This window comes from Cryptomeria japonica, chromosome 5 (assembly GCF_030272615.1).
Source record: "Cryptomeria japonica chromosome 5, Sugi_1.0, whole genome shotgun sequence".
Taxonomy (NCBI): Eukaryota; Viridiplantae; Streptophyta; class Pinopsida; order Cupressales; family Cupressaceae; genus Cryptomeria; species Cryptomeria japonica.
This window is the reverse complement of record NC_081409.1, coordinates 115,542,519-115,686,697: the sequence shown is the minus strand read 5'-3', so window position 1 is coordinate 115,686,697 and position 144,179 is coordinate 115,542,519. Positions and strand designations below refer to the sequence as shown.

Below are 144,179 nucleotides of genomic sequence, written 5' to 3'. Positions count from 1 at the left end.
TCTAAATATTAATTAAATATTTATTATTTAATTAATTGTGATTTAATCCTTTAAATTAAATAATCTTTATTATTTAATTAAATTTCATTTCTAAAATAATTAAATAGTTTCTTTAAATTATTTAATTAGCTAATTAATTCTTCTAATTCCATTTTCCAAATCCCCAAATTCTAATTTCATTTAATTTCAAATTCTTCTAATTTCTTCTAAATTCAATCACATGCGCATGATTTCAAAAAATAAATTGAAAATCAAAGTCAAGTTCTAAATATATTCAAATACTAAATTGAATTTAAAATAAATTCAATTATTTGAATAAATCTCATGCAAAGATTAAATTGAAAATCTAAGTCAAAGTGCAAGCACATGCTAAATTAATTAATTCAATCAATCAATTAATTAAATCATTTATCTCTCCAATCTCTATTTTCATCTTCTAGTTAGCTTTGTCATCAATTAATTATCCTCCAATCATTCTTTTTCTTCCTTCAGTTAGATTTTTCTCAATCAGTTAACTCGTTTAACCTATTCAATCTATTATGTTTCACCTCCAAATCAATAGTTCAACTATCAATCAATATGTGAGCTCACCTGAGTTCCACCTCTTGATCAATTTGTTCCACCTTTCAATCAATCCTCTCCAATTATCTATAAATTAGGCATCCAATCTCCATTTTCAACAATCATGAACTTTGAATCTTTGTGTCATTTGCAGGTTGCCAGCATGATATCTGAGAGCCACCATACCACAAAGAGGAGAAGAACAATGGAATCCATGATGCACAATAGGAAATTTTACATTGTTTAATTTTAGTCTATTTTGCATCTATTTCATTGGTTTGTGTTTAAATTTCTTAGATAGTTAAGGGATTCATGATTTTCCTTATTTCCTATTTGGCAATGATGAATTTGAGCATATCACAGTTATATGAAGGCGGAGGTTGAGAATAAAGAGGTGAAACACTATGATAGGTGTAATACCCTAAAAATGGTCATCTAAACCATGAGCCCCTAATCTCGACAAAGTCACCAAGGTCCTAACCAAAGGCAATTAAATAAATCTTGAGCACACAATTAATTTCTAAAATCATCAATGTCACATGGCAAAATTAATCACTCAATATTAATTAATTATTTAATTAATTAATTAAATCATTCCAAGTAAATCATTTTAAACAATTATCTTATTTATTTTAATTAAATATTTTTTGCATATTTAATTAAATAAGTCATTTTGCCATTACATCATCAAAAAGAGTAATTAATTTGAAAAATAAATAAAAATTGCCATAAATCTTCAAAAAAAGGAAACAAATCAAGAAAGAGGAATTGGAAATTATGAGCACAAATCTTCAAAAAAGGAAACAAATCAAAAAAGAAATTAATTGACAAAAAAAAAGAATTAAAATTTGAGAAAAGAAATCAATTGGAGATAATCTTGAAAAACAAATTAAAAATTGATAAATAATCTCAAAGAAAATAATTAAAACAATTAAATATTAAAATTGAATGACATAGAGAATAAATCAGTTTTTTTCTAATTTTATCTTAATTTTAGTTCAATTTCCTTTACAACTTAGAAAAGCATTCAATTCATGTCAATTCACCTGGATTGTGCTTCCTCTTGGAAAATCTTGACCGCTCATCATCATTTGATCTCAGCTGTTGGTTTCTTTCTAAATTTTCTATAAACTCAGGCTCTCATCTCTCATTCAAGGATCCTGGAGAATATATTGTTATTATGATGTTTTTGCTCTAGGTTCATTGAGAATTTGCATTGAGATATTGTATATTAGTTATTTCATATTGCTTAAATCATTCTGCTTAAATATTCATATATTTATTAAATCATGTTAGATTAATCTTGCATATCTAGCTTAAATCTTGCATCCATTTAGCTCATATTCATGCTCATATAGATTTAAAAATCCTTCGTTTAGGCGTTGTCTAGTCACTGGATAGCTTAGCAATCTGAGAGCAATATAAACTCGCATCTACTAGAAGGCAATGGGTCGCTTTGTAATGTATATTATTCATTGATTATTGATTTACTAACCATGCATCTAATGACTTAATTGAAGTGTTGTGAAAAGTGGACTTGTATTTGCATTTGGAATACACAACACTTCAATTAAGTTATTAGATGTATGGTTAGTAAATCAATAATCAATGAATAATAAACCATTACAAAGCAAATCATTGCCTTCTAGTAGATGTGAGTTTAGATTGCTCTCAGATTGCTAAGCTATCCAGTAACTAGACAACACCTAAACGAAGGATTTTTAAATCTATATGAGCATGAATATGAGCTAAATGGATGCAAGATTTAAGCTAGATATGCAAGATTAATCTAACATGATTTAAGAAATATATGAATATTTAAGCTAAATGATTTAAGAAATATGAAATAACTAATATACAATATCTGAATGCAAATTCTCAATGAACCTAGAGCAAAAACAACATAATAACAATATATTCTCCAGGATCCTTGAATGAGAGATGAGAACCTATATTTATAGAAAATTCAGAAAGAAACCAATGGCTGAGATCAGATGATGATGAGCGGTCAAGATTTTCCAAGAGGAAGCACAATCCAGGTGAATTGATGTGATTGGATGCTTTTCTCAGTTTTAAAGGAAATTGAACGAAAATTAAGGTAAAATCAAAAAAACTGATTTATTATCTATTTCATTCAATTTTAATATTTAATTGTTTTAATTGCTTTCTTTGAGATTATTTATCAATTTTTAATTTGTTTTTCAAGATTATTGTGAGATTTTGCCAAGATCAAGGGCACAATGAAAAATATACAATAGAGACAAAAGAATGACAAGAACAAACTGTATTCTCATCAATATGCAAAATGATCAACTGGATTAACCAATACAATGAATATAGGCCTGCTTATATAGGCAAGGCCATATGGATGTATGAACACACAATCATGACATGTGGCTCAATGAGAAACAAGGGTAGGTAAGAAATACTAGGGGTAGGTAGGAGAAATAATATAATATTCCACAAGAGGTGGATGACCCACTAAATGTGTAGTGTAATAGCAAAATAAGACCACAAAAGGTGGAATTTCTCCTACAAGCTCTATCCCTATGTGCACACTTCCCTAAGTGTCTCAAATCCAAACTACGAAGAGATGCATTATCCTAAGTTAACTTAATTAAAGTGTAATAATATCCATAATGAATATTTATTTATACCAACAATTATCTCCAATTGATTTATTATCTCAATTTTTAATTTGTTTTTCAAGATTATCTCCAATTGATTTCTTTTCTCAATTTTTAATTTATTTTTTTTTCAATTAATTCCTTTTTTGAAGATTTGTGCTCATAATTTCCAATTCCTCTTTCTTGATTTGTTTCCTTTTTTTGAAGATTTATGGCAATTTTTATTTATTTTTCAAATTAATTACTCTTTTTGATGATTTAATGGCAAATTGATTTATTTAATTAAATATGCAAAAGATATTTAATTAAAATAAATAAGATAATTATTTAAAATGATTTACTTGGAATGATTTAATTAATTAAATAAATATTTAATTAATATTGAGTGATTAATTTTGCCATGTGACATTGATGATTTTAGAAATTAATTGTGTGCTCAAGATTTATTTAATTGCCTTTGGTTAGGACCTTGGTGACATTGTCGAGATTAGGGGCTCATGGTTTAGATGACCATTTTTAGGATATTACATTTGCCGGGCTCTTTGAATTAATGTGCGAGCAGCGCATTGGTTCAAATAAAATTTGATATCTAGGAGATACCAATTTTGAACTTGATTGATCACAAACCAAATGAAGACTGAGGTATTCAGTTTGTTTTGAAGCAATAAAACTTAACAAAGTTGATTAAAGTGAAACCAATCCCGAACTTGATTGAACTAGGACTGATGAAGAGAAAAGATACTGAACTTGAACTTGATTGATCAAGAAGCGGATCTTACTGATCTAGAACTTGATTGAACTAGACTCAGTGAGTGAAGAGAAAACCAATCTTGAACTTGATTGATCAAGATACGATGAGCGAAGATAAACTGTACAGCTTGATTCGATGCGATGAAACTGAACACCTGCTTAGATTGAGTGTGATCAAAGATACTCTTTAAACCCTTGATTGAGTTTAAATGAATAATCAACTTGATGAAACTGATTAACATTAAGAGACTGATTCAAACAAAGACAATGTCAGCTTGATATGAAGCGATAAAACCGATATGCCCCTAGTGATTGATTTGATGAAGCTTAGTTGCTCATCTTGTAACGAATAATTTTGAAAGAAATTCTCGACTTTGAGGTCATGAATATGCCCCCTCGGGAGAGAAATCGAAAGATAGCGAGGGTTGCGCAATGATTTTAGGCATTTATTTTGAGCGATTATAAGTTATTTGAGCACAAAGATTAATGCTGAAGATTAAAATCAGAGTTAATGTGAGAATTAAATTAAGATTTAGCGTTGATTAATGAGAAATTGAGCGTAAATTGAAGAAGAGAATGATTAGTTGATGAAAGTTCTAAGTGGTCAATGTCGTGAAATTTCGATGAGAGAATTGACGTCAGGTTTTGATTTCGATCCCGAAAATGGACTCAAGTCAGCCGATTTACGAGCCCTTGATTTGATTTCATCATACTTGTGTGGATTGATTATGAGATGTTGTTCTATATGCTTTATTCTATATGTATGCATATCTTTTCAGTATAGATGAATGAATGCAAATGGAATATGGATGTTTATTTTTGTTTCTTTTTATGTAAATAAATTATGATGCAAATAAATGAGGAGAATGAGTAACTAGTAATGCAAATGTTTATTTTTCTTCATGCAATAATATGAATGCAAATAAGTAATAATGAAATGTATGGATTTATATAAGATGCTTATGTATGCAGCTAACATCTCAATACACAAGTACTCGATCAAAGAAATAATGATGAAAAAGTGACCATTTAGCTTAGAAATGATGAATGTCTCAGACTCTCATTTAAAAGATAAAGAGATCATTGTTATCATGCTGAAATCACTTGAAATGCATAAAATTTAGAGTGAATGCAACCTAAACCTAGTCACTGGATTTGGAATGCTTAATTTTCATCACTGAGCATTTACAAACATAGCAGGCAAAATAGAGTTCCTTCCTTTTCATATGCAATATTAATTATCTTGTCTGTAATGACCCTTTTTTCTTTCATATCCTTGGATAGATTACGCATGCATCCGGATTTCACATTAAAGAAATTCCCTCAAAATAGTCAAATAAATGACACCAACCTCCCTGTAGCATACAAATAAGCAGAGTTGAGGTTTGTGTGGCGATTTCACCTTGATGTGAAGGCACTTATCACAGACACCCAGCTAATTAGATGTTTCCAGATCATTGGAATCATTCCTACAAGCAGAAAATAAAGAAAAGTATTATACCCCCAATCCTTGCTCCTCTTAGTCAAGATAGACTTCCTCGAGTTACTCAGAGGGAATAATAAGCGAAAGTCAATGTAAAAGACAACACACAAAGAAAATTTCATGCATATCTCAAACAGTTTAGTGATTGTTTTTAGTAGTCTTGTTTTGTTTGTGTACTCAGTGATAAAACTCTTTAGTAGTTAGGAGATAGGTGACTGACTCAGAGTGGAGGACCAGATACCACTAACTGAAAGATGACTTGGATGATACTGCTTAGGACATGTAAATTGCTCAGTCAATTACCCTAAGACTAGGACAGTGATCGGTTTCAAGCCATGAGGGTTCCAAAAGAACCAAGATGTCACAAAAGCGACTAAAAGAATATGCACAAGCTAAAGTAGAGATGCAGTACTTCAGTATAAGAGATAAGACTAACCTGGATGACATCGAGTAGCCATACTGATCTATGTCATTGTTTTGATTTGATCATTGATAGGAATGTCTAGTTTCAAAGAGTAAGTACCACGTATAAGACCGATTTGTCTGGTTTCGAGTGTACTCTTCCTTGTATAAGACATGTTGATGTTTGATAGAGTTTGATAGAGTTTGATAGATTGATTAACAAGACATGCGATAAGTTTGATTGTAGACCTTGAGAGTTTGTCTGTGGTTGATTTGATTTGAAGGATAGTTTATGCTTTCTTGCTTTGATTTTGTCAGTTTTTTTTTTTTGAGTTTTTTTTTATTTTAAGGATTTTGTTCAGGACATTTTATGATTTTTAGGAGTTTGTTCAGGACATTTTATGATTTTTTTAGGAGTTTGTCTAGGACTTTTTATGATTTTTTAATGTTTGTTGTCTAGTAGGGCAAAAGGGATTTTGAGTACATGAATGGATAAGTGAATGATGGTGGACGTTTTCAAGGACTATCTCACAATGTTAATCCAAGCACAGGGTCCAGATATAGCAATGTAAAGCAAGGGTATGGTGTAATGAATATCATATGGTCCAAAGAAGTGGCCATGTCAAGAGGTTTGCGGAAAGCATGTTTTTGCATTTTGTCCATAGTGTTGATCAAGATCAAGGAATAGATCTGGATAGGGGACAAATAGGATAATCAAGATCAAAGGTGGTAATGAAGGATGTAAGTGAACAATGGATAGGAGCTAAAGGGTCTGCATCAGGTGCAATATATATGACATACAAAACTTGTAAAGATCCTTAACCTTGTCAAGATCAAAGGTGGAAAAGGGATATGAATGTAGATAGAGTGAATGAGGGATAATGGAGGATGAAGAATAATAGATGGATGTACATGGATGGAACTTGCCCCCAGGGTAAAGTGAAAAATGATAATGGATTGCGCATGATGCCCATTTGCCAATTTTTCATCATTGTACTTTTCCAAGGCACCACAAGAAGTGGTTTTCACTTGTGGACGAAATTATTTCTCTTTACTTCTTTTTTTTTTTTAATTTATTTTTTTCACTTTTCATCATTTTTTTTCTTTTTGAAAGATATTGGAGGCACGATAGGGGATGGAAGAAGGACCCAAACGTCTCGCTTCTTTGGATGGTACCCTTAGAATATGAGTTGCAATAGACCATGGCTATGAAGGTATGCTCAAAGTTGGCAAGATAATGAAATGAAACTAGGGCAAGGATTTATGCAAAGGATTGGATAAGAGGGATGGAAGGGTGAAAAAGAGGTGTTGGATAATGGATGGGATGTTGGAAGAATTGTGTATGTCTAGATGGAAATTTTGGAAAGATTGGCACACACCTTGAGGGATGGTGGATACATGGAAGAGAAGTGAATCTCAAATTTTGAGATTTGGATGGAGGAAAGGTTATAGATTTTGGGGCATAAGAACCCAAAATGGATGAAGGAGGTGATGGAGGAACAACAATTTTGGATGCCAATTTTGACTTTTCTTTATACTTTTGTGCTTCAAGCGACCGCTTAGGGATCCACATGGTTTTTGATTTTTCATGCTTTTGTAGTTCCTTAGAGCGCATTGCTTCTGCAAGTGCCTTAGGAACCCATATAACTTTTGACTTTTCTTCTTTCTTTGTGGGCCTTTGTGGAATTTTGCATTTTTATTTTTCTTTTTGGATCATATTTTTCTTTGTTTTGACATGTCAATTAGATGGGACATGTTGATCCTTGAATACATGTGGATTATGTGATTTATGACTTTTATGCTTGGCATCCAAATTGCTTGGAGGGAGATGCATGGGTAGATAGGAATGATATGGAGGTCTTTTAGATGGATGGAAGGTACTCAAAGATGTGTGCCTTTGTTGATCCTACATAAGGGATGGAGGGATATAGGGACCTAGAATGGATGGAAGGGGAAAAGGAGAAAGCATATATTTGGATTTAACTGGAGAAATGTAGGATTTATGAGAGATACCAACATCTTGAGAGTGAGCAATGTAGCCAATATAATCAAGATTTTCTTTTATAGCAGGGGGTTCTAATATACCCTATTCATGAATGTCTAACCCTTTTCTTTGATAATGCATGCTTTGAAAGATCTTTTTAACAAAGGGTTTCTTCTTACTTTTGATGCTAGAGGCAAGTCCATTTTGAGGTGGGATTATGACAAGGAGATGAAGGGATACTTTGATCTTTACATGGAAGAGGACCATTGGATAGAGTAGGAAGGGTGTTTGACTCTTCATTTTGAATAGGATCATTTGAAAAGGTGGAAGAGGCATCATGATCTTGCTTAGGAAGTGGATTAGGAATGGGATTTAGAAGGATGCTTTGCTCTTGAGACAGAAGTGAGTCATCTCGGAAGAAAAGAAAAGGTATAAGGGGATCATCATGGGAATCTAGTGAAATAGGATCTTTTTCAATCATTAGATGGGATTGGAGAGTTTTGGTGTCTCGATCTTGATTTATGATAGGACTTGTTTCTTCATTTTTTAGATTATCCTCTTGAAATGGAGTCACTTCTAAGGAAAGGGTGGGATTGTGCATAGGCGTAGGGGATTCTTGGAAGGTCTTCATATTTTGGCATGATGGGAAAGCATTTTGAGTGGGACTCTCTCAAGTGGGTACATTTGGAATTGGAGTGCATGATGGCATAGGATCTGGGATTTTTAATCGTTAGAGGAACTTGTATCAATATTGGCATTAACTTGGATTCCCATAGGAGATAGCCCTTGAAGGTAAACATGTGAAGTTTCATTGTTTGAAGGAGATGAAGACATCATGGAAGGGATGGAGGCTACATGTGGATCCTTGCTAGACATAGGCTCATGATTTTGATCATGCTTAGAAGTGGTTCATTCTTTTTCTTTAGGTGAGTCATTAGGATCTTCAATTTCAATGACACCATTATCAATGAGATCTTGAATCTTATGTTTTAATTCCATGCACTTCGAAGTCTTATGTTCATTTTGTCTATGATATGCACAATACTTACTCAGAATTTCACATCCCCATGTTGTCTTTTTAGGAAATATGATAAGATTATGCTCAAGAATCTCTTTCAAAGTCGACTCAATAAATTGCCCCAAAGGTGTAAACTGTCTATCTAGAGGATATTTGGAGGAAATGTCTTTATGTCTTGGTGAAGGTGTCTTGTGAGCTTGTTTGAGATTTTGATTTTGATTGTCAATTACTTCTTGTTCCATCTTCTGTAATTGTTTTAGCATTTCTTGAAGTCTTGTGTTCTTAATATCATGAATTTTCATCTCAAGAGGGGTCATTGAATATTTTTGTTGGGCTTGAATGTCATATATTTCTTTATTGAGATCTTGAATTTGTTGGGCCAAGGTAGTCATGGGCTTCTTACTTTTGTCAGAATTTATAGAAGAGCTTATAGTTTGAATAGGCATTTACAACCGATGAGACCGAGAGCTAGATGTGTTGCAGAAGTCAAGATCAAATTGGAGCTAGTTGTTCATTTAACATAGTGATTTCAGAGAATTAACTAAGATCTGGTCTAGTTTCAGGAATGATCTATCATGTGTAAGACATTATCTAGGTTAACTTAGGTTTGATAAGATGTTGTTTGAACTAGCTGAGAGATGATCAACAAAATCGTTCAACGCAATGACAGGGGTACACTATCAAGATTGTTTATGCTCAAGAGGATGATAACCAGTTTTATGCTCATTGTAGACTGGTTTAGGCAAGTTTGACTATTTGGGACTGATAAAATCAGGAATTCGTACGATAGAGTTTTATGACCTAGACGACAATTTAATAGCTCCCAGATGAGAGAGATAGTTTTTCATACGAGTTGTTGCCTGATTTCATACAATAGTTGGGAAAACTCTAGACGATAATCTACTGACTGTGATGTATATTTGTACGACAGAGGATTTGACAAAGATGAGATTCTGACAGATAGAGTTTCAATGACTGACAAAGACCAGTTTTTGATAAGGACTAAGTTTTTTATATTTGACAGAGACCAGTTTTGGACACGGATAGTTTATCACTAAGTTGTTGATTTGTTTTCTCCAGTTTTAGTATTTCAGTTTCAGTTCCAGGGATGAAAATACAGAAAGCACGCAAGATATATAATAATTCAATCACAACACGCTAACCCTACAGAAGTTGGCTTAGAGAAGAAAATCTTTGCTTGCTGACTTAGGTACACACCCAATAGCTAATTAGAATATGATCGTTGAGTCTCACGCAATGGATTCTCAACGTCCTATTAGCCGACTCCAAATGCTAATGGGGGCACGATATGCCAAGTGTCTTGGGAGAGTTACTATCTCTCTTGCACAAAGATTATCCCCCTTTCGGAGGTGAATCGGGTAGCCTCTATCTTATATTTTTTAGTAAGGGTTTCATTGAGAAGGACCACCTGACTATCACGCAAGCATGATTTAGATACAAACCCAGCAGGATGTTGAAACCATGTAGTCACGCAAACGTGATTTAGACCGCAAGGCCCTACAAGATGCTCAATATGAGACACTCCTCATAAATGAAGCAGTGCCACCGATTATTCCGTCTCCTGGGACTTTCACCCCAAAAGCGTTTTATTATAGTGAGTTGGATTCCTGGCTTTGGCCGGACTCACTTGACTCGTTCCTCTCACCGAGCCTTAGGGTCTTCTCGGGAGGCAGGCCCTCTAAAGGTATCCACAGATCTCAAACTCTAATAGAAAAAACCTCAAGGTCTGGATTTCTGATTGTCCAAATGGACAAGAGCATACTCTCCTACTCTAGATTTTTCCTAAAAACACGTAAAACAATGTTCTTTCCCTTATACAAATTTAAGTGTTCCTAAAAAGATTAAGAAGACATAATTTTGGTTTGTATCTTTGGAGGCAACCTACAAAACAAAGATATCAGTGGTTCGAGTTTATAATAATTGGCAAGCGAACCTGCAAACATTAAAATCCCAAAATTAGTTGCCAAAATAACATTAAAAAAATCATCAAAAGAAAATTCTAGCATACAAACTGTAAATTAAACTAATCTAACAAGAATTTCCATTTTTATGACTATTATGACAGTTTTGATAGTACTTCACTCTATCGTTTATAACTTTCCAACCAAAAATAATTTGGCAAATCACTTCAGTGGAAATCTAGAAAACTTGGTTCGACATAAGATATAAAATTTTGTTTAGATCCAACGGTTCAATAAAAAGTTATGCCCTTTGAATAGAGACCATTTTTTATTATCACAGAAGAATAAGTAAAATGATAGTACTGCACTTTGCCATTCATAACTTTCAAACCTGAAATCTTTAGGAAAATCTCTTCAGTGAAAATATAGAAAACTTGGTTTTCACCAACATATCAAAAATTAGTTTAGATCCAATGGTTAAATAAAAAGTTAGGCCCTCCAAATAGAGACCATTTTTGACTGTCATGGAAGAACAAGCAAAAAGAACGATTTTTATTTGCAAATTTAACACATGTTTATTAGTTATAAAAACCAAACATTAAATTTGTTCAAGAAACATTAGGAATCTTGTAGTTGTGGGTTCGAGCCCCATGGTGGGTGCCAAAAATGTGTGTGAAAAGTGGACCTGTATCTGTATCTGGAATACACAACACTTCAATTAAGTCATTAGATGGATGGTTAGTAAATCAATAATCAATGAATAGTAAACCATTACAAAGCGACCCATTGCCTTCTAGTAGATGTGAGTTTAGATTGCTCTCAGAATGCTAAGCTATCCAGTGACTAGACAACACCTAAACGAAGGATTTTTAAATCTATATGAGCATGAATATGAGCTAAATGGATGCAATATTTAAGCTAGATATGCAAGATTAATCTAACACGATTTAATAAATATATGAATATTTAAGCTAAATGATTTAAGCAATATAAAATAACTAATATGAAATATCTCAATGCAAATTCTCAATGAACCTAGAGCAAAAACAACATAATAACAATATATTCTCCAAGATCCTTGAATGAGAGATGAGAGCCTGAATTTATAGAAAATTCATAAAGAAACCAACGGATGAGATCAAATGATGATGAGCGGTCAAGATTTTCCAAGAGGAAGCACAATCGAGGTGAATTGATGTGATTGGATGCTTTTCTCAGTTTTAAAGGAAATTGAACTAAAATTAAGATAAAATCAAGAAAAAACTGATTTATTCTCTATTTCATTCAATTTTAATATTTAATTGTTTTAATTGCTTTCTTTGAGATTATTTATCAATTTTTAATTTGTTTTTCAAGATTATCTCTAATTGATTTCTTTTCTCAATTTTTAATTCCTTTTTGTTAATTAATTCATTTTTTGATGATTTAATGACAAATTGATTTATTTAATTAAATATGCTAGGATATTCAATAAAATAAATAGGATAATTGTTTAAAAATGATTTACTTGGAATGATCAATTAATTAAATAAATATTTAATTAATATTGAGTTATTGATTTGCCATGTGACATTTGATGATTAAAGAATTAATTAATGTGCTCAAGATTGATTTAATTGCCTTTGGTTAGGACCTTGGTGATGTTGTCGACATTAGGGGCTCATGGTTTAGATGACCATTTTTAGGGTATTACAATAGGTAGGTATTGGAGAAGATTGGGTAACAAATGGAAGACTCATAGGAGGAGGAATGAAGGATTTATGATTAGAGGAGTTGGCCCCTTGATTAACATGTTGGCATTATGTGAACCGGTATGTGGACATAATGACATTGTATTTTGTCATTGATGTCAATATGTTGAAGAGGTATGAACTGGTATAACACTATGAACCGGCATTTGTGCCAAAGTGAAGTGGTGTGCTTGTTCAAGATGACTCGGCACATGGAAGCGTTGTATGACTACCAGTTGGTAGTCTTAACTTCAAGGTTTCCGGTTGAAGTGCTTCAAGCTTGTATGGCTCAACCGGTGATCTTTGTGTAATGAGTAAGCAGTATATCAAAGAACAGATCGTGTTGCCATGGCAGCCTTGCGCGCGTGAAGGATCTTGCATGAAGAAGACTATCCCTATCTACCTCGGGAATCTGCGAAGTTTGTAAACGGTGAAAACGCATGATGGATTATTAGCCACCATGAAATCGGTGGATAATGAACGATGGAGAATGTCTTTAGATTTATTCAAGATCTGCTACATTTAGTACAGTATGATCAATGACCAGGATTGAACTATTTGAATTCCTTAACCTAACAGGTCTAGCATTTAGGGTTTATGCTACGGACCTGTCTATTTTCCTATAAGATCGATGTTGTGATTCTTTCAGAGGTTGTTGGCAAAAGCTGTGTGTGAGTATCCAAGAGAAGGGATACAAGATCCTTGCCAAACCAGAGGAGAGAAGTGATACCTGCAGAGTGTAAGTGCAAAAGGTGAAGAGGAGCTTAAGCGGATCTACATGGGCATTGAGTGTTGTTACCAAATTATTGTAATACCTGTTGATCTCTAACCACCTCAACAGTTGGAAAATCCCCTAACAGGGTAGCCTTAACTGGCTTGCTGTAAATCCCTTAACAGGGTAACTCAAAGTTATTGAGATCTGGAAAGCTAGAGAGCTCTGGAAATCCTTTAGCTATTGAGTTCTTGAAATCCTCTAACAAGGTACCCTTAACAAGGTTTAACCCTTAACCGGGTATTGTAGCCATCCCTTAACCGGGTGATCTCTAACAGGATCGGTTCCTAGCAGAACCTTTTGTAATGTCTTTAACCGGACAAGGCTTCTAACAGAACGGACTTCCAAACAGTTCAACAACAAGCTTGTGGGTATTCATCCCCACCGTGGTTTTTCCCAGTTGGGTTTCCATGTGAAAAATATGTGTGTCATGTGTGATGCTTTTATCTTGTGATGCTTTGTTATTACCTGTTAAGCATATGATGGTTTTTTGTTTTATGCCTATCAATAAAACATGTTGAACTAGTTGTTGTGAAGATATGATGATAGATTACCTGTTCATACATAAGGGTGAAATGGTAGTGTAGTTCTGAGTTGAGTGGAAAGCTCAGTGAGTAACCAGTTTATGATTGTTTTAGTTGTTCTGAGTTTTACCGGTTGCACTCTATTTCAAACCGGTGTCCCTGTTTGCCAGTCATTTGGAGTGATTGCTGCTGAACCAGTTTAGGTCTATATTTTGTTTGTATTGATTCACCCCCCCTCTTAGTACCGGTTTGGTACTATTCATTCATCATTGAGTTATCAATTGGTATCAGAGCATCCTCCAAGTCCTCTGTGTTGTAAGCTTAACCGCTTGAGGTAAAGATCCCAGTCAAATGATGAAGAGGGAAGGTCCAAAGTTTCACAGGGAAAATTTTGGTATATGTAAAGATAGGATGACGATATTCATCAAAAGCATGGGTGCTCAACACTGGAGTTATGTTGAGAATGTCTATTTTTTCCCTACTGGTACTCTCACCGATGGCCAAAAGAGAGAGATACAAGAAAATGGGCAAGTCATGGAAGCCCTTATTAGTAGTCTATCTGACATTGAGTTTATTGATGTTCAAGACAAGGTAAATCCCAAAGAGGTATGTGATGCTCTTAAAAATATCTATGGTGGTGATGAACATGTAAAACAGCCTAAGGAAGAAAGCCTGAGAGGAAAGTTTGAAGATATGCGGATGGTTGAAGGTGAGACCATTCAGCAGTATGGAATAAGAATCAAAATAGTTGTTGGAGAAATCAAGAGTGCAAGTGGTAAAATAGAAGATTCCACTGTGGTAAGCAAAGTCGTGAGATCCCTATTGTCGTTCTATGCAATAAGGGTTGCTGCTATTCAGGAGCTGAGATCAATAGACAAGACTAAGGTATCCTTGGACTCCATCATAGCCAAGTTGACAGCCTATGAGCTAAATAGTTTTGATGCCAGTGTTCAAAAGGCTAAATCAACTTTTAAAGCCTCTGCTATACCATCTAGAAAAGGAAAAGAAGCTAGCACTAGTGGTGAACCTAGATAGAGCAGAGAAATGGATGATGAGGAGATTCTGATGGAATTTGAAGCTCTCCTTGCCAGGAAGCTTCCTAAAGGAACCGGTAAATACAAAGGTAAGCTACCTTTGAAATGCTTTTCTTGTAACTGGATAGGACATATTGCTATAAACTGTCCTAATGGTGATAACAAGGACAAACCAAAAAGGTTCAGGAAATTCAAAGGAGGAAACCGGAGAAACTATTTTGTGGCAGTTGATGAAGGTGTCAAAGATGAAGAATCAGAGGATGAAGAAAATGAAGATATTATGTTTGTTGCTATCAAAGAAGATGTGTCAGACAAGAAGGCTCTTGTCTCTCGGTTTGATAATTCCAATGAGTGGATCATTGACAGTGGTTGTTCTCACCATATGACTGGTGATTGGAGCAATTTTCTATCCTTGGAGGAGTATGATGGAGGTGTGGTTTGCTTTAGCAATGATGCACAATGCATGGTCAAAGGCAGAGGGTCCATCTCTCTAAATAGAAAGAGTAGTACTGACAATGTGTACTAGGTTGATGGTCTCAGACACAACCTTCTGAGTGTTACCCAGCTGAATGACAGTGGCCTCACTCTTGAATTCAAGAATGGAGTTTTCAGAATCAAAGGAAAAGATGGTGAATTGGTGGTCACTGACATGCAGACCAAAGGTAACCTATTTCATCTGAATGCAAATATAAGTACATGTCTTATGGCTAAGTTTGATGATAGCTGGATATGGCATAGGAGACTCTGCCATGTAAACTTTGATAACATTGTGAAGGCTAGTAAGATCAAGGCAGTTAGAGGGTTGCCGGTGCTAAGAAAACCGGATAATACCTTGTGCAGAGAGTGTCAATTGGGGAAAATGTCTTCCTCAACCTTTAAAGGTAAATCTTTCACTGCTGACAACTTGCTTGATCTTGTGCATACTGATTTGTGTAGTCCTATGAAAACTAGAAGTGTGCAGGGTGATAGGTACTTCATGATTCTCATAGATGACTACTCAAGAATGATGTGGGTCACATTCTTGAAAGACAAGTCTGAAGCCTTTGTGAAGTTCGAAGCTTTCAGAGCATTAGTGGAGAAGGAAAGCGGTAAAAGGATCAAGTGTCTCAGAATTGATCAAGGAGGGGAATTCACTTCCGGTGAATTCAAAAAGTATTGTGAAGAATTTGGCATCAAGAGGCAACTGTCTGCCCCCCGGACTCCACAGTAGAATGGCCTAGCAGAGAGGAATAACCGGATTGTGGTTGAAGCAACTAGAACCATGTTGATTCAAGGAAAGGTAGCTCACACCTTTTGGAGAGAAGCGGTGAGCACTGCAGTCTACACAATGAACCGAGTACTCATCAAGAAAGGTAAGGACAAAACTCCTTATGAGTATTGGACCGGTAAGACACCTGTGGTTAGCTACTTTAGGGTATTTGGTAGCAAATGTTACATCAAGAAGAGTGAACATCAGGGCAAATTTGAAGCTAAATGCGATGAGGGAATATTCCTAAGATATTCCACCATGAGTAAAGCTCTCAAGTGTTACAACAATAGGACTCAGAGAATTATGGAAAGTACCAATGTAAGAGTTGATGAATCCTCTGAGAAAACTGAGGAAATTGGCAGTGAGCAAATTGTAAATGAACCGGTTGCAACCTTTTGGAAACCATTTGTTAGTCAACCAAGTACTAGTAACAGTGTTCCTGAATCGGTGAATGCTGATACTGATGAAGATGAGGATGAAGAGGAAAAGCAAGAAGAACCAGTCAAGACCATTCCTCGGTATGTCAAGTTGAATCATGATCCTTAGCAGATCATAGGAGATAAGGATGTATGAATCCTTACAAGAAGAAAGATCAAAGAAAACTCATGTATGATCTCTGAATTTGAGCCTAAATCATTCAAAGAGGCTCATAAAGATGACGACTGGATCAAGGCAATGGAAGAGGAACTTGACCAGATAGAGAAAAATGGTACATGGTCCTTGGTACCCAGACCAGAGCATAAAAATGTCATTGGCACCAAATGAGTGTTCAGAAACAAGTTGAATGAGGATGGCACAGTGATTAGGAATAAAGCCAGATTGGTGTGCAAAGGATATGCTCAAGAAGAAGGAGAAGACTATGGAGAAACCTTTGCTCCTGTAGCCAGATTGGAAGGAGTTCGTATGCTTCTTGCATATGCAGCTTTTAAAGGCTTCAAAGTATATCAAATGGATGTAAAATCTACATTCCTAAATGGTGTACTTGAAGAGGAGGTGTATATTGAGCAACCAGATGGGTTTGCCCTATCTAAAGACAATGACATGGTATGTAGGCTACATAAAGCCTTATATGGTCTAAAGAAAGCACCTAGGGCATGGTATGAGCGCCTACATTCCCATCTTATGAAGATTGGATTTGAGAGAACAAGTGAAGATAGCAATATCTACTTGAAGTTTGAAGGAGATCAGATCCTGATCTGTGAGGTATTTGTTGATGACATTATCTTTGGTGGTGATTACAAGATGAGTCATGAGTTTGTTGATGAGATGAAAGAAGAGTTTGAGATGTCACTCATAGGGGAGATTAAGTTCTTCATTGGACTACAGATTCAACAGATGAAGGATGGAATCTTTATCACTCAGTCCAAATATGTCAAAGAGGTGTTGAAGACCTTTGGCATGGAAGATAGCAAACCTGTTGGTACACCAATGGTGACCGGTTGTAAACCATCCAAAGAGGATGACTCTGCATTGGTTGATGAGAAGGAATATCGATCAATGAGTGGTAAGTTGCATTATGTAATACATAGTAGACTAGATATTGCACATGCAGTTGGCATTACTGCAAGGTTCCAGAAAAGTCCAAGAGAATCCCACTTGGTTGCAGTCAAGCGGATTCTTAGGTATCTGAAGGGAACTGTTGACTATGGATTGTGGTATCCATCTAGCAAGGACTTCAACTTGAAAGTGTTCACAGATGTTGATTGGGTTGGTAATGTAGATGACCGGAAGAGCACAACCGGTAGTACATTCTTCCTTGGTGGTAGACTGGTCTCATGGATGAGTAAAAAGCAGAGTTGTATCTCGCAGTCTACAGCGAAAGCAGAGTATGTTGCAGCTTTCATGAACTGCACTCAGACAATTTGGATGAAGCATGTACAGAAAGGCTTCAAAATCCCTGTACCTGAATTGGTAAGTATATTTTGTGATAACACAAGTGCTATCAATATTTCAAAGAATCCGGTTTTACATTCTAGAACCAAGCACTTTGAGCTTAAGTATCATTTCTTAAGGGAAAAGGTTCCGAACAAAGAGATTGCACAGGAGCATGTGTCCAGTAAGGAGCAGTTAGCAGACATATTCACCAAGCCTCTTCCAAAGACTACATTTACACACTTAAGAGGTGAATTAGGGGTATTGCCCCTTCAAGAGGTGAACTAAAGGTATATTCTCCACATCAGTCATGTATTGCTTAGTCAAATCTTTCTTCAGGATTGATGTGTTGAAGGATGCTACTCCTCAGGGGGAGCAACATAATTGAACCAAGAAGCTTGTGCCTCCATTTTGGCATTGTTGTCAAAGGGGGAGAAGATATCAAGCGGAGAAGATATCTGCAGAAATTGGGGGAGAAAATGTGAAGCGGAGAGATATCTTTGTATATTGCCATCAATGCCAAAGGGGGAGATTGTTGGCATTATGTGAACCGGTATGTGGACATAATGACATTGTATTTTGTCATTGATGTCAATATGTTGAAGAGGTATGAACTGGCATATGTGAGAACCGGTATAATACTGTGAACTGGCATTTGTGCCAAAGTGAAGTGGTGTGCTTGTTCAAGATGAACCGGCATATGGTTATGGGAACCGACACATGGAAGCATTGTATGACTACCGGTTGGTAGTCTCAACTTAAAGGTTTCCGGTTGAAGTGTTTCAAGCCTGTATGGCTCAACCGGTGATCTTTGTGTAATGAATAAGCAGTATATCAAAGAACAGATTGTGTTGCCCCATCAGCCTTGTGCGCGTGAAGGATCTTGCATGAAGAAGACTATCCCTATCTACCTCAGGAATGTGTGAAGTTTGTAAATGGTGAAAACGCGTGATGGATTATCTACCGCCATGAAATCAGTGGATAATGAACGATGGAGAATGTCTTGAGATTTATTCAAGATCTGCTACATTTAGTACAGTATGATCAATGATCAAGATTGAACTGTTTGAATTCCTTAACCTAACAGGTCTAGGGTTTAGGGTTTACGCTACCAACCTGTCTGTTGTCCTATAAGGTCGATGTTGTGATTCTTTCAGAGGTTGTTGGCAAAAGTTGTGTGTGAGTATCCAAGAGAAGGGATACGAGATCCTTGCTAGACCAGAGGAGAGAAGTGATACCTGTAGAGTGTAAGTGCAGAAGGTGAAGAGGAGCTTAAGCGGATCTGCATTGGCATTGAGTGTTGTTACCAGATCATTGTAATACCTGTTGATCTCTAACCACCTCAACAGTTGGAAAATCCCCTAACAGGGTAGCCTTAACCGGCTTGTTGTAAATCCCTTAACAAGGTAACTCAAATTTATTGAGATCTGGAAAGCTAGAGAGCTCTTGAAATCCTTTAGCTATTGAGTTCTTGAAATCCTCTATCAAGGTACCCTTAACAGGTTTTAACCCTTTATCGGGTATTGTATCCATCCCTTAACCGGGTGATCTCTAACAGGATCGGTTCCTAGTAGAACCTTTTGTAATGTCTTTAACCGGACAAGGCTTCTAACAGAACGGACTTCCAAAGAGTTCAACAACAAGCTTGTGGGTATTCATCCCCACCGTGGTTTTTCCCAGTTGGGTTTCCACGTGAAAAATGCGTGTCATGTGTGATGCTTTTATCTTGTGATGCTTTCTTATTACCTGTTAAGCATATGATGGTTCTGTGTTTTATGCCTATCAATAAAACATGTTGAACTAGTTTTTGTGAAGATATGCTGATAGATTACATGTTCATACATAAGGGTGAAATGGTAGTGTAGTTCTGAGTTGAGTGGAAAGCTCAGTGAGTAACTGGTTTATGATTGTTTTAGTTGTTCTGAGTTTTACCGGTTGCACTCTGTTTCAAACTGGTGTCACTGTTTGCTAGTCATTTGGAGTGATTGTTGCTGAACCAGTTTAGGTCTATATTTTGTTTGTATTGATTCACCTCCCCCTCTCAGTACCGGTTTGGTACTATTCATTCATCATTGAGTTATCATAACATTTGTAGGTATGACATTTTGTGTAGAGGTAGCCATGATGTTTGATGTAAAAGTGGGAACACTAGCCATAGGGGTAGTCAAAGGAATGGAATGATTATCTTGACTAGGAGGTTGGTTGTAACCAAGGAATTCAGTATAACTTTTCATAGGCATAATATTAGTATCAACAATATGAGCAATACCATGCAACGCATCAATATCAAGTTTATCACTTTGAACCATTCTTATTAATCCTTCAATCAATTGGAGGGCTTCACTTTTCGGGTATTGTTGACTCATCTATTAAATATTTTTAAATTGATTATCAATCTTCTGCAATTGGTCAATGGAAACCCTAGTTAGTGATTCATCCATATCATGAGAATTATGTAAAGGATGAGGATAAACGGGGACATTTGTAGGATTAGAAGAACCACCAATATCCTCATGGAACAAGTTATCCAAATTAGGCTCCATATCCTTAGTAATTAAACCTTGGGAAGCATTAATTCCACAACTTCTTCTCACAGGGATATTATAGGTTGGACTAATAGTAGTAAAACTCATGCACTAAGAGTGGGAAATTGGAAATTTGAATTTTGAAATTTGAAACTTGAAATTTGAAATTTTAATTTGAGATTTGAAATTTGAAATTTGCAAAACAATTGAATAATGTAAAATTTTAGAAAAATGATTATTCAATTAAATAAGCAAATTGATTTAAAAGATAAAGAATAATTGTGAAAAATTATGCAACCCCCTAGGAAATTTATATTTAAAATTACCCAATAGAAATTTAGATTTAAAATTAGGGCTTTGTGAAAATAACCTCTTAATTTTAAAATTTAAATTTAAAATTAGATCTAAGGTTGAAATTGAAATGATTAATCCAAAATTGGGCAACCCACAAGGTTAATTTAAATTTAAAAATTAGGATTCATGCCCGAGAAGTGTGTGCCTGAGAAGTGTGTGTCTGAGAAGTGTGTGCCCGAAAAGTGTGTGTCGTGGAGTGGAGCCAGTGCTGCCAGACTCTCTATCTGTCCATCCTTTTTCGGTATTTTGCTGCAGGGGCCTCATTGAATGGTGTCCACTTTCCACCCTAAGATTGTATTCTGTTCTTTTTTATGTATCGTTGTATCAGACCAGTATTGAGTCGGTTGTTTGGGCTATTTCAAGCCCTACCCTGCATATCTCTGAATTCTCAGAGTTTGTTTGAAAACAGTCCAGTCAGCTATACCTACCTTCAAACAATTGTTCTCAGACTTGGAAAACCACAAAACTTGTCCTACACACGGAATTACTAAAAATAAAGTCCATTTTTGGAACGTCGAAACTCAAAATTTTACACACTTGTGACATTAGGCAGTCCTTGCATAGTCCTCATTTATGTCCTTATTATCGTCCATAGTCCTTGCATAGTCCTCTTTTGTACCCTTATTACTATCCATAGTCCTTGCATAGTCCTCATTTGCATCCTTATTATAATCCTTAAAAGTTGCATAATCTCTATTTACGTCCTCATTATCATCCTCATATACATCCTTCTCTAGACCTCATATACGTCTGTCTTAGTTCATCATCAATTGCATAATCATCCTAGAAAGTCATACCCCAAATGTCCAAAACACAATCAGAGGATCGATCAAACTCAACCTCAACTCAAACAAGCTGGTCAAGTTCAATCAAACATTGTCACATTTAGAGAAATGGAGAAAATATCTTACATGTTGTGATTCTAGGTCCAATCAAGAAAACATCATGGATTGGCATTATACATTTCATAGGGAAGGTGTAGAATTCATCCCTTCCATTCCTATTCCATCGCCATCCATAGAAACCTTGGCTCAACAAATCAATACTTTGCAACAACAATTGATAGACATGACTAGTCCTAACAACCATAGGGGCTGGTTTAAAAACATGATGAGAGAAGTGATGACCATGAGGGAATCAGTATAACCAACCTTCTTCTTCTGGTGAGACCATTCAAACATGCCAAACTTCATTCTTCAACAAAATCGTTCCTACCTCAGTTCAACCAACATTAGAGTCATGTAAACCTTCTTTTTCTTTCAACCCACTATATCAGTCATACCAATCATATCAACCCAACAATCAAACCCCTTTTAACCAAAATCAAACCCCATTCAACCAAAGTCCAAAACAAAATTCATATCAACCCAACAATCAAACCCCTTTCAACCAAAATCAAACCCCATTCAACCAAAGTCCAAATCATACTCCTTTCAACCAAAATCAAATCCCTTTCAACCAAAGCTCAAATCAACCATATTTATCCACCATTTCATCATCCCCTGAACTCACACAAGACCAATCCATGCCATCTCCATCTAATAGCACAACCTCCTAAGGGCTATCCATCATTCAAATCCAATCTAATTGAAGTCATGATTCAAAGGATCTCTTTTAAAATCCTTTCTCATCAGGTCAATGTGTTACATTCCAACAATCTCCAATGCATTTCCAAACTCCTTCCTCTTGTCAAGAGGATGATCCAAAATCAGAAGAAATGAACCCTGAAACAAATAAAGATCAAGAACAACCACTTCCATCCTACCCAATTTTTTATCAAGATCCCACTGACCAAGAATCTTAGGATGATCCTCTCATCCTTCTATATTCCATTCACAATGATCCCCTTCCATCTCAAGAGAAAAGTGTCTTTCCAAGTCCCACTTAACATCCAGTGCCTAAGAAAGATCATGATATCCTTTCCATTCATAATGATCCAATTCAAAATAATGAGCAAAGTGCAAAATCCAATGATCCGATTCAAAATCAAGAGCAAAAAAAAACTCCAATGATCCTATTCCAAGTCTGGATCAAAGCATACCTTTACCTTCATGTCCTAAAAAAGATCCCATTATTTCTCCAAATCATGATCAAGATCCCTCCATTCCTTCATCTCCATGTCATAATCCTCTAGGTTCCTCACAAGATTCCCTCTCAAAAGAATTTACCATTTCTCCTAATGATCCCAATCCTTCTACACAAGTTGTTCATGAACACCTTATCAATGAAATCAACAATCCAGATCATACTGCACATAGCAACTTGTCAACAATTGTATGTGAGCCATTATCACATGTCAATGTGGTGACAGAAACAAGCATGGTACTAGCTAATGAAAGCAACACCCAAATTGTTTCATCATCTTCTTCATGCGCAAGCATAAAACAAGCTAATGAGATCGACACCTGGTTGGCTTCATCATACTCTTCAAGTGCATCAATAAAAATAGGCATAGCACCTTCTCATGTCACAACTTCGAAACCAAAATCAATTTGTCTCATACACCCAGACTTGAAAGACTAGGGGCAAGAAGATCTACCACAACTGGATTGGTTTGAAAATAAGGAGGCTATAGCAAAAACTATACATAGAATACACCCAGCCGAGTCCTTATATCCTATTGGAAAAGATGTCTTTATCCAACTCTTCAAACAAAGACCAATGAACTACCTACACAAAACTCCTCGATCCTATGAACAGCATGCACCTTAAACGATATTATACCTAAGGGTTGGGTTATTTTAGGTTTTACTTTTCGCATTGCATACCATTTTATTCAAAGCACTGCAACGCATATAGTTTCTTTCCAAGCACCATCGTATTCAGAAATCACATTCACAAAGTTTCTGCATTTTCATATAGCGGCATCAATAAAACAAGGCAACTGTCTAAGTTGGTCATTTGTTTCCATTTAAGAGAAGCAAGGGTCATCTCCTTTCTTAGATATTTGGACATGAAGTCTTTGAGGTCCTAAGGTCATTCATTTTCAACATTACCCTGTGATGACGCTTTAATTATGGTTGGGTAGTGATTTCACTATTTGAGACTTCTTAACCCAAAATCTATCAATTTCTATATCTTAAACATATTAAGAAAATCTCTAATTCATTCTAGACACCTAGGTGATCATATGACTAGTGAAAAATCTAAAATTCCACTTCAACGCCACTGTAATTGTCACACCCAAGTAGGTTTCATTACTTACAAGTCAAGGCAAGAAAATAAAAATTAAAAAAAGGGAAAAAAGTGCTATGCCAAATATTCATCTCAAGGCAAAAGAGCAATGATATATAACTAAAATATCATGCATACAAAGTGCGACAAAAATCTTGACTATGGGAACATGCAAGTAACTCCATCAGGGCTATGTACACATGTTGGCAATGGAGCAATACTTGAGAAATTACAATCTATAACCTCGTCGGAGCTCTAAAAGCTTGCTGGCAGCGAGGCTCTATTTGGGATGCTTTTGAAGTTAGGATAATCCACATAGCTAGTCATATAGGATGCTAAGGATCTTTAGTCAACACAAGAGCGGGAATTAACTCATTTGCACACACATGGGCAAAACAAGATCAAAATTTCAAGAACCAATGGGGAAGTTTTCCGCGTCTCCATTTGTAAATCCTAGTCACTAAGTGTGTTAATTCCGATGTTCCAAAGGACCTTAAAGATGAATTTACCGCTTATCTACTAAATGTTTTGTATCTCCAATTCAATGGGTGTATTACAAAATGCTAAACAAAAAACAGTTATCCTTGTTCGAATAGGAAATGCATCTTCATCATGCATATTTCATTAACATAAGTCATATCAAAAATTCATTATCTCCACATGCATTTTTGGCAGATCATCATGTCATACAGGTCTGCACACTGGGGGCATAACTGAAAAAATCTTAAAAATCAAGTAAAGTCCTGAAAAAATACCAAAAACATTGGGAAAACACAAAATATTAAAAGTCATAAAATGTCCTTAAAAAAACCTTAAAATCGAAAAATCAAAAACTAAAAAATCAAAGCAAAGAAACCATAGACCATCCATCAAATCAAATCAATAACAGACAAACTCTCAAAGTCTACAATCAAACTGATCACATGTCTTGTTAATCAATCTATCGATCAAACTTTATCAAACATCAACATGTCTTATACAAGGAAGGGTATACTCAAAACCAGACAAATCGGTCTTGCATGGGGTATTCACTCTCTCAAACCAGACATTCCTATCAATGATCACACAAATCAAAACAACGACATAGATCAATATGACTACTGGATTTTGTCCAAGTTAGTCTTATCTTTATCAATTATTGGCAAGTCATGCTTCAAAAATATCAAAAACATTCGGAAAAAGTCCTGAAAAACTTAAAATCCAAAAACAGTGAAAAACATAATCCTAAAAACATTGAAAAATCCTTCAAAAAAATAAAAAACATCTGCATAATGTCATGAAAAATCAATCAAAAACATTCAAATATCGATCCACATAATCCAAAAAACATCGAAAAATTTCTTGGAAAAGAACTAAAAAATCAAAAAATCAATCAATCAGAAAACTTGCAATAAAATGTCTCGCAAGAAACAAATACCCTAGCAGATATCCAGCAAACGCTTCGCACGAAGTTAACAAAAAATATGACTATCCAGTCAAACATCTGCAATTAACTAATCAAATTGTCTTATCAATCGTATCACATTCATATCAAGTGATCATTATCTTGTCTTAAACAGAAGAGGATACACTCGAAATCAGACAGGTCTGTCTTAAATGGGGTCCCACAACTTTCTGAGATCAGACATTATCAACCATCACGTCAAGCAACTGAAAATGAAGGCACAAGGTCAGTATAGCTGCTGAATTTTGTCTGGTTCAGTCTTTATCTTTTATCATTTGGCGACAGATTATGTTCCTATGCTACTCAAGGATGTCCACAAGTGACTAGAGGAGTCATGATGGGCATTATCTTTTTCTTTGTTTGTTGTTTGTGGTGTGAACCGATGAAGTTCTAGGGAAATTGCTCTAGTGGGTGTCTGTGATAGGAGCATTCAGCTATTGAATGCCACACATACCTCGACCCCTAGTGTATTTCCCAGAATGGAGGGGTTCACTCCTTGTCTGCTACGTGTTTGTTTCTTCAATGAGATATCTTTACATTTTGGTTCCTTATACCGTGATGTGCTAAGCTCCATTGTTCCATAATAAGGCTCAGTGATGAATATATATTGCGTAATAAATAATGACACAGGTTCATGATTCAATTTCATTCTAATTTCATCTCATTTGCTTATTGCTAGTTTGTTGATTCTTTTCTCATCATCTCTTTCTAAATCATTTTCTATCATCTAACATTGTTCTATTTCATTCTAAGGTTCACTCTCTCATATTCTATCTCAATATCATTTTCACGTCACCTATCTCTATCTCTAATCAACTAACCATTCTTCTATCTTTCATCTCACATTCTTCTTTTTTTCGAGAGATCATTCATGTCTTTAATGCACAAACAATCTCTCGAGGGGGCATTATACCCTAAGCGTCGCTGGGGCATACTAGGGCAAAAAAAAATCGTTTTCTTTGAAACAAAATCATTCTGACATTGTCTCAAAGAGGGGCAAATGTAGACACCTAAAAATGTCTCATTGATCATGTACTAATTATTCATCTAATTAGTTAAATAATTTTATAATTATTTAATTAAGTTAATTAATCTTATTCTTCTAATTTCATATTTCCTCATCATCTTAATAATTATTCTATTTCTTATTTTCTCAATATTTAATCATTTTAACCATTTTCTAATATTAATTAAATATTTATTATTTAATTAATTCTGATTAATTCCCCAATTTAAATAATCTTTATTATTTAAATAAATTCTATTTTCAATTTCTATCTCTAATCAATTAATCATTAACCCTTTTCTAAATATTAATTAAATATTTATTATTTAATTAATTGTGATTTAATCCTTTAAATTAAATAATCTTTATTATTTAATTAAATTCCATTTCTAAAATAATTAAATAGTTTCTTTAAATTATTTAATTAGCTAATTAATTCTTCTAATTCCATTTTCCAAATCCCCAAATTCTAATTCCACTTAATTTCAAATTCTTCTAATTTCTTCTAAATTCAATCACATGTGCATGATTTCAAAAATCAAATTGAAAATCAAAGTCAAGTTCTAAATATATTCAAATGCTAAATTGAATTTAAAATAAATTTGATTATTTGAATAAATCTCATGCAAAGATTAAATTGAAAATCTAAGTCAAATTGCAAGTACATGCTAAATTAATTAATTCAATCAATCAATTAATTAAATCATTTATCTCTCCAATCTCTATTTTCATCTTCTAGTTAGCTTTGTCATCAATTAATTATCCTCCAATCATTCTTTTTCTTCCTTCAGTTAGCTTTTTCTCAATCAGTTAACTCTTATAATCTATTCAATCTATTATGTTTCACCTCCAAATCAGCAGTTCAACTATCAATCAACATGTGAGCTCACTTGAGTTCCACCTCTTGATCAATATGTTCCACCTTTCAATCAATCCTCTCCAATTATCTATAAATTGGGCATCCAATCTCCATTTTCAATAATCACGAACTTTGAATCTTTGTGTCATTTGCAGGTTGCCAACACAATATCTGAGAGCCACCATACCACAAAGAGGAGAAGAACAATGGAAGCCATGATGCACAATAGGGAATTTTAAATTGTTTAATTTTAGTCTATTTTGCATCCATTTCATTGGTTTGTGTTTGAATTGCTTAGATAGTTAAGAGATTCGTGATTTTCCTTATTTCCTATTTGGCAATGATGAATTTGAGCATAGCAGAGTTATATGAAAGCGAAGGTTGAGAATAAGGAGGTGGAACACTATGATAGGTAGGTATTGGAGAAGATTGGGTAACAAATGGAAGACTCATAGGATGAGGAATGAAGGAATTATGATTAGAGGAGTTGGTCGCTTGATTAACATTTGTAGGTATGAAATTTTGTGTAGAGGTAGCCATGATGTTTGATGTAAAAGTGGGAACACTAGCCATAGGGGTAGTCAAAGGAATGGAATGATTAACTTGACTAGGAGGTTGGTTGTAACCAAGGACTTTAGTATGATGGTATGATGAAAGAATAAGTATCCAGTAGAATACTGAGAAGGTAGGGGGGGTGAATCAGTATATTGAAAAACTGATACAAAGTTCCCAAACTCAAATTCAATCACACAAAGTAAACATGTCTCAGTCAAGATCAATATTCATAAGAATACTTGACATCAACTGGTTTAATTGTTATGACAACTTAACAGTAAACAACTTCAATCTTGTAAACATCAACAATGCTTAATCATAACTCAACATATTCATCTCTCAATGCTTCTACTTATCATGCCTTATCAGAAGTTAATCAAATCAACAAATAAGATCATAACCACAAAAGCATTCACCACGTGACACAAATGTTTATATATGGAAAACCCAAATAGGTAAAAACCACGGTGAGATGAGACTCACAAGGATAGCTATCTAAACTCTTCTGAAGTTCGTCCTGTTAGGAGCCAAGCTTGTTAAAGCTTTACAATAAGTCCTGTTAAGAACTAATTTTGATTAGGAATCACCCGGTTAAGGGATTTACAAATATGCCTTGATGAAAACCACAATACCCTGTTAGGAGTAACCTCACTGGAGGATTTAAGAATCCAAGCTAATGGACCACCTTGTTAGAGGATTTAATGAGTAACCAAGCTTGTTAGAGCTTACCCGGTTAAGGGATTTCACTTCTGTTGTAATTGTTAGAAAACAACAGGTTTTCTTGATCTGTCTTAGTAGCACTACATTTGCTTGATCAGATCCTTCTAAGCTTCAATTTGCCTTCACTCAAAGTGCAGATCCATTCATTGGTTAGGCAACTACACACTCAACAAGTTTCTATCAATCTTTCCAACAACCTTTACAAAAAACTTCATTGACCTAAAATACAAATCAATTAGGTCAGTAACACAACAAAAACATAATTCTCATCATCGAGATTACAAACAAGTTGGTACAATCTTGACCGTTAGAAATCATGACAATCTCTTCACATTCTTCAAGAAAATTCCAACCGCTCTATGATCACCGCTTCATCAGACTTTGTAACTCATCACGTGTTGTGCATTAGCTGCAATCCACTTTGCTCCTTCCCTAGACAATAAACAAATGCACCAAAACAATTTGAACTTATCCTCATACAATGATCACATGTGTCTCCATCATTACCGCTTATCAGATAATAAACCAACAAACTTGATTAGTTAGGGTTTAACAGTTGATAGGGTTCGCCGGTTACATTGCATAGAAAGGTTTTAACCCTTTACACTGGTTCATTGGTTCAACTCACAAAATTTACATACCGGTTTACAACATCTTCCACAAAGCTTTTCTTACCAGTTACTAGCCAATATCAAAAACAACAATATCACCAATAACATGAATACCATTACCGGTTCAATTGACATCAATGACAACATATCATTAATGCAATCTCTTTGCAAAATGCCAACAAACTCAAAATGCCAACAATCTCCCCCTTTGGCATTGATGGCAATACAAATTTCAACGCCTCTGATTGTTGTTGAGATTGGTGAATAAGAATCTTGGTTTACATTACCAAGTATTTACCTTATTGTTGTCTGTCTTCAGCCTATTGTTGGTTCACCTAATCAGACACATAATTCTTCTCCTTAATCACATAATTCTTCTTCCCCTTTGACAACAATGCCAAAGTGAAAGTAAAAATAAAATGTAATTCTGCTCTCACTGTGTATCAACGTCATTCTGCAACTTGATGCTCCCCTATGGAATACATCCACTTCTTCATCAATCCATGTAAAATTCTGCAAGTGGTTCAGGGACTGATGTAATCAACATCATGCTCAACTAACTTCATGAAGAGGGACAACCCCCAATTGACTTCTAAGATACTCGAAAGTGGTCTTAGGTAGAGGTTTGGTAAAGATATCTGCAAGCTGCTCCTTGGTAGAAACATACTCCAAGATAACATCTTTACTTTGAAATTTTTCCCTCAAGAAGTGATATTTCAATTCAATGTGCTTATTCCTTCTGTGCAAAACAGGATAGAAATGTTTATTGCACTTGTACTATCACACAAAATCTTTATTGGTTCTGATATTTCCATCTTCAAACCTTCCAAAATGTGCCTCATCCACATAGCTTGTATGAAATTCATATAAGTTGCTACATACTCAGCTTCAGTAGTAGATTGTGAAGTAGAACTCTTCTTTTTACTACTCCATGAAACTAGCTTTCCTCCTAGAAAGAATGCTCCATCAATAGTACTCTTCCAATCATCAATATTTCATGCCCAATCAGCATCTGTGTATTCTTTCAAATCAAAATTTCCACCATATGGACACCATAACCCATAGTCAACAGTACCTTTCAGATATCTAAAAATTCTTTTGTTTTCCATCAGATGTGCCTCCTTTGGATTCTTCTGAAATCTGGCAACAATACCAACTACAGGGCAATATCCGGTCGACTGTTAACAACATAGTGTAATTTGCCAATCAGTGACCTATATTCTTTTTCATCTACAGACTTAGATGCATCTTCCTTGGACAATTTACAACCTATAACCATTGGGGTTCCAACTAGTTTACAGTCACTCATACTAAAAGTCTTCAAAACCTCTTTCACATACTTGGATTGAGTAATGAAAATACCATTCTTCATTTGTTGGATCTGTAAGCCTCTGAATTTTTTTATTTCCCCTACTAATGACATCTCAAATTTATTCTTCATTTCATCTGCAAAACAATTACTCATGTCATCATTACCTCCAAATATAATGTCATCTACAAATACTTCACTGACCAGTATTTCATCTCCTTTAGACTTGAGATAAATATTGTTGCCATCACTGGTTCTAGAAAAGCCTATCTTCATCAGATGAGTGTGAAGCCATTCATACCATGCTCTGGGTGCCTGCTTTAATCCATACAAAGCTTTATGAAATTTGCATACCATGTCTTCCTTTTCTGTCAATGCATAACCATCAGGTTGCTCTATATAAACCTCTTCTTCCAGTATCCCATTCAAGAATGCGGACTTAACATCCATCTAGTATACCTTGAACTTCTTATGAGCTGCAAATGCAAGCAATATTCTGACACCTTCCAGTCTTGCTACTGGTGCAAAAGTTTCTCCATAATCCTCTCCTTCTTCTTGCGCATAACCTTTGCATACTAATCTTGCCTTGTTGCGAACTAAAACATCATCTTTATTTAACTTGTTTCTGAACACCCATTTAGTACCTATAACATTCTTGTTTACCAGTCGGGGTACCAGGGTCCAAGTGTTGTTCTTCTCAATTTGATCCAACTCCTCATCCATAGCTTTTACCCAATGACCATCACCAAATGCCTCCTTAGCACTTCTAGGTTCAAAGGTGGAGGTCATGCAAGAATTCTCTCTTATTCTCCTTCCAGTTAGTACATTGACATCCTTATCTCCAATTATCTGTTTAGGATTGTGATTCAGTCTCACATACCTAGGAATAACATGATCATTCTCTTTAGGTTCAATTTCTTCATTATCATCTTCCTCTAAATTTATTTGTTCCGATTGAACAAGTACATCAGGATTTGCTTTACCCGTTTCTGATTTGACAGTTTCAGGTTCCAAAAGAAAAATGCAAGGATATTCATCCTTCTTCTCAGAACTGGTTCCATCTGAAACTTTAGGACATTCATCTACACAAACATCAACACTCTCAACAATTTTTTGTGTCCGATTTTTGAAGCATTTATAGGCCTTACTCTTGGTGGAATTGCCAAGAAATATGCCTTCATCACTCTTATCTTCAAACTTGCTTATGTAATCACCTCTTTTAATAAAACATTTGCTTCCAAATATCTTAAAATAGCTAACATCAAGTGATCTCCCATACCAGTATTCATATGGGGTCTTGTCCTTACCTCTTTTCACCAAAACTCAGTTCATTGTGTAAACAACTATACTTACAGCTTCTTTCCAAAATGTTTTTTCTAGACCTCCTTGAATCAACATAGTCCTAGCAGCTTCAACCACTGACCGGTTGTTTCTCTCTGCTATATCATTCTGTTGTGGTGTCCTTGGTGCATAAATTTGCCACTTGATACCATTATCATCACAATACTTAGTGAACTCCACAGAAGTAAATTCACCGCCTTGATCTATTCTTAGACATTTTATCTTTTTGCCACTCTCTTTCTCAGCTAAGGCTCTGAATGCCTTGAATTTACCAAAAACTTCATTCTTATCCTTCAAGAATGTGACCCACATCATCCTTGAACAATCATCAGTGAAGATCATGAAGTATATGTCACCTTCAATGCTTCTTGTTCTTATTGGTCCACATAGATCTGTATGAACCAAATCTAACAAGTGCTCTGCTGAGAAAGACTTGCTCTTCAAAGTTGAAGAAGACATCTTTTCTAGCTAACATTCTTTACAAAGAGCATTAATTGGTTTGTCTAGTTGAGGCAAACCTCTTACTGTCTTAGACTTGCTTACTTTAACAATATTATCAAAATTTATATGACAAAATCTCCTATGTGAAAACCATCTATCATCTATTAAAAATTTTTGCAATCAAACAGTTGCTAACTTTAGGATTGAGATGAAATAGATTACCTCTGGTTTGTTTCTTGGTTGCAATCAATTCACCTTTGTTGTCAAAGATTTTGCACATTCCATTTGTAAAATCCAGTGGGTATCCTCTGTCATTAAGTTGTGCCACACTTAAAAGATTGTGCTTTAGGCCTTCAACCCAATAGACATCATCAGCACTGCTCTTCCCATTAAGAGAAATAACTCCCTTACCTTTAACCATACAGGGTGAGTCATTGCCAAATCTGACAACACCGCCATCAAATTCCTTCAAGGAAACAAATTTTCTCCCATCACCGGTCATGTGATGTGAACAACCACTATCAATGATCCAATCATCAAAGTTATCCATTCTGGATACTAGTGCCTTTTGATCTGATATTTCTTCCTTAATAGCTACAAACATAATATCTTCACTAGCATCATCATCAGATTCTTCATCAATAATACCACTATCAATAGCTACAAGACAATCTCTCTTGCCTTTACCCTTATAATTCTTAAATTTGTCTCTCTTGTATTCATTTTCACCATTAGGGCAATTAGTTGCTATATGACCAATCTTGTTGCATGCAAAACATTTTAAAGGTAGCTTGCCTCTATATTTACTAGTGCCTCTAGGCAGTTGTTTTGCCAACAATGCTTCAAGTTCCACTAAGTTGTCTTCATCATCAGCATCTATGTTGGATCTAGATTCATAGCTATGGTCGATATCTCTACTTCTTCTCATAGATGAGTTAGAGACAGAAGCTCTGAATGCAGATTCTGATTTCTGTACACTACCATCATAGCCATTTAGTTCAAAAGCAGTAAGTTTGCCAATAATAGAGTCAAGAGTTACCTTTTCTTGTCAATGGATTTCAGCTCTTGGATAGCTGCAACTCGGATAGCATAGACCGGTAGCAGGGTTCTCAGTACCTTACTGATTACTGTGGCATCTTCCACTTTCCCTCCTGCACTCTTTATCTCTCCAACTATCTCTTTAATCCTTTGACCATACTGCTAGATATTCTCACCTTCAGACATTCTCATGTCATCAAACTTCCCTCTTAAACTCTCCTCTTTGGCAATCTTAACATGTTCATCACGGCTATAAATCTCTTCAATCTTTTGCCACACTTCATGTGCAGTCTCAAGACCATGAACATCTACATATTCAACATCAGACAGAGAACTGATAATAGCCTATAATGCTTGGTGATTTTCTTGTTGTTCTTTCTTCTAATCATCAGTTAGAGTTCCAGTCGATGTAATATACTTGGTTTCTATATGATCCCAATATTGACTACCAAGACTCTTAATGTAAATCTTCATTCTATCACTCCATATTCTATAGTTATCTTTGTTGAACTTCAGACCTTCTTTCTTCATCATGATCTACAAGATCTTTTCCTCAAGTTGTTAGGATTTTAGATTAAGAGGACCTGAGATGCTCCGATACCAATTGATGGTATGATGAAAGAATAAGTATCTGGTAGAATACTGAGAGGTGGGGGATGAATCAGTGTATTTAAAAACTGATACAAAGTTCCCAAACTCAAATTCAATCACACAAAGTAAACATATCTCAGTCAAGATCAATATTCATAAGAATACTTGACATCAACCGGTTTAACTGTTATGACAGCTTAATAGTAAACAACTTCAATCTTGTAAACATCAACAATGCTTAATCATAACTCAACTTATTCATCTCTCAATGCATCTACTTATCATGCTTTATTAGAAGTTAATCAAATCAACAAATAAGATCATAACCACAAAAGCATTCACCACTTGACACAAATGTTTATATGTGGAAAACCCAAATAGGTAAAAACCACGGTGAGATGAGACTCACAAGGATAGCTATCTGAACTCTTCTGAATTTTTCCCTGTTACGAGCCAAGCTTGTTAAAGATTTACAATAAGTCCTATTAAGAACTAATTCTAGTTAGGAATCACCCGGTTAACGGATTTACAAATATGCCTTGATGAAAAGCACAGTACCCTGTTAGGAGTAACCTCGCTGGAGGATTTAAGAATCCAAGCTAATGGACCACCTTCTTAGATGATTTAATGAGTAACCAAGCTTGTTAGAGCTTACCCGATTAAGGGATTTCACTTCTGTTGTAATTGTTAGAAAATAACATGTTTTCTTGATCTGTCTGAGTAGCACTACATTTGTTTGATCAGATCCTTCTAAGCTTGAATTTGCCTTCACTCAAAGTGTAGATCCATTCATTAGTTAGACAACTACACACTCAATAGGTTTCTATCAATCTTGCCAACAACCTTTACAAACAACTTCATCGACCTTAAAGACAAATCAATTAGGTAGGTAGCACAACAAAAACCTAATTCTCATCATCGACATTACAAACAAGTCCGTACAATCTTGACGATTAAAAATCATGACAATCTCTTCACATTCTTTAAGAAAATTCCAACCACTCCATGATCAGCACTTCATCGGACTTTGTAACTCATCACGCATTGTGCATTAGATGCAATCCACTTTGCTCCTTTCCTACACAATAAACAAATGCGCCAAAACAATTTGAACTTATCCTCATACAATGATCACACGTGTCTCCATCATTACCGCTTATCAGATAATAAACCAACAAACTTGATCGGTTAGGGTTTAACAGCTGATAGGTTTTACCGATTACATTGCATAGAAAGGTTTTAACCCTTTACATCGATTCACCGGTTCAACTCACAAACTTTACATACCGGTTTACAACATCTTCCACAAAGCTTTTCTTACCAGTTACTAGCCAATATCAAAAACAACAATAACATGAATACCATTACTGGTTCAATTGACATCAATGACAACATATCATTAATGCAATCTCTATGCAAAATGCCAACACAGTATAACTTTTCATAGGCATAATATTAGTATCAACAATATGAGAAATACCACGCAACACATCAACATCAAGTTTATCACTTTGAACCATTCTTTTTAACCCTTCAATCAATGGGAGAGCTTCACTTTCCGGGTATTGTTGACTCATCCATTGTTGAATATTTTTAAATTGATTATCAATCTTCTCCAATTGATCAATGGAAACCCTAGTTAGTGATTCATCCACATCATGAGAATTATGTAAAGAATAAGGATAAACGGGGACATTTGTAGGATTGGAAGAACCACCAATATTCTCATGGAACAAGATATCCAAATTAAGCTCCATCTCCTTGGTAATTAAACCTTGGGAAGCCTTAATTCCACAACTTCTTCTCACAGGGATATTATAGGTTGGACTAATAGTAGTAAAACTCATGCACTAAGAGTGGGAAATTGGAAATTTTAATTTTGAAATTTGAAACTTGAAATTTGAAATTTTAATTTGAGATTTGAAATTTGAAATTTGCAAAACAATTGAATAATGTAAAATTTTAGAAAAATGATTATTCAATTAAATAAGCAAATTGATTTAAAAGACAAAGAATAATTGTGAAAAATTATGCAACCCCCTAGGAAATTTATATTTAAAATTAGGGTTTTGCTAAAATAACCTCTTAATTTAAATTTAAAATTACCCACTAGGAGATTTGAATTTTAAAATTACCCAATAGAAATTTAGATTTAAAATTTGGGCTTTGTGAAAATAACCTCTTAATTTTAAAATTTAAATTTAAAAATAGATCTAAGGTTGAAATTGAAATGAGTAGTCCAAAATTGAGCAACCCACAAGGTTAATTTAAATTTAAAAATTAGGATTCATTTAATTAACCGCTTAATTTTAAAATTTAAATTTGAAATTTGATCCAAGATTGCAATTTTAAATTTGAGGTAGCTCTAAGATGATAAATTCAAATTTTAAACAACCCACAAGCTCAATTTTTAAAAATTAGGGTTTTTGAAATTAACAACTTAATTTGAAATTAAATTTGCAAGTGAAAATTTTGAATTTTGAAATTGGAAAACACTCAAATCCGAAATAATTAATCCAAATTAAGCAATTCACAAGCTCAATTTTAAGTTTTAAAATGAGGGTTTTAGTGAATTTTAACCTCTAAATTTTTAAAATTTGCAAGGAAATCAAACTTGTAAATGAAAACTTGAATTTTAAATTGGATAAAAACTCATATTTGAGAACATAAATCAAAATTAAAAGTGTAATAAGGATTCGAGTTCACCAAAATGTAATGGTGAAAATTAGGGTTTCCACCATTAGATGTATGAAAACCACTAATTTTCGTCTGGGTTGACCACTACATTCAAAAGAGGGAGAATCCAATAGAATTAGTAAAAAATCAACAAAGATTAAGATTGAATATTGATTGGATTGATTTGGGGGTTTCCTCTTTTGTGAGTTGAAATGTTGAATTAAGGTAAAGTGGTGAAAAATGAAGGTAAAACTGAGAAAACAGTGAGCTACATGCATGAGATTTTCGCGTGCACCTGAATCTTAGCAGAATATGCAGATTTGGATCTAATCCTCGAAAAACCTCCAAAAATGTTGGGACCAGTGTGCTTGTCCCCTGGTCCTCCTACTTTTTCGCACCCAAAGAGGGTTGATTCGTCTCTACAAATAATGCCTATTTTGAAGAGTACAACTCTGTACCTATTTCCTACACACATAAAGAAAGGAAAATAGGTTGGGAATAGGGGCTTGCCTTAGGTCAAACCCCTATTTTGGAATTAACCATGAAATTGAGATAAAGATAATTGAAATTGTTGTAATGGAAGATTCTCCTTTTGAGGGAGATGTTGAATAATGACTAAAAATCAAGTGATATACCTCCTTGTGAAGTTTTGTTTGCCTCCAGATGGAGTTAGGGATTGATGAAGTCTTTAACAAAATAGAATGAAATATGTCTACTTCAATGCTTGATTCTTGACTTTATTGCTGCTCCAAGACTTGAAGGAAGACTAATTAATGCTCAATTGCTCTTATAATAAATAGTGTATATCAAGTATATTTATATTGAATTGACCTCATCCCCAAAAGGTAGTGGAACTAAAAACACAATGGAAGAAGAGAACAAGTGTTTTTTAGAGTCAACATGGAAGAGACCAAAAAGATATCTCAACGCTTTGCATCGTCCCCAATTAGACAACACAAGGCACACCATATAGAAGAATTGAGATACAAATAGAAGAATGTCACAACGGATTCGGTCTCTTTATTACCTTGCACCAATGAAGTAACAAGGTTCATCCAAAGAGAGATTAGCATAACACAAAAAAACATATCAAGAAACACATAATGGGGGGAGCACATTACGAACAAGAAAACATACAAAAGAGAATCCACAACACAAATGCAGCTAGTCAAGCAAATCATCCACCTCCCAATCTTGTTGAACATCATCTAGGGATGGTGGACAAGATGAAAGAGGAGTTACTTCGAGCACATCAGGTAGAGCTATTGCAAGTTCCAAACAAGTAACATGTTCTAATGATGAGTCACTTTGTTTGTCACTAGGATCTAGGGCTAATGCTTTTGAAAAATGTGAAGATAACTCATGATTAATATCAACAAGTTCATACATATCATCAAAATCGTTAGAATCAACATCATTAACATGAACAACATTATCATCATCTAGACTAATAAAAATAGGATCTCTAACATGAAAATAAATCAAGCCATCATTTTTAATTTAGGTGATTTGATGCAAACTTCCTCCCTAAGGTTAGGCGAAGGTTGGACAAATTGGACCAAGCCAACATTTGGCGTCTTCATGAGAAATTGTTTGGGAACTAAGCTCATGAGCCTTAGCACAACATCTTCATCAGCATTCTCTCATACAAAGATATATTTTTAGTTTTATTTGAGACTTGTGAAGGTTAAGGATCAATGGACATAGGTTTATTTTCTTCCCTTGTAGGAGGAGGAACAAAAGAAACCCCAATAGGTTGAGAGAGACTAGATGCCAAATGCTTTCCTTTATAAGGAGGAGGTGTGACTGAGGCATATATAGGAGGAATAGGAGTAGGAAGAATAAAAGGTTTGTTATGAGGAGAAGTGAGATCCATGGGTTTAGGGTCTATAGGTTTACTCAAGGGCATGATCATCTCATTTTTTCATTTCTGATAAGATAAGAAAAGGATGTCATTCTGAGGCTTAAGAGGTTCAATTTGTTTAGGTAAAAAGTAATCAAGAGTGAAATTTTCATGCTTTGTCGTGGGTTGGTAAAGGCTATGATTAATTGTTGTGCTAATGCCATTATGAGGGAACTTTAAACATTTATGGATTGTAGAAGGGATAGCTTTCATGGAAGAGAGCGAAGGATATCCCAACTTCACATGAACAATATTTGATGTAGGGATAGTAGCAAAGGTGACATCTAAGCACTTAGTACCAACCTCAAAGAGAATAGTAATAGAAAAAATAGTAGGGTAAGAGAAACCATTATACACCTTAACCATAACATTAGATTTATTATAAGTTACTTGATGCAATTATAAAATGTAAAGATATTCTTCAATGATCATATTCATCATACACATTGGATCAATGAGCACCCTTGGTGAGAGTTTTTCCTTGATCTTCATAGTGATATATAATGGGCCATCGGGTGCAACAATAGTCGCAATAGGAGCAAAAATAATGCATAAGACTTTTGAATGTGTAGTTTTGTCAACAAGGTTCACAACATTATCAGATTCTAGACCAAGGTCATTGAGAGAAAAAGCAAGAGACTCAAACTCAACAACATTGGTCGAATGAGAAGGCAATGGATTGGTAAATATTTGGAGGTTTTGGTTAGGAGGATCTATGGATGTACTCCCTTTTTTCATTGTTATCATTGAATTCTTGGATCTTATTTCTCAACTTGTAACACTTCTCAGTATCATGGCAAAGTTTACGGTGATATTGACAAAAAGCTTTAGGATCATGGTAAGGTGGCAATGGTTTAGAAGTGTCGAGTGGCTTGATGGGAGGAAGTTGTAATACATTAGCATTCATTAACCTCAACATTATACTATGCAAAGACTCGAAAAGAGGAGTTAATTATTTTCTAAAGTATTTGGATAAAGGGGCCACACTTGATGTCATGGTTGCCACTTGAGTGTTGATGTTGTCATTGATGAAACCTTCATTGGGTTTGAATTTCATAAATGATTGTTGAGAACTCTCATTCTTATCAACTAGAGCTATTTAAAATGATTATTCAAATTGACTCACTTGAAGCAAATAATTATGAAGCACTGCACATAATTGTGTAAAAGAAGCAAACTCATAAAATAGAAGGTTACCTCTAATATCTTTATGTAAATTAGCAATTAAAAAAAATTGACCATCATGATTAGGAACTTGATAAGCAATTTGAGAATGCAAATGTTTGTATCTACTAATAAAATCAGTCACTTTTTCTTTAACTGCTTGCTTACAATGACTCAAATAAGTCAAAGTAATCTTAGGACCAATGTTATTTTAAAATTGTTGAATGAAAGCATTAGCCAATTGTTGAAAATAAGTAATAGAATAAGGAGACAGACAACAATACCATTGCAAAGCTTTATCTCTAAAGGTTCTCATAAACAATTTAGCCATAATTATTTGGTAATGAGCTAAATCACCACACAAAATTTGAAATGTCTTAACATGGGTCAAAGGGTCACCTTTTCCATTATACAACTCCAATTGAGGGACTTCCATATGTTTAGGAGGAACCGTGTGGACAATGTCATCAGATAGTGGGCTTGCTACATCAAATGTGGGAACATTAAACTTGGATTGAGTTATGGAAGCCCATTGATGTTGTAAGGATGTAACAATTTGGGCTAGATTATTTATGGTTGCTTTGGTGGATGGATTGAAATTAGACATGTTGGATTGTGAAGGAGGAGTAACATTCTTTGTATGTAGGTGGAGGTGGAACAATATGGTACGTCACGTATGAGAGATGGTTATTTTCAAATCTCCCACATTGTTTGATGGTGGACGCGCTAAACCAGTGAGGCAGATGTGCTGATGTGCAGACCGACGCGTTGAAGCGGAAAACTGCGAGCTAAAAATACTAAAAACTCACACAAATGTTAGAAATTGGGACATGGGTCCCACCGGGCATGCCAAAATGAAGAGATGGAAAATATAAAGCCTAATGGTTAGTGTATAAACAAAATAAAACACAAAATAATGATGAAGAGGTAGAAAATCTAAAGCCTAATGGTTAGTGTATAGACCAAATAAAACACAAAATAATGAATTCAAATACACAAATAAACCATTATACCTTAGCTTCTACTCTTCCTCCGATTGAACCTTTGATGAAGTGGAATGCGCCCAAATGCTCCACTTGATTAGATTGGCTCCAAGATGGGATATGGATTGCTCTCCACACACAGCAAGATTAGTGGATTTGGATTTGAATGATGATGGATATGGATTAGATGAGAGAAGATTTGGGCATTATGATGGCATGATGAAGGATTTTGATTCTCAAATGGATAGCGTAAGATTGGATGAAAAGTGGATATAGGGATGAACTGGACATCATAAGAATATGATAGAAGTTGATATATAGATGAGGGGAAGAGACCCCAATTTATAGATTGGAGGAGGCCAAAATGAAGGACCAAGATTCATCTTGGGATGAAGGGTTGAGATCGATTTGAGAGGGAGCACATGGATTGAGAGGAGAAGGTGTGGGATTCAAGAGATGTGCCATAAAGGCATTTCTTGTCTCCACACCTCTCAAGGTTCATGGAGAAGAGCTCCCAAGTACATTGGGAAGAGAAAAAAGGAATTAAAATTTCCTTGGAGAAAGGGGAGAGAAATTAAAAATTCCAAAATAAGAGGATGTGGGAAGAATAAATGGATAAAGGAATTAAAAATTCCTTAGGATGAGGATGCATGGGGAGATTCAAAGAACTTGAATTTCTTTGAAAGGATCAAGATAATTAGGGATGTGCAAATGATTAAGGAGATTGATTAGGTGGCTTAATGAGTGATTAGAGAAAGTTATGAGGATGTCACATGAGGAGAGATAATGAGTGGAGGAATATGAAATTGGAGAATAATGATAAGTATGATTAAGGAATAATTAATTAGGCTAAGTGGAGATTAGGGAAAGTGATTTGTAGGAATCACTTTAGTTGGGTTAATTAATTAAAATTAATTAATTAAGTGGGATTTAGAAGAAATAATGGTTGAGGTGACTTTAGAAGAATGGGGAAATAATTAATTTATTAATAAATTAATTATTGGACTATAGTGATAAGATTGATTAAATCTAATTTAATTAACCATAAGAAGAAAGTAATTAACACAATTAAATTGGTTAATTATGTTGATAGGCTTAAATTAATTAAATATTAATTTAATTAATTTTAGGTGTCTACAGTTGTGAAATAAATGGAAGACTCGCGGAAGGAGGTATGTAGGAATATTGAATAATAGGATTTCCCCCATGACTAAAATGTGTAGGATTAATATTTTGTGTGGAATTAGTCATGATAGAAGATGTAAATGCAAGCACACTAGGCAATGATGTAGGTAAAGGAATGGAATGGTTAACTTGACAAGTGGATTGAAAGTAATCAAGGACTTCGGCACAACTTTTGATTGGCATAATATTAGTTAACAATATGAGAAAGGCCACACAACAAATTAAGACCTACTTTATCAGTTTGCACCACTTTTTTAAAATCCTTCAATCAAGGGGATTGCCTCACTTTTTTATTATTGCTGACTCATCCATTGTTGAAGATTTTCAAATTCATTGTCAGTGTTCTCCAATTGGTCAATGGTAATCATAGTTAGTGATCCATCCACATCATGACAAGTATGAAGATAATGGGGATAAATAATGTCATTTGTTGGGTTAGAGGAAGTACCAACATTATCATAGAACAAGTTATCCAACTGGCTCCATATCCTTAGTGTTCAAACCTTGAGAAGCCTTAAGTCTACAACTTCTTACTATAATATTGTATGTGAGACTAATGGTAACAAAACTCATGCACAAAGGAGAGAAAATTGAAATACTATGATTAAACAATGCAAATTTCTATAAAAATGATTGATTAACCAATTAATTAAACAATTTGAATTATAATTTTGAATATTAGATACCCTAAATCTGAACATAACATGTCATAATAATCAAATCTGAAAACACAACTAAAAAATTATCAACCCACAAGTCAATTTTGGAATAATAAATTAGGGTTTTGGTGAATTTTGTTGGTAACAATGTAGCAAACTAAGAGGGGGGGTGAATCAGTTTGCTCACAAACTATACACAACTCAAACTTAAATTCATATTTGATTATTAGCAATGAAAGCATAAACCATCATCATATCAATAACACACATAACACCAATATTTTTTATGTGGAAAACCCAGTTAAGGGAAAAACCATGGTGGAACCTACTCACAATGAGATAATACCCTATTAGGAGTAAATGTAAATATTACAATGGGGAATGCACATGCATTCAGGCACACTGCCTAGAGCTCACTGCTCAAATACAAGAAGGGCTACAACCTTGGGGAAAGCTCATTGCCTTACAAGATTTGGACAACAATCTGGATTACATGAACTGTGAAAATAGCATCTCCCGGTACTTGGTTACAGATCTGATTAAGCACAGTTTGATCTTCTCTATCACACACTTCTCTTCACACTTCCCAAAGATCATAACACTTGTTCGCACACTTACTCGATCACACACTCGTAGATATAACTCACAAATGAATATTACATATATTTATACAAATCATCAATCTATATTTCAAGGTCGGCTAAACCCTCAACACAAATTATAAAATAATATCCTTGCATGATACAACCATACACGCAGACCAAAACAATGTCGGCTAAGACATATTTTGGACCCAAATCAATATTGCAACCAAGAAATACCACCAAGAATTATGCCTCAATCATCCACAACACGCTACAATCACCAAGAATATCGCATAACACGAAGAACACCGCCAGATCAACAAAATTATCAATAACACACACAACGATCAATGTGGACCATCAACATGGATAGGACACAATCTAGAACCATCCACAAGAAATATGGATCGCATCAGAAACAACCACAACATCACCACTTACTAGAATCTCCATCATCATTATACCGAACCTCAAGAACACAAACCAAACTGACTGTTAAACTAAAAGATTCACTTGCGGACATCCAAATCATGAACCATCTGAATTGAGGGCAAATATGAATGTCCCAAACACTGCCAAATCCGCAAACCAAGTTATAGCAATTTTTGAGCAATGCGGAGCACAAACCAGAATACCAAATAACACGAACAACTATAGAACAATCTCAATACCAGATCACACAACATGATAAAATCACCATGCGAACCTCTGAAACTTCTATTAAATCATATAGAGATAAGTATCTCTAAACCCATTAAACCGCAATACCTCAACAACAACACACTGGCCAAAACAACTCATCCAATCTGACTGCAACATTGGAATACGCAAAAGAATATGTTGACATCAATGACAACACATTCCACCAAACTTCTCAGCAATATCCAACAATCTCCCCCTTTGGCATTGATGACAACATATGAATGTGAAAAACAATCAATGCAAAGAAATAAATTGACAACCAACAACCTCTCATAACTCTCAGCAATCTCCTCCTGAGATCAGCACAGGATATAGTATTTTTCAACAAACAACAACCTCTGATAACTCTCAACAATATCCCCCTCAGATCAACATAGGATATAGCAGTTTTTCACATGCATCTCTTCCCCTTTGACATCAATGAAAAAGGCATATACAACACTAATCTTGATTCTCTCCCCCTTAGATAAACACACAAATCTAAACAATTGAACAACATACTGACACTCCCCCTAAGTAGTAGCCTCGCTCATCAATCCAGATCACAAGATATCTCTGTGAAGTCCACCAGACTGATACAACTTCATGCATTTTAGTTCTCATTAGGAGGGGAAATCACCCCTATCTTCTCTCTGAGATACTCAAATGTATCCTTAGGCAAAGGTTTCGTGAAGATATCTGCAATTTGTTCCTTTGTAGATACATACTCCAATCTGACTTCAAGTTCTCATTTACCTTCTCTCTCAAGAAATGAAACTTGATTGATATATGCTTGGTCTTTGAATGCAACAGTGGATTGTTAGAAATATTGATAGCACTTGAATTGTCATAGTATATAGCAATAGGTTCATCAAAAGTAACTCTAATATCCTTCAACATTTTCTTCATCCAAATCACCTGAGTACAATTTCTAGCAGCAACAATGTATTTAGCTTCTGCAGTAGACAAAGATATATAGTGTTTTGCTTCTTACTCATCCATGAAACCAATCTCTTACCCAAGAAAAATGCACCACCATTAGTACTCTTCTTGTCATCAACATCACCTTCCCAATTTGCATCTATAAAAGCACTCAAAGTGAAATCATCATCTCTAGGATACAACAAACCAAAATCAACTGTCCCTTTCAATTGTAAATAAGATTTATGAGTGTAAAAATTATTGTTGAAGTGCATACAAATCAGATAAGAAACAATAAATTATAAACAAGCATGAAAGAAGATGGGTTCATCAAAATGTAATGGGTGAAAATTAGGAATTAGGGTTTCAAAGATAATAAAACCACTAACTAACCCAATTAACCCAATACATTGAAGAGGGGTGAATCCAATAGATCTAGCCAAAATCCAAATAAGGAAGGACTAAAATTCTCATTAGATTCATTGGTTGGGAATATTTATCCTCTTTCTTAATTGAATTTGGAAGGTAATTGTGAAATTAGGGCAAAACCATGAATAATTGAGGTAAATTGTTGAAAACAGACAGCTACAAATATCGCATGGAGCCACAAATTAAGATTTGGGCAAAAGGATGTTTAGAACCTATTCCGAGAAGTTCGACCAATTTGTTTAGGACTAGGTAGTACAAATTCGCCCTGGTCCTCTGAATTTTCCTCCATCGAAAACTGAACCTATTCTTCATTGTTGACTCCATCGAAATACCTAAGTATATCTCCTGAACCTGTTTCCTACACACAAAAAGAGAAGGAAAGATGTTGGGGATAGGGGTTTTCCTTATATCAAACCCCGATTTTGGAATTAACCTTGAAATTGATACATGAATTGAAATGGAAATTACTGCTAACTACTTTCCTTTTGAGGGAAAGGCCAGATCTGAAGTAAAAATTCTTTTAAATGAAATATACCTTGATGAAGTTGTGTTTGATCCTCATGCAAGGGTTTTAGGGTTTCATGTAGAATGTCTTCAAAGAAGGTTAATCATAGATGCCATGTTGAATGCATAAAATTGACTTCACTTTTGCTCCAATGCTTGATGAATGATTGATTGCTTGCTCACTTGAATTCGCTAGAGCATAATTCAAATCATTAGATGGCTTAGAGGATTATATTCAATTAGGTTTCAAATGAGAGGGGTAGACCTCCTTTTATACTTGATTGTCTGAAAATTAGTTAAATTTCTAGAGCAGGCCAACATGGGGTCAATTTTTCCCGCTCACATGAACTGATTGTTGTGAGGACACAAAATGGGCTCTAATTGAGAGGACCACACCATTGGGAACCTTGGACCTATCAATTAGGATTCATGTTTTGAGGAAAGTCAAGGAAAGTCATGAAAAACAAGGATTCCATGTGGTGTGAGAAAAAACTAGAACACGTATCGAGCATCAAAATCAGGAGTGCCAAGGTGAGGTCTATGCGAGGATGAAATTGTACAAGGACACAATTAATGATGCTATAGGAATACACATTGCTAAAAATAACAAAGATCGCAAAGAATAAAAACAAACTGCAAATCACCAAGCACTCCAAGTGTTGGCAATTGGAGGAATTGATTATGTGTTGCATTGATGTTTTGTCATTGATGGCAACACCGGTCGTTTTGGTTGTTTATTGGTTTTTGATAGGTTCCGATAGAGCAGTTGGATTATGATATTGATCTGATATGCTTCAACTTGTGGAATTCATTTGGATATGTCATTCATGCTATTCAGATTTGTATCACGATCAGTTGGTTCGAGATTTGATGACTCAGGAGCTATCATTTGTTCTAGTAAGTCTTTTGGTCACCAGTAAGGGTTCTACCGACAGAGCTTTGTTGAAGATCTTTTGATGCACGTGATAAGTGGTATTGGCGCAGATTCTAGATGGCTTTAGGGATGTTGTTGGTTATATTGTTTGTGTTCTTGTTGATCGATGGTGTTGGATTTGGGTCCGGACCTAATGTTATCTTATTCGGCTAGGTTATGGATCGGTTTATGTAACGTGTTGATGGATGATCCTGATGTGTTTTCGGTTGGATCTATTGCTTGGATTATGTTGTTTCGATCTTAGTCTGACTTGGTTGATCATTGGATTGTGGGTTTATGTTATGAATTTATTGTATTATCTTTTAGGTGGCCGACCTAATTGTTTAGGTCTCGGGTTGGTACAGAATATGATGTAATATCTCTTTGTAGATCATGGTATATGGGTTTTTGGGATATAGGTTTATCTATGTGTGAATAAGGTTGTAATCATATGCAAAGGTTTTGGTCGATCATAGGTGATCGAATTGGGTTGGTAAAAGAGGTTTAAGACCTCTGGTACTGAGCTCAACCAGAATTGTATTCATGCATAAGAGATGATATTCTTGCAGTTCATTCTTATTTCTGGATTGTAGTTTGAATTTATTTTGTAGTCAGTGACGTTCCTTTTGTGATGAGAAATGCGCTCTAGGATGTTGGCCTTCCTGCACGTGTAGGCCCCTCTTTATGTAAACACATGCTTACTGTAGAAGTATTATCTGACTGTGGGTAGGCTTCCCACCATGGTTTTTCCCTTTATCGGGTTTTCCACGTATAAATCTTGGTGTTATCTTTTGTGGATGGTTGGTAAATGTTCTGTGGATTATATTTATGCTTAACTGTTATATCTACTGTTGGTATTTTGGTATGGTTTGTTATTGATGTCAACACCTACTAAAACACTAGCACTTTGGAGATCCAACAACATTCACCGGCAAGCAAGTAACTATTGCACAGTTACTGGTATATGGTTCACCGGCAGGATATAATGATCATCGGCACTTGGAATGATATGGAAGACACTTGGTAATATCGAAGACATCGTGTGGACATCTTATCTTAATGAATTAATCATTGATATATTCATATTTGCATATTTGCTTTTACTGACAAATAAGTCCAGGGTTATCTAGGGTTACACGGGCAGGTTTATCTTTTCCAGATCAGCATGGCACGCTATGGAGATGATTAATTATTGTTGTAAATGCATTAAGCCAACATGTTTAATCAGTTATTGCATCAGATATTATATTGTTTATAAAATATTTTTTATTGTAATATCTTGTAGAGCCGACCTACTAAAATTGGTCTTAGGTTATGGTATAAATGTAAGATCTTATTTGTAAGATCAAGTGTGGAATACGAAAAAGAATAGTGTGAAGGTATATGCGAGATTAAGCAGTGCAATACATGCAGACATCATTTGAAGGTGAAGCTAGGTTTTTGTGAAAGCATATCAGCATTACATCGGTACTGAATCCAGCATATGAAGATGCTATTTTGTGCAGTACATTCTTATTGGATTTAACCATCCAACTGTAGTCAGTGTGACTCCCATTTTGTGATTGAGCAGTGAGCTCTAGGCTGTTGGCCTTTCTGCATGTGCAGACCCCATTTATGTACACTTACTATCTGCAATAGTATCATCTGATTGTGGGTAAGGTTTCCCACTGTGGTTTTTCCCCTTACAGGGTTTCCACGTACAAATATTGGTGTCATGTGTTGTGGATGACTTTGTGTTTATGTTTCATGCATTAATCTTTACCGGTATAGCAATTGACTGTTAAAACTGTCTACCGGCATACTTAACTGGTTTACCGGTATTAAGCATTAAGTTGGGTAAGTTGTTTTTGGTTTGAATTTATTTGACAACTGATTCACACCCCCCCCCCTCTCAGTTGTCTCCGGGACCTAACATCTACTACTTCGGTATTTAGTTTATGTATTCTGGTAATAAGGTTTAAATGCTTAAAGTTTTATAATTTGTTAACAACTAATTCACCCCCCCCCCCCCTCAGTTGTTCACCGGTTATCTGAGTTGTCTAACAATTGGTATCAAAGCTTGGTCCTCTCTACAGAAGTTTAACTGCTTGAGGAAGATCCTATGGCATCTAATAGTTCAAGTTCATCAAGTTCATCTGCAGTTGTTTTCCGGAGAGAAATTCCTAGGCTTGATGGAACAAATTACAAAGTATAGAAGATTTGGATGGAGACTCATCTGAGATGTCTTGGCAAGGAGATTTGGGAGATCACTGAGAAAGGATATATACCTCATAATCTGGCATCTGGCAATCCTCCTCCGATAGGATTGGATAAGGACATTGAAAATTAGTATAGAGCTAGAGAAGCCCTTTTGTGTGCACTTTCTGATCGACAAATTATGGGACTAACCGACAAATCAACTGTAAAGGCTATATGGGATAAATTGGAGACTTTGAATGAAGGTGACCCTACTGTTAAAATTGATAAACTTGATGGTTACCAGGTGAGATATGAGAACTTGAAGATGGAAGAAGATGAAAGGATTAATACTTTTTTGGAGAGAGTAAATGAAATTGTTCTGGGAATTCAGTGTTGTGGTGGATCTTTGAGAGAAGATGTTATAGTTTCTAAAGTATTGAGAGCTTTGCCACCAGCTTATAAGATGAAGGCTACTGCAATTAATGAGTTGAGAACAATGGAAAACACCTTTGTTAATAGAGATACCTTGGTTGGGAAGTTATCTGCTTTTGAGCTTGAGGAATTTGGTTCTTCTGGAGTTGCAAAATTTGAACCTACTTTTCATGCATCTACATCATCTACCGGCAAGAGTGATTGGAAATTCATATATGCTAAGGAACTGGAGGAAATGAAGAAATAAGATGAAGAGTTGAGCAACTTGAAACCCTATTTGCTAGAAGAGTACCTAAAGGTCTGGCAGGAAGTAAGTATGAAGGAAAATCGCCTTTTAAATGTTTCGCATGTAATAAGATAGGTCATTTTGCATCTAGATGTTCTAAAAGGAATTCAAGATTTGAGGAAAGAGCTAGAAGATCTTTTAGGCCTAACCATGATCATCAGAACAAGCATAAGTATAAGATGAACAAAGACAAATCATGCTACTATATGGATGAGGAAGGTGTGACTGATTCTGATGATGAATTGGCAAAAGATTCAGCTAGTGGATCCAGCAAAGGAAAGGAATGGGTATTCTTGGCTATCAAGGAAGATGATCTGGTACCTGAAGAAAAGGCCCTTGCTGATAAAGTTGAAGACAAGGATGAATGGGTGATAGACAGTGGATGATCACATCATATGACTAGAGATAAAAAGCAAGTTTCTATCTTTGAAAGAATTTGATGGCGGTCTAGTTAGATTTGGAGATGACAAAGCATGCATGATCAAGGGTAGAGGAACTATATCATTGGATGGTAAGCATGATACTGATAATATTAATTACATTGAAGGTTTAAGGCATAATATTTTGAGTGTAGGACAATTGGTGGATAAGGGATTTCAGTTACAGTTCAAGGATGGAAAACGCAAGATTATCAACGGATCTGGATTGGAGATTGCAAGCGGTACTCAGACTAAAGGTAACATCTTTCATTTGAACTCCAGTGAGAAGACATGTTTGATTGCACAAATTGATGAGAGTTGGTTATGGCATAAGAGGTTGTGTCATGTGAATTTTGATTGCATTTTAAAGATCAATTATACTAAGGCAGTTAGAGATATACCTAAGATTGTGAAGCCTTATAATCCAGTATGTAAGGAATGTCAAATGGCAAAGCAAGACAGAACTTCGTTTAAGAGTATACAAGACAAATCTAATGATGTTCTTGATCTTATTCATATTGATTTGAGTGGTCCTACTAGAATCAAAATTTTTAAGGGTGATAGATATTTTATGCTAATCATTGATGACTATTCTAGAATGATGTGGGTTACTTTTCTAAGGGAGAAATCTGAAGCATTCGAAAAGTTTAAAATCTTTAAAGCTAAAGTTGAGACAGAGACAAGATTGAAGATTAAATGCTTAAGGTTTGATCATGGAGGAGAATTCACATCCGGTGAATTTAATAGTTATTGTGAGAAGAATGGGATAAGGAGACAGTTATCTACACCCCAGACACCTCAGCGGAATGGAGTTGTGGAAAGGAAGAACAAAACTATCTTGGATGCAGCTAGAACTGTGATGATGGAAGTTAATCTGCCTCATATCTACTAGAGAGAAGTTATGAAAATGACGGTATACACATTCAACAGAGTTCATATCAAAGGAGACACCAGTAACACACCTTGTGAGTTATGGTTTGGTCATACACCTACAATTAAGTATTTCAGAATCTTTGGTAGTAAATGCTATATCAAAAGAGATGATTCCATTGGAAAGTTTGATTCTAGATGTGATGAAGGGATATTTCTTGGTTATTTTAATGAAAGCAAAGCATATAGATGTTATAACAAAAGATTGCAAAGAATTGTGGAGAGCACTCATGTCAAGGTGGATGAGCTGAACTGAAGTCAAATCAGAACTTATGAGAGAGAACCGGCAGTGAAAATGATCATAACTGAACCGATAGCACCTACACCGGAACAGAATGTTGAACCATTTACCCTGACAGTATCAGAAAATTCAATAGTAACTAAAGATCAAAGCAGAGGAACAGAAAATTAAAAGACTCCTAAGTATGTTAGGTTAAATCATTTAGAAGATCAGATCATTGGAGACAAGAATAAAGGAGTGGTGACAAGAAGAAGGTTGGCAGTTGATGAGGTATGTTTAATTTCTCAAATTGAACCGGCATCAGTAATTGAAGCATGTAAAGATGAATGTTGGATGAAAGCTATGGAAAAGGAAATAGATCAGATAGAAAAGAATAATACATGGACTTTAGTTCCCCGGCCTAAAAATAAGAATGTTATTGGAACTAAATGGGATTTTAGGAATAAATTGAATGAAGATGGACAAATTGTGAGGAATAAGACTAGATTGGTTTTTAAAGGATATTCTCAGAAGGAAGGAATTAATTATGATGAGACTTTTGCTCTAGTAGCTAGGATTGAAGTTGTGAGATTATTTCTTGCTTATGATGCCCATAAGAACTACAAGGTTTATCAGATGGACGTTAAGTGTGCATTTCTGAATGAAGATCTTGAAGAGGAAGTTTACATTGAGAAGCCTGATGGATTTTCACTTTCAGATGACAAAAACATGGTTTGCAAGTTAAGGAAAGCTTTATATGGATTGAAACAAGTCCCTAGAGCTTGGTATGCAAGACTAGATAAACATATTTTGAAGCTTGGTTTCACTAAAGGTAATGCTGACAATAATTTATATTATAAGATCATTGATGATGACATATTGATTGTTGAAGTCTTTGTTGATGATATCATTTTTTGAGGTGAGGATAAGTGATGTATGGAATTCTCTGATAATATGAGGAATGATTTTGAGATGTCCATGATTGGGGAGATGAAATTTTTCTTAGGTTTGCAAATTACTCAGACTGATAAAGATATTTTCATCTGTCAAACTAAGTATGCTAGGGAGTTGTTGAAGAAATTTGGTATGGAAAATTCTAAACCGGTTGGTACACCTATGGTTACAAGTGATAAATTGACTAAGATAGATGCATCACCATCGGTAAATCCTACAAGATACAAGTCTATGATTGGAGGTTTGTTATATCTGACTCAGACTAGACCAGATATAATGAATGTAGTTTGTATTGTATCAAGATATCAGAGTGATCCTAGAGAGAATCATGAGAGTGCGGTGAAAAGGATTTTCAGGTATTTGCAAGGAACAACTGAATGTGGTTTGTGGTATCCTAAAAATGATGAGTTTACACTATGTGCATATGCATATGCAGTTAGGCTGGAGATGTTGATGATTGGAAGAGAACATCTGGTGGAGCTTTCTTTCTTGGAAAGAAACTTGTTTCATGGATCAACAAGAAGTAGTCATGTACCTTTCTATCTTCTGTTGAAGCTGAGTATGTTGTTGCTGCTACTAACTGTACATAGGTTCTATGGATGAAGCAAATGTTGAAGGATATAAGGGTGGATTGTAATGAACCGGTAGTTATTCAGTGTGATAACTCTACTGCTATTGACATATCAAAGAATCTGGTATTTCACTCTAAGACAAAGCACATATCTATCAAGTACAACTTTTTGAAGAAGGTGGAAGTAAATGAAGTCAGACTGGTTTGTGTGAACACTAAAGAGCTAATTGTAGATATCTTCACTAAACCTTTGCCTAAGGAATCATTTGAGCACTTCAAAGACAGATTGGGGGTTTATGCCCCTCTGGTAGAGACTTGAGTGATGCTGATTGGCATCAGTCTAGTATGCATTTACAGAGCTACTATACATTATGGATTGATGTGTTGGTGCTACTACTCAAGGGGAGTAGTCAGCTATGTGGTTTAGTGGATTTATGATTTTTCTTTGATGTTCATGTCATATTTTTGGCATTGATGTCAAAGGGGGAGAGATATATGTGAAAAATAGATCTTAACAAGGATATCATTCATAGGGGGAGTTTGTTAACTTCAATGAAATATCATCTTATGGGAGATTGTTGGTTGTCTTCCTTTGGGGGAGACTTGTTTGGCATTTCTTAGCACTTGGATGTTTTTCACATCTAGTGTTGCCATCAATGCCAAAGGGGGAGATTGTTGGCAATTGAAGGAATTGATTATGTGTTGCATTGATGTTTTGTCATTTATGGCAACACCGGTTGTTTTGGTTGTTTACCGGTTTCTGGTAGGTTCTAGTAGAATGGTTGGATTATGATATTGATCTGATATGCTCCGGTATGCTTCAGCTTGTGGAATTGGTTTGGATCTGTCATTCTTGCTATTCAGATGTGTATCACAATCAGTTGGTTTGGGATTTGATGACTCGGGAACTATCATTTGTTCTAGTAAGCCTTTTGGTCACCAGTAAGGGTTCTACTGGCAGAGCTTTGTTGAAGATCTTTTGATGCACGTGATAAGTGGCGTTGGTGTGGCTTCTAGATGGCTTTCGGGATGTTGTTGGTTACCTTGTTTGTGTTCTTGTTGATCGGTGGTGTTGTATTTTGGTCCGGACCTAATGATATCTTATTCGGTTAGGTTATGGACCGGTTTATGTAACGTGTTGGTGGATGATCTTGATGCGTTTCCGGTTGGATCTATTGATTGGATTATGTTGTTTCGGTCTTAGGCTGACTTGGTTGATCATTGGATTGTGGGTTTATGTTATGAATTTATTATATTATCTTTTTGGTGGCCGACCTAATTGTTTAGGTCCCGGGTTGGTATAAATATGATGTAAGATCTCTTTGTAGATCATGGTATATGGGTTTTTGGGATATAGGTTTATCTGTGTGCGAATAAGGTTGTAATCATATGCAGAGGTTTTGGTCGATCATAAGTGATCGAATTGGGTTGGTAAAAGAGTTTTAAGACCTCTGTTACTGAGCTTAACCGGAATTGTATTCAGGCAGAGGAGATGTTATTCTTGCAGTTCATTCTTCTTTCCGGATTGTAGTCTGGATTTATTTTGTAGTCAATGAGGCCCCTTTTGTGATTTGCAGTGCACTCTAGGTTGTTGGCCTTCTTGCATGTGCAGGCCCCTCTTTATGTAATCACATACTTATTGCGGAAGTATTATTTGACTGTGGGTAGGCTTCCCACCATGGTTTTTCCCTTTACCGGGTTTTCCACATACAAATCTTGGTGGTATCTTTTGTGGATGGTTGGTAAATGTTCCGTGGATTATATTTACATATGCTTAATTGTTATATCTGTTATTCTGGCATTTGGTTTATGTATTCCAGTAATAAGGTTTTAATACTTAAAATTATATAATCTGTTAACAACTAACTCACCCCCCCCCCCCCCCTTCTCAGTTGTTCACCGGTTATCTGAGTTGTCTAACACCAAGAAATGGGCCCTACCTCCTCAGTCTGCAAGGTAATGAAATGAATAACACTCTTTAACTCTTGTTTGATTAGAAGAAGAGTCTTTTTTTTTCTCCAAAAACTTAGTTACACCTATATCTTTTCTCATGCCCAGCTCTCCCTATTTATAATAAATTGGCATGTAACAAATTTCAAGTTGTTTGCTATTTTACTCCACCATTTTATCATTGCCTCTCTTCCTTACCATGTCATTATTAATAAAATGAAGGTTGTGTTTTATTTTCATGTCATACTTTTAATATATGATTTATAGTTTATGGATTCCCACAAATATAGGGATATGCGCATATACAATAGTTTCAAAAAAATAATTTGTTTTATCCTTGCAACCAAATACCATATGCAAATTTATTTTTGGCCGATGGATAATAAAAGAATTATTTATGATCTAGAAATTGTTTATTTCCTCCTCCAAGAGAATACTATAAATCATTTTCCAAGCTGAAATGATAATTATTGTTAGTAAATACAATTCTATAATTAATTTTCATGTTTTACTTGAAAGCTAAATAAAAAAATTACTTATGAATATTTAATCATATGTAACATAAAGGTGGTAAAATGGTATGGAAATAGAATATGAAAATGGATATAAAGGCATATGAATATGGTATGAATGTAATATGAATGGATCTCATCAAACATGATAGAAGATGTGTATGTAGGAACATTGAGTATTGTTGTAGGCATAGGCATTGCAATTTCAACTTAGGTTTTAGGAGGGGAATATCCAAGCACTCTTATGTAAGTAGCTATCCTCGTAATATTTTTATCCACTTTGTGAGCTATGCTACAAAGAACATCTACACCAATGTCATCACCTTGTATCAACTTCCTTAGATTATCAATCAAGGGGATGGCCTCTCCAGCCAAATGTTCTCGACTCACAAGTTGTTGAAGAACTTCCAATTCCTTGTTAATCCTCATTAATTATTCATTAAAAACTTGTATTGAAGAGACCTCGTCATGAGAAACATGGGGGGAATGGTATTTAGTAATATTAGGTAGGATAGGTGTTGGATTAAGAGAAGATTATTCTCCCAAGCTCTTAGGTGGGAATAAGTTAACAATCAACTCAAGCTCAACATCATTAGCATTTAAATGATAGGAAGTTATAAGTCTTTAACTTCTTCTCACAAGAATATCATGTTTTAAACAATGGGTTATGAAACTCATATAAACAAGTACAAGCTCCAACAACACACAGTTGTTCCTAGGAACCAAAGAAGGAAAGCTAGAGGCAAAGGTAGGGGAATTAATTTTTGCTTGCAATGACTTTAAATAATTGACACAATGTATTGCAAATGTGGATAATGATAATGCAATCAATCAACCAATGATATGAAATGATAGTAATGACGCAATTGATTAAGCAAATGATTAAACTATGTGATATAGCAATGATATTATCAATTAACCACCTATTTAAGAAATATGAACTAACAAAATGATGATTAATAAATGAATGTAAACACATTAAAGATGAATTTGAGAAATTAATGCCCTTAAATCTAAAAACAATTATGATATTAAAATCTAATATGAACATCCAAATCAGAAATGGTGCCAAAAGAGTTGGGTTCAAAATGAAAATGGGGTGGAAGTGGATCCTTAGCCTAGAAAATCATTGTTTCTATTCTTGGGGTATCATTTCTGTTGATTTTCCCAGGTTTTATTGGATGTATTTTAATGTATATATCTGATTCAATCTGATACTTGCATTCTTGGAATTCTATGTGTTCTCAAATTGAATAACATTATACTATATATATTCCTTTGGAGAGGCATGTCCTTGAACGGACATGTCTCTCCTTTAATTATAATAATTTAATCAATATTATAATGTTTCATCAATCAATTATTAATTTAGAATAATATAATAGATTAATATTGAATATTAAATTTTATATGATTAATAATAATATAATAATATAACATAATAATATATTATTATTAATCAACATATATTATATGTATTCTAAATGATCATTCGACTGAAGCTACAAACATTAACACTCCTTCTTAGCTAGGGAGGACGATCAGACATAATGTGTAGTGATCTCCCATGTCAACACTTATGGCCCTCACCATAGCTACACAAAACATAATTAACACTCCCTCTTAGCTAGGGAAGATAAAATCAATGCAAATGCATTAAGTCTAGATTAATTATGGAATAGAGAAAATATTATCTCACTATGATATCAGGAAGTATGGTATAAACAAGAATATCAAGGCACATGATATTCACCATAACTCAAAAATATCATCTCATGATATTGGGAGTATTTGCATCAACCATATGATGCTCATCACAGGGGACCATAGTCTCAAGGTGTGAATTTGCCTTCGTCGGCGATTCTATTCACAAGATCTTGCGTGGATTGCCTCTGATTGCAATTCTATCCATAAGCTCTTGCGTGGATTGCCTCAGTTGGTGATTCTATCCATGAGCTCTCATGTGAATTGCCTCAATCGGCGATTCTATCCACAAGCTCTTATCAGTTTGCCTCTGCAGATGCGAAGACCAAGCAATTATATCTTCTACTTTCACCACATGTATCGTATGTAATTTTATTCAACAAGGGTGGCGGATATATATCATTTGTCTTCATTGGATCATGCCTCCATAGGGGGTCGCGATCCTATGTGGAACCATGTGGTTCCACATAGGTTCATGACCCCTGTGTGGAGCCACAACCCTTCTACACCGGCGGGATTACTTAAACCAAACATAACAATAACAAACTATTATGTTATTTTAATACTAAATTAAATCGCAAGTATAAAATTGAATTTTCTGGGCGCTAAAACAGATTACGATTTTATAGTTACGACTAAGACTAAATTTAACACTCCCTCTTAGTCTTATGAGTATAGACCTAAAACTTAATTTAGCTCAACACTAATCTCATGATAATTACATCACCTAGGTGTGAAGAATCAGCCTGTGATTCTAACGATATACTCACTTTGATATCCCTGTTTTAAGTATTAGCCTGTGATACTAAGGATATACTTACTTTGATATCCCTGTTATAAGTATCAGCCTATGATACTAAGGATATACTCACTTTGATATCCTTGTTATAAGTATCAGCCTGTGATACTAAGGATATACTCACTTTGATATCCCTGTTATAGTATGTGCACTGACATTAATCCAATTACATAATGTCTACTATAACTTATCATATTACTGATATTCAAATTGTCTGAATTTCAGTTTATATGATATTCCAAACATTTATAAGATCGTCACCTTACAATGTTAAAATACAAGTGTTCATTAACTAAAGAATCGTCATCCTTTAGGAATGAACACAGGGAAAGGTTACATAATTCATATACTCAAGTATATGACCAATAATTTTATATAATTTTAGACATCAATTACATTTTAACCATACCAAGATACCTTCTGAAGTGATCAATTTTCACTCTTGCTAGGGGTTTGGTGAGAATGTCAGTTGTTTGATCTCCTGTATTGACATATTCCAGTCTTATTACCTTTCTCTCTGTCATGTCTCTTACATAGTGATATGGGATCTCAATGTGCTTGGATCTATCATGGAAAACTGGATTCATTGAAAGTTTAATGCAGCTCTAATTGTCACAATGAATGATAGTAGGCTTCAGACTTTCACCAAACAGTCCTACTATCAATTTCCTCAACCATACGGCTTCCTTAGCTGCCATGGATGCAGCTATATATTCAGCTTCTGTGGAGCTCTGAGCTACAGATGATTTTTTTCTGCAGATCCAAGATACCATAGCTGATCCCAAGCTGAAACAGCATCCTGAAGTGCTCTTCTTGTCTATCACGCTTCCAGCCCAGTCTGAATCAGAGTATCCATGTAGGTTTAATGCAGTGTGTTCATAATGCAGTCCATAGTCCAAGGTACCTTGAAGATATCTCAATATATGCTTTACTACAACCAAATGTATTTCTTTGGGTTCAACCATGTGTTGGCTGAGTGCATTTACTGCATAACATATATCAGGTCTGGTATTGATTAGGTACATTAATGATCCAATAATATGTCTATATAATGTTGGATCTGCAAATTTGGAATCTTTTATAGCTTCTTTTAGTTTATGTAGGTTTGTTTCCATAGGAGATGACATTGGCTTACAATTCATCATTCCAAATATCTTCACAATGTCAATGGTGTATTTACCTTGATTTAGATAAATACCATCTGGTTTTTGCCATACTTCTAATCCAAGGAAATAATGGAGTAGACCTAAATCCTTCATCTCAAACTCTGAAGCTAGTTCTTGTTTGCATTTTGCAATGAGATGATCTTCACCTGTAACTAATAATTCATCTACATATAATATGAGTATCAACATTTCACCTTTGATTATTTTGAAATACAGATTTGGATCAACAATATTCTTAGAGAAACCTATCTCTAATAAGTAACTGTCAATTCTTTCGTACCATGCTCTGGGAGCTTGTTTTAATCCATACAGTGTTTTCTCTAACTTGCATACATGTGTTTTAGCATTATTTACCTCATAAGTGTTTCACCTTCAATAGTGAAAATCCCTCTCAATCATTATGATCTAAATTGTCACAAGTTGACTGAACCATCTTCTCCCTCTGAAGCTCAAGTTCTTGTATCAACCTCTTGTCCTCTTTTGAAATGTCAGACTCCCTCTGCATCTGTTCTCAATCATCAATCCATTTAAAAGCATCAATTTATTTCTCCCTTTAATTCAATTTTATTGTGCTTTCGTCCTTAATTTTAAAACATTTCCTTTCATAAGGTGAGCCCATATAAGAAATATCACGCATGAATCATCTCTCATCATAATTCCCTTTGAATGATGTAGAACATTTTCATAATTTTGATCAACACTTTCATTATGATCTGCCACACACAGTTGTTAATAACTTTTGCAATTTACCAAATTTATCCAATCTCTTCAGTGAGATGTTAGAAAAGCTAATTAAAAACATTTCCTCCAAGTTATAGCGAGATCCAACGGTCAAAACAAAAGTTATGACATTTTTCCCAAAACTGCTAACCCTAGGTAGGGTTTCAAGCGACCTGCACCAAAGTCGTCATATCTTGCACAAAACTGAATCAAATTTGATGAGATAAACATATTTGAAAACTAGAAACACAGATCTTTCCATCCATATATTATAGTCCTCATTTTGAGGCCAACCAAGGGCCGTACAATGGCATATTTCAGACTGAAAATTCTAAAAAAAACTGAATTCTCCAACCCTCTCCAACCTCCAAGTTAAACTTCACAGGCCTGAGCTCTGATACCATGTTGATTTTCCTAGGTTTTATTGGATGTATTTTAATGTATATATCTGATTCAATCTGATACTTGCATTCTTGGAATTCTATGTGGTCTCAAATTGAATAACATTATACTATATATATTCCTTTGGAGAGGCATGTCCTTGAACGGACATGTCTCTCCTTTAATTATAATAATTTAATCAATATTATAATGTTTCATCAATCAATTATTAATTTAGAATAATATAATAGATTAATATTGAATATTAAATTTTATATGATTAATAATAATATAATAATATAACATAATAATATATTATTATTAATCAACATATATTATATGTATTCTAAATGATCATTCGACTGAAGCTACAAACATTAACAATTTCAGTAGAGGAATAATCAATTAGTCCCAACTTTAGTCCTCAAGGAGAATTGAACACTATGATTAATTGTTCCCTTTTGTTTGATTTGATATGATTTGATATAAAGATGTAAGAACTGAGTAAAATGATGCAAAAATGACAATATTCAAAATAAACAGACATATAGATAACATAAAGCAAACATGGAAGCACAAATCTAAAAATAAGATGCAAAGAGGAACTTGTCACTAAGATTTGGAGTTGAAAGTGACGCTTTATGGAGATAGGTGTCCTAGACCTGGAGGTGCTTTTGTCAACTAAAACTTCAAATTATGGATCAAAATTCTCAGTAGATCATTCCCTCTGAATTTTAGCATAAAAGTGTCAATCAAGTGTGAAAATTGACATACACCTATGGTTTTTACCTATTCAAAGTCTAGAACTGTGCGGCTCAATTCGCTATGTGCAATTTTATAACATTTAGTTATTGAATCTGTAACTTGCACACAAAGATGGAAAAATATTGTGTTGTATAGGGGCTTTTGCCTAAGTCAAACATTGTGTCAGTGTTTCCACCTCCACTACAACAATGTTGGATGAAAAAGAGAGCTTATCCCTAGTAGGACAAATGTTGAAAACCTTAAAGGAAATGCTTGAATTGACAAATGATATCTTTATGTGAAAATCCTTGCCTTGAAGCCTCGCACAAAGTTTGATGTTGCTTGCTAGGTGTTAATGCATGCCTTTATTCATGGAGGAACACATAACTTTATCATGATTGTTGAACTTGAATGCTTGAATGCTTGTTTGTAAATTTCTCAATTGCCCTAAAGATACTTGATTGAATTCTCAATTGGACTTGAGAGGAATGATAATTGGAGAGATAGGAGTTCAAATTAGGGACCGAGTTGTATTTATACACAACTTTCACCTTTTCAAGTCTAATTTCCAAAGAAGGCCAACATCGAGGAGCACTCGCTACTTGCAAAGCCGACCATTTGAATTTCAAATATAAGTTTAAAACGGCTAGACTAAGGCACTAGGTGTCATTGTCCAGGAGGTCTATGGCACTAGGTGCCATAATCCTTGTAGTTTGGGCTGAAATAAAGGTCATTGAGAGGACTATGTTGAGTTTTGGGAATTGGCCATGAACTAAGAACAACCAAGCATGAATCTAGGGCATAAGGCACAACCACCAAAGTAATCCCAAAATGAATGAAATTGTAGAGGGATAAAAAATTTGACTCTACAATTACAGCCACATGGGCTTAAATTATTACAAAGAAAATCAACTCTCTAAGAAAGCTCTACAATTTGGGGCCACAATTTGTACTACTAGAGCTATCTTCTATAAGCTTCGTTGACCTCTTTATCGGCACCAATAATTGCCTTAGAATTTTATAGATTTTTATACAAATTAGTAGATTCCTCATTGAGGTCAAGCATTGTTCTATAGCTGAACCATCTCCCTTAGAAGTGGAACTAGCTCCTATTATTATTCTCATCTTTTGAAGCATGTGGATCTTAAATAAATGATGGTGTGTCCTAATGAGCTTCTGGATGACTTGGCATAAGATGATCCTTATGGTAGCACCTTTGAGGTCATGTTGAATATACTATATAAATATTGTAGAGTGATAGTTAGGATGATGTAGTGAAAATTTTGTAAATTGTAGTTTATAGTTTGGCATGGAAGTGTACTAGAAACTACTAAAGTTATGCTAGATAGTATACAATATTTGAATGAATTATGATTACCACAAGTGTATTTATCTCCATGCCAAGTGCTTTGCACCACTACTGGAATATGTATGGCATCTACTAGAGATGGAGGGTTGCTCTTTGTGTTGTGAACACCTAAGAGGTGATTTAGTGCACTATAAAAATGTAGCCCCATAGTTGTTGTAAGACATGAGAAAGGTTTTGGTGTCATCACATATACCATTATTGGCAAATCCTCCTATATCAATTGTCCCCCTTTGTGAAGAGTAATGTTCTTGATTACATTGAGTCTAAGACTAAGTGCAAAGCCTTACTTCTAGCTATTTTTCAATATTCACCATCTATCTTGCTATGAGAGTGAACCTTTTCTTATGACTATATAAGCACAGAATAATTGTGTAAGCACGATTTCCAAAATCTAATGTCTCTATTGAAACATGTCAATCTTCAATTGATATAGTGTTAAACATTAAGTATGCATAGTAGTATGGTGTAATCTTTTTTGGAGCTAATGCAATAGGATTTGAGCATTATTTCATTTCAAAAGTCCGGTATCTTTCATTGCTCATTGTCACAGCTACACTACAATGATTGGAGTTGTCATGAATGCATGTATGGTTGCCTTAAGAGTATTTAATAGATGTTCTTCGACACTACATCACAAACTATTTCCTCTTGAAAAGGGTGAATAGAATACAAAATGAAACACTAGAGAATGATGCATATAGCTTAGGTGTTGTAGGAATTGAACCATCCTAGTTTGTGGGGTGTTGGGTGAGGAATTTTTGGCAACTTTAGTCTCTCAATAGTTTTGAAGAGATTAGATTCTCCATACTAAGACCCTTAATCATTAAGTTTAGTGGCTGCCCTTTCACCCACACATATAACCAAAATAGATACTCTACTTTAGCTTCCTTGGTTAAGAGAGTTGTTGCTTTTACTATGCTAACTGAAAAATGTTGGGTTCTACTTCAATGATTCCACTTGACGGTTCTGCATCAACATCAACCAATTTTTTCTTTGTAAGAAGGTTTTGTGAAGCATGGTACTTAGTAATGGACTAACTCGTATTCTTGTGCATATCATAAACTCTTACTAATATTGGATGGTTTGTTCTTGTTTGAAGGTAATGCCTTCTTTGGAATGTTGATTCTCTCCCATTTGACCTTCTACTTGAACTCCTCAATGATTGACACATAGAGATAGGCCTCCCCCATCATCTTGTATCGGTTAGCTTTAGTTTGGATTGGATCGTTGGACAAAGGCTACTAAAATATTTGATGACCCTATGTTGCTCTAACTCAAGCATTACTAGCCTCACATTGAACTCGTGGAAGGTATTGCAATAGTCCTAAATTGACTAGCCATGTCCCTACCACCATAGTGACCATTACATGTAGCGTTCATCCTAAACATCTTTAGGGTATACTCACCCCTGAATGCTTCTAAGAAGTGATCCTAGGTTGATCTAAATTTTCCCTTTATTTGTTCCTCCTCCCAAAGCACATGGACTTGCCATCACTTCTTAAAAGGTAAACAAAAATTAAGAAAGCAATCTTAATCTTTCTTTCATCAAAAAAATCATTCATAGAAAAGGTTGGTTTCGTCTAATCTACTCAATAATCTACAACATAAGCATTGGTGTCACCCTCAAGATAGGAACATTTAGGTTTCCTTAAAACCTATGGCACACTCAACACCAGAAGCTCTACATAACCAACGAAACCGCCCATTCAAGGACCTCTACAAACTATATAAACATGAATTTCCGTTGGTCCATGGATGCTTCTTTACTTTCACTCTTGATCATCATTCACATCTCCTCTTACATTGTCTTGCACATCTTGAAACAAGTTCTCAAGTAATTTGTCAAAGTTTATGTACTCCAATCGCATTTGAAAGAGCGCACATAATGCAAATAAACCACTCTAATGCCACTAATTATGGCCTAAGTTGAATACCAATGGACAACTTCCCAAAGGAGAATCTAGTCAAGTTATGGCACACGTGAAATCTTATTTAAATAGCCAATATGTAAATAGAATTAGAGAGATGGAATTAAAATTGTTTATGTAATTTTATTCAACTATTCATTTTACACGTGGCATACCCTTGAGAAAAGTATATTTTTAATTATTTTCTAGCTCTTATCAACTAATTGATGATTTGTTGCTTACAAGCTATATTAGAAACGTTTTATATAGATCACAAGATTGATGTTCAAAACCCTGAGAGTCGCTAGGAAATTAAACCATCATGTTTGGGAGTGGAAATGAATCCTATGTTTGAATCTCATCTCCTAGTGATTGTAGATCTAAACCATATGTTGGCATGTTTTTAATGAGTCGGCACATGATTTGGCATAGTATAACCCTCATGAGTGCCACCTTGATTATCGCATTGAATATATTGTTTGATAAATATAAAGTAATACTGAAGATGATGCAGTATAAAGCTTTCTAAATTGAACTCTCCAATTCGGCATAAAGGTGTACTAAACACTCCTAAAACTAGCTTGGATGAAGTATGAGTGTTGCAAGGCATGTTTATCTTTGTGCCAAGTGCTTTATGCCACTACTAGAACATATACAACACTTACTTGAGAGTTAGTCTTTGTATTATCAAAAACACCTAGGAGGTTCTCTGGTGTATCACAACCCTATGAGGCAATCCCACAATTGTCGCAACCCATGAGAATAGTCTTGGTGTTACCACAAAGTACCACTATTGGTGAATCATCTTGGATCAAGGTCATATGTTGACGTAGATGGAAGGGCCATGTGGGAGGAAGTTTTCTTAAAGAACCCACTAGGGGGGAGACTAGGGGAGGGTCTCCCAGATAATCACCTTCTATCATCATTATGAGGAGGGTGGTCCATTGATCTGATTTATGAAAACCAGATTACAATACCTGGTGTGATACCTGCGGTATTGTAAATTTCAACACAAAAATTGACAACAAGAAGATTGCAAACCAAAAACTATCTCCATTCTATTCAAAATTGGAGTTTATACAAGTCGAATGTATCCCAAGGGTCACACAAATCCCTTGGAATTGAAACGAAGAGTCACCATAATGTTTATTACAATTAAACTACTAAAACTATCAAAATTATCAAAAAACTAAATATAAAATTTTAGTCCACTTTGAGAAGGCATAACTTTCTCATCCTAGCTCCGAATTACAAACCGTTTGATGTGTTGGAAAGGTATTCAAATAATCTAGAACCAAATTTCGGAAACATGAAGATGTGCCCAACATTTGTCCAAAAATGCACCGAAGACCCTCAAAATTGCAATTTACTAAAACATAGAAAATTTTGAAAATTAGATTTCAATATTTTCCCAATTTAATCCTGATCATCCATAGTGTGAAGTTATATGGAAACGATAGTGGATTAAGTTGGACCCATAAGATGCCTAAAATGGTGATTATGACACAAAAATGTACTCTTATCATATTGATCTAACAAATTGCTACTATGTGGGTGCATCCCTTTTGTATTTAATTGAAGATTACATGTGCCTAGGAGGAGAGAGAGCTCTATGACACATTATATGATAGTTGAGTGGAGAGAAAATTTGGGCTAACCCAATGCTAGACCTATTGGTTGCAAGAAGAATTTTTGCACTCTTTGTACAGGGATAGCCATGAACAAGCTCGTCTTAAACCATCTTTTTAAAAAAAGGATAATACCATACATATTTAGATATGCCTTCAAGAGTAAAGATCCCTAAAATTTGTATATAAGAATTATCTTTAAGCAAGCTTGATCAGTGTCGTGTATCATGGAGTTTGAAACATTGCTCTTCATATTAAATCGTTTTCTTTTTCTCAAACAAATGATTAGAATCTAGGGAAGGACTGTGTCCATAATCTAAATTTGTACATCTCCTAATGACCCGTTGATTATAATCTAGCATGCCTTATTCATTCATACTTATGCAACATCAATCTGCTTCCCATCATAAAACATCATTTTTTATCACGTACGTATATCAAACCATTGATCACCCTAATCCACAACACGTTCATTTCCAACCTAAGTTTTCAGCCCTTCTAATACAAGCTAGGTAGTATATTTTAAACCCATTTTTGTATAACAATGACACTCCAATGAAATGTTGGCAACACTGGAAAATCTAGAAAATGCTCTTCACAGGAGTAACATGGGGTTTCTGCAAACCAATAAATTTAACAAAAATTATAGTTAACTGCATTATGATTTTAAGTACACTGCAGTATAACAAGAACACTCGTAAGAAATGTTGGCAACAGCACTGAAAAGTCAGAAAATGTCCCCTCCCCATAAAACTAGTGCTTCTGAACCTGTTTTTTTAAACAATATTTTTCCCGAAATTTCCAGATAGCTGAATTACAATTTTTATTGGATTAAAACTAATAAATGCAAGCATCCAAAATTTCTAAAAAAATCACCGTAAGTTGTTGGCCTAAAACTTGCAAAGAAAAAGATGGAGGCAGGCATAGTCGCGAGGAATCATAGTTGGGAGATCCGGATGCAATTGGAAGGGGAAGGAATTGAGCAAGAAAGATTTGGAAGGGCAGCTCGAGTGGTTCAACATAGCCTTTTCTTAACTCCTCCCACCCACCCCTGAACCCAACCAAACCTTCACAATTGAAGTTTGGAGGTCCAGCTAAAAGGTTGACTTTGGCATCAAGTTCATGTTGTACCATATGAATTTAACTTGTCCTCATGCCCATGTTGTAAGTACCACATATATACAACATAATGTAATGGGAGTAGGTTATGGTTGAGATTAGAGAAGTCTTCAGGAGATCAGTTGGCCATGTAAAGGCAATGCCAACCCCAGTAAGCTACAGCCATCTTTGGAAAAAACCATAAGTTTTTAGGGTACTAAAATTGCCAGAAAAAGTCTCCTTAAGTTATTATCCACAATGGCCCTTACATTGACTTAAGAGTCAAAATCTAAATATGCTTAGCCCCTTGACATCCTTGAATACAACCAACATGATCCTCAATATGGAGATGAAATGCCATAAATAAAGACACATTTAAAAGGATCATAAAAATTCATGATACAAAATGCTCATCACCACAGGAAGCACCCAAGTGATGACAATAGACAATTGCTGCTAGCAATAAGAGACAATTAAAGCAAAGAAGATATTCAATAACCTGTATTGATTGCATTAACCTCAGCAACATTTATAGGCTTCCTCCTTTGAACCTGCTTCCATGATAAGTACACCAAAGGTACTCCTTAATTAACATAGCCTTGGCTATGTTGGGCAATCAATATATTAGAAAAATCTCGTATCATGGCCCATAGCATCTCCAACAATTCTTCCAAAACAAGCTCGCCAAATTTTCCTATAAAGGCTTTGATTGAAGTAAAATTTAGACTGGGAAATATTCAAGAGAGAACATTTGAGATTTTCCAATACCCTGTGTGGCAATCCATTATTAACAGTAAACTTCCAATGCCACTGACTAATGCTCCCATCTCTAATTTCGTATTTCTTATTGATATTTGTCCAGGTTAAAAGTATAAGCTGAGAAGAATGCTTGGAGCTTTAGTTCCAATAATACTCGACATATTTTAATGGGAATTCTATAAGAAACACTACTTGAAATTTTTTCCCTAAAATTACAAAGCTGGAAAACTAAGAAAAGAGACCTATGTATTTTACATCTTACAGAATTAACATAAATTAGGATGCTTCCCTGGTCATTTGGTTGGATTGTTTCATCTTGGTTTTTCTTTTGTGTAATGAGTGGTGCTTTGCATGGCTGTTGCTATAAAACAGAAACTTAAATTAGGGCTCGCTGGTGCTAAGTATAACATCATTGATTGAATTGTGCTTGATGGCTTAAATCTCATAGGAACACAATAAATTCAATGAAGATATTTTTTTTTTTTAATATTCATGACAGTCAATTAATATCATATGTAACAAAACTTACCATAACAACCTTTCAAATTCAGAGAGTCCTGCATTTTATCACATAGAGAGGTTAAGCTAGAAGCTATAGTACAATGATATTTTATATAACTAGAAGCTAAATTATTCAACAATTTGACAAAGAATAATTCAAGCTTTCCAGTCAAATGGTTATTAAAGTCTAAAGATTTTAATTAGAAGCTCAAGAAAAACTAATACTATTAAACGGGAGCACCATCCGTGCATAGGGTTTAGGGGCACAACTCAACGAAGATTATATTTCATAAACCAAAAAAAATGACCCAAAATAATTGTTGTATTATATTTTATCATGAAGGGCAGCCACTAAGTCATGGGCCTCATCCAGGAGTTTCCAAACATCCAAATGACCTGCCATGCTGTTGCACTCTCTAAGAATGTCATCCATTCCAGTATGCTTTTCAATAATGAGATTCCTTTTTTGCAAGACAGATGCTGCTATTGCATACAATAACAAATCATTACTGGGAGGAGCCCTCCGCTTACCCTTCCTCCAAGCTGATTTCTTTATTCCTGCTCTAACAGCTGCTTGATTTGCCCAGATGACCTCCCACAAACAAAGTGTCTGCTCAAATGTCAGCTCTCTTCTAAAAAGCACTACCACCATCCTGTACACAAAGAAAAAATCTTGAGCTTCAAGTTTCTCTAAATGCTTATACAGGTGTGGATCTTTAGCTTTGATAATTCTTGCTACCATATTCAGTTGCTTGCGAATACCCACTTCATCTAATCTAAAATTGTCACGGGCAACATGCATAAAGTGGACAAAACACCAGAAAGCTTCATAATCCTCATCCGTCAATGCCACAAAAGGAGAGAGAAGATCACTCATTCCTTGACAATATCCAATCTCTGGGTCATATAGAGCATAAGTTTCAAGGATTGCAACTAATCTTGCTGCATGATGCTTCTGACATGGTTCTAGGTGCTCATCATTTTTCAATCCCACAAGGGAAGCTAACCTGGATGCTTCTTCTTCTGTAACATTTGCCTGGGAAGAAGAGTAAGGTACCCATTCTGCATTCATACGTACAGCATCAAGACGAATTATCCTCTGCCATGTACTGAAATCTTCCAATGCCTTAGGACGGGTTTTCTTCAGCCACTCTATCCTGTCAACCTTGTATTCGATATCTGCTGATGTGTTTTTTTCTTGGTGCCTATCCTTTACCATAGCAGAAAAATCATCCAGATTGGAATTATCTTCAACTGAAGATTCAATATCTGAGAAGGCCTCAGTTTTTCCATTTCCATTCTTATGACTATCAGAAAATTTGTTTGAGTTGAGATCATCTTCAGTGATGGATTCATTATCTGATGAGGTGTCATACTTTACTTGCAAACTGTTACCAGGAGAGGACTCCAACAACTTCGAATCCTCTTCATCTTGACTGTCCACTTCTCTAAAAATAGGTTCACTTGTCATTCCTGTGTCTTTAACTGAGTGAGAAAATGCATCAGCTTCTTGTGATCCAAATTCCTGTGCTTCTGTACTGCAATTAATTACCTCGCTGATCATCTCACTAATTTCTTCATTTGGCAGACACTGGCACTGTATTCTCAGCTGTTCATACTCCTCTCTGATTAAGAACACACAGCTCTCACATGCTCAAAACACAGCCTTCCAATTACTCAAAAGGAAAAGCTTTAAAAAAACCTTATACACAAAGAATGAATCCTATATGCTGATTCAAGCATAAATAGTAAATTCATCTAATTGAACATTTCCAACGTATGAACATAGATTCATTTTAGTGCTACTCTTCCTTGAATCCATCAGCTGTATTACAGCTAAATAATAACCTAACAAATTTTGCCAAATGATATGCATATTTTGCAAATGCCCTTCTGCCTGAGATACGATCCAAATTCTTACACTTACCTTTTGTGATTTCTTTCAAGATCCCTTTCTTCTTTTGAACTGTTCAAGCTATATCTGTACAAAGTGCATCACCACTAAATTCGCATCATGAAAGCTTGTCACCTTAAGTACAGAAATAAGCCTTCACAATTACAACATGTGAAGTCCAAATTCATTGGTAGACACAATTCCTTTGTATTTAATATTTAACACAAATAGAACTTATTAGCATGACAAGCATAACTGATGCCTCGATGCCTTCAGAATTTTTGGCCAGAAAACAAAAGGAACGAAATAATAATTAATAGTGTAATATCAAACATATCAACGAAGACAGTGAAAAGAGATGCTTACACTCCAAGAAGGAATGGCCAAACTTCAGCTCTTATACTTGAGTCAATGCCCTGAAATTAACAAAGCAAATAAGACTGCAAATAATGTGTAAGGATCAAGACATTAATGACACAGCTAGATATGAAAACTTCTGAAAATATAATAATATTTCAGTTGCAAGAAAACAGATAACATTTTCAAAGTGATTTACAAGCAATAGAGAATCATAACTCGGTACAAATTCTATTGGAAAATCAAAAGCAGAAGAAACAAAATGGAAAGATTCCAGACCAAATAACTGGACAGTAAAACCTGAAAAACTTCAATGCATAAACTATTGTTAAAAATTCAATGAATTTGATAACTCAATATTAAGCTACAGTGAACAAAGGATGTTTAAATATGCATATGGTGGCTTCTGGTGTTCTCTCAAAGAGAGATAGTGACCTTAATCCTACAAATATAAGCTGAGGGAGAAATGAAATGGGCTAAGAGATGTTCAAGATGAAAAATGGAGTGCATTAGTAAATTTCCAACATAATGACCAGCCCGTGTACAAGAATTTGATAACTTGATACTATGCTGCGAGAGCAGAAGCAAGATGTTTAAATGTGTTTAATGCTTTCTCTAAGATTGCCAGTGAAAATAATCCTACAAACTTAAAGTTGGAAGAAGAAATAAGATTGGCCAGGAGATGTTCAGTGTAATGTCCCTATTTTGAAATATAATTTAATAATAATAATAATCATAATAAAATTAAAATCCAAAAGAATAAATATAAAAATCACATTAAACAGAATATAATTAAATATAATTATATTTTGATTAAAGTTAATGAATGGTCAAAAGGCATGAAATGATAAGTTGCAACTCCCTCAAATGTGAGATATAAAAGGGAGAAGAGAACCTCATTTGAGGAGGGGGAGAATTTGGAAATGAGATGTGCAGATCTGATTTAAATAAGAAGTGCAGATCTGATTATGGAAGATTGTGTCCCTTTCAAAGGGCAGAAATAATGAAGAGTTGCACTTTTTCAAAGGGTGCTAATGGTGAAAGCGTGTGTCTCTTGCCAAAGGGCATACATGATGAAGAGGTGTGACCTCTCCCTCACATTGAGAGATATAAAGGGAAGGAATCAAAAGCATCTAGGGACATCGCCATTGATCAGATCAGATCAGAACTGTTATTAAGTTACAGGCAGTAACATGTGTGTTCTTGGTGGTATGCATGGGGATGTGCTTAATATGTATGCTTAATATATGAAGCCACATGTGTGTTCTTGGTGGTATGCATGGGGATGTGCTTAATATGTATGCTTAATATATGAAGCCTGATAATGTTGTTATGCAGAATTTAGTAGTAATATTAATATAAACTGCAATATGTATGAGAGTCCTACTTAATTTCATATATATTCATAATACACGAGAAGTTAGTATACTTATAGCCTAAATCATGTTATTACTGTCAGTATTTAAGAAGATGGGGATGAGATGTTCCAAAGAGGGGCAGTCTAAATACAAGCAATAGGTCAAGTCCCAAGATAGGGTGGGGATCAGCGACCCATAAGCCTTGAGGGTATAGACCCAAGATAGGTAGGGGCTTGGATCTGTATAGGGAACCTATCATATTTGGTCTCTAAGCGCTTTGGTAACATACATAGACCCTTCTCCCTTAAAACTGAAGTAGTAGCAGGGTCTGATATCTAAAGACTATTGGATCTCCTCCTAGACAGGCATAACCTGTGGGAACCGCTGATGCTGGGAGACTCGACGACTGCTAGTGAAATTAATCATCTAATGAGGAAAATAAACAAGCACTTGTTAATAACTAATAATTGAAGAATATCAATGACTGGCTTCATGATTAGTCTCTTAATCAATTTTAGTGTATTGAAATAGATTAATTATGTTAATCAGGTAGGGGACATTACATTCAGGACTGAAAAATAGAGCACATTAGCTAATTTCCAACAATTTGACCAGCCAGCATAGAAGAAGAACTACCATATGTAAGGATCATTAAAAAATACTATGGTAGAAAGTTCGTTTGGCATATACTATGAAGTGCAATTCAAAATCAAGAACCACGAAATTTGAAAATCTAAACAAGCAAGTGTAAAAATTTTTAAATGGGTGTCAAAGTGAAGATGCCAAACAATAATGCTATAATTATGCCAAATGTATATTGGGAGGAAATTTATGAAAATAAATATATTTGATGTCAAAAGGTTTGAAAATGCCTCTGGAAAGTCATTCATAATTCAAATGTAAATAGTGAACTATTTGGCAAGAGGAATCCTAGATAGCCTATGCGAACCTTTAGAAATATCCCTAGAAAGTCATTCATGGTTCAAGTGTAAATAACTAACTAATTGGCAAGAGGAATCCTAAAGAGACCATGCAAACAAGATACATACCCCACTGCGTACTTGTTTCAAGACCTTAAGTCCCCCATCAGCAAGACGACCGTCTGGTAGAAAGGCAGTTGACCACTGCTGACGTGAAAGAGGGTGCCGCTTTCTTTTATGAGCCCAATGTGATCTGAAAGATCCCCTGCGCACAAGATTCAGTATCAGCTGAGAGCACCTTGCCAAAAAGAATGCATAAAATCCCCAAGGTAAAAATGGGCATACAATGAATAATAGTGCATGATTGGCAACGTTCTGACAAAAATATTCCTCTTCTACAACCTGTGAAGCATTTTAGCCACACTTCTGATCAGCAGAGGGAATAGTCACAAAAACTCAAGTGTTTTAGACTGTAGAATTGTGGCAACCTGTTAGGCATGACTAGAGATATAGCATGGCCAGCTTTGCAGCCACACTGAGATATAAACATTTCAGTCTCCTGTCACATCATTTATGAAGTAAATGGCCTGCAGAAATAAAAAATGTTCTTTTGTTTCAATGGCAAATAGAGAACCCACATCTCAAAACATAGTCCGAGATAATCAGCATAATAAATCATCCAAAAAGATAACTAGAACACCAAAATTATATTAAAAAACTAACTTATGATTACATTTCCTTTCAATGAGTTAATGATATAATTAAGATTAATGCCAGTGAGATTTTATATTGGCAAGATTATAAAGAATATTCACTGAAAATGTATCGGGTAAAGTAGAGATACCAATCATAAGGGGGATGGTGCATAACAAAACAAGAGAAATCGAGTTAGCTCCTTACCATACATTTATAGATAGATATTCAACTATATTAAACTATGACACGTAATTGGACTGGGTATGATTCGTATGAATGTTTTCTATTAAAGATCATCTACCAATCACATGTAGTCTCTAGAAGGGAAATGTTCAAGCCTTTTATCCTCTGTCATGGACAAAAAACAGTCTATTAATAAAAATGACTGAGAAAACAATCAGACTTCTCCTGAAGTAGAGCACAATATAAGGGAAGCCTATAATACCGTGCCCCCTATGATTTCATCAAAGAGAAGCCAGCTATTAGACCTTACAATCTTCCTGGTAATAATACAGGCAAATATTCTGAGACTTGAGAGCACCTCTTCAATTTGGAGGATTGGCAAGAATTTATCAATACAATTTTTAGTGTTTAGCACAAAGAAATGAGACTCGGACTCGGAAAGGCTGACCCAACTCGGGACTCGGCAAAACATCAACAGGACTCGGCAAAAACTCAGCAGAACTGGTGATTTTTGCCTAGAGCGAGTCCTGGAGAGTCACGAGTCCCTGAGACTCGGCTAGGGTCACTCGGCGAGTCTTGGGACTTGCCAGGACTCGGCGAGTCCTGGCGAGTCCTGGAACTATGGTTTAGCATCTTGTGATTCAGACTTGCAATTTTTACAAAGGAATGAAGGTGGTTTTGGAACTATGACTTACCAGCTTACCTTGTTAATGCCAGGATTTATAATAAGCTTACTGTACCAAACTGTAATAAGATCAACCTAACATTGAAGTAACTAGAATAAGATCATCAGTATCAAAGTACACCTAATCTAACTTAACACTGAAGGAAGAATATGACATAGTATTTAGTTCTTTTCTACAGCAAACAAAAGGAAAAGGGTTAAAGATTTGTTTCTTCTACAATGGAGTCCATGAAAGAGCAATACTAAAATTTTAAAAAAATAAATTATTTAGTCTTAATCCTTCATTCCCCACTATAAGCAGAATTCAAGAATTTATCTTATAATGTATTATTTATACCCAATGAATTGGATTAAAAGAATTGGAGTTACTCTTTCCTTTGTCAAGTAGTCCCCTCCAACCCCCTCAAGTTGGAAACTCCATTTTGATGAGGCCTCAAAAATCAACCCAGGTCATGCTGGTGCTGGCTGCAACATAAGAGATAACTTAGATTGACGAATTGTGACCTCTTTTAGATTTCTTCCCATTGATTGCACAATAAAGCCAATGAGGTTGGCTTATCGATTACAACTTCAACTCTTGAAGTAAAAAAGGATTCTCAGATCATGATCCTAGCAATGAAAAAAGGTCACATGCCATGTTGGAAGCTTTGGGGGTTTAACCTTGAAGGAAACTTCGTGGTTAAGCACGCTTGAGTAGGAGAAGTACTGGGATGTGTGACCTCCCGGGAAGGCCCAATGCTTCACCTCTGTGAGCATCACCTAGATGCAAGGAGTGCTAAGTGGACCATTCATTCTCATGAGAGAGGGGTTCTTGTGAACCACTACTCATGAAACATGGGTCGATGACTTTGACTCGAAAACTACACAGCTGAATCCTGATAGCAATATCATAATATCACAGCATTTCCAGCATATTAGTTTGTCCCGCTATTATTGGGAAACTAATAAGCTGGTGGACTTGCTCACCGACACAAGTGACGGCCATGGCAATCTAGCTTAATCAGTTCAGAAGTTGGTGAATAGACTGGCCTTCCCTTCTTTATTAACATTGACTCAAGAGAGCTGGGGCCACACAAATATGATCTGCACAAATGGTGGAAAAAACTTGAACAAAAATAGGAGAATCTGCCACTTTAAGACCTCATCTCTAAAACCATCTTGGACATCCAGATCATGATGGTGCCACCAATCATATGCAGTTTCCTCCAAGTGTAGCCATGAAAACTCAATCTTTTCTGGATCAATCATTGGATTCATATTAAAATATACATTCAACTTATGAACAGGTTCAATTTCTCTGAACCATCAAATTTGAGGTCTCTACCTTTGGCATTCTAAGACGATTATTTGTTGTAGTATGATTGTTCCTTGCTTTTGCACAGTTTCAGTATTTCTTGTCATCTTGCGATATGCATGAAAGTAATAATTCAGCGTGAAATCTTCATCATTGGCCATGTAGTCTCTCCACCATCTTCAATTGTATCTTCATTAAAATATCTTGCTTCCCTTTTTGTATTCTTTTCACTAGGAGAAAAGGGTAATTCAGGAACACCAACAAAACCTTCACATTCTTCTCTAGTAACACAAGAACACAGAATATCTCCACGCCTTGTCAAGATTGATGATAAGAAGGAGAGGACTATGGCTATTGTTCTGTAGTAGCATCCACATGGTTTGAGACTTGAGTTATCAGCATATCCATCTTCACAGGACTATGGCTATTGTTCTGTAGTAGCAACCATATGGTTTGAGACTTCAGTTATTGGCATATCCATCTTCACAGGTCTATGTTGCTTGCCAAGTCAGTGGACATGGATGAGACATGTGCTCATTCTCATTACCTTGAGATAGATGGCCCTCCATCCTATCCAAACATAACTGGAGATAAAGCCAAGATAAGGAACAGCTCAAGGAAGAAATATGTGCATTGTAATCATTACAGTAAAGATGGTCATTTGGAGTTCACTTGTTGGAAGTTGCAGCTGGAGAATAGCCCTCATAAGCAGGGTAAGAAAAACTCTATGCCGATTATATGATATAGTAATTAATAAGGGTACACAGATTGATTGCTTCATCATATAAAGCAGCAAATACATTTTTACCCCCGAGCTTTCTCACTATTAAATTGACGAACACATCTCTATGTGGGCAGTGAGTTGGAAATTGTAATGTTCAGCATTTCATATTCAGTTTAGATGTTTGATCTTTCGTCTTCTCATCTTTGGTGATAAGATGCTTCTCCACGTTTGGTAGAGGGCTCTCATGTTTGTGGTGTGTGATGCCATTGTTTTGGGACTAAGCTAGTGTAAGCCGGTCTATATGTAGCAGGGGAGTGTATAGTTGGTGTACTCAAAGCTCCAAAGTCTGTAAAGGAGCTTGTTGAGGCCGAGAGTGCTTCATTAATCATCTGTACTACCTTTTACATAGTGGAGTGAGGAGTTGTTGCTCCTTGTTTTTCACTCCAATTGTGTTTGTCAATTTAAATAGTTTGTTCTATTCATTTCATTTGCACAAAACAATGGTATTGACACTTCCATTGTTGAGTGGTTTAAGTGCAAGTTTATGTTTGCTTTTAGTTCTCCATGTATAGCATATCCACTTCCTAATAGCAGTGAGTGATATCACCACCCTCTTTACAGATTAGCAGACCCTAAATGCATGAGTGGAAAGCAATGTCTTGTAGAGAGCAAATAAGTATCATCCCATCAAAGGTGGAAAGAGTGAGCTTCGTGTTATTTGCTTACAGAGGCAAAGAACAGCTCGACGAGGTTTTAAATCTTCATGGAAAGATGTAAAGTGAGAACACAAGAATCAATCCCTAGGAGAAAACTAATGTCGATCAATTCTCTCCTTGTTCAAGCAGTTTATCATTGTATCACATGGACAATTACAGACAGATGTGTTCCAAAGTTTGATTGATGTTTACTTTGCAGTGCAAGGTGAGATGGTATACCGTCATTAGTTAAGGGGTTCATCCTCCCTCTGCCATTGAGTATGTATAGCTTCTAGGAACCAAGAGCCTCCCTATCAAGGAGGTGTGATCTGAAAAGAGGACCGAGAGGTCTAGAATAGGTGACATGCACTTGGATGCTAAAGGTGTTTCAAGTGGTATGGGGGCATCTATAAGCAGGCTTCAGCAAATGAGAAAGCAGTGAACTCTGAATATGTTTCTCTCTATTGACGAAATCATCTGTCTACAACAGTGGGCAATTTCAAAATCACTAGGGTGGTTCTAGATTTGTTGGGGTAGTTTAAGATTCACCAAGGCGATCACAGATTCATTGCTGTAAAAAAATTTAAAAGTAGTGACTTTGATACTGAGGAAAGCAACAGTTTGCCAGCACACAGCAAATTTGTGCCATGGCATTCCAGTTTTCCCATCTCCTCAAATTCTTGTTGATTCAACATCCTACTGAAATGTAAATGTTATGTTAAGCCAATCATAACCCAAATTGTGCCTGGGTATGCAGTTCATGTGCATTGAGGACTGTAGTTAGGGATTTAGAGTAGTTAAGATAGATTCCATACCATATAAACTAGAAAATAGGAATGCGTGTTGAACAAGAATTGTTTGGCTTTAAACCATCAAAAGTGCGCTTGGATAAGTTGTCATTGCCAAGCCAACTGGAAAGTGTCTAAAATGATTGTAACTAAGTGGAGATTTGCTTCACATTTGCCATTGAGAAGTGCACTTGGACAAGATTTTGAATGACCAAGCCATCACAAAGGTGTGCCTTAAATCCACTTGAAACCTTTTCACATGTTGGGTGCACATAACTTATCTATTTGCCATCATTTAAGAGGACAAAGTTAGTGGCTAAACCACTCAAAACGTGTGCCTCATTTTACGTCCCTTTGTCCCTTCTTATGCTAGCACACTTCACTTGAGGGATAGCTACTTTTCATGAAGAAATGGTGGAGCCTAGTTTGTTCCTACCACCAAAAACTGTTGGTGTTGGAAATATGCCACACCTGGACCGACGATGGATTGGTCCAAGAGGGGCCAGTAGCTCAGTGGTAGAGCACTCCAGCAGCATATGGAAGGTCCTAGGTTCGAGTCCTAGCTGGTCCATGTCTCAACATGGTATCAGAGCTAGGTCCAGGCTAGGATCTCCAAGCACACGAGAAGTGTGGCTTAAGGGGGGGTGTTGGTGTTGGAAATAAGCCACACCCGGACCAACGATGGATTGGTCCAAGAGGGGCCAGTAGCTCAGTGGTAGAGCACTCCAGCAGCATATGGAAGGTCCTAGGTTCAAGTCCTAGCTGGTCCATGTCTCAACAAAAACTATGCACCTATATGTAGTGTCATAAATTGTAACCCCTTACAATTTCACTCCTCTTTAGGTCTGTAGACGTATAAAAATGACCACTTTCTTAAGTGAATATTTAATATTCATTTTTAATCTCATTCCTCTATTTAATTAAATTATTCACATTCATCTATTTGATTAAATAAATTATTCAATTTATTTAATTAAATTCACCTAAGCCTTTTTCTACCCCTTTAATTAAATAAATCACTTTATTTAATCAATTCCCCTTTCTTCCCTTTTTTATTAAATTCACATTTAATTAAATTGTTCATTGCAAATAAATAAATCTAATTTATTCATTTAAATCCCCCACTTGTAATTATGCAAGTCGCATCTATTTTAGTTGAAATAAAGTAATTTATTTTAATTAAAATTACCCTCCATCCACTTGCAAAATCCTACATCTCCCACTTGCCTCTCTAAACCCCCTTCTAGATTCTTCTAATCAATTCTAATTTAGCCTAACCCATCTCCTAAATATTGTCACATCCCTAAACAAAGGGAAGTGACTTCTCAAACCCTCCAAGTCTTTGAAAAACATTAAAGGCTTTATGTCTCCAACAAGTTAACCTTGAAAGTCTTCCAAACCATTAATGGTTAACTCAACCTTCTTGCATGATTAGAGACTTTCTTTCTAACTCAACCCTCATCTAACCCAAGGGTCTCATCAAGCATTCATTGCTTTGACCATGGTTATTCCTTTAACCCTTGCACAAGAGTTTATCCTTTGGGTAAAAGCTTTATCCAATGGATAACCTTAACCTAACCTTAACCCTTACCTCCTAAGGTAACCATGAGGTCTTCTCAAGCATTTAATGCTTCTTACATCTCCTCTCAAGCAGTCTTATGTTGACAATTGTCACCATTTCATTGGTGAGAATTGTAAACATGGATTGATAACTTTCAATCTTGACCCTTGATAAGATTATCCAGTCTTGACCCTTCATTGCCCTGTTTTTCCTATAAATAGAGCCCTCATTCCTCCATTTTCATATCCAAGTCTTTAGTATCAAACTTATAGACATTTTACTAAGCATCTAATCTAAATCATTTTTATCAAGCATTTAGCCTCTCTTTGATAGAAATAATCTTCATAGCATCTTAAATAGGCATTTGTATTATCACAAAATAATCATGGTAGACTAGTATAGCATGCTAGGATAGTTTTGTTACTAATCCTTTCATCTTATTATCATATCCATGCTAGTTTAAATCATGTTAGACTTAGTATCATGCATAGCTAGGAATTCATCCATGCTAGATTGATAAATATCCCTCGTTTTCATGATTGTCATCCCTAAAACTCACTTTGCTCAGTGATCTGAGAGCAAAGGCATTGGCTTGAGGGGTCTTGTGAGATAAAGAACAATGGAACATCCCTTGGGAAGTTGAGTTATTCAATATAACTCCATAACTTGCACCAAGAGTCCCATTGGTGTGTGGACTAGTTTGAAATCACATTTTCTGTTTCATCCCCCCACTTTTCCCGCACACAAGGCCCTTACTTTAGTGTGCCCTATTTTCTATATCATTTCAAGCTTATTTGGGTTCTATCCTATTTCAAATTTCAATGCACTTTATCCCATACATAGATGTCAACAATCCTAATATAAATTCCAGATTTAAGATTAGGGCCCTTATATTTTGCCTCCCTAAAAATCGGGGCCTATTTTGTTGAGACTATGTCACTTGGCCCAATAGTCCGACACTTTTTGGCTAAAATTTTGGGAGAGTAATGTGTTAGCCTTAACATTACCAGATTTGGTCTCGATATTGGGATATGACCATTGTAAGTCAGGAAAAATGCAAATATGCCTTGAGAAATATTCTTCCTCAAGAGCAGATTTGAGTACAAGGAGCATCAAGCTACAGCAAGTAATCTTCAAGTATGTTTTCATGGTGGATGTTGTTATGATTTATCATTTATCATGTTATTGCATCTATTGGTCTAAATTATGCCTCATGATTACACTTTACTTAAGTTAACTTAAGGCAATGCATTTCATAGTAGTTTGGATATGAGACACTTAGGGAAGTGTGCACAAAGGGAAGTTACTTGTAGAAGAAATTCCACCTTTTGTGATCTTATCTTGTTGTCACATTCCACCTTCGGTGGGTGATCCACCTTATGGAATATTCTATTATTTCTCCTGCCTACCCGGCTCTCAAGGAAGTGTGCACATAGGGAAGTTGCTTGTAGAAGAAATTCCACCTTTTGCGGTCTTATCTTGTTGTCACATTCCACCTTCAGTGGGTGATCCACCTTTAGTGGAATATTCTATCATTTCTTCTGCCTACCCTTGTTTCTCATTGGGCCACATGTCATGATCGTGTGCTCACATATCCATTTGGCCTTGCCTTTATAAGGAAGCTCATCTTCATTGTATTGGTTGATCCAGTTAATCCAATTAATAGTCTTTTGCATCTTGATGAGAATACAGTTTGTTCTTATCAATATTTTGTTCTCTCTTGTTTATGTGCTTTCCATTCGACTCTAGATCTTGTCAAATTCTCACAGCATCAACACTTGGAGGACTTATCTAAAGAGCATTGCATCACCAATTAAAGGTATAATCATTTCATTTCAGATTTAGCCTTTGCCCTGCAAGGGTAAGCTCTCTTTCTAATCATCATTGTTGGAATGGAGGTTAACACCTACCTAGGGTTTGACTTAGGCAAGCTCCTGTACAGCCCAACACCATTTTCCTTTCCTTTTGTGCATTTGTAGTCAAGAACAGGTCCCACACAAATTATGAAGGTAAAGGAGCATTGTGCAAACTGAGACAGAGCTTACTAGAGAAAAAGAAGCAGAAAACACATGGACTATGGCGCTAAGCACCATAGTCCTCCTAGTTTGACATGAAATTTGGAGGGAAGTTAATTTGAAGGATTCTGAGCCCAGATCTCCTCCCTGTTTGGACTTGGACACATGTCAAGACTATGATGCATATCCACAGTGTCCAGCCATTTTGAGCTTAGATTTCAGACATAGGTTCCTCTCTACATCTCATTTCTAGTTCTATACATCTCAATTGAATTCTCATTCTACATTTGTCTATTTATGCTAATTATTGTCAATTTTGCACCATTTAGACTAGTTCTTGCATTTTCAATTTTTTATCATATCCAACAATCATAGTGCTTGGCTCTCCCAAAAGTTTGAAGTTGGGCCTATTGGTTGTTGTCCAATGTAAGTAATGGGATTGGGTTTGATTTCTAGTTTGCATGTTTAGACTAGTGAACCCCATTTCCACTACATTACACTATCTTAAGAAATTATCCCTTTTTATGTTAGCTGCTGATCATTATCCCTTTTTATGTTAGCTGCTGATCACCAATAGGTTTGCCACTTTTTAAATCTGCTAGGCAAAATTGTTAATGCATGGTAGCTTATGCAAGATAAGATCTTCCTAACCTTCCTGTTCTGTTATTCATCTACATGCCTCATGTCTGATTTATATTACATATGATTATCGGATTGTACAAACATTGCTTATCATTAAGTTATCGGGTTAAATTAGCCGATACATATTTGCTATCGGATGCATAAACATTGGCACCGATTCACATCTGTTATCGGGCTTAATTATATCGAGCATATTTGTTATCGGGTTTAATGAATACACCGCTTCATTTGGCATTAAACATTGGTTAACAAATGCACCGGTTGGATTATATTCATCGTGCACTTTGAATCATCAATGTTTATCTGAAACGATTCATTAAATAGATCAGTCATTATATTATGATATTACAATATGCTATCGGGGGTTTTTGAACCGATAATCAGCATTGTGTTAATGGTATAAATGTAAAGGCACCGATCAATGGGTGCATTGATCGGTCATGCCTAAAAGGCATGACCGGTCAATACACCAATTGACCGGTTGCCTAAATGATATATATGCCAATTGAATTCACTTGGAGAAGACATAGAAAATATTAAATGATCTCTCTCCTTCAGACCTGCAGATAAAAATCAGAATTATTAGACATTGACATAATTCCTTATATCCATATATAGCATACATAGTTCATAACTTGTTCTTTAATTGAAATTGAAATAACTTCACATGGTATCAGAGCCAAGGTAATCGAACCTTAGGCTATTCAATTTTGATAAAATTCAAGGACTAAGTTACAAACTACATCACATTTCCATAATGGCCAACGCTATCAGATTCGAAGATAGACTCGGAGGTAGCGAAGATTTTTCAGCTTGGAAGTTTAGAATCAAAATGATTTTAAGAGAAAACAAAGTTGATTCATATGTCCAAACTGAAAGTGCACAACCAGAAGATGAAACTGAGAAATCCACATGGATCGAGGGAAATGATAAGGCTATTAAAATAATAGTGGATGGGGTAAAAAATAATATAATGCCCATCATTAGAAAGCAGGAGACGGCTTATAAAATGTTCAAGGCACTTGAAAAGACATTTGAGATATCAAATGCAAGTCGTACTCTAGCACTAAAACGAGAAATAAATCATATCACCATGAACAAAGGGGAGACAATCAACGCCTACTTCATGCGGATATCAATTCTAAAAGATGAACTTGCAACTCTGGACTACGAGATCCGAGGCAAAGAACTAACACTCATTGCTTTAGATGGGTTGCCTAGTGGATGGAGCACATTCGTCCAAGGCATCAGTGCAAGGTCCAAATATCCTAAGTTTGAAAGACTAAGAGATGACTGTCTACAAGAAGAATCCCGATTGAACAAGGTAGGAATAAAACAGAAGAATATAGATGAAGACTTGCAAGTCCTAAATACAAACATCAATAAAAAGTACAAAAAGAAGCAATTCAGGAAAAGAAAAGCTAAACAAGGCAAGAACACTTCTAAGAAAGACCTATCACATGTTCAATGTTATAGGTGTGACAAATTCGGACACTATGTTGCAAACTGTCCGGAGAAAGGGAAGCAAGCCACATTTGCAAAAGTGAAAAAATCTAGAAAAGAAAATGACTCCGAAAACTATGTCCTCTACTCAACACTTACAAGCCATACTTCAAACAAATCTAACTCATGGGTGATCGACAGTGGTTCATCCAGACACATCACCGGCTTTAGAGAAATACTAGACTCCATGATAGAGAAAGATGATGAGGAAGTAACCATCGGAGACGATTCTTCACATCCAGTCAGAGGAATTGGAACCTACACCATCAAACTGAAGTCAGGCATGTCACTACGACTTGAAGAAGTACTATATGTTCCAGGCATCAAAAGAAATCTAATCTCCATATCAGCACTAGAAGATCAAGGATACAGAGTGACCTTCATGGAAAACAAGGTGTTGGCTTGGCCAAAGAGATCCTCCATCAAAGACGCTAAGGTCATTGGTCGAAGACAAGGCTATTTGTATGAGCTATGTATAGAGCCCAATCTAGCATTGATCCATGAAGCAACTAATGCAAATGAAGTATGGCACAGGAGATTAGGCCATCTGAATTATAGAGCTTTGTCAACCATGGGAAACCTTGTCACAGGTCTACCTAAGTTGAAGCAATATCATTCAGAGGCATGCAAAGGGTATGCCTTAGGTAAAAATACCAAAAAATGCATTTCAGAATAGTACTAGGAAAACTAGCAAAGTTTTGGAGTTAATTCATTTTGATGTATGTGGACCTATGTCCGTACCCTCGCTAGGGGGATTTTTGTACTATGTAATTTTTGTTGATGACTACTCTAGGAAGACGTGGATCTACTTTCTGAAATGTAAAGAATCAAAAGAGATCCTAAGTAGGTTCAAAGAGTTTAAAACATTAACAGAAAATCTCTCTGAAAACAAAATTAAAACCTTAAGAACTGACAATGGGGGGGAATACACATCAGAACTATTTAAAGACTTTTGTAGAAATTCTGGGATTAAGAGGGAGTTGACAATACCTTATAATCCACAACAAAATGGAGTAGCTGAAAGGAAAAATAGGACCATAGTAGAAGCTGCCAAAGCCATGATACTAGATCAAAATCTAAACTTGAACCTTTGGGCAGAAGCAACTAACACTGCTGTGTACATACAAAATAGATGTCCTCATTCACACCTTGAAGATAAAACTCCTAAGGAAGTCTTTACCAAGGCAAAACCAGATATCAGCCATCTTAGGTTATTTGGGTGTCCGGTCTATATTCATGTACCTAAAGAGAAAAGACTAAAACTAGAACCCTCTGGAAAAAGGGGAATACTTGTAGGATACAGTGAAACTTCTAAAGCCTACAGAATCTATGTACAAGGGCAGAGAAATATTGAACTCGGTAGAGATGTAATCTTCGAAGAAGACTTAGCCTTCAAAAGGGCCCAAAATACAATAGAACCTGAAATTCATAATCCTACTCCTAACCTAGAAGAAGAACCTACTCCTGAGCTTCAGAGGGAGTATCTTGAGGAAACTATAAGTGAAACACAAGACCCACCTATAGATAATCGCAAGAAAAGACCACTATGGGCCACCAAAACTATAGCAAAAGCTCAGAAGTTCGCTGCTCCTTCAGGAACCTTCAGGGAAAGCAAGAGGCCTAATAAATTCATCGACTATGTTGCACTTATGAATGATCTCTCTAAAGCTGAACCTAACAATGTTTCAGATGCACTCAAACATCAAGTATGGATAGATGCCATGACTGAAGAATATCAGTCCATTATGAAGAATGATAAATCCAGTATTTCATGACAGGTCCAAACATATTGAGATTCCATATCACTATGTACGAGATATGGTTGACAGGAATGTGATAAAGTTAGAATATGTGTGTACAGGAGATCAGACTACAGATATTCTAACCAAACCACTTTCCAGAGTGAAGGTTGATCACTTCAGAAAAGGTTTAGGTATGATAGAAAGATAATCTGTTTTGTAATCTATACTTACATATATTTAAGATGTTTAAGGTGTAAACTTCTTTGTCATGTTTGGACTATCTCTTGGCTTCTTGCCACCTGTGTTCATATCTAAGAGGTGACGATCTCTCAGATACTGAACACTTGTATGTAGACATCATAAGGTGACGATCTTATGATAGTCAAACCAGTAATCATGTTGGATCACTGGTAAGTCATGGATGTGCCATGACTATGTTGTGATACAACATTTGTACAAATGTTATTGCATTATCACAACTTGGATATGATGAGAACTTAGCACTTCTCATATGGTTATCCTTGTGTTGCATGTTAGGCAATACTGATATCACGTGTAGGTGATATCTCAACCATTGATCATGTTGGATCTCTGGTAAGTCATGGATGTGCCATGACTATGTTGTGATAAACATTTATAAATGTTATTGCACTTATCACAACTTGGATATGATGAGAAACTAACCTTTCTCATAGACTTATCCTTAAGTATTGCGTGATATCATGTGTTAGGTGATATCTTGATGAATCTTACAGATCACATGTTTTTGGTGATTTCTCACATGATCAGGTGATGATTCTCTTACTTTTATCACATGTTAAAATAATACTTTATGTCACATGCTCAAGTGATGTTCTTCTATTTTGTATCATATGTCTTGATGGTACTTCTCATGTATAAATGATTTTTGCTGACTGACATTATCTTAGTTATGAAAAGGAAATGTGATGCAGGTTGCCTTATCTATCTTCCAAAGCTAAGAGGGAGTGTTAATGCATGGTAGCTTATGCAAGATAAGATCTTCCTAACCTTCCTGTTCTGTTATTCATCTACATGCCTCATGTCTGATTTATATTACATATGATTATCGGATTGTACAAACATTGCTTATCATTAAGTTATCAGGTTAAATTAGCCGATACATACTTGCTACCGGATGCATAAACATTGGCACCGATTCACATCTGTTATCGGGCTTAATTATATCGAGCATATTTGTTATCGGGTTTAATGAATACACCGCTTCATTTGGCATTAAACATTGGTTAACAAATGCACCGGTTGGATTATATTCATTGTGCACTTTGAATCATCGATGTTTATCTGAAACGATTCATTAAATAGATCAGTCATTATATTATGATATTACAATATGCTATCGGGGGTTTTTGAACCGATAATCAGCATTGTGTTAATGGTATAAATGTAAAGGCACCGATCAATGGGTGCATTGATCGGTCATGCCTAAAAGGCATGACCGGTCAATACACCAATTGACCGGTTGCCTAAATGATATATATGCCAATTGAATTCACTTGGAGAAGACATAGAAAATATTAAATGATCTCTCTCCTTCAGACCTGCAGATAAAAATCAGAATTATTAGACATTGACATAATTCCTTATATCCATATATAGCATACATAGTTCATAACTTGTTCTTTAATTGAAATTGAAATAACTTCACAAAAATTTTCATGTGGCAATGCCAACTAAAAAATGCCCATGAATTTGATCTACAACTCCTCTTATGCTAGGTGCACTTTCATAACCATTTTGCCATGTTATGAGTTGGGCACACATCACTAATAAATTTATCCTATTTGTTGATATTTCGGCAGAGTTTCATTTGGCAATTACCAACTAAAAGTATGCCCCTTATGAGGTAGAAATTCCTATTGCCAACTGAGCACACTTTCAAGGTCAATTTGCCACATATGTATACATAATTTCATTGTGGCAAAGCCACCCAAATTGTGTGCTTGGTTTTGATGTTTGTCCAATTTATTTATGAGACATATTTTGCTACATCTTTTGCCAAAGGTGGAAATTTGGGAGGAGTTTGCCAACCATTTTGCCAGCTTGCTGTTTTGAAGCTTTCATAACTTTCACCATTTCATACTTGCCTTCCAATATCATAGACATCACCAATTTTCTCTTTGGAACAATACAACTTCAAGTATCTTGCAAGAGTCATTATTTGAAGAAAAGACCATGATACAATGACTTTGCAGCCTGCCTAGAGAACACCATCACTTCCCTTGACTTGACATGCAAACAATAATATATTAATGAAAAAAGAGAGGCACCAAGTAATACAATATTACAAACATCAAGCTTCGTATGGGTACCAACAAACATGTTGGGCAAGTAACTTATTTCTTGGATTTACCTATGAGTGCATAGATATACAATACCTTCCAAGTATCTTATTTATTTAAAAAAGCAATTGGCCAAGATTTGACAACTTTACCATTATTGCCTCCCCTTAGCGTAAGAAGAAAATTGATGTTGCTACCAAAGCATATCCAGTATACAAGAGAACACATATTAAGGAATAGGGTTCTAACAGAATATCTAGCGTAGTTTAAGGATCTACCTACAAAGAACACATCATGGGAGGGACATGATATACTTCAGATCCATCACTATTTACTCAATTAAGGACCAATAAATTGAGTAAGGGTAGACTTGTAATAAGCCCACATGCATTTCTAATAAGCCCATGTGGATTAGGGAAGTAAAATAGAAAAATAAATAAATAAAATAATTACGATTCTATTGTAGGATAGAAATAAATAGTTCAAAGTTTGAGAAAGAGATTAGTTAGCAGGGGAATAAGTCTAGTTCAGACAAAAGACTTGACAAGAAACTAAATGCTAGGAGTTTAGTTGGAAACTTAGTTAAAATAGTTAACATGTGGTTGGAATTTCAGTTATAAATGTCAACTGAATGTGATTGGATTATTAGGAAAGATATCTAGAAACAGACTCATCTTCTCTCTTTAGCCCTCTTTCATCCTAAAAGATGGAGAATAACCATTTTGAGGAGTTGGAAAATCAGATATTCAGAATGCTGTAGCAGTTTATCCTGAAGATTGTTTATATTCACCACTTGGGAATGGCTCACCTCAAAGCTTAGGTTGTTCCAGACTTCCAGTATGTCTAGAACAGATTTATTTCTTTCAAAGTTCTCCTCTTTTATTTTTGCAGAGTGATAATGATCTAGATGAATGATATTCTTCTTGAATTACATGTATTGTAAAGATATTGGTCTATTTTAGTTTAGATTGTAGAAAGGATCATTACATTCTGAATTTCTCCTTTGCAAATTTTGATAACCTCTTGGAATGTTTCTCCATTGGTTTCCTTGATTCAAGATTCTTATGACTGCATATGCCCGTGTAATCGTACCAATATACCTGTGTAATCATACCTTATGTGGATTTCATTTCTTTACAAATGTAAAGGCCTTCTAGAGTAAATAAAAGCTCCACCTACGGCAACGAACTTGACACAAGCATTAGGTTACAGCTTAGGAGCATATATCTGTGTAATCATGCCTAATATTACTCTTCTACAGGTTTTGTTTCTTCGTATATATAGTAAATGAGCTCCATCTATTGCAATTCCCAATGTTTAGTCAACCATAACTGTAATTTGCAATAAACTGTTTTTAAATAATTCCATTATCTTGTTTTAAGGTTTCAAGTACTAGTTTTGGACTGCAAAAATCTAATTATCCATGATAAGATCTTATTTTTTGAGGGCTTTGCTTCTTCACAAATGTAGGAAATCAGAACTCTAACCATGGCACCACCTAGAGCAAGGACCACCACAAGTACAACCATAATTGCAACAAATTTTCCATACTTAGCCAATTCTCTTGATTGGGTACTTCATTTATCAGACTATGATTGCGAATACTGTGTAATTAAGCCTAATATCATGATCCTATCTACTAATAATTTCGTTTCTTTACAAATATCATGATCCTATCTACTAAGAAATTTGTTTCTTCACAAACGCATTTGCCTCTTGCGGTGAACAATAAATATCACCTATGACGGTGCCCAGTAAGGCTCCACCTATGGCTGCTCCCAGCACAAGGTCTGCAACAACAATAATTACAACAAATTCTCCATACTTATTCAACTGTTTTGATTTAAGAGTTATTCAACTAGGTCATGGAAACAAAGATATCTATAATTGCAACTAAGAAAACAGCTGTTATTGTAACATATTCTCCACATTTTTGTTTAATGATACCAGGTTAAGACTGCAAACATTTGTGCAATCATGCATAGAAGCATTACTTAGGAAATGACAAATCTGCTCCAAAAAAGTTCAAATCTCCAATGTAAAAATGAGGCTTTTACCAAAAAATCAAGTATTTCATAGCCAACTGGTAAAAAATGGTTTATTTATGAATATACAAAAAAATCACAATCCATTCCCAAAAAAATCACCCTCTGGAATTGTGCTAGCAAGTGAATAGAAACCAGTGATCCAATTCAGATTGGATTGCCGGCAGGTCTGCTCAGCAATTAATTGCTGATTTCTGTTATTATATTTATGGTGCCTAATATTGCAAATGTACTACCTTATCATTGCAAATTTTTGCAATTACGACTGGTATTATGATAGTGATGTTTCTTCATAACATAGTAGATTGAAACTCTACCTATGGCAATGACAAGCACAAGATGTAACACAGTTGTAGTTATGAGAAAAATCTCCAAACTCTGGTCAATAGTCCTGATATAATATTACATGCAGTAGACAATCCCTAAATATACCTCTGTAATTTACCTAATATAAAGATCTGATCATTTACAAATATACTAAAAGTAAAACAGAGCTCCTCCTACGGCAATGCTAAGAAGCACAAGGCCTGCCGCAAAAGTAGTTGAAATACATTGTTAAAACTTTGTTCAATTATCTTAACTAAAGATTTCATGTGTCAAGTTATGACTTTATAGACCTGTGTGATTGTGTCCAATATCTTAAATTAATCATAATAAATTCTTCAATCTTTCTTCCAACTATCTTGAATTGAACTTTCATGCACTAGACTCTTGACTGCAAATATGCATGTAATCATGTCTTATATCATGATCCTGTAGTTTGAAGATTATGATTTTTCACTAGTGTAGTAAATTATTACGATCCTAGAGTAGGGCCCGCCACAACCATACTTATAAAAAATTCTCCAGCATTTATTCAAATGTCTTGAATTAAGATTTCATTCCTAGGATACAACTCTATATAGATAATTGTAACTATCGATGCCAACAAATTCTCCAAGCTTTGTTTCATTACCTCAATTTTCAATCTCACTTATCACCACAAATATCTGTATAATTGCTTCTGAAATCACAAATGCAGGGCCCAGAAATCCCCCAACCTTTGTTCTAATGTCCTAGGATTCCACTTGCTAGGTTATGAACACAAATTCATATATAATTTTCCCTACAAAATCTTCACCGTTTGAACAATATTCTCGATCTCAGATTTTAATGTACTAGGATATGATTGCAAATATCTACATTATATCGTGATCTAATGTGCAATCTACACATGATTATGCATAATAACCAGATCTTAGGGATTGAGGGAAAAAAAGCACTCACCTTTTGGAGTAAATGACAGCTCCGCCGAGGGCAGCAGCCAGCGCAACTCCCACCACAGCCGTAATCACAACGTTAAGGCCATTCGCACTACTACTACTTCTGCCGAACATGATATTCTTGATGCCATTAAATGTAGGATTTGAGGATGCAGCCATGACCGTCTGCATCAACTCTAACCCCCGGAGTGCCAATTTCTGCACGAATTTGGGTTCCACCATCACAGAATACGTTGGAAAATGCCTCCGCACAATCGGGGTTTGTTGTGCGAGTATTGGAGTCGAACACGTAACTTTTTGACTTTTTATGGAAGGGGATGTTTAGGTTTCTGTGAGGTGGTTCTTTAATGCTCACTGCCAGATTCATGCAGCTGCGAGCGTTTCCTCTTCTTTTTCTTTTTACTATTTTTATCATAAAAAGGTCAAATCTTGCGTATTTTACAAATTGATTTATATTTTTTTTATTTTTTAAAAATAAAAATTGGTAACCTACGATGGATCTTTAATGATAATGTTTTCTTCACCAAGAGGGTTTGGAACATTTGACTTGAACAGGTGACCCACTAGGGTTTCCTATACTTGAAATGCACCTCACAAAATTAAATAATTATGTAATATTTTAATTTGTTTATCTCTCTTTTGTGGATGATATAAAATTTTCCAACTAAAACAAATTTGTATATTCAAGTCATTTTATTGGTATGTTATGGTAGAGAATTTAAAGTAATCTATTTATTTCTTCCATAAAATTAGAATATTATTTCTATAATTAATATTTTGAACAATAGCACAATAATTATTTAGTTCTTTTTTATTGACCTATATTCAATGAAATGACAATTCTATGTATGTTTTTTATTCTATTTTTCATTAAATTTTAACTATTTTCTTACAAAGAATAATGAAATAAAAGTATTTTGTCATCACTTCTGTTGCTACTAAAATTAAATTTTTACATTATATGTATGTGTTAAACTTTCAATTTTATTAAGAATGTTTGTTTGTTGAAGATGACATTAGCATGGGGAGGTGGGGATGCTTGGCAAATGTGAAAGGTGCATATTGATTTGGAGGAAATCTTTCTTCAAGAAATATGACCGAAGATATCATCTTTAATCATGAGTTGCACATGTACAATGTAGTGAAATTGATGTTTGATAAAGAAATTTAGGAGACATGGTTCCTTTTAATATTTCTATCCTTAACTTGGTATTTCTAAATTTATATGTGTATGGGGGATTGGGTATCAAACAGATTTAAAGACATTCAAAGGTTTGATTTTGCAAAAGTTGGTCTATGGTTTAAGAAAAAATTAAAATAGTGAAAAAGAAAAGATGTAGAAAATGTTGGAGGTGATAAATATGAGAAAACATCCAACAAACTTTAGACTCGCAAGGTGATGATTGGACTCAAATCCACTCTAGTAGGAGATATAAAAAAGTTTATTACAAAAGTTTTAAAACTCCAAGAATAGCAACACAATCCTATTAAACAAAGGAAAGGAGTTACTGGGTAGAATTTTTATTCTTTTTGTGTTTATTTTATGAAACATCATGGATTCTTCAACAATAAATTTGTTTTGTCCAAGGGGTTGAGCTTAACTGGTTAAAACATTGGGTTTTCACTGTGGAGACCCAAGTTCAATTCCCAGTAGGGACATCTGAAGTGGAATTCTAAGTTGTGACTCTTGGCCTTCCATAGGATGGGGAAGGTCTTGGGGTCAATGGGGATGGGGCCCCCTACTATGTCCCCACTGGTTCATAGCTCCAGTCAAAAGCTATTCAGGCTTTGGCCAATTACCGATAAAAGAAAAACAATAAATTTGGTTTTTTCTCTTTCGTGTCCCCAAACATATTCATATTGAGTGTGTTCTATAATTTTGAATTTTATGAAGTCTTCTTGGCAATTTGTGGTCAATGGACCTTTCGAAGGGGCAAATCCAAGTTGGCAGTTTTTAAAGTTGTTTCAAAGTTGGCAAGAAAATATGTGGCTTTTGATGTTCAAGTATCAAGAGTTGTCCCTAAGGCATGGGAAACAATAAAGGGGGTTGTTTCTTCTAGCAATGAGGTTGATTCTCTCTTTGTGGAGAAGGTTTATGTCTCTTTTGTTGAAATGTTAATTGGATCCAAATCTCCAAAGCTTGGATTGGGATCTATCCCTTTAGTGACTCGATCAAAGAAAGGTATGGTAGTATATGTGTTTGTTGGCCTAATGGACAAGGTGATTGATGGAATGGATAACTATCTTTCTGGTAAGTTCCTTGCCTTTAGACTAAATGTGGATCAGGTTCAAAAATGGGTGAATGTTGCATGAAAGTTGAAAGGTGGTGTTACCATTAGTGTTATGGTGAATGCATTATTTTTGTTTGGTTTTGTTAATAAAAAATATATCATTAAAGTTTTGATGGGTGGCCCTTGGACTTTTGATAAAAAAATCTTTAAAAAATTCTCTTTGTTCGCAATTGGAAACTTGGCTTTGATTTGTCTATGGATATTGGTTCAATGGCCTAGACAATGGCTAGGTGATTAGGTCTTCTAATATTTTAGAACTATGGAATTTTTCAAAGCATTGCCAAATGTCTTCCAATGGAATTTTGGAGCTATGAAATTTTTCAATTTATTGCCAACTCCTTTGGTCATTTGATTGTTATGGATAAATTTGCCCAGCAGAGGTCTTGCCTTGAATTTGTCAATATGTGCCTTAATGTGGCTATGAACACGACCTCGCCTACTCACATAACAATGAAATCTCGATTTGGGAACTAGATACAACCTATAGACAATGGAAATTCGAGATTTTTCTATCAAAATTGCAATTGTTATGAGAATTTATGTGACATACGTGAAAAATGGGATAGTCTACAAAAATAAGAATGTTGTTGAGTCTCAGCCTCCCATTAGCTTAGTATTGTGTTGGCAATGGAAGAGATTGATCTAGTAGACAGGTCAAAGTAGATGGATTTTTCTTTGGTATATGATTCAAATGAATATATTTTTTATTGAAGGATTTGAAAGATATATTAAATGAAAAAATAACTGGAAGAGAGCAAGGAATAATAAAAGGAAGAACCTTAGAAGGATCAAGAATTAGTAATCCCTGAGAGGTACTTTAGAAGGATAAAGGATCAAATAAATTCTCAAGAAGAAACACATTGTAATGTAAGAGATAAGAATTCATTTCAAAAGGATCTCATAAATTAGGGTCCACATGAAGAGGAATTAGAAAGAGATATCCACGAAGTGCATGAAGGTTGTACTTTTAATTTTACTAAGGACAATCTTGGAAATAGTTTGAGGGTAGATTCAAAAATAGAGGATGATCTAAAGTCTAATAATCCATACAAAATGTGTGTGGTTATTAGAGGTATTGAATAATCCTTAACTTTTCTTGGTTTTGATCTTGGATCTCTACTATCCCCAATAGCTACTATAATGGAAATCAATACTGAGGAATGGAGTCTACTAAATGTAAACAGTGGAAGAAGAAAAAATCAAATGTGGGAGGGGAAAATAAGAAATTAAGGCCTCCTCAAAGGGAAACTAGAGCTAAAGAATCTTCTCAAGGAGTAGCCACAAGAAAGAAAAAAACCTTAGATAATCTTTCAAGGCGTAGAAAGTAGAAGAAATGAAGTCTATGAAGGAAGTTGGGAATGTTTCCCCAAATTATTGGAATAAGGTGTTGTACACCTTGCATAATGTTTATAATGTATTACTTTATTATTATGTGTGGGGTGCACCTAGGGGAACCTTAGGGGAACCTAAATGGACGTGTATCAGTAGGAATAACATTCTTGGGGCCACTTTATGTGTTGTATTGTAACAATGGGAATTATATTTAATATGGGCATCACATTGGGATAATTATTCAATATTTGGGAAAGATATTCAATAAATTTAAAACTAAGTACCCTATATTAAATGAGGGGCCAACGTATTATATTCGCATGGTTTTTGTGGTACATGGTTTTACTTTACCACTAGTTGTATTTTGTGTGTGCTTGTTTCTATAAAAGAAAGCACATGTTAGTGGTTTGGCTTGGCTAGTCGAGTGGGTTGTCATTATTGAGTCTTTTTTAGGAGTACATATGCATGGGATGTGTGGATTCATGCTTGGACACATGGAGGAGGATGATCCCACAATAGTGGGTTACATTTTTTGTCACGAAGAAAAATTGTCAGTGGTAAAAAAATCAATTGTAAGCACCTTTGACTAAAGGGAGACCTTTAGTTGAAGGGATCATTAGTGTTTGATCGAACGAGACCTTTGCTCAAACACCCCTAAATTGAAAGGTTCGATTGAAGGTCTTGTCAGCCATTTTTTATGAATAAAATAATAGCTTCAATTGAACACCCCCTTTGAACGAACCTATTTAGTTAATGTTTTTAATTGAAAGTTTATAATAGTAAAATATGACAATAAAATTGTCATTTTTTACAATTAACTTGGCAAGGCACCTGAAGGAAGCAGTGAACATCCCTTGCAAGGAAGCCTCGAACACATGTCACCAACATCAACACTTCATCTAGACATCACCCACATCAACAGTTCAACTTAAATCCAGGTTTTTAACATTTTATTTTAACTATACTTTCTTTTTTTGTCTAAAACCTCTATTTTTTATAAAAATCATAAATTGATGATCGTTTATCTTCTCTGTTACAAAATTTTACTTTATTAGATGATGAAACTAGAAGCTAAGTAAATTGTGTCAATATAATTGAAATCTTGTAGCCTTTGTAGTGTTGTCATAGCAATTTATTAACTTGGAACAATAAATAAGTTAAATTTGAAGAAGGAAACAATCAAGTTTAAATAGGGTATATAATGAACATTTGACACATTATACATAGATCTTTAGTCAAATAAAACTCAAACTTGGGATAAGAAACTCCAGGAAGGGTATGTTACAAGCATCCCATTCACTATTTTAGTGGCAATATAAAAAGATAATTCTAATTTCATGTTTTCAATGGAGTTGTTTAACAATCCTACCAAACTCCTCTACCTCCAATCTTCTCTCAGTACACATATAAACCTTGTCCATATCTATTTATTCTTCTTGAACCAATCACGAGATAGTTTTCTTGGGCTAACCAACCCTTCTTTCATACTCCATTATACCTTATATTACTCCATTCGTCCCTTGTCAAGTAGAAGATAAATAAATGACTTCCATGGAAATGAACATCCATCATAATAAAAAAAATAAAAATAAAAACTATTTTCAAATCAATCCCCTTTGTATCAACTCAATTGTCACCTTGATCATCTCAATTTTCATCATACAAAATAAAATATTGCTTGTGAAAGGAATAATATTAGTAACAACCCAAGGAGAAAAGAATAACTTGCCATCATGAAAAATGGGTATGAACCTAATTGATGTTGCTCACAATAGTTAGATTCAATCATGTCCAAGCACTTGCATAAGAAAAGGAAACAACCTCTAGACATGCTCAAGTATGTAACAATTGGTAGAAATAGACAAACCCATCACTCATCAAGCAAGTATAATTGTTGTGACACCAAGGAGAATGAACAACCTACCAATGAAAAACATTGGTCACTACCTTATCTATAAGAGGCAATGTATACACTATAAATTCCTATGAAGCATTAAGACATAAGTTCCACCTAACATGTATTCTATGACATCCTATTGAGCCCCTTACTTAAGACACAGGACCCCTTAAGGCATAAAATCCCTTAACTCATACATGACCCCTTTTAAGATAATGTGATTCCTATTAAAACAATTGTTTCTTATAAACATTATAGTTCCTATTATTTCAACTATCTTTTTTAAATATACACGTGAATTTTTAAAATATACATGCATGTGATCAGAACTCAATCTTATCAAATTATTAGTTTAGATTAATCTCAGAGATAAGTCATTTAAATTCTTAGCGAACCTATGATATTTTATATAGCAACCTATGGTTTTGATTTGACATGTTTATACTTCAACTATTTTAGTGTATCAAATCAATGATTTTTAATTGTGCATGTTGTTATTTCTAGATCTTGCTAAGGTTTTATGTTTTTTTATGTTGTATCTAGTAAAAAGTTGCACATTTTATGATTTCTATAGATCTAAATTACACAAGTATCTATTGTCCATCTCATGATTTTATACTTGAGACATCTCATGATTTCGTACTCGAGACATCTCATCATATTTCATTAGCTTTTAATGCACATAAATATGTACAAGTGACATTTTCTTACCTCCTTATTTAATTATAAGATCATAAATTTTTTAATCATAAATTAACTTTCAAGGATTAGTTATGTACATGCGTGATGTATGAATTTTTTAGATATACTAGTATGAATTTGATGCATTTTTATGATTCTGAAAGCTAATTATATTTTATTGATATGTTTAAGTGTATTTAAAATTTATAGATGGAATTAGTACATTGTTTAAATAGTATATATTTGTAAATTGAATGTATATAGTACTTTTCTTTCAATTCTAGATTTAAATAAAGCAATCTAAGGCTTGACATTAAATTGTCCTTCAGGTGTACCTATCTACATCATGGCAGATGAGGCAATTCCACCTTAGGAACTTTTTGCACGAATTAACCTTAAGATTGAAAAACTAAGAGCCTCAATAGCTAGTAGTAGCAATACAAGTGTTTATAAGAACACTTGTCAGAGATACTAGATAGCCTAGTGACTATTAGAGATGATATTTAGGGCACTAGTGCCTATTCTATTGAGTCTATGGTTGTTATTCTTGCCAAGATGTAGCAATAAGTTTTTTGAGGTTTTTCCCTTACTAAGGTTCAAGGTTTAGTGCCCAAGGAAACCCTAAAAGAGCAATGTTTTCCATCATATGTGGGCAAGAATAAGGTGAAGGCATATTTAGATGTGAGGATCATGAGATACTTGTTGTGATATACCCATGCTTTCTTGCAGCACATGGTCATTATCCAAATAACAACCAAATTCCACTTTATTTTTCACAATAGTTGTGTGTTGAGGTTTGTTTGAAACACAAGATCGATTACTATGATTTGCCACCATATTTGGGTCAGGGTCATGGTAGGGTTGCCGACAAGGAATCTTATCGTTGAGCAGGTCGAGAGATCCCAGCATATAGGGCCCTTGTTTGTTAGAGGCCCCTTTGATAGCTCTCGTAGTAGATGAGATTGTCCTAGCTACCCAACTTCAAGGAGCCATTACTATTGTAGACACCTAAAATTGTCCCATGCCTGCAAACACCAATTTTACTAATTATTCTTCTATATTAATTAAATAATTTTAATTATTTAAGTAATCTAATTTTATTCTTCTTAATCAATATTCATCATAAACTAATTATTCGATTTCTATCTTAATCATTTGATCATTTAACCATTTCCCTCTAAAATTGATTAAATAATTATTTAATTAATTATAATTTATTTACCTTAATTAAATGATCTTTATTGTTTAATTTAGTTCAATTTCTATTTTCCCATAATTAAATAATTTATTTAAATTATTTAATTATCTAATTGCATCCTTCAAATTAAATAAATTTATTAAATTAATTTAATCTAATTTCAAATTAATCAAATTCCTCCCAAATTTGAATCCATTTCATTTAACATTAATTTCAATTTCATTTGACATTTTTAAAATTAAATTCAAAATAAATTGAATTTCATGCTAATTTCCCACAACACATGCTAAAATTCTAATTGCCACTGACATCCAATCAACTCAATCAAATTAGTTAACTAATCAGTCAATCCACTTAACTCTCAATCACCCTTTTCTAATTGATCAATTAATCCAGTTAATGGATCAATCAAGAGAGTCTAACTATCAATCAAATGAGTTCAACTCTCAATTAGTTCAATCATGTAGCCAATTATCATCGTAATCATCTCCAATCAATTTGTAATGGTGAAAAAATAGGGTTTCCACCTCAAAAAGGATGAAAATCGCTAATTTTATGACTTAGGGACCATTTCATTCAAAAGAGGGTTGAATCCAATAGATTTAGTCACAAACTAGCAAAGATGAGGACTGGAAATACTAATTGGACTCAAGGGGTGGATTTGTTTACCCTCTTTTGTGAGTTGAATTGTTGAAATTAGGGTAAAGTGTTGAAAATGAAGGTAAAAACATGGAAACAACAAGCTACAATTGTCGGATTGAGGCACGCACCTGGATCTAAGAAATATAAGCAAATTTAGACCTAATCCTCAAAAAAACTCCAAAAATGTTAGGAGGGTAGTGAAATTCGCCCTAGTCCTCCAAAATTTTCACACACCAAAAGGGGTTGATTTATCTCTACAAATAATGTTGATTTTGAATATTACAACTTCATACCTATTTCCTGCACACATAAAGAAAGGGAAACAGGTTGGGAATAGGAGCTTGCCTAAGTCAAACCTCAGTTTTAGAATTAACCATGAAATAGAGATAAAGATAATTGAATTATTGTAAATGAAGATTCTCCTTTTGAGGGAGATGTTGAATAATGACCGAAAACCAAATGATATACCCACTTGTGAAGTTTTGTTTATCTCCACACAGGATTAGGGTTTCATGAAGTCTTTGACAAAATATGATGTAAATCTCCACTTCGATTCTTGAATCTTGACTTTGTTACTACTCCAAGGCTTGAAGGAAGACTGATTACTTTCTCAATTACTTAAATGCTTGATCTCGTGTGTGTGTTATGTATGCGTTCTTATCAAAATGAGAGAGGAAAACCTCCTTTTATACTTGCTCATCGAAAAAATTGCTAATTTTCTGACATAAGTCGACATGAAGCTGGGTTTCTCGCTCAAATTTGAAATAGAAAAAAGGGTTTTAAAAGGGGCCCAATTAGGGAGGACCAAAGCACGGTGCCTTGGTCCTAATTAGGACTAGGGTGTGGTGCTCTGGTCCTACCCCAATTTAGGGATAGGACAAGATTCCCAATTGATGTGTGAGGCAATAAAGACGTCATACTTGAGTGATATGAGAAGAATGAGATCCATGTCTGGCCTAGGGGCACAGATGCTAAGGTAGGGACCCAAATGCAGTCAAAATTGTATAGGGGTGCATTTTAGGACACTACATTTAGCCCCCACTTTAGTGGGAGTATGAAACCAATCATACTCTCAATAAAGTACAAGGGTTCACATTGAAAAACTTTCACCAAGTCACCTAGAAGGCAAGATGCACCAAGCCCCCAGTGGGCTTTAGGATCTCACTTTGATGACAAGATAAAAGGGACATCATGAGAGAAAAATAAAGAGAGAACCATGATTACAAACTAGTAAGGTTCTCTTACTATGAGTCATGAAAATAAAAATACCAAAATTATGAAGCAAAAGACTAAATTTGCTAAGTAACTTAAGTATCAAGATATGAAAAAGAAAGAGATCACTAAGATAATCATGGAAATCATCTGCCTCTGAATCTTGCTCATCATGGTTTTGGGAAGGTGCACAACATGCAAGAGGAGCCACTTCGAGCACTATAGATGGAGCTATCATGAGTTCCAAACAAGGACCATGCTCTAATGACGAGATAGGAGCTAGGATTAATGATTTTGAAAATTGTTACGATAAATCATTGTTAACACCAACATATTCATATTCATCATCTGAATTGTCAACATCAACATTCTCATCATGAACAACATTCTCATCCATTTCTTTACCAAGATTAACAAAAAAGGAGCACTAATAGGAATACAACTCGAACCATAATTTGTCTTAATCATTTTACGTCTTGGAGATTTAGGTTGAACATCTTGGTTAGGAGAAGGTTGAGAAAATTATATTGTGTCAATAGTTGGTATCTTCGGAGATGAAATGGGTTGAGAAGCAAGTTCACGAGCTCTAGTACAACATCTCCATTGGCATTCTCTCATACAATAGTTTTGTTTAGTTTTAGTTGAAGGTTGTGAAGGTTTAGGTTCAATAGGAATAGACTTATTTTCTTCTTTTAAGGAAGGATGCATAGGAGAAGGTTTCTTAGGTTGCATAATAGGAGATGTTGGGTGTTTCCCTTGGTAAGATGTAGGAGGTGGAAACACACCATATAAAGGAGGAATAGAAGGTGTAGGAAGGAGACTAGGTCCATCATGAGGAGGAATAGGTATATCCTTAGGAGAAATAATATGCTTATCCTGAGGAAGAATAGGTTTATCCTTAGGAGAAAGAGGGAGAGTATCCTTCATAGAAGAAGTATTGTCATTGGTAGGAGTAAGACTAAGTGTTGGATTTCTAGGTTTACTAAAGGATAAAATCATGTCGATATTTTATCTTTGATAAGATTGAAAAAGAGCATCACTTTAAGGCTTAAGAGGTTGGAATTGTTCAGACCAAAAATAGTCAAGGCAAACATCTACATGCCTCACCTTAGGTGGATATGTGTTGCGATCAACAATTATAATTTTATCATCATGATGAAATTTCAAACACTTATGAATAGTAGAAGCAATCGCTTTCATGGAAGAGAGCCAAGGATGTCCCAACTTCACACGAAATTGATCTGATGTAGGAATGATAGCAAAGACAACATTTAAGCACTTAGTGCCAACCTTAATAGAAAGTGTAATAGAACCAATAGCAGGACAAGAGAAGCCATCAAATATTTTAATCACCACATCAAATTTATCATATGTCACTTGATGCAATTGTAAGGTATTAAGAAATTCTCCAGTTATCACATTAACCATACAAGTTGGATCAATGAACACCCCTCGTGAGGGTATGTCTTTGATTCTCGCAATGATATATAATGGGCCATTGAGTGCCTTAATAGTCTCACTAGGATCAAATTATGATCAAATGTTATGCATAAGTCCTTAGGAGGTTCATTTTTATCAATAAGGTTCACCACATTATTAGACTCCAGGCCAAGATTAGTTGCAGAAAAGGCAAGACAATCGGTCTCAATCACATTAGTGGAATGGGAAGGTAAGGATTAGTGAAAATTTGAATATTTTGATCAGGAGGAGCTATGTATTTATTTCCTTTATCATTCACACCAGTCACAGATGGGGTATTATTAACAATCAAGTCTTGAATCTTACTCTTTAAGGAATATGTTCACTTTTCAGTATCATGACCAAGTTGACGATGATATTGGCAAAAAGATTTGGAATCAAAATAAGGTGAGAAGCTCTTTGATAGATCAAGTAGTATAGTAGAGGGAGGATTTAGCACATTCATTTGTAACAATTGTGTCATAATACTATACATAGATTCATTGAGAGGAGTGAATTCTTTTCTATTTAAGTATTTGGACAAAGGAGGCACATCTATTTTTGTGGTTGCTACTTGAGTGTTGTTATTGTCATTGAATTTGATGAATCCCTTATTCGGTTTGAACTTCACAAAATTTTGTTGAACACTTTCACTTTTATAAATCACAGTCATTGAAGAGGATTCTTCCAATTGACTCACACTGAGGTGATAATTGTGAAGTATTGCACACAACTACGAAAGGGAAGTAAACTCACAAAAGAGAAGTTTATCTCTAATGTATTTTTGCAAATTAGAAATAAAAATTCTTTGAATATGATGATTGGGCACACGAAAAAGCAATTTTTGAATACAAATGTTTATATCTACCAATAAAATTAGTCACTTTTTCTTTAACACCTTGCTTACAATGCATCAAATTAGTCAAAGTAATTTTAGGACCAATATTATTGTGAAATTATTGGATGAAAGCATTAGCCAATTGTTGAAAATAAGTAATATAATAAGGAGGCAAAGAACAATACCATTGCAAAGCTTTATCCCTAAGTGCTCTAGTGAACATTTTAGCCAAAAGTTTTTGGTCACGAGCAAAGTCACTACACAAAGTTTGAAATGTTTTAACATGAGTCAAAGGATCACCTTTTCCATTATAAAGCTCCAATTGAGGTACTTCTACATGTTTAGGAGAGACAAAATGAACAATGTCATTGGATAATGGGCTCGCTACATCAAATGTGGGCACATTATACTTAGATTGATTCACGGAAGCTATTTATTATTGTAAGGAAGATACTATTTGGGATAGATTATTTATGGTAGCTTCGGTTGATGGATTGAAATTGGAGATGTTGGATTGAGGAGGGGTAACATTGTTGAATGAAGGAGTATCTTGAGAATAAGGAGGTGGGACACTATGATAGGTAGGTATGGGAGATGATTGGGTAACAAATGGAAGACTCACATGAGGAGAGATGAAGGAATTATGATTAGAGGAATTTTCCCCTTGACTAACATGGGTAGGTATGACATTTTCTGTAGAGGTAGCCATGATGTTAGATGTAAAAATGGGAATACTTGCCATAGGAGTAGTCATAGGAATGAAATGATTAACTTGATTACGAGGTTGTGTATAACCAAGGACTTTAGCACAACTCTTCATAGGCATAATATTAGTATCAACAATATATGTTAGACTTGTGTTAATATTGTTGTCATTGATGTCAAACCAGCTATCTGGTTTGGTCCGGATGGAATATGCAGTTCACTATTGTTAATCGAGTTATCCAATTTGGTCTGTATGTTGTAAGTAGTTGGTATGAGAAGTTTTTCTATGAGAAGGTGATGCGCGTTCTGGTATAGCTATAGGACGTGATGCAACGAGATATAGTTGATCTAATGGAGTGATTTTCAGAAGTTCCTTGTCAGTTATGCGGTCCAAAATTCTGAGTTGCGCTTACATTGGTCCCGGTATCAGCTACGTGTTATCATATCAGCTATTTTGGTTATGTCAGTTGTATCTCTTCAATTTTTATGTTGTGGTATTATTGGTATCCATGGAATCTGTATCTTTGGAGTTTGGAGATGTTATGCTTGAGTTTTGTGATAATGGGTTAGTCTCTATGGGTCTGGATGACCCTGCCCCATTTTGGTAATCATGGTATATGCATTGGTAAATGAATTATGAAAAAGGAAGTGTGTAAGGGTCTTGTGGAGGCCGACATGGTTGTCATGTTTACGTTTAAAGCTTTATTGGATAACGTTTTGAGCTAGGCCAATACTGCAATGTGTGTGTGTGAGTGCATAACATCAAAGATAATAGAGAAAAAGAGTGTGAAGTGTGAGTTGCGAATAGCGAAGGTAGTTGGTATAGAATCAGAGTGCAGATAGTATTGCAGTAGTCCTTTACTAGACCTATTGCAAGTACTTAAGGATAGTTGTACAAAGATCTTTCACTGGATCTACTATAAGGTTTCAAAATTATGATCTGAGCTTAGTCTTGAAACTGATCTCATGAATTGGAGATGCAATCCTTTTTAGTTCAATCTTACTTGTTGCAGTGAGCATTCTGATAATAAGTCATTTTTGTATCTTTGCAGTGAGCATTCTAGTAGTGAGTCATTTTTGTATTCAGGCAGTGAGCCACTCGGTAATGAGCCACCCCTTTTGTAAAACAACATGTATATAGTGAAAATGGATGATGAAAACAATAATTTTAAAAGACTAACAAAGATCCAACCACAAAATCCTAGCCTAATAGTGAAAATCATCCACCATACAAAAATGGAGATACCTAAGATCATGCAAATCAACAAAATAAAACAAAGTATACCATTCATATGTCAAGTAGGCTTTCAATCTCCGTTTCTTCCTATCTCCATTGATCTTGTTTGATATATTTTCTCCCATATTTTATGTGTGCACAAGAGCTCAACAAAGAACAAAAATGTGGTTGATGGCTTGATCGCAAGAATGCTTGATTGATGCAATCATTAGATGATTAGATGATTAGGGTTGAAAAGGAAGAGGACATCCTCTTATATAGAGAACACTATAAGAAATGAAGGGATAAGATTAAGAGTTGTAAAGATAAATGGTCAGCTAGGATTAAAGGGTAGGTAGAGGAAATAATTAAATGATAAAGGGGGTAGGTAATAGAAGAATTAAGAGATGAATGGCATGTGCCATGGGTAGAAAAGGCTAATGAATTGATTAAATAAATAAATATTTATTTAGTTAATAGAGGAAGTAGGATCAATTAAATAAATAAAATATTTATTTAATTTAGGAGAAAGATTATTTAAATAAATAAAAGTATTTATTTAAATGAGGAAAGGCTTAGAAGAGGCTAAATTAATTAATTAAACAAATAAAAATATTTATTTAATTAGACATGACAAATTTAGGTGTCTACACACCATATAACTAGTTATATTATCTTGAGATTTGTGAGAATTTGTTGAAAATAGCCAAGATCTAGGGCACAATGAATAGCACAATAGAGAGACAACATAGATTGATAAGAATAAACTGTATTATAATCAAGATGAAATACTGATCAACTGGATCATCAAAAATTTCATACAATGTAGATGAGCCTTCTTATAAAGGCAAGGCTAAGAGACAAGAGAGCACACAATGATGACATGTGGCTCAATGGGATGCAAGTGTAGGTAGGGTAGGTAGGAGAAATAGTAAAATATTCCACATGAGGTGGATCACCCTCCAAAGGTGGAATTATCACTCCATAATAAGTTGATATGATAAAGTAACAACAAAATCACACCATAAAAGGTGGAAATTCTCCTACATACACACTCCCAATGTATTACATCTCCCTAAGTGTCTCATATAAATACTACTATGATATGCATGTACCTAAGTAAACTTAAGTAAAGTGTAATTATATCCAACATGAATAAATAATTACACCAACAATATTTAACACTCTCTGTGGTTTTTCCCATTTGGGTTTTCCATGTATAAAATTTGGTGTTCGTTTTGTGGTTGTGTTTTTCATGATTATTCTGCATTTGTTGTTTCATGTGTGTTTAACATAATTGATGAGTTTGATTTTATAAACAAAAGGTTTAAGTTTGGTAAAAGCTTTAAGATCTATGGGAATACTTATTCACCCCCCCTCTTAGTATTTTGATCCTTTCAACCAATCCAACAATATGAGCAATACCACGCAACACATCAACAACAAGTTTATCACTTTGAACCATTCTTTTTAATCCTTCAATCAATGGCAGAGCCTCACTTTTCAAGTATTTTTGTCTCATCCATTATTGAATATTTTCAAATTGATTGTCAATCTTCATGAATTGGTCAACAGAAACCCTAGTTAGTATTCATCCACATCACGAGTATTTTGGGAAGAATGAGGATAAACTATTGGCAAGAGACATTATTTCAGTGAAGATTGATGCATGAGGAATGCTTAGAAGTTGTCATTGATGGAAAATCAGTTCAGAAATAATACCCAGTATGCATAGATTTTATTTACCGGAAGTTATATTATCATTAGGCATGTACGTCTGGAAGGTGGAATACAATGTTCGATAGAGAATGAATACAGTGTGTAGATCTTGATTTTGCCCACATAACTTTGGTTGTGGTAATAGAGGTAGTTGATTTAAGGTTCAAGGTGACTTATTTTGTAATCCTAGTATCTAGAGTTGATTCATGAGCGAGATTGAAGGTCCAGTATCCGGTGATTCAGGGAGAACTAAGCTATTTTGGTGTAACATGTGATGCAAAATCTTTGGGATGATTTTGATGATTGGTTTTGTGTTCAAGGAGATTGGTCTGACATGTAGAAAGCCCATTATCATCTTGTTTAGGTTTGCATATGAATTTGTGGGCAAATCGAGCTTACTTGTTGGTTACATGTTGCATGTTGTGTGTTATGCGGTTTTTTGAAGCTGACATGGGAATTGATTTATTTTGGCAGTGGAGATATATAAGATTGACTTGTATGATCATTTTGGTGTACTAGATGTGTGGTAGATGTGTGAATGTTGATGTGTGATGAGTGAATGAGCATTAGTAGGCAGATTTGGTGCTCTGGTATATGACTATGCAGCAGAACAGAGCAGATAAGCAGAATAGAGGAAGACAGTTAGATTGTGCCTAACCAAAAATGCTATTCGACATTAGCAAATGCTATTCTTTAGTTCATTCAATATTGTAATCATTTGTAGGATAGTGATTCCTCTGAGTTATTTCCCTCTTTTGTATTTGAGCAATGAGCTCTAGGCAGTGTGCCTGAATGCAAGTGCATTCCCCTTTTATAATATTATCATACTCCTTATCAAAGTATAATAATATTGTGGGTTCAAATACCACCGTGATTTTTCCCATTCCGGGTTTCCATGTAAAAATTTTGACGTTATGGTTTTGTGGTTGATTGGTTTATGTTTCTACACTTTACTTTCATTCTTATGCATCCAATGGTTTAAGAATCGGTTTAATAAATTTGTGAATTGCATAACACTGATTCACCCCCCCCTCTTAGTGTTCATTGATTCCAACATAAATGGGGTCATTATTGAGATTGGAAGAACCACCAACATCCTCATGGAACAAGTTATCCTAGTTAGGCTCCATCTCCTCAGTAATTAAACCTTGGGAAGCCTTAATTCTACAACTTCTTCTCACAAGGATATTATAGGTTGGACTAATAGTAGTAAAATTCATGCACAAAGGAGGGAAATTTGAATTTTGAATTTTAAAAATAACTAAACAATGCAAAATTTTGTAAGAAATGATTGTTCAATTAATTAAGCCAATTGATTTGTGATTTTGAAATGATAAATTCATTAAGAGTATGCAATCCACTAGTAAATTTAAATTTAAATAAAAATTAGGGTTTTGTGAAAATAACCTCTTAATTTTTAAAATTAATTTGAAATTGGATTTAAGATTGCAATTTTGAATTTGAATTAATATTCACAATAAGATTTGAAACAATTAATCCACAAATTTGACAACCCACAAGCTCAATTTTAAATTTAAAAAATTAGGGTTTTTGAAATTAACCTCTAAATTTTTTAAATTTGATTGGAAATGAAACTTGTAAGTAAAAATTTGAATTTTAAATTGCATAAACACTTAGATCTGAGAACATAAATCATAATTAAAGGTGTAAGGATTCGGGTTCACCAAAATGTAATCATGAAAAATTAGAGTGTCCACCCCAAAAAGAATGAAAACCACTAATTTTGTGACTTAGGGACCATTACATTCAAAAGAGGGTTGAATCCAATAGATTTAGTCACAAACCAGCAAAGATAAGGGTTGATATTGATTGGATTCAAAGGGTGGATTTTTTTACCCTCTTTTGTGAGTTGAATTGCTGAAAAAAGGGTAAAGTGTTGAAAATGAAGGTAAAAACACGAAAACAACAAGCTACAGTCATTAGATTGAGACACACACCTAGATCTGAGAAATATAAGCAGATTCGGACCTGATCCTTGAAAAGGCTCTAAAAATTGTCGAGACAGTAGTGAAATTCACCCCGATCCTCCGAAATTTTCACACACCAAAAAGGGGTTGATTTGTCTCTACAAATAATGTTGATTTTGAACAACGCAGCTTCGTACCTATTTCCTAAACACAGAAAGAAAGGGAAATAGGTTGTGAATAGGGGCTTGCCTAATTCAAACCCCAGTTTTGGAATTAACCATGAAATAGAGATAAAGATAATTGAATTGTTGTAAATAAAGATTCTCCTTTTGAGGGAGATGCTGCATAATGACTGAAAATATACCCCTTGTGAAGTTTGTTTGTCTCCACATGAGATTAGGGTTTCATGAAGTCGTTGACAAAATAGGATGTAAATCTCCACTTCAATGCTTGAATCTTAACTTTGTTGTTGCTCCAAGGATTTAAGGAAGACTAATTACTTGCTCAATTACTTAAATGCTTGAATGCTTGATCTCATTTGTGTGTTATGTATGATTTCTTATCAGCCTCCTTTTATACTTGCCTATCGAAAAACTTGCTAATTTTTTGACATAAGCCAAGACAAAGCTAGGTTTTCCGCTCAAATATGAAATAAGAAAAAGGGTTTTAAAAGGGGCCCAATTAGGGAGGACCAAAGTGCGGTGCCTTGGTCCTAATTAGGACTAGGGTGTGGTGCTCTGGCCCTACCCCAATTTAGGGCTAGGACAAGGTGCCCAATTGATGTGTGAGGCAATAATGAAGTCATACTTGAGTGATATGAGCAGAATTAGGTCCCAGTCAGGCCTAAGGGTGCAAAAGCTAAGGTAGGGACCCAAATGCAGTCAAAATTATACAAGGGTGTAATTTTAGGACGCTACACAATTATACCTCAACCAATCTCAACCATTGATTGAATCTGTCTTCAAAATGATCTTAGTTGTTTGAATCATCCTTATAGAATCTATAAATACATTGTCAATACCTCTTTTTCAACAACCATGATCTTCGAATTCTTCTTGTCATATTGCAAGTTAGCAGCATAACTCTGAGAGCTAGCACTCTACAGGAATCAAAAGGACAATGAAAGTAACATGCATCACATCAATAGGAAGTTTTGATTGATTATTTTATTATCTAATTGATTTATATGCACATTTTCATTGATGCTATGGAATTATTGGTTAATTAGATTGAGATTTATGTGGTTTCCCTTTAATTCTAATTAGCATTAATTTGATGAATTTTCTCATAAAACAAATGGTGAACCCAATGTGAATAGATAAATTTATCGCTAGTTCTTTAAAAAATAAAATTAAAAAATGGCTATTTTTAGCAAGTTTCTAGTTTTGGCATTGTGTTGTTTTTAGTAGGTTGCCATTTTTAGCATGTTTCTAATTTTGGTAGGTTTTCATTTTTAGTAGGTTTCTAATTTTGGTAGGTTTCCATTTTTAGCAAGTTTCTAATTTTGGCAAGTTTCCATTTTTAGTAAGTTTCTAAAGTTGGTAGGTTTTCATTTTTAGCAGACTGTCGTTTTAGTAGGTTCCTAATTTTGGTAGGTTTCTATTTTTAGCAAGTTTCTATACTTAAAAAAAACTTTTTGATGTTATTTCTGATTGTAGTTTTGAATTATGTTGATTGCCCTTGTTACTAATGTTTCATTTTCAACATGTGGCGAGCAAATTTTGGAGGAGAAATACACAAGCAGTCAAAGACAAGAAATTGAAAACTACTAGCTTTTTGTGTTTGCAGAGGTAGCTTAGGTGTTTGTCTATGATTTTTAGAATAGATCACACTTCCATTGGTGCAATAAAATTGAACATTTTATGCCATGTCTTGGGAACTTTCCCATTTTTGTTTACCCTATTAGAGGACATGCCTCTTGAAACATTTATGCAAGTGAGAGGGAATGACCCTGTCAGTACTTTAATCTGGTCCACTATATAAAAAAGGGTGTGGCACAAGTCATAGCCCATTGGTATTAGCTTTTGTTGTTCTTGTCAATCTGAAAGGGGTTTCATATCCCAAGTATGGTTGCCTTAGCGTATGCAAGGTGTTAGCGACCCCATATTTTGACTAAAAACCATTGTTCTTATAGGCCAAAAAACCCTACATCTAGTGGTTCGAGGAGTGAAAATTGCACCACATAGATACCCTCGATGTACCCTTATGAATGAGACAAAAATTCTTCATTTACAAGATCTCAAGATATTCACTGTAAGAGATTTGGTGTGCCCATGTCGTGGAGGGTAGCTAGTGTCACCAATATCTCTATATTTCTATTTTGCTTGGGTATTCTATTATAGGGACCCCATTGGATGATTTCCTTTGTATCTTGAGTAGGCCATGTGCTTGTCTTCAAAGTGTATATGAAAATATTTGATGTTTTAAACCAGTAGAGTTAGTCCAAATTTAGGCCAACCTAGGCCCTTTGCTACACAACTCTGATTTTTAGAGTTTCCCAAAATCCAAGGCCATACTGTCTATATAGTTTTTTAAATGTCTGATTATCATGACTTGATCAAAATTCCCAAAAATAGATCAAACATTTTCAAACTCCATAGGGGATTCAAAACTTTACATTTGTCCACAATCTCTTTTGCATTTATCCTAAGTTTATTCCACATTCGTCTAGTTTTCATTTCGCATTTGACCAAAACAAATTCCACACTTGTCAGTTTCCCATTTCACATTTGTCCTAGTCTAAACTAGCATCCAACTAGTAAATTACTGCCTTATAGGGTCGTTCAGAATATGTCAATGGATTTGAATCATTTTGAACCTTGTGATCAATCAAGATCTTATAGTCTATAGGTGCATCTAATTCCTATTTTTAGAGTCATCTTGAATCCCCCCAAAAAAATAAAAAACATAGGTGCATTTTAGTTGCATTATCATCCAAAATCCTAAAAACTAAAACAATTTGTAAAAACCAACTATTAAGATCACATCCAAAGCATCATCCTCTTGATCTTAAGTATACCTTATCTTAGTCCAAAAACAATCAAACAAACATCATGGAATGGCACTACATAGTTCATAGGGAATGCAAAGAATTTATCTCTTTCATCCTTATTCCATCATCACCCATAGAAATCTTGGCGCAACAGGTCTATAGGTCATAACAACAAATGATGAACATTCAAAATAGCAGAGCCAAATCCTCCTTATTTTCATTACTCCAATCCCAACCACAAGACTTAAAATTCATGAATCCATTCTACTAACAACCCTACGTAGTAATACCCTTCTCACAAACAAACATGACAAATCAACTTCAACCAACAAACAGAAACTTCAACCCAGTCCCAAGTCAAAACCCATGCAATCGAGGCCATAACAAAAACCAACTTCATTGCAACCAAATCCAAAATCAAAACCCAACCATGTCAAAGCCTCAAAACAGTTCACACACTCCTTTAAACATTCTCACAGAAGCTTTCCAAGATATGCTTGTTGGGAAAATGGTGTTGTACACCTTGCATAATAATGTTTCATTATTGTGTGAGGTGGACATGGAATTATATTGTAATATCATATTGTATTGTTGCACCTAGGAGTGCCTAGATGGATGTGCAACATATAGAGATTCCCTTGGAATATTTTTGTAACCACTTGATGAGTTGTATTGACACATTGGTATTATTATATTGTATTTATTTGATATTGGGAAATGCAATTGTGATGAAGTACCCAATATTAAATGTGGGTCAAGAGTAGGTAGGAAAAATATTATATTTTATTGTCACATGGTTTTGATGTAATACCACTTGGTGGTTTTGTGGGAGCTTGTGTTTATAAAAGAAACCACAAGGGTAGTTGTTTGGGTTAGCTAGATTAGCATTTGTGAAAGAGGAAGTATGGCATGGGATGTGTGGATTCATGCTTGGTCACATGGAGTGCTTGGATATGGCTGGGTTTTCGAAGGCTTTTCGTAGTTGTATTATAATGGACGCATTGGTGATAATACATGGTGGATGATGCTTTTGGAGGCTGGGTTTTTCCCTCATGAGAGTTTTCTCAAGATATATCTTGTGTCATATTTTCATGGGTATGTTGTCTATTCTTTGCATGTGGCTTCTATGTGTTTATTTGATTGAAATCTTAAATGGGTTATGTGGAAATTGTCATAAAGATGGCTGCAAGTTTCCTTACAACGCTTTCCAAGAAAGATCAAAATCATATATTGGTGTCTAGTAATAGATTATCCTCTCATAAATAAGTTGAATCTCAAGCAGCCCTCATATCTCCCACCATTTTTCCATACCATTATCAATCCTTACCATCTCCATCAAATAATACATCCAATGATGAAACCTTTCAACGATTATCCAAAATAAAAATCCAAGCTAATCCATTTATTAATCCTATTTCTTATCTAATACCATCATGCCAAAATATTGAATTCATTCAAAAATCTCATGTACCTATTCAAACTCCTACCCCATGTCAAGAGGATAATCAAAAGTATGAAGAAACAAATCCTAAAATAAATCAAGATCAAGGACAAACCCTTCCATCCCATCCAATTTTTTACCAAGATCTCTCAAGAGTCTTATGATGATCACCTCATCCCTTTTTATTCCATCCAAGATTATTCTCTTCCATCTCAAGAGCAAAGTGTCCTTCCAAGTCCCACTCAACACCCACCTCCTAAACAAGATAATTATAGCCCTTCGATCCCCTGCAATGATCCAATCCAAAATCGGGAGAAAAATGCAAATACCAATGATCCTAGTCCAAGTCAAGATCAAAGTTTCCCTTCACCTCCATGTCATAATCCTCCATATCCACTTGAAGATCCCATAATCCCTTCTTATCCCCCTCATGGTGCTCATCTTCCATAAGATCCCATTGCATCTACCCTAGTTGTTCATGAATCCCTCGCGTATCAAATGGGCTCCTCCACTTTCATTCAAGTTGGTCTACTTCATGATCCTATCATTCCTTCCAAACCATATCCTCCTTAAAATGGAATTGCATCTTGTTTTCAAAGAAACATCTATCCCATTGCTAAAAATTTTTATAAAAAAATGCATTATCAAGGCAAAGGGTTAGGCCTACATGAACAAGGAAAATTAGAACTCCTTCATATCAAAGCAAATATTAATTATCATGGCCTTGTCTACACAACTCACTCTCAAAATATTGGTTATCCTCGTAAATCCCAAATCCCTTCTTCCAAATCACCACATAAACATCCCCCTTCATCCTTCAAATCCATTTTGGGTCCTTTTATCCCAAAATCAAAGCCTTCCTCCCTTTTGTTTGCCTTAGGACCCTACAACCCTCTATCCATTGTCAATATGATCCCAAGCTCACAATCCAATTACCTTGTCATAAATCGAGATCAACAAGGGCACACATCTTTGAGCACCTTCCAACCATCTACCTACATCAGCCCATCCAAACTCCCTTTGTATCATTCATATTCATTCATGAGTCTCATTCCCTTTGGAAGAAATTTGGCCAAGCATAAAATCCATTTGTCCAAAAATCCATATCCATCAAAAGATCAACATGTCCCATCTACAAGATATGTAAAAATAAAGAAAAATTTGATCCAAAAGCAAAAAGCAATATCCAAAAATCCACAAAGGTCCATTAAGCAAAAAGAAAAATAAAAAACTATGTGAATTCCTAAATTTCTCATAGAAGCAATGTGTTCCAAGGAACCAAAAATAAAAGAAAAATAAAAAACTATGTGAATTCCTAAATTTCTCATAGAAGCAATGTGTTCTAAGGAACCAGAAATAAAAGAAAAATGAAAATTGGCATTCAAACTTGTTGTTCCAAAATCTTCCCTCAATCATCCATCTACACATCTCCCACCTTTCAAATCTATTCCTCCATCATTTTCTTCATCCATTTCGGGTCCTTATGTCCTAAAATCTACATCCACTCCTCCCTCAAAATCTCAAAATCCAAAGTCTGCTTGTCCTACATCACTCCACCACCTCTCAAGGTGTGTGTCAATGTTGATCTTGAAGACATTTCCATCCATCCTTGCACAAATATTCCAACATCCTATCCATTATCCAACATCTATTTCCCATTCTTCGCATAAATCCTTTTCCCATTTCATTCTATCATCCATTTCATTTCCCTTTACTATCACCCTACCAGCATGTCTGAGAATTCCTTTAATAGACATGATCCAACGTAGCACATGTTTCAAGGGTACCATCTAGAGAATGAGATGCTTGAGTCCCTCCACCATATTGGGGTAAGTAAATACATCTTTCTTGCAAATAAATCTTTACATATGTCTTTCTTAGGTGTCCCGAGTAGGAATGTTCATTTGTGAAAATGAGCATTTGTGTGATCTTCTCACATGCTTACACATTCTCAATGCTATGTTCGGTCCATTTCCTAGATATCTATTCATGAAATGCTTCAGAATCCAAAGTTGTTCTTCTTTAACATTATCTTTTGGTTAGGATTTCTGAAAAGGATCACTTATTATATCTTGATACTAACGTCTTCCAATAATTATGTTTTATACATTTAATACTTTAAACTAGGTCATTATTTTCCTTTAGTTGAAGATGTGGCTAGTGAAAAATCTAAAATTTGGCTTCAGTGTCATTATAATTCTTAAGCCAATGTGAGCTTCATCGCTTAAAAACCAACATGTGAAAATATGCAAAGAAAAGAAAAGCAATATCAAAAGGGTCAAAATAGAAAAATGAGCAAGAAAAGAAAAATCGAGGAAAAGAAAAAGCCAAAATGAACTAAAATGAAATAGAAAAATTTTAGCTTTGGGAACATTCGAATAGCTCCATCAGGGCTATAAATGCCTAATTGATAATGGAGCAATGTTTGTGAGATTACAATGATAACCTCGTCAAAGCTATGTACACTTGCTTGCAACGAGGCTCTATCCAAGATACTTTTGAAGTCAAGGTAACTCACGTAGCTAGTCACACCAGATTCTAAGGATTACAATGATCATATGGACTATAATGAATGGATTTGCACACACATGGGTAATCAAATACTAAGTACCTTGATCTAGTTTGGGATTCTTCTTCCCTTTTGAGTATGCTTCCTAGTCACTAGATATGTTTGGTTGAATTTTTCAGAGGTTCTAAGTGTGGGTTGGGTCTTTATCTTTTAAATGTTTAGGAACACTTATTTGAGTGGTGGTATATGTTGTATTGACTTCACACATCCCCCTTTTACAAATGGAGATCTCTATACTTGGGGGTGAGTTTCATCCACTCTATCCTTCCGACCACATCTCCATCCACTATCCATCACCCTATTGACATCCATATTCCCTTCTCCACCTTTGATCTTGACGAGGCTAAGGATATTCATAATTATCAGACATCTTATTTTATTCAACTTATCCACACCCTTTAGTCCATATCCCTTATCTTGTCCATTTATTACTTCCATAATCCATTATCACTCTTGATCTTGCTTATCTTATCCAATCCTATCTCCGTCCAATCCAAATCCATCCCTTGATCTTGAGAAAAACTAAGGACATAAATGCAAAACATGCTTTTCAAAATCCTCTTGACATATCTATGCCTATGGATCGTATGTTATTCATTACATCAAGCTATCGCCTTACCTTGTTATATCTACTTCCCTTTCTTGGATAAACATGTTATCTCATTACGAGATAGTCCTTGGAAACCAAATCAGCTCTTATTCCATAATAAGGTACCTCTATCTTTCATCTGCCCATTCCAATCCCACCAATTCCTTCATACATTCACAATGCTCCATGTCTTGCTAGACATTGGGGCAAATAAATATATATTTCTTGAGAATTAATCATGATACATGTCATTTACCTCAATTAGTGATCTAGACATCTCTACAAAATCAAAATACAAAAAAGTTCAAAAAATCGTAATTTAAAAAAAAAAAATCATATAATGTCCTAAAAAATCCAAAAAACCCTAAAAATCATAAAAACAATAAAAAACACAAACACAATCTATCAATCACAGTTCACAATAAATTATCCTTTGCAAAGACAAACATTTGAGCAAACACAACTAAAACATCTTGCAAAAAATTGATCTTAACAAATCATGTATCAACAAGCAAAGTATGAAGCTAGTCTACAACTTAATTGATCAACTACCTATAAGTTTTAACATCCTTTCCAAACAACATGTCTTTATGGATATATCATTTTTAAAACAAGCACCCTATCAGATATCATGTCCTAATAAATACATCTTTCCTACAATGAGCATCCTATTAAACAATCATCTTATCCAGAAACACTTATCATTGGCAAGAAGATCAATATTTTTGTTAACTCGTTTGGTCCAGTGAGTCATGTAGACACCTAAAATTAGTTAAATTTTAAACCTATCAACATAATTAACCAATTTAATTGTGTCAAGTCCCTTCTTCTTAAGGTTAATTAAATCAAATTTAATCAATCTTATCACTATAGTTCAATAATTAATTTATCAATAAATTAATTATTTCCCCCTTCTTCTAAAGTCACCTCAACCATTATTTCTTCTAAAACCCACTTAGTTAATTAATTTTAATCAATTAACCTAACTAAAGTGACTCCTACAAATCACTTTCCCTAATCTCCACTTAGCCTAATTAATTCTTCCTTAATCATACTTATCATTATTCTCCAATTTCATATTCATCCACTCATTCTCTCTCCTCATGTCACATCCTCCTTTCCCACTTGCTCTCTAATCACACATCAAACCACCTAATCAATCCCCTTAATCATTTGAACATCCATAATCACCTTGATCCTTTCAAAGAAATTCAAATTCTTGGAATCTCCCCATGCATCCTCTTCCCAAGGAATTTTTAATTATTTTATCCATTTAGTCTTCCCACACATCCTCTTATTTTGGAATTTTAATTCCTCCTCCCTCCCCCCAAGGAATTTTGTATTCCTTTTTCTCTCCCCAATGTGCTTGGGAGATCTTCCCCATGAATCTTGAGAGGTGTGGGGACAAGAAATGCCTTTATGACATATCTCTTGAATCCCACACCTTGTCTTCTCGATCTATGTGCTCCCTCTTTAATCGACCTCAACCCTTCATCCCAAAATCAATCTTGGCCCTTCATTTTGGCCTCCTCCAAACTTTCAATTGGAGTATCCTCTCCTCACAAATCATCCACTTTTCATACATTCTTATGATGTCCATTTCATCCCTTGATCCACTTCTCATCTAATCTTATGTTGTTAATTTGAAATCCAAAATCATCCATCACGCCATCATAATGCCAAAATCTTGCCTCATAATCTAATCTATCACACCCATGCACATTATGTGAATCCAATCCCACCTTGTTGTGTAGTGTAGATAATTCCACATCCCATCTTAGAGTCAATCGAAACAAGCTAAGGAGGGGTGCATCTTTGGCTTCATCAAAGGCTCTATCAGAGGAATAAGAGAGAACTCTCTCTTGCAAGGTATATGATTTGTTCGTTTAATGTTTTTACTTGATTTCTTATGTTTATTTTGATCTAAACTAACCATATAACCTTGCATTGGTTTGCGCATCTTTGGCTTCATTAAAGGCTCTATCGGAGGAACAAGAGAGAACTCTCTCTTGCAAGGTATATGATTTGTTGGTTTAATATTTTTACTTGATTTCGTATGTTTATTTGGATCTAAACTAACCATCTAACCTTGCATTGGTTTTCCATTGCTTCAAATCTTATATTTTATTGATTTATCTTTATCAATTTATGGCATATCATGTTCCTATGCTACTCAAGGATGTCCACAATTGACTAGAGGAGTTGTGATGGTTCATGATCCTTTTTCTTTATTTGTTGTTTGTGGTGTGTTTTCGTGAAGTTTTGGGGCACACGTATTTTGGGTGTTTGTGTTGGTATGTTCATTCAACAAGTATCCTATGCAAAATTGAAGGTCAAGGATAGCTATGCTTGTGACTATCGCACATACCTCAATCCTTAGTAAAACAACCATATAATGGATGTATTCACTCCTTTTTTGCTACATGTCTACTATTGCAATGGAAAAGCATCATCACCTCAAGTGTTCTTTCATATCTTGGTGTAAAAAACTCCATTGATACATAATAAGGCTCAACAATTAAAATGTTGTGCTATAACAAAGACATGAGAATTTGTGATAGTTTCATTTACTCATATCAATTGTTATATCCATCAATCAGTTCTATTTCTTAATATTCTTTACTTCTTACTAATCATTCTTCACTTTCATCATATTTCATCAATCATTTGTCTTATATAGAATGTGTTCTTCCTGAAACCAAATGCTTTCATATATCATTTGTCTTATACAAGATGTGTCTTTTCTAAAACCAAATGACCATCTATCATTTGCCTTATACAGGATGTGTCCATCCTAAAATCAAAGTTGATATTTACCCATCAATCCAACCCGATCAATCAATCAGTCTACAAATCACTCCAACCATGTCTTCTACCCAATCACACCCATACATGACATCAACTAACCATTCTTCTATCTCTCATATTACATTCTTCTTCTTCCGAGAGATCATTCATGCCTTTAGTGCACAAACATTCTCTTAAGGGAGCATCCTACCTCCATCTCTCAACATATTGGGGCATGTTTTTCACTTTTTCTTTGAAACAACATACTTCGAACATTGTCTAAAAGAGGGGCAAAATGTAGACACCTAAAGTTGTTCCACACCTGCAAACACTAATTTTACTAATTATTCTTCTATATTAATTAATCTAATTTTATTCTTCCTATTAATATTCATCATTTTTCATCATAAACTAATTTTTCTATTTCTATCTTAATCATTTGATCATTTAACCATCTCCCTCTAAAATTAATTAAATAATTTAATTAATTACAATTTATTTACCTCAATTAAATAATTTTTATTGTTTAATTAAGTTCAATTTCTATTTTCCTATAATTAAATAATTTCCTTAAATTATTTAATTATTTAATTACGTCCTCCAATTTAAATAAACTTCTTAAATTAATTTAATTTTATTTCAAATTAATCAAATTCCTCCCAAATTCAAATTCATTTGACATTTTCAAAAATCAAATTCAAATTAAATTGAATTTCATGTTAATTTCCTATAGCACATGCTAAAATTCTAACTGCTACTGATGTCCAATTAATTCAATCAAATCAATTAACTAATCAATCAATCCACTTAACTCTCAATCACCCTTTTTTGATTGATCAATCAATCCAGTTAACGAAACAATCAAAAGAGTCTGACTATCAATCAAATGAGTTAAACTCTAAATTAGTTTGGTCATGCAATCAATTCTCATTGTAATAATCTATAATCAATTTTGTCTCAACCAATCTCAACCGTTGATCAAATTTGTCTTCAAATTGATCTATCCATTCAAATCATCCTTCCAAAATCTATAAGTTTAGCATCAATTCCTCTTTTTTGACAACCATGATGTTCGAATTCTTGTTGTCATATTGTAGGTTAGGAGTGCGACTTTGAGAGCCAACACTCCTCATAAATTAGAAGGACAATGGAAGCAATGTGCATCACATGAATAGGGAGTTTTGATTGATAATTTTATTATCTTACTGATTAATATGTGCATTTTTATTGATGTTACGAAATTCTTGGTTAATTAGATAAGGCTTTCCATGGTTTCTCTTTAATTCTAAATAGCATTAATTTGATGTTTTCTCCTGTAAAACAACTATTAGTGCTATCTATGGTGAATGTATTATTTTTGTTGAGTTTTGTTAATAAAAAAAATATCATCAAAGTTTTAATGGGCGGCCCTTGGTCTTTTGATAAAAAAAAATTTGAATTTTTTTCCTTTATAACTAGAAACCTGGCTTTGATCCATCTGTTGGAATCCAAGAACACTGAGAGGGGGGGGGGGGGAGGGTGTGAATCGGTGTTCTACCAAAATGATCAAATTTAACCTTATTAAAACATGCATTCACCACATATAAGATTGAAATAAGTAAAGAAACCAATAAGCCAATCACACAAATGAATACCATAACACAAAGAATTATACGTGGAAAACCTCAAAGAGGAAAAATCACGATGGGATTTGTGACCCACAATATCAATCCACTGGCCATATGAAAAGATATTACAAAATATAGGGGTCTGCACATGCAGGAAGGCTTACAACCTAGAGCACACTACTCAATCACAAAAGGAGCCTCACTGATTACATATAAATCCAGACTACAATCCAGAGAAATGAGTGAATTGCAAAGATAACATCTTCTATGCCTGAATACAGTTCTGGTTAAGCTTTGTCTGTTCTGGTTTGAAACTCTAAACCCTTACCGAAATACCCTCTTACATAATCTTCACATTACAACCTTCCATATATTTCAATACATCTTACGTATTTCATATCTCAAAAATGATCTAATCAACTGACCTATATACCTTTACAATTCATCATGCCTTATGTCAACTTACAAAGATAATTACAAAATGAATATACATGTCAGCTTAATAACATATACATAAATATCAAAATCAATTGCCGGTGTCAGATCTCCCAAAATGATGTCGGCCTCCAATACCAATAACCTGATGAAGTCATGTCGGCCTGCAATGTCGGTACCCAAAGAATTCCTTCCAACTGGTGAAGATACCTGCCAGTGCCGGTGAAGTGTCTGTCGGTAATCAACTAGACCAAAATATGAAAGCTGGAACATGTTGCCATGTTGCCATCAATGACAACATATTGAAACCAACCAAATGAGTGTCAATTGCCAACACCATCTATGAATTTTAGTTCAGTGGCCCCACCATGGGTTAGGTGACCGAGTCTTCCAATGGAATTTTGGAGCTATAGAACTTTTCAATGTATTGTCAACTCTAGCCATTTGATTGTTATCGATGAAGTTACCCAACAAAGATCTCATCTTGTATTTCTCAAGATGTGTGCTAATGTGGCTATGAACATAGCCTCACCTACTCACGTAACCCTAAAATCTTAAACTAGGAACTAGGTGCAACCTATTAAGTATGAAAATGCAATATTTTTCTATCAAAATTATAATTGTTATAGGAATTGAAGTGATAGGTGTAGGAAATAGGATAGTTTGATAAATAAGAACGTTGTTTAGTCTTGACCTCTCGTTAGCTTGATATTTTTTTGGCAATGGAAGAGATTGATCTACTAGAAAGGTTGAAGTAGATGGATTTCTATTCAATATCTAAAATTTTATCAGGGGTCTGGAATATATATTAAACCAAAAATAATTGGAAGAGAAAGGGAAACAATTAGGAAAGACTCTTAGAAGGATCAAGAAGTTAGTAATCACTAAGATGTACTTTAGAAGGCTCAAGGATTAGCTAAACTCTCAAGAAAAAATACATTGTAATGGAGGATATAAGAGCCTTAAAATGGATCCCATATATCAGCGTCTAGAGGAAGGGGAAGTAGAAAAGGGTATTCAAGAAGTGCAGGAAGGTTGTACTTTTTATTCAACTAAGGAAAATCTTGGAAGTAGTTTAAGAGTAGAATATAAAATAAAGGATGATCATAATTAAGTGTAATAATTATTAGGAAACAAGAGTGGTTATTAGAGGTATTGAAGAATCCTTAACTTTGGTTTGTTTTGGTTTCAGATCTGTATCATTCCTAATAGCTACTAAAATGGAAACCAATACTAAGTAGGAATCGAGTCTCGTGAATGGTCAATAGTGGAAGAAGAAAAACATAGATGTGGGAGAGGAAAATAAACAATGAAGGCCCTCTCAAAGGGAAACTAGAGATAGAGAATATTCTTAAGTAGCCATGAGAAAGAAAAGGACCTTGGATAATATTTCAAGGACTAGAAAGTAGAAGAAATAAAGCGTATTGAGAGAGTTGGGGATGTTTCCCCAAGTGAGGGTCACCGACATACATCCTTGTTGACTCAGAGTTGGATGTTATTTTTATTTATTTATGTCATAATAAAAATAATATCATTGAATATTAGGGGACTTAATAGTCCTTGTATTTAGTGTCTTATTAAGAATTGTATTATGAAAAATAAGGTGGATACCCTTTTGATTCAATAAATTGAAATGGTGGAGACTAGTTTTGCTCATATTGCAAAAAATGTGTGGCCTTATGTTGATTTTTGTGTTAGCTCTATTGATGTTGCTTCAAGGAGTATTACTAGTCTATAGAAATATATAAAATTTATGGGGAGTAAAGAGTATCATTGTAGGAACAAACTTATAATTTATTTTGAAGATTTAAATAACTCTGCTAAGTGAAATGTTTTTAATATTTATGCTCCTAATACCAATTTTGGCAAGAAATAGTTGTGGGATTATCTTTCAAGGATGATAAGAGGTAAGCAGGCAGAATTGGATGTTTGTGGATGAATTTAATACTCCTTTGTTCTGCTAAAAAAAATTGGACATGTTGAATGACTATTCTGAAAGCATGGTTGACTTTATCGACTTTCTCTCTTCTATTAACCTGATAGATATTTATCTCCAAGGGTTATCTTGTACCTATTCTAATAGAAGACAAGGAAATGATCTTATTTGGCTAAAGTTAAATAATTTCTTATTTCCAATGGTTGGAATATCCTACCTATGTTGTCTTTGCAAGCTTTGTGTAGGATGAGCTCTAATCTTAATGTTATTTATGTTAAATTGGGTGGATGACGTGAGTAAATGCCCTTTTCCTTTTAGGTAAAATTATGTGAGCTTCTTGCCCTAATTTTAGGGAGACTGTGGATATATAGTATAAAATTCCCCATTAAGCTACCCCTAAGTTATCTTTCTAAGAAATCGAAGTTGGTTAAAGAGAAGGTGAAATAATGAAATATATTATCGTTTGGTAATATTCTTCACAAAAAATAAAATTTGCTTATAAATCTCGAAGATATCCAAGATAGAATGAAGAAAGAATTGTTGAATTGGAAACTTTATACAAAGTGTACAGTGGGAAAAATGAAGTACTACAAAGGATAATTAGTCCTTTGAGGGTTAAATGAACCTACCCTCCTTTCAAATAAATTTGGAGGTAACTACGACCTTTAGGTTTATCCAATTATTAACAAAATATGTGTTTTCGATGTGTTCAAGGTTTTATGAAATGCTTGGGACCTCAAGAATAGGTAATACATATTGTAGACACATAAATATGTCCACTTAATTAAATGAATATTTAGTATTTATTTGATTATTTAAACCATCAATCAATAATTAATTAAATTAATATTTAATTAATTAATCTTGAACCTCTTCTCCTATTAATTAAATAAATTATTCAATTTATTTAAATTAATTCATTAAACCATATTCTAACAATTAATTAAATGAATAAAGCATATTTATTTGATTAACCCCTCTCCACATTTAAAATAAATAAATATTTATTTAAATCTTTAAAACCCTCCCACTTGCATTCTCCTACAAATGCAAGTTGCATAATTTTAGTTGAAATAAATAAATTGTATTTTACTTAAAATCATATTTTCTCTCACCCACCAAATCCACTTGCTTACTAATCCCCTTCTAGACTCTTCTAATCCCCTTTTAGACTCTTCTAACCCCTTCTAATTAGCCTAATACCCCTCTCTAATCATTTGCACATTCCCAAACAAAGGTCACTTCTCAAAAATGCCTCAAAGTCTTTGAAATGCATTAAAGGTTTTCATTCTTCAACAAGTTAATCCCCAAAGTCTTCCAAACCATTTAAGGCTCTTACATAACTATTAATTGTTAACTCAACCTTCTTACATGGTTAGAGACTTTCCCTCTAACTCAACCCCCATTTAACTCATGGGTCTCTTCAAGCATTCATTGCTTTGACCATGGTTATCCCCATTAACTCTTGCACAAGAGTTTCTCCATTAGATAAAAGCAATTACCCTTGGATAAAAGCTTTATCCCCTAACTCAAGCCTAACCAAACCCTCATAGGGTAACCTTCATGTATTCTCAAGCATTTAATGCTTCTTCCCTCTCCTCTCAAGCCATCTCATGTTGACACTTTTGTCATCATGGGATTCGGTTGAAAGCCATCACATGGATCACAAACCCATCAATCCTAGCCCTTCACAAGCCCACTCAATCTTGACCATCCATTGCCCTATTTACCCTATAAATAGAGCTCTCATTCTTCATTTTAATCAAAAGTCTTTTGTACATCAAACTTATAGTCATTTTAGAGAGCATTAAGAGGCATTTGCATTGTTATTATATTGAGATTTACATAGATTAATTAGGTGCTTTCTCATAGTAAATCATTCACACTTGCATAAGCATTTGTTTTTGTTTTTCATTCTCACAACCATCTTGAATCTTCATATGGCATCCATGGATAGTGCAAAATTCTGAGAGCTACACTCATGTGGGACTTAGAGAGGAGAGGAACAAGGGAGGAGCATCTATGAGCAATTTGGGGGGTCTTCATTCCCTTTTTTCGTTTATGTATGCTTCTTATTGTGTGCTTTATATCTCTCTTGATATGCATGTTAAGGTTTTTAGGTTAATTTGTGTTTCGTTTTGGTTGTGACTAATCTACTAACATTTGAACTTGTCTTTTGTGCCTTGTGCCTCCTTTTGACGTGCATCATTTGGTGAATCTGACGTGAATCGAACATGCAACCTTCTGATCGATTTTGACTTTTGCTTTTGTGATTTTTTTTTAATTTTCACTCATAGGTTGCGCTTTGGTGCTTTTGTTTCATCTTTTGGCACCTTTGACATAAGAGTTTTAGCGCTTTATCACATTAATTAGTGCCTTTGTACTGATATAGCACTTTTGCACTCTTTGTCTACCAATTTTTAATTCTGTCAAAACATTTTAATATAGTACTTTTGTTAATAGTTTAGCGCTATTGTTAATAGTGTTGCGCTTTTGTTAGTACTTCGGCGCTATTGTCCGAAGTAGTGCTTCTATGTTCTCACAGAGTAGCAATTTTATTACAGAGAGTTTAAAATTATGACCAAAAAAGTGGATTTAGGCTTGTAGATGCCCACATCAGATTTTGGATTTTTCTAACTTCTTTATTTGCAGGTTTTTAACGATTTCTTGCAGGGTGGAGGAGCTTAATTTAGGATCTGGGTTTCGTTTTAACTTCTTTTCTAAAATCGGTTAAAATAAATTCACATTTCCTCTTTTTTGGTAAAAAGAACCTCACATTTTAGTTTTTGGTGCTTTAAAACAAATCAAAACTTGTCATTTGGGCTTAACAAGAACATCATTTGCAAAGGCTAAAATTTACAACAAACTTAAACATTTCTTTTTGCAAATTCACACTTCAAATTTGGGCTATAAAACGAACAAACAACTTGTCCATTTTTATTTATAAAGTGATTTACTTTCAAGAAAACGTCCTTTCATTTTGTTGACTAGGATTTCACTTTCCTACTTAGAATACAAATTGCTTTGTGGATAAAAAGAACACCATGTCTGTTGTAGCAACGTCTCCCAGTAGAAAATAGATCACATTGCAATAAAAGGTTAAAAAGAACAAGTGTCTTTTGTGTTTGGCACGCTTGTGCAAATCTGTAGAGTGGACCCATTTCTAACGCACACTATCCTCTCCCTTGGCTCTCGTGGTCCTAGGTGCAAGACAAAAGTGTTAGTAACACTCTAAATTTTCTATTTTTAAGAGAGCCCTGCCAAGAGACACGTCACTCTTGGGAAAGACCTTGCGCGGTAAATCCTTCAAGCCGCTATAGAAATCATGTGAGAGCAAAAGCTATAGCCTTGGGTGTAGTTGTTCTTATAGTGTAACTTTCCAAAAGGACATATGGGCCCCATCGTGAGTTACAAGGCTCTTAAGTGAGTCACTGTAGAATGAACTTACATCCAAATACATCGAACATTACTAGACAACTCTTATTTTAGAAGCCCACCCATTCTATTGATTGAGGATATTTGTGAAAAGTTTAGTGCAAGAGCATAGATGGTTCTGCTCCCAATATACTCACCATACATATTTCCTTGAGTAGAAACAAGGCTTTTTGAAAGGCTACTTGTAGCTTGATGAAAGTGGTGACTCCCCCATCATAGGGATCATCTATCTTTTATGCTCACGCAAGACTTATTATATCACATCCTTACTTGCCGCGACAGGATACATAAGGTATGTAGTACCAAAGTCAAAGAAATATCAAGATGTGGGCTGAAAATATCGCAATTTGTCATGACCTTAGGGATAAAAAGTGTTTGAGTTGTCTTCGTCTTGTTTCAGACTAGTAAAAATTTGGGCCGACTTTAGGCCTTGGGTACATACAAAACATTTATAAAGGGTCAAAAAGTTCATGATTGGGTTGATTTAAACCCAAACCTGTTGTGATTTTATTGAAAAAGGGGCAATATTATATGCTTGTGTGCTTGTCGTGTTTTCTTGTCAAAGCATTTAAAACAATTGAAACAAAGTATCCATCCAACAAATCTACATCAACATTGATAAACAAAACAAACATCAACAAGTGAAACAAAGTATCAGTTTGTATGACCATCACTCATATCTTGAGAAAAAGAAATCTTCATCAAAAGACCAAATTGAATAAGAGACAACTTGGTTCAAGGGCCCTTATCAAAAGAAGGATTTTTTTCTATATCAATAGACAACTCTTTATCTCACATAGAGTATTTTTGTGTCATATACACTTGTACCTTCAAGGCAAATCCAACGAATTTGACAAAGAGCCTTTGAGCAATAGAGCTTTCACTCAATATAGAGCTTTTAATTATCACAAGAACAAAGGGGGAAAGATCAATCCTGCTTTCTTTCCTAAAATTTATATCACATACAACAAGGCTCGAGGGGAACCACCAACCCTTGAAAGAGAGGAAGAAGTAGAAACCCCCTTCATAACATAAAGCTTTTATTGAGACACATATCCTATCCACTTTCACCTCAAAACATCACAAAATCACTCAACTCTCAACACAAAGAGGTCTTGTCCTTAGTCCTTTCAAATATTACTTAAACAAACCAACAAATAATTTTAGGGTGTCTCTACATATAGGATCAATCATCCTAAGAGGCATTTCTACACATCTAGATAGGTTAAAACTGGTTTATGAGTGCATCTTCTCATTAATAGGTAGCATTGGATTGTAACACATCTCAAACCTTGTTATACCTCATTGCATCAAATTGTTGAAAAATGCAAAAGAATTTCACAAAGAACTCTGTTGGCATACAACTTTCAGTATTAGAGATCTATCTTCCACCAAAATTTTTAAAAAACTTGTCTTCCATCAAACATTTCATCACCACCTCATAGTCATTTTCACAACATCAACTTTTAAAAACCATGGCTCAAACAAGATCAATGAGAAATCAACAACCAAAAATTGAAGAGGAGGAAGAAAACCTCAACGATTTTCATGAGGCCTTTGGAGGAGGCACTAATTGTGAATAACCCAACACTCCAACTCCAGAATATATAGAAAGAGTACAACATAATCCAAAATTCAATAGACTCGTTGATGAAATTTTTAGAAACAATGCCAATGCTCATTTCTTAAAACTCGCTCAAGAGGGTGCCAAACTTCCCTCCAACTTTGATACAACACAATTACGACAAATATCCAAGCAACATAGCCATCACGATGGTGGAGGAGGTAGAGACTACTTTTGCTATTACCCTAATCATCAAGGGAATCCTCTACCTCCTCCTCCTCCTTCAAAAATAGACATGTTGATGCAACAAGTAGAAAATCTAGCCCAACAATTGAACAATTGTGTGAAGACCAATCGATTCTCACTTAACGACATTTGTCCCTATCCATTTGATTGGAACATGTTTATGCCACCTTTTCCATGAGGGTTCAAAACACCCAAATTTAAAAAATATAGAGGCAAAGGAGATCATAGGGACCATGTGCAAGAATTTCACTCCACTTGGTTAGAGGTGGCCTATGAGGACACATATCTGATGTGCCTTTTTCCTCAAAGTTTGGGAGGCACAACCATACAATGGTTTTCACGACTGTCGGGTGGTATTAGAACATTTGAAGAACTGGTCCAAAAATTTATCACTCATTATGCACACAACATAGAACGTGATGTCACCATGGCATATTTGTGCAACACAAAACAAAAACTAGGGGAGTTGTTCTCAACTTTCCTACAACATTGGAGACAACTGTTTAGAGACGCTCTCTTCATCTACCTGAGCAAGAATTAGTGGAAATTTTCATTTCCAACTTAAATGAAATGGACTTTCATTTGGACATGAAGGGCACAAAATACTTTGAAGAAATGATAACTCAAGGGCTCAAATGTGAAAGAGCCCTCATAAAAAAGGGACTTATTAAAATTTATAATAAAAACAAAGATGGTCCTCGTCCACACTATAATAGCAACAAACCAAAATTTTGGAACAAAAACAAGAACGTTGTCAATGATGGGATAGTGAATGCAAGAACAGTAAAAATTGCACAACCTGTGGTCAGGTTTGTAGGACAAAATCCCCCTCCTAACAACAACACCATCAATAATCCACAAAATCAAGGTCGCAATACACAACAAGAGGAACCAAAACAAAAGCAACAAAACTACAAGCCAAAACACACATATACACCCTTAGGGGAACCTATCAAAACAATCTTATGCCAATTAATATCCTCTAATCTTGTGACCTTACCAAATACATATAATTATGAGTCTCAAGTCAAGCCTCCATGGTGGCAAGATCATGAACATTGTGAATTTCACCAAGGAAGAGGGCATAAAACAAGCAATTGCCATCGACTAAAAGATCTTGTTTAGGATCTTATTGATAGAGGAGAAATTGAAATTGAGGGACATGACCCAAAAAAATCTAATGATGATCACTTAATGTTCAAGAATCCACTTCCATCACATGATCAAAGCAGTCCTTCCACTTCAGGGAGAAATACAGATACCACAACCAACTACACCCAAACCACATACAATTATACTATGAATCACCTTTATGATGTGGATGAACAAGTTGCAACTCTTACCATAAAAGATCAAAATCCTACATGCAACATTGTTACGCGTTGTAGCAAGATTACTATTTGAGCGACACCACAAGGAATGACACCCTTCCCCAAACAATATAATCTTGTAGAGCAATTGGATAAGACGCCAACCCTCATCTCCATACTAGAGCTTTTACGCTTATCCCCCTCACATAACATAATCTTGGACCAAGCTCTCCAAGAAGCGTCCATCCCTGCCAACCTCAACATAGATCAATTTCAAGCCATGTTTGTTAGTCTAAAGTCATCACCATGTCTCACTTTTACCGAAAGTGACAACACATCCTTCCAACAACCCCATAATGCCTCCCTCCATATTGAAGGATTCATAAACCAACATAGAATCAAGCGAGTCTTGATTGAAAATGGAGCTAGCTTAAACATATGCACGTTGCAATTAGTCACTGCATTGGGTTATACAGTAGAATCAGGGGATGTTAGCAAGAAAATAACCATCAAAGCATATGATGATGCAAAGCGTTTTTCCAGAGGAGCTGTTATATTACCCATCAGGGTTGGGCTAGTGGTGAAGTATATAGTTTGTCAAGTTCTAGACCTTCCTTTGCCATACAATCTCTTGTTAGGGAGACCTTGGATACATGCCATGCAAGCAGTCCCATCCACCTATCACCAATGTATCAAGTTTCCACATAATGGGGTAGAAATTACAATCCTCGGTGATGCTAATCCATTTGCATATTGTAATAATATTCACCATCAGCCAGAGATCACCGTACCTAACAACAGGGAAGCTATCCCTTTCTTATCATATGTTAATCCACCCTCTCTTTCCAACTTAACAACCCCTGCACCAAAATATGAGAAATTGAAAAAAATGGCTGAGGAAGGTCTTGGGGAATATAATCTTAGCCAACTCTTTTGTGTTGGGCAGTTACTCACATCCCCTAAGACTCATGGCAAACCTCAAGGTTTGCTACAATTTTCACTGGCCAAAAGAACTTGCACTTTGGCACAATTCACCCCTGGTAAAAGTCAAGAGGAGGAAACCATGGATGAAGACCTGGCAGAATGGATCTACACAGACCCTCTCAACAAAGAAAGCCTGAAGGCTAAGCTCCCCACTGACAAATATGGAAAAGGATTCACTATAATGAAAAGAATGGGCTACGATGGCCATAGTGCTTTGGGACCTTGCAAACAAGGATGACAAGAGCCCTTACAACCTGAGTTGAAACCAAGAGATAAAACTGGAGTAGGTTTTCAAAGAGAATCTGTTCCTAAGCTTTGATTCAAAGGAAAACCCAGCAAACCCATGTATCAGCCAATTCCTCCAAGGATGCAATCCTTGACTATATCTGCAGCACCAACAAGCCCACCAACAACCCCACCTCTAAAAGAACATAAGCTAGTAACTAATACACTATTCAATTCAAAAGACATCCTAGCTTGGCACAATAATTAGATGCTAGAGAGTAATTCTGGGACAAACTTACATGAGTGGGAATGTGATTCAGTGCATTTAAATACTTCAGACGAGGAAGACACATCACCTCCACCACCTCATAAGGATATACCAATTTATGGAGAAGCATGGATTAAAACATTTTGGGTTCCTAAGCTAGAAGAAACTTCCATAGGCCCTACATCAAATCCCGAATCTGACAAGGAGAGTACCATTGACAAACTTCATGACTCCATATTAACCCTCATTGATGCCTCCTATGAACTCAACTTAATCAATGAATTAATTCCTATCATTCATCCCGAACTCATTGAATGGAACCAGCCAAATCCCCCATTCCTTGAACATTTCCCAAATGATGAGGCGCTAATAGACTTTCTATAATTACGGGATAACATGCCAAGCAAAGATCATAAAGTTGGGTTTGCCATTGAACTTAACAGCGCATCATACTTTGGGGAAGATGCAAAACCTTTTAGCTGCAAAAATATTACAATAAAGCATGGATCTTCTAGTAAAAACCACACAATGGCACTTTGTGATCCCAAAAGAGTAAAAACAAAGAGCATATCCAAAGGTGAAAACCTCTCTGAGGCACCTGAGGATGAAAGGTTTGACATCTTCCCCTTTAGTACGAATCAAGAGAGATCAACCATCCTAATAGAAGAAACAAAGGAATTCAATGTGAGGACCCCTAGGACTCCTTACCAAATACATTTGGCATCTCTATTAACTCCTGAAGATTATGTGGATGGCTTACTAGCTAAATCTTTAACAAGAGAGGATCATCTTGCATTACTAGATAAAATTTTCAACAGATTAGAGCAATACCATGTCCATCTCAATCCAAAGAAATGTGTCTTTGGAGTAACTTCCGGGAATCTCTAAGGATACATTGTCAAGCAAAGGCATTGAGGTAGATCCTGTGAAAGTCAAGGAAATCATGGACATGCCACCTCCAAAGAATATCAATCAGTTGAGGACATTACATGGGCGACTACAATCCATTCGAAAGTTCATTGCACAATTGGGTGATAAATGTCATCTCTTCACCCATCTGTTACACAAAAATATCCGCTTTCAATGGGATGCAAAATGCCAACAAGCATTCCAAATTCTTAAGGACTACCTAATGAATACACCATTGTTGATTCCACCAGATCCAAGCAAACCTCTATTGTTATACATTTCAGCTACAACCACAACATTAGGAGTATTGCTTGCACAACATAATGTGGAAGGAAAAGAATGTGTTGTATACTACATCTCTTGAACACTAGTAGGCTATGAACTCAATTACACACCTATTGAGCGAGATTTCCTAGCAGTTATCTTGGCAGCCACCAAATTAAGGCACTACATGTTAACACACAAAGTACAACTTATTGCCAAGATAGATCCACTCAAGTACCTACTCAGCAAGGCATCATTGACAGCCCGCTTGGCCAAATGGGTTATGATCCCGAGTGAATTTGATATTGAGTATGTGGAACACAAAGCTATCAAGGGATAGGTTATTGTGGATCAATTGGTTGATGCATCACTCAAAGGTGACCATCCTCTTATTTCCAACTTTCCAGATGAGGAAATTTTCATGATCACAGCTACACAACCCTGGAAGTTATATTTTGATGGCTCATACACCACACATGGCTCGGGGGCAGGTATTCTTTTTATCACATCTCAAGGTGATAGTATCTTGAATTCCCACAGATTCACTTTCCCATGCACAAATAATATAGTAGAATATCAGGCCTTGATCACATGACTTAAATTGGCCATACAATGGAATCTAAAAGAGCTACAAGTATATGGAGATTCCAAGATGGTCATCTGACAAGTCACTGATGAATACCAAACAAAGGATGATTGGCTCATGCAGTACAAAAGGATGGTGGATATTTTCAAAGAATCATTTACAACTATCACATTTGAGCAAGTACCAAGAGTTCAGAATCGAGCTGTCAATGCAATGGCTACAATTGCATCTCTCTTGGATCTTCCACAAAATTCGACACGCTATGAGTTCTTGGTGGAACAACTTTGGATCCCCGCTTATGATATCCCTGAATCTGAAATGATATGTCGCCTTATCAGTTCTGACTCCCCATGGTACGGTGGTTTTTTCACTTACTTACGTGACCACACACTTCCCCCTAACCAATCAAAAAACCAACGAAAAACCTTTATTCGCCAAACCGCTAGATACACCATCATTGCCAAAACCCTATACAAGCGAAGTCTTGATGGTACTCTCCTTTGATGTTTGGAACAAGATGAGATAACAAAAGCCTTCAAAGAGGTACATGAAGGAATTTGTGGGGCTCACTCAAGTGGTCCTTCACTAGAAAAGAAAATCATGCGAGCCACATAGTATTGGTCCTCCATGGAGAAAGACTCCTATTATTTTGTCAGAAAGTGCAAGAAGTGCCAAGTTCACAGAGATCTGATACATGCCCCAACACAGGAATTTCAACCTATCACAACACCATGGCCCTTTTGTCAATGGGGACTTGACCTTGTGGGTAAAATCTGTCCATCTTCATCCAACAATCATAAATATATCATTACCGCCACATAGTACTTTATAAAGTGGATCGAAGTCGTTCCACTCACCCAAGTCACCGACAAGCAGATCGCCTCATTTATCCTCAATTACATCATCTGTCGATATAGTGTACCTATGTCCATCATCACAAACAACAGACTCCCTTTCAAAAATTAAAATGTCTATGAACTCTGTGAGAAGTTTCACATCCAACACCATTTTTCCACCCCATATTACCCACAAGGCAATGGTCAAGCAAAAGCATCCAATAAGAATATATTGAGGATCCTCAAAAAGACAGTCAATGATGCTGGCCGTGATTGGTACATTCATTTGAATCCAACATTATGGGCATATCGAACTAGCATTCGAACCCCTATAGGCGCAACCCCCTACTCACTGGTTTATGGATTAGAAGCCATCTTGCTTATTGAGGTTGAATTACCATCCCTGCGAGTCTCCTAGCACAATCTAATACATGATGAAGAATACTGACTCTCATGTCTTCAGGACTTGGAACTGCTTGATGAAAGGCGACAAGCAACCTACAACCACCTAAAAGCCTATCAACAACGCATGAGGAGAAGCTACAATCATAGGGTCAAACCTTGCACATTTGAAGTGGGAGATCTTGTTCTCAGGGAGAATCCTCGCAATCAACCGAACAGAGAACATCAGGGCAAATTTGAACCCAATTGGCTGGGTCCATATGTCATCACTGTCGTCTTTGGTTCTGGGGCATATCAGTTAGCAACTTTAGAAGGAGAACCACTAGCAGATCCGATCAAAAACATGCATCTAAAAGGGTTTCATACATAAGTTGTGTAGAGCATCAGGCTCCTCCAATATCAGAAAATACCAAAAACATTCATAAAATAGTCCAGAACAAAATACAAAAATACAAAAAATCAAGAAAATAGTAAAGAAAAATCATTCATCCAAACGGTGAAAACCACTCCGGTGGCACCTTGGGTAAGTACGGTGGTGAAAACCTCGTAAACAAGCGCCATTCGTAAAGGCTATGGCTCCATTGTCTTCCAGACTTGTTGCGATCACATCCATTGCATCCATTCCTCCATCATTTATATCATGGCTTGTTATTGATCTGCAATCAGGGTTATTACTTCATGTGTCCCGCGTCACGCTTTCATAGCAACACCTAACTGGGGGCAAAATGTTCTTTAAACCTACTGATGGGAGTGGATTCTCCATTTCTTGTGATTCATTGAGCGACTCATTCAAAAATGTATTGAAAAACCCAAAAACATTCATAAAATATTAGAAAAACCCAAAAACATTCACAAACATTTAAAAAATCCAAAAAACATGACAAAAACATCAAAATCAATCAAAAACATTGCAAAGTATATTATTCCTTGTACATACACATCACAAAAGACACAAACCAATATTTTGAGCTACTCAAATGATGACCACCTATCAAATCAACCAACCAATCAAAACATCTACACACAACTGTCTTCACAAGGATGCATCCTTCCCCACAAACAAGACATGGTGACATTTTCTTTGACAAGAAAATTATGTTTGGTTGTAAGAATTTGGTCCATTTTATTTATTTATTTTATTTATATCAGGTTCCTACGCTACTCTAGGATATCCACAAGTGATTAGAGTAGCCGTGATGGTTCCTGATATCTTTTTCTTTGTTTGTTGTTTGTGGATTATTCCAATGAAGTTCTAGGGCATATACTAATGGTGTCGACATGGGAAGTTCACTAAGCTACGCGCTCCTATGCAAAAAAAAAGGTCATGGATCACTATGTCTTACTGACTACAACGTATACCTCGACCATTTGTACATGAACCAGAAGGGAGGGGAACTTTCCTTGTCTGTGATGTTTGCTTACAAGTGAAATGCTTAACCTTGGTTTCTGATACCTCAGTCAAGATCGATACTACCATTCTTGATGATGTAAATTAAGCACTATGAATAATCCATGGATCGTCATTTCATCTCATTTGTATATATTGCATTCCGTTGCATTACATCCATCCATAAATCCATATCACTGCATATCATTCATACATAGTAATGACAATGGATACTCTATTTTTTTTATCCTCTTCCATAGGAATGAGTCCTAGGTCCTCCATAACTTCTATCTAACATTAAATCCCCCCTCTCACCCTCCCTATCTAGGTCATCATCATAATTGTCTATCCTACATCATTTCCCATCAACCCAATCAAGCCACGTTCATCATCATCCATCTCTAACAGGAGGGGCTGCATTTCCCATCCTAGGTCATCCCATTAGCAAAGCAAATTACTTTGTCTGTTAGATAGTTCATATAATTGAAAGACAACTGAGAGGGGGGGGGGGGGGGTGAATCAATTGTCACAGATTACCAAAAGCATTAGAAATTTAAAACAACAATACCAGAATAATAGTTAATCCAATTAAGCATAAACAATAATCATAGAATAAAAGCCATCCATACAACACCAAGATTTGTACGTGGAAAACCGGGTAAAGGGAAAAACCATGGTGGGAAGCCTACCCACAATCAAATAATACTTCTACAGTAAGTATGTGAATTTATAATGAAGGGGCTTGCACTTGCAGGAAGACCAACAACCTAGAGCACACTACTCATCACAAAAGGAGTCTCACTGACTACATACAAATCCAGACTACAATCCAGAGAAGTATTGAACTGCAAAAGATAACATCTCCTATGCTTGAGTACAGTTCCGGTTAAGCTCAATACCGAAGGACTAAATCCTCTTACAAACCCAATTCACTCTCCATTGATCAACCAACACCTCTGCCTAAATGATATTACATTATTCGCACATTACATTCCTTGACCATGACCTCTTACAATAACCATGATGATCTACAATGAGATATTACATCTTATTTATACACACCCTCGATCCTAAACAATTAGGTCGACTACCAGACAATAAACCAATTACATAATTACAAACCATGTCGTCCTTAGACCAAAACAAATAATATCCAACACATAAGACATACCGAAAATACAAAAATAAGTCCTATCCACACATTACATAAATGTTGGGCCATAACCTAGATCAACTGGGACCAAGTATAGGTCCACACGCTTCAGTAATGATCTCCAAATGCCAAGTCTCGAACATGATCACCAACAACATCCTGAAACTCCATCAAAAGATGCATCGACACCACTTATGCAATTCATCAAAGATCTCCACCAAAAAGTCTGTCGATGAAACCCTCATCGGAACCAGAAACCAATCTTCATAGCAAGCATGATAGCATTCGAATAACCAAACCAAAAATAGCTGACCAATATGAGTATAAGCATTATGACAAGTCAATTCCATCACCAGATTATACCAGAGTCAACCAGATCATGTCGAATCTAAGTTAACCAAAAACTACTCAACCTACCGGGACGAGAAGGGTGTCAGTAAAGCATCCAAACAACTAGTGTTGACATCAATGACAAAACATCAATGCAACACATAATCAATTCCACCAAATGGACAACAATCTCCCCCTTTGGCATTGATGGCAACACTAGATGTGAAAAACATCTAAGTACCAAGAAATGCCAAACAAGTCTCCCCCTGTGAAAGACATCCAACAATCTCCTGCATATAGCTTTGAATATCAATGTCTCTTCCCCTTTGAATAATCTCTGTAAAGTTCTGAATTTCTTTTTCACATCGCTATCTCTCCCCCTTTGATATCAATGCTATAAATCTGAAACAAATATCAAAGCAAAAACATAAGCCTCTGAATCTCAAAGCTGACTACCCCCCCTAAGAAGAAGCATCCCACATTAGTGCTGGAATGAATAGTATCTCTAATAATGCATACTGGACTGATGCCAAACCGAATCAATCAAGTCTCTGCCGGAGGGGCAAAAACCCCCAATCTGTCTCTCAGGTACTCAAATGATTCCTTGGATAAGGGTTTAGTGAAAATATCTACAATCTGTTACTTTAGTGTTGACATAAACCAGTTTAACTTCATTTGCTTCCACCTTCTCCTTCAAAAAGTTATACTTGATAGATATGTGCTTTGTTTTAGAGTAAAATATCGGATTCTTTGATATATCAATAACAACAGAGTTATGACAGTGAATAACTACCGGTGCATCATAATCCATCTTTATATCCTTCAAAATTTGCTTCATCCATAAAACTTGTGTACAATTGGTAGCAACAACAACATACTCAACTTCAACAGTAGATAAATAAGTACATGACTGTTTCTTGCTGATCCATGAAACCAACTTCTTACCAAAAAATAAAGCTCCACCAGAAGTACTTTTCTGGTCATCAACATCTCTAGCCCAATCAACATCTATATATGCACATAAAGTGAAATTATCATCCTTAGGATACCACAAACCATATTCTGATGTACCTTGCAAGTATCTAAAAATCCTTTTCACCGCCATCTCATGATTTTCTTTAGGATCACTCAGAAATATTGAAACAATACAAACAACATTCATAATGTTAGGTCTAGTCTGTGTTAAATAAAGTAGACCTCCAATCATAGATTTGTATCTTGTAGGATTTATCGGTGCAAAAACATCTTTCCTTGTCAATTTATCACTTGTAACCATAAGTGTATTTATCAGTTTAGAATTTCCCATACCAAATTTCTTCAACAATTCCTTAGCATATTTAGTTTGCAGATAAAAATACCTTTGTCAGTCTGAGTAATCTGCAAACCTAAGAAAAAATTCATCTCACCAATCATAGACATCTCAAATTCTTTCTCCATGTTTTTAGAAAATTCTATGCATAATTTATCTTCACCTCCAAAAATAATGTCATCAACAAATACTTCAACAATCAATACATCATCATCAGTGATTTTATAATATAAATTACTGTCAACACTGCCCTTAGTAAAACCAAGCTTCAAAAGATATGTATCCAACCTTGCATATCGAGCTCTAGGTGCTTGTTTCAATCCATATAAAGCTTTCCTTAACCCGCAAACCATATCAGTATCATCTAATAGTGAAAAACCATCAGGTTGCTCAATATAAACTTCCTCATCAAGATCCCCATTCAAGAATGCGCATTTAACATCCATCTGATAAAACTTGTAGTTTTTATAAGCAACATAGGCAAGAAATAATCTTACAGCTTCAATCCTAGCTACTGGTGCAAAAGTTTCTCCATAATCAATTCCTTCCTTCTGAGAATATCATTTACAAACCAATCTAGCCTTATACCTTATAACTTTACCACCCTCATTCAATTTATTCCTAAAAATCCATTTAGTTCCAATAACATTTTTATTTTTAGGCCGAGGAACCAAAGTCCAGGTGTTATTTTTCTTAATCTGATTTAATTCTTCTTCTATAGATTTTAACCAAAATTCATCTTTACATGCCTCAATTACTCATACCGGTTCAACTTGTGAAATTAAACATACCTTATTAGTTGCCAGTCTTCTTCTTGTCATCACTCCATTGCTCTTATCCCCAATGGTTTGATCTTTAGAATGATTCAATCTCACATACCTAGGAGTCTTCTGACTCTCTGTTCCTCTTCCCTGTTCTTCAGTTACTGTAGAATTCTCTGATGTTGCCGGAGTAACTGGTTCAACTCTCTGTTCCGATAAAGGTGCTACCGGTTTAGATATAATTATTTCCACTGTTGGTTCCTTCTCATAAATTCTAATTTTACTTTTGCTCAGCTCATCTACTTTGTCATTAGCACTCTCCACTATTTTATGCAATCTCTTGTTATAACATCTATATGATTTTCTTTCATTAGAATAACCAATAAATATGCCTTCATCACTTCTAGGATCAAATTTACCAATAGTATCATCTCTTCTGATATAACATGTACTACCAAAAATTCTGAAATACTTAAATATAGGTGTATTACCAAACCATAATTCATAAGGTGTCTTACCGGTTTCTCCTTTGATATGTACTCTGTTGAATGTATAAACCATTGTACTAACTGCTTCTCTCCAATAGATATGAGGTAGATTAGCTTCCATCATCATTGTTCTAGCAGCATCCAAGATAGTTCTATTTTTCCTTTCCACAACTCCATTTTGCTGAGGTGTCCGGGGAGCAGAAAGTTGTTTTCTGATACCATGCTTGTAACAAAACTTATTAAACTCACCGGATGTGAATTCTCCACCATGATCTGATCTCAAACATCTAATATTCAATCCTGTCTCAGTTTCCACTTTATCCTTAAAGATTTTAAACTTTTCAAATGCTTTAGATTTTTCTCTCAAAAAAGTAACCCACATCATTCTACAATAATCATCAATGATTAGCATGAAATATCTATCACCATCAAAACTTTTAACTCTATCAGAGCCACACAAATTAGTATGAATAAAATCAAGAACATCATTTGATTTATCTTGTATACTCCTAAAAGAGGTTCTGACCTATTTACCTATTTGACATTCTTTACATATTGGATTATAGGGCTTCATAATATTAGGTATATCTCTAACAGCCTTAGTTGAACCGATCTTCACAATGCAATCAAAATTCACACGATAAAGCCTTTTATGCCATAACCAACTTTCATCAATCTGTGTAATGAAACACGTCTTCTCACCGGAGTTCAAATTAAATATGTTATCTTTTGTCTGCATACCGGTTGCAACCTCCAAGTCAGATCTGTTAATGATTTTGCATTTTCCATCCTTGAACTATAATTGAAATCCCTTATCTACCAATTATCCTACACTCAAAAGATTATGCTTCAAACCTTCAACATAATAAACATTGTTAGTATTGTTCTTACCATCCAATGATATAGTTCCTTTTCCCTTGATTAGACATGCCTTGTCATCTCCAAATCTAACTAGTCCACCATCACATTCTTGCAAAGACAAAAACTTCCCTTTATCTCCAGTCATATGATGTGAACAACCACTCTCAATTACCCATTCATCCTTATCCTCAATTTTAGCAGCAAGTGCCTTCTCCTCATGTACATTCTCTTCCAGTGTCGAATCATCTTCCTTGATAGCCAAGAATATCCATTCTTTCCCATTGCTACATCCACTAGCATAGTCTTTTGCCGGTTCATCATCTGAATCAGTAATGCCTTCCTCATCCGCTATGTAGCATGATTTGTCTTTGTTAATCTTGAATCTATACTTATTCTGATATCTAGGGTTAGGCTTAAATGATCTCTTAACTCTTTCTTCAAATCTTGAATTCCTTTAAGGACATCTAGATGCAAAATGACCAATCTTATTACATGCAAAACATTTAAAAGGTTCTTTTCCTTCATACTTACTTCCTATCGGTCCTTTCAGTACTCTTCTAGAAAATAGCACTTCAAGTTGCTCAAACTCATAATCTTCTCTCTTCATATCTTCTAATTCTTTTGCATATAAAGCTCTCCAATCTTGCTTACCAGTTGTAGATGTAGATGCATGAAAAGTAGGTTTAGTTTTCACAGCTTTAGAAGGTCCAAATTCCTCAAGCTCAAAAGCAAATAGTTTCCCAACCAAAGTATCTCTATTGATAGATGTATTAGCCATTGTTCTCAACTCATTAATAGCAGTAGCCTTCATTTTATAAGTTGGTGGTAGGGCTCTCAGGACTTTAGAAACAATTTCATCTTTGCTCAAAGTTCCACCACAAAATTGAATTCCCATAACAATCTCATTTACTCTTTCATTGAATACTATAATCCTTTTATCTTCTTCCATCTTTAGATTTTCATATCTCACTTGGTAACCATCAAGTTTAGCAATCTTCACTGTAGGGTCACCTTCATTATGGGTCTGCAACTTATCCCATATAGCCTTTCCAGAATATTTGTCTGTTAATCCCATAATTTGCTGATCAAAAAGTGCACACAAGAGGGCTTCTCTTGCTCTATAATCATTCTCAAACTCCTTGTCTAGGTTTTCCAGATCTTATATTAAAGGACGTGACACCATTCTATGTGATCTCCCAAATCTTCTTGCCAAGACATCTTAGATGAGTCTCCATTTGAATCTTCCATACTGTATAATTTGTTCCTTCAAGCCTCGGTATATCCCTTCAAAAAATAGCTCCAAAAGAACTGGATGAACTTGAACTGTTAGTCGCCATAGGATCTTTCTCAAGCGGTTAAGCTTTCTGCAGTGAGGACCAAAGCTCTAATACCAATTGTTAGACAATTCAGATAACTGAAAGACAACTGAGAGGGGGGGGGGGGTGAATCAGTTGTCACAGATTACCAGAAGCATTAGCAATTTAAAACAACAATACCGGAATAACAGTTAATCCAATTAAGCATAACCAATAATCACAGAATAAAAGTCATCCACACAACACCAAGATTTGTACGTGGAAAACCTGGTAAAGGAAAAAACCATGGTGCGAAGCCTACCCACAGTTAGATAATACTTTTGTAGTAAGTATGTGAACTTACAATGAAGGGGCCTGCAATTGTAGGAAGGCCAACATCCTAGAGCACAATTCTCATCACAAAAGGAGTCTCACTGACTACATACAAATCCATACTACAATCCGGAGAAGTGTTGAACTACAAAAGATAACATCTCCTATGCCTTAGTACAGTTCCGATTAAGCTCAATACCGAAGGACTAAATCCTCTTACAAACCCAATTCGATCTCCATTGGTCGACCAACTCCTTTGCCTGAATGATATTACATTATTTGCACATTACATTCCTTGACCATGACCTCTTATAATAACCATGATGATCTACAATGAGATCTTACATCTTATTTATACAAACCCTCGACCATAAACAATTAGGTCCGCTACCAGACAATAAACCAATTGCATAATTACAAATGATGTCAGCCTTAGACCAAAACAAATAATATCCAACCCACAAGACATCCCAGAAATACAACAATAAGTCCTATCCACATGTTACATAAATTCCAGTCCATAACCTAGATCAACTGGGATCAGTATAGGTCCACACGCTTCAGCAATGATCTCCAAACACCAAGTCTCGAACATGATCAACAACAACATCCTGAAACTCCATCAGAAGCTACACCAACACCAATTATGCAATACATCAAAGATCTTGACCAAAAGGTCTGCCGGTGAAACCCTCGCTGGAACCAGAAACCAATCTTCATAGCAAGCAGGATAGCATTCTAATCACCAGACCAAAACCAATTGACCAAATATGAGTATAGGCATTATAAAAAAATTAATTCCATCACCAGATTATACCGGAGTCAACCAGATCATGCCGGATCTAATTTAACCAAAAACTACTCAACCTACCGGGACCAGAAGGGTGTCGGTAAAGCATCCAAATAGCTAGTGTTGACATCAATGACAAAACATCAATGCAACACATAATCAATTCCACTAAATGGCCAACACTATCTACACAGGTACATCGACTCACGTACACCTAAACTACCAACATGCATTTACATCAATTGCCTAGTTTCAATAGGTACGCTAAGTCCAGCAAACACCACAAACAACCTACAATGCAAACCCTATCAATTGATCAACCAATCAAACACAATCAACACAGACAATTACATCAATTGTCTAAGTCTCAACAAGTATTTTGCTTCAGATACCTTGACTTCATCGAGAAATTATATCAATTGTCTAAGTCACAATAGTTCAATTTGACTCACTTACTCAGACTTATCCTGTCCAAGCAAACAATTGACATCAATTGTCACGCTTTGACTCAACCGAGGCAATTCAACCGATTGCACCAAATTGTTCAACCAATTTTGATCAATTGTACAACATCAATCAAAAGCACAAACACTACATTTGCACTATATCTCTTGCATGACCTAAGGGTACTCACTGGTTTTCCCTTCTCCTCCTTCATTCCCAAATCCTCCATTCTATCCATGCCTAACTTCTTTCTCTTTTTCGAGAGATCGTCCGATTTTTTGAAATTTTTCGGCCCATCTCTCAAGGGGGCATACTACCCACTAAATTAACATTTCTTGGGGCATATTTCTCATACCTATCTTTCTTTCTTTGAAAGGACGCGATAAACTACACCGTCTCAAAGAGGGGCAAATGTAGACAGATAAATATGTCGACTTAATTAAATGAATATTTAGTATTTATTTGATTATTTAAACCATCAATCAATAATTAATTAAATTAATATTTAATTAATTCATCTTGAACCTCTTCTCCTATTAATTAAATAAATTATTCAATTTATTTAAATTAATTCATTAAACCATATTCTAACAATTAATTAAATGAATAACGCATATTTGTTTAATTAACCCCTCTCCACATTTAAAATAAATAAATATTTATTTAAATCTCTAAAATCCTCCCACTTGCATTCTCCTACAAATGCAAGTTGCACAATTTAGTTGAAATAAATAAATTTTATTTTAATTAAAATCATATTTTCTCTCACCCACCAAACCCACTTGCTCACTAATCCCCTTCTAGACTCTTCTAACCCCTTCTAATTAGCCTAACTCCCCTCTCTAATCATTTGCACATTCCCAAACAAAGGTCACTTCTCAAAAATCCCTCAAAGTCTTTGAAATAAATTAAAGGCTTTTATTCTTCAACAAGTTAACCCCCAAAGTATTCCAAACCATTTAAGGCTCTTACATAACCATTAATGGTTAACTCAACCTTCTTACATTTTTAGAGACTTTACCTCTAACTCAACCCCCATTTAACTCATGGGTCTCTTCAAGCATTCATTTCTTTGACCATGGTTATCCCCATTAACTCTTGCACAAGAGTTTATCCATTAGATAAAAGCAATTACCCTTGGATAAAAGATTTATTCCCTAACTCAAGCCTAACCAAACCCTCCTAGGGCAACCTTCATGTCATCTCAAGCATTTAATGCTTCTTCCCTCTCCTCTCAAGCCATCTCATGTTGACACTTGTCATTATGGGATTGGGTTGAAAGCCATCACATGGATCACAAACCCATCAATCCTAGCCCTTCACAAGCCCACTCAATCTTGACCATCCATTGCCCTATTTCCCCTATAAATAGAGCTCTCATTCTTCATTTTAATAATAATTCTTTTGTGCATTAAACTTATAGTCATTTTAAAGAGCATTAAGAAGCATTTGCATTGTTATTATACTAAGATTTACATAGACTAATTAGGTGCTTTCTCATAGTAAATAATTCACACTTGCATAAGCATTTGTTTTCATTTTCACAACCATCTTGAATCTTCATATGACATCCATGGATAGTGCAAAAATATGAGAGCTACACTCATGTGGGACTTAGAGAGGAGAGGAACAAGGGAGGAGTATCTATGAGCATTTTGGGGAGCATTTTGGGGGGTCTTCATTCCCTTTTTCGTTTATGTATGCTTCTTATTGTGCTCTTTATATCTCTCTTGATATGCATGTTAAGGTTTTTAGGTTCATTTGTGTTTCATTTTGGTTGTGACTAATCTACTAACATTTGAACTTGTCTTTTGTGCCTTGTCCCTCCTTTTGACGTGCATCACATACTATAAAGGTCTCCCAAACAATTTGGTTGACTCTTTATCTAAGATGTTTGTGCAAAACACAAATGACAGTGTGATGCATTGACATCCTTTACAAACAAAAGATAAGGACTGCCATAAGAAACAATATAATGATCTGTACAATGTCCTAAAAGTGAGGAATGTTAAGATGAAACTACATAATATGTTCAACATGTGACATAAATTAATTATTTGAAATGAAACTAAACAATTAAAATGACAAAGAGGGGTAAGAGATACCAAGGGCATT

The 144,179-nt window shown here is 35.2% G+C and overlaps 1 protein-coding gene across 8 annotated transcripts; it reads right to left on the bottom strand.

Moving 5' to 3' along the window:
* Positions 1-67,756: 67,756 nt before the first annotated feature.
* LOC131066983 (rab GTPase-activating protein 22) lies at positions 67,757-90,807 on the bottom strand. Of its 8 annotated transcripts, none has more exons than XM_058001907.2 (6): positions 90,416-90,430; positions 72,744-72,842; positions 72,385-72,520; positions 69,987-70,036; positions 69,654-69,707; positions 67,757-69,351 (listed from the first exon to the last, which is right to left on the bottom strand). In XM_058001907.2, the coding sequence occupies exons 2-6, from the start codon at positions 72,803-72,805 to the stop codon at positions 68,052-68,054; spliced, it is 1,602 nt and encodes a 533-aa protein (XP_057857890.1). In that variant the 5' UTR covers positions 72,806-72,842; positions 90,416-90,430; the 3' UTR covers positions 67,757-68,051. The 8 variants fall into 8 exon arrangements, with proteins under 8 accessions (XP_057857890.1, XP_057857896.1, XP_057857881.1 ...); XM_058001913.2 differs by lacking the exon at positions 90,416-90,430 and adding an exon at positions 72,601-72,657 and having other exon boundaries at positions 72,744-72,841; XM_058001898.2 differs by lacking the exon at positions 72,744-72,842 and having other exon boundaries at positions 72,385-72,508; positions 90,416-90,807.
* Positions 90,808-144,179: the final 53,372 nt, after the last annotated feature.

Bases quoted from the DNA above. Each gene is read 5' to 3' on its own strand.
- LOC131066983 (XM_058001889.2), bottom strand. From the start codon at position 90,633: ATGGTGGAACCCAAATTCGTGCAGAAATTGGCACTCCGGGGGTTAGAG. The intron at 69,708-69,986 runs GTAAGCATCTCT...CACTTTGTACAG, and splicing joins TGGCCATTCCTTCTTGGAGT to ATATAGCTTGAACAGTTCAA. The intron at 69,352-69,653 runs GTAAGTGTAAGA...GTTCTTAATCAG, and splicing joins CTTGAAAGAAATCACAAAAG to AGAGGAGTATGAACAGCTGA.